Source organism: Mercurialis annua, linkage group LG4 (genome assembly GCF_937616625.2).
Source record: "Mercurialis annua linkage group LG4, ddMerAnnu1.2, whole genome shotgun sequence".
NCBI lineage: Eukaryota > Viridiplantae > Streptophyta > Magnoliopsida > Malpighiales > Euphorbiaceae > Mercurialis > Mercurialis annua.
Window position 1 is genome coordinate 24,249,837 of NC_065573.1, and position 139,590 is coordinate 24,389,426.

The 139,590-nt window shown below is 32.5% G+C and overlaps 20 protein-coding genes and 1 long non-coding RNA gene across 34 annotated transcripts; 17 read left to right on the top strand and 4 right to left on the bottom strand.

Annotated features, from left to right (window-relative positions):
• The first annotated feature begins 15,185 nt into the window (after positions 1-15,185).
• On the top strand, positions 15,186-17,548 carry LOC126679196 (uncharacterized). The gene is made up of 4 exons (XR_007640830.2): positions 15,186-15,568; positions 15,646-15,724; positions 16,785-16,859; positions 17,305-17,548. It is a non-coding gene; the product is annotated as an uncharacterized LOC126679196 (long non-coding RNA).
• A 1,043-nt stretch (positions 17,549-18,591) lies between these two features.
• LOC126678472 (uncharacterized) lies at positions 18,592-20,004 on the top strand. Its single transcript, XM_050373370.1, has one exon. The coding sequence runs from the start codon at positions 18,592-18,594 to the stop codon at positions 20,002-20,004; it is 1,413 nt and encodes a 470-aa protein (XP_050229327.1).
• A 1,054-nt stretch (positions 20,005-21,058) lies between these two features.
• Positions 21,059-27,541, top strand: LOC126679180 (putative E3 ubiquitin-protein ligase LIN-1). Of its 2 annotated transcripts, none has more exons than XM_056105355.1 (14): positions 21,059-22,174; positions 22,286-22,359; positions 22,461-23,597; positions 23,949-24,090; positions 24,203-24,442; positions 24,537-24,831; positions 25,106-25,227; positions 25,319-25,438; positions 25,510-25,641; positions 25,808-26,044; positions 26,232-26,378; positions 26,446-26,571; positions 26,724-26,840; positions 27,037-27,541. In XM_056105355.1, exons 1-14 carry the CDS (start codon positions 21,176-21,178, stop codon positions 27,052-27,054), a joined length of 3,906 nt encoding a protein of 1,301 aa, XP_055961330.1. In that variant the 5' UTR covers positions 21,059-21,175; the 3' UTR covers positions 27,055-27,541. The 2 variants fall into 2 exon arrangements, with proteins under 2 accessions (XP_055961330.1, XP_055961329.1); XM_056105354.1 differs by having other exon boundaries at positions 21,061-22,174; positions 24,197-24,442.
• A 51-nt stretch (positions 27,542-27,592) lies between these two features.
• Positions 27,593-33,401, bottom strand: LOC126679181 (disease resistance protein RPV1-like). Of its 2 annotated transcripts, XM_050374147.2 has the most exons (7): positions 33,221-33,401; positions 32,240-32,600; positions 30,755-31,859; positions 30,327-30,623; positions 29,304-30,242; positions 28,277-29,217; positions 27,593-27,879 (listed from the first exon to the last, which is right to left on the bottom strand). In XM_050374147.2, the coding sequence occupies exons 2-6, from the start codon at positions 32,527-32,529 to the stop codon at positions 28,531-28,533; spliced, it is 3,318 nt and encodes a 1,105-aa protein (XP_050230104.1). In that variant the 5' UTR covers positions 32,530-32,600; positions 33,221-33,401; the 3' UTR covers positions 27,593-27,879; positions 28,277-28,530. The 2 variants fall into 2 exon arrangements, with proteins under 2 accessions (XP_050230104.1, XP_050230102.1); XM_050374145.1 differs by lacking the exon at positions 33,221-33,401 and having other exon boundaries at positions 32,240-33,214.
• A 1,530-nt stretch (positions 33,402-34,931) lies between these two features.
• On the top strand, positions 34,932-42,349 carry LOC126679184 (leucine-rich repeat extensin-like protein 5). The gene is made up of 6 exons (XM_050374158.2): positions 34,932-35,256; positions 37,005-37,125; positions 37,303-37,446; positions 39,684-39,880; positions 40,006-40,081; positions 40,703-42,349. The coding sequence occupies exons 1-6, from the start codon at positions 35,135-35,137 to the stop codon at positions 41,921-41,923; spliced, it is 1,881 nt and encodes a 626-aa protein (XP_050230115.1). The 5' UTR covers positions 34,932-35,134; the 3' UTR covers positions 41,924-42,349.
• A 6,562-nt stretch (positions 42,350-48,911) lies between these two features.
• On the top strand, positions 48,912-52,860 carry LOC126679187 (UBP1-associated protein 2C-like). The gene is made up of 6 exons (XM_050374166.2): positions 48,912-49,107; positions 49,542-49,662; positions 49,840-49,983; positions 50,559-50,755; positions 50,875-50,950; positions 52,049-52,860. The coding sequence occupies exons 1-6, from the start codon at positions 48,977-48,979 to the stop codon at positions 52,505-52,507; spliced, it is 1,128 nt and encodes a 375-aa protein (XP_050230123.1). The 5' UTR covers positions 48,912-48,976; the 3' UTR covers positions 52,508-52,860.
• Positions 52,861-53,823: 963 nt separating this feature from the next.
• LOC126679186 (transcription termination factor MTEF18, mitochondrial-like) lies at positions 53,824-56,730 on the top strand. The gene is made up of 2 exons (XM_050374165.2): positions 53,824-56,076; positions 56,231-56,730. The coding sequence occupies exon 1, from the start codon at positions 54,123-54,125 to the stop codon at positions 55,854-55,856; it is 1,734 nt and encodes a 577-aa protein (XP_050230122.1). The 5' UTR covers positions 53,824-54,122; the 3' UTR covers positions 55,857-56,076; positions 56,231-56,730.
• Positions 56,731-57,908: 1,178 nt separating this feature from the next.
• On the top strand, positions 57,909-60,074 carry LOC126679185 (transcription termination factor MTEF18, mitochondrial-like). 2 transcript variants are annotated; one of them, XM_050374164.2, is made up of 2 exons: positions 57,909-58,052; positions 58,495-60,074. In XM_050374164.2, exons 1-2 carry the CDS (start codon positions 58,050-58,052, stop codon positions 59,929-59,931), a joined length of 1,440 nt encoding a protein of 479 aa, XP_050230121.1. In that variant the 5' UTR covers positions 57,909-58,049; the 3' UTR covers positions 59,932-60,074. The 2 variants fall into 2 exon arrangements, with proteins under 2 accessions (XP_050230121.1, XP_050230120.1); XM_050374163.2 differs by having other exon boundaries at positions 57,909-60,074.
• A 7-nt stretch (positions 60,075-60,081) lies between these two features.
• Positions 60,082-61,182, top strand: LOC126679194 (transcription elongation factor TFIIS-like). The gene has a single exon (XM_050374174.2). The coding sequence runs from the start codon at positions 60,693-60,695 to the stop codon at positions 61,011-61,013; it is 321 nt and encodes a 106-aa protein (XP_050230131.1). The 5' UTR covers positions 60,082-60,692; the 3' UTR covers positions 61,014-61,182.
• A 2,268-nt stretch (positions 61,183-63,450) lies between these two features.
• On the top strand, positions 63,451-64,426 carry LOC126679191 (transcription elongation factor TFIIS-like). Its single transcript, XM_050374171.2, has one exon. It carries the CDS (start codon positions 63,506-63,508, stop codon positions 64,298-64,300), a length of 795 nt encoding a protein of 264 aa, XP_050230128.1. The 5' UTR covers positions 63,451-63,505; the 3' UTR covers positions 64,301-64,426.
• A 2,392-nt stretch (positions 64,427-66,818) lies between these two features.
• LOC126679190 (transcription elongation factor TFIIS-like) lies at positions 66,819-67,861 on the top strand. Its single transcript, XM_050374170.2, has one exon. The coding sequence runs from the start codon at positions 66,952-66,954 to the stop codon at positions 67,747-67,749; it is 798 nt and encodes a 265-aa protein (XP_050230127.1). The 5' UTR covers positions 66,819-66,951; the 3' UTR covers positions 67,750-67,861.
• Positions 67,862-69,212: 1,351 nt separating this feature from the next.
• LOC126679182 (uncharacterized) lies at positions 69,213-74,236 on the top strand. Of its 7 annotated transcripts, XM_050374153.2 has the most exons (6): positions 69,214-72,056; positions 72,188-72,235; positions 72,350-72,444; positions 72,591-73,244; positions 73,609-73,734; positions 73,844-74,236. In XM_050374153.2, exon 1 carries the CDS (start codon positions 69,333-69,335, stop codon positions 72,030-72,032), a length of 2,700 nt encoding a protein of 899 aa, XP_050230110.1. In that variant the 5' UTR covers positions 69,214-69,332; the 3' UTR covers positions 72,033-72,056; positions 72,188-72,235; positions 72,350-72,444; positions 72,591-73,244; positions 73,609-73,734; positions 73,844-74,236. The 7 variants fall into 7 exon arrangements, with proteins under 7 accessions (XP_050230114.1, XP_050230110.1, XP_050230106.1 ...); XM_050374157.2 differs by having other exon boundaries at positions 69,213-69,852; positions 70,528-72,444; XM_050374149.2 differs by having other exon boundaries at positions 69,214-72,235.
• Positions 74,237-75,654: 1,418 nt separating this feature from the next.
• On the top strand, positions 75,655-77,836 carry LOC126679193 (uncharacterized). The gene is made up of 3 exons (XM_050374173.2): positions 75,655-75,976; positions 76,234-76,277; positions 76,809-77,836. The coding sequence occupies exon 3, from the start codon at positions 76,855-76,857 to the stop codon at positions 77,260-77,262; it is 408 nt and encodes a 135-aa protein (XP_050230130.1). The 5' UTR covers positions 75,655-75,976; positions 76,234-76,277; positions 76,809-76,854; the 3' UTR covers positions 77,263-77,836.
• Positions 77,837-83,719: 5,883 nt separating this feature from the next.
• Positions 83,720-88,707, top strand: LOC126679188 (squamosa promoter-binding-like protein 9). The gene is made up of 3 exons (XM_050374167.2): positions 83,720-84,451; positions 87,614-87,753; positions 87,875-88,707. Exons 1-3 carry the CDS (start codon positions 84,120-84,122, stop codon positions 88,480-88,482), a joined length of 1,080 nt encoding a protein of 359 aa, XP_050230124.1. The 5' UTR covers positions 83,720-84,119; the 3' UTR covers positions 88,483-88,707.
• Positions 88,708-90,078: 1,371 nt separating this feature from the next.
• On the bottom strand, positions 90,079-92,878 carry LOC126679508 (uncharacterized). Of its 3 annotated transcripts, none has more exons than XM_050374552.2 (4): positions 92,665-92,878; positions 91,780-92,310; positions 90,636-90,701; positions 90,079-90,511 (listed from the first exon to the last, which is right to left on the bottom strand). In XM_050374552.2, the coding sequence occupies exons 1-4, from the start codon at positions 92,791-92,793 to the stop codon at positions 90,452-90,454; spliced, it is 786 nt and encodes a 261-aa protein (XP_050230509.1). In that variant the 5' UTR covers positions 92,794-92,878; the 3' UTR covers positions 90,079-90,451. The 3 variants fall into 3 exon arrangements, with proteins under 3 accessions (XP_050230509.1, XP_050230508.1, XP_050230510.1); XM_050374551.2 differs by having other exon boundaries at positions 91,777-92,310; positions 92,665-92,874; XM_050374553.2 differs by having other exon boundaries at positions 91,777-92,347; positions 92,665-92,823.
• A 1,090-nt stretch (positions 92,879-93,968) lies between these two features.
• Positions 93,969-99,462, top strand: LOC126676549 (protein STRUBBELIG-RECEPTOR FAMILY 2). Of its 3 annotated transcripts, none has more exons than XM_050370770.2 (17): positions 93,969-94,319; positions 94,410-94,520; positions 95,170-95,302; positions 95,394-95,465; positions 95,550-95,615; positions 95,695-95,766; positions 95,850-95,921; positions 96,305-96,376; positions 96,510-96,575; positions 96,672-96,737; positions 96,828-97,108; positions 97,295-97,569; positions 97,670-97,935; positions 98,183-98,330; positions 98,581-98,720; positions 98,803-98,959; positions 99,039-99,462. In XM_050370770.2, the coding sequence occupies exons 1-17, from the start codon at positions 94,286-94,288 to the stop codon at positions 99,222-99,224; spliced, it is 2,217 nt and encodes a 738-aa protein (XP_050226727.1). In that variant the 5' UTR covers positions 93,969-94,285; the 3' UTR covers positions 99,225-99,462. The 3 variants fall into 3 exon arrangements, with proteins under 3 accessions (XP_050226727.1, XP_050226728.1, XP_050226729.1); XM_050370771.2 differs by having other exon boundaries at positions 93,969-94,307; XM_050370772.2 differs by having other exon boundaries at positions 93,969-94,210.
• Positions 99,463-99,822: 360 nt separating this feature from the next.
• LOC126677234 (CDK5RAP3-like protein) lies at positions 99,823-104,873 on the bottom strand. Its single transcript, XM_050371766.2, has 10 exons — positions 104,746-104,873; positions 104,513-104,647; positions 104,238-104,332; positions 104,059-104,153; positions 103,839-103,974; positions 103,608-103,757; positions 102,158-102,712; positions 101,781-101,989; positions 101,136-101,268; positions 99,823-100,098 (listed from the first exon to the last, which is right to left on the bottom strand). Exons 1-10 carry the CDS (start codon positions 104,807-104,809, stop codon positions 99,961-99,963), a joined length of 1,710 nt encoding a protein of 569 aa, XP_050227723.1. The 5' UTR covers positions 104,810-104,873; the 3' UTR covers positions 99,823-99,960.
• Positions 104,874-104,958: 85 nt separating this feature from the next.
• Positions 104,959-108,091, top strand: LOC126677235 (outer envelope pore protein 16-3, chloroplastic/mitochondrial). Its single transcript, XM_050371767.2, has 3 exons — positions 104,959-105,065; positions 105,373-105,722; positions 107,705-108,091. The coding sequence occupies exons 2-3, from the start codon at positions 105,392-105,394 to the stop codon at positions 107,851-107,853; spliced, it is 480 nt and encodes a 159-aa protein (XP_050227724.1). The 5' UTR covers positions 104,959-105,065; positions 105,373-105,391; the 3' UTR covers positions 107,854-108,091.
• A 2,229-nt stretch (positions 108,092-110,320) lies between these two features.
• On the top strand, positions 110,321-112,066 carry LOC126676227 (rhodanese-like domain-containing protein 9, chloroplastic). Its single transcript, XM_050370388.2, has 6 exons — positions 110,321-110,452; positions 110,732-110,970; positions 111,057-111,207; positions 111,482-111,567; positions 111,660-111,764; positions 111,836-112,066. The coding sequence occupies exons 1-6, from the start codon at positions 110,409-110,411 to the stop codon at positions 111,904-111,906; spliced, it is 696 nt and encodes a 231-aa protein (XP_050226345.1). The 5' UTR covers positions 110,321-110,408; the 3' UTR covers positions 111,907-112,066.
• Positions 112,067-112,461: 395 nt separating this feature from the next.
• LOC126677267 (uncharacterized) lies at positions 112,462-121,015 on the bottom strand. Its single transcript, XM_050371813.2, has 9 exons — positions 120,396-121,015; positions 119,761-119,901; positions 118,875-119,255; positions 116,659-116,763; positions 115,498-115,638; positions 114,374-114,577; positions 114,033-114,125; positions 113,701-113,812; positions 112,462-112,799 (listed from the first exon to the last, which is right to left on the bottom strand). The coding sequence occupies exons 1-9, from the start codon at positions 120,894-120,896 to the stop codon at positions 112,756-112,758; spliced, it is 1,722 nt and encodes a 573-aa protein (XP_050227770.1). The 5' UTR covers positions 120,897-121,015; the 3' UTR covers positions 112,462-112,755.
• An 11,968-nt stretch (positions 121,016-132,983) lies between these two features.
• LOC126679009 (uncharacterized) lies at positions 132,984-134,413 on the top strand. Its single transcript, XM_050373948.2, has one exon. The coding sequence runs from the start codon at positions 132,984-132,986 to the stop codon at positions 134,019-134,021; it is 1,038 nt and encodes a 345-aa protein (XP_050229905.1). The 3' UTR covers positions 134,022-134,413.
• Positions 134,414-139,590: the final 5,177 nt, after the last annotated feature.

Here is a 139,590-nt window from a genome sequence, read left to right on the forward strand (position 1 = left end):
AATCTATATTGGTAATATCTTTTTAATTAGTACATCATTTGTTTTCATTTAGTAAGAAAAAATTGTCAAATTTAATGAATAAATTATTACCTAATTTTATAAAATTACTAAGACAATCTTATTGAATTTTTTAGGGAAAAGGGTCAAATAAGCCCCTAACGTTTAGCCTATAGATCAAGTAGGCCCCCAACGTTCAGAAAGGGTCAAATAAGCCCCTAACGTTTTTAAATTGTATCATCTAAACCCTTATTAGGGATCACCGAGGACCCTAACGTTTGTTAAATCGTATCAACGAGGACCCCTACGGAGGGCTTAGATGATACAATTTAAAAACATTAGGGTCCTTATTGCACCTTTCTAAACGTTGAGGGCCTACTTGATACATACGTTAGACGTTAGGGGCTTATTTGACCCTTTTCCCAATTTTTTATGATTACTTTACAATTGAAAAAAAATTGAAAAGATAATATTAATAAAAAAATTAACATCTTAAATTTTAGTAACAAATAATGAATTAAATCTATTGAATTTCCGTTGTAATTAATATTAATTATAAGAGATTTATTAAATTATCTAATTGTAGTACATACAACCTTCTCTTTTATTTGTATACCAACAAATGAAATAAAATGCAATTATTATGATTATTTTTTTTTAAATTTGATAACATTATTTTTTTTTATTTGCATTGGTAAGATTTGAGAATTTAATATATCAATTGATGATTTGCTAATTTGAACTTTTTTTAAATTACTTATATTTTTTTTTATTTTTTATAAAAATTTGAAACAATTCTTTTTAATTGGTTTGGTAAATTTGATAATTTAAACCTATTTTTTGGTTTTATAATCTAAAATGGTAATTTTGTTTCTTCTAAAATTTTGTATCATTTATTTTAATTCGGTATAATAAACTTAGCCTTATTTAATGTATTAATATATTTATTAGTCTAATTTAGTAAAATTACTGATATTATTTTATTTTTATTTTTGCTAACATATTAATATTAATTGGATGCTATGATATGATTGAAAAAAAAATTAATATTTAATGTATTTTATATGATACATTAAATCAGTTAAACTATTATATTAATTAATTTACACATTCTAATCTTCTTGTGTTTACGAATTGCGTCATCTGAAATATATGCTTCTTGAAGGTTGTTGAAAATATAAAAATATAATATTTAAATTATCAATAAATTTATATTTTTTTGGCTTGAAACAGTAGATAATTATTCTGCAAAAAGATATATTTTATCAATTTGCCTAGTGACAATCTCTTTTATATTTTATACTTGCCTTTATTTATCACATTTCACTCTCAATTTACCACAATTATTTTGATTTGATTTGATTATCTTCAAAAAAAGTTAAATTACATTCAATAATTTAATAACAGAATATATAAAAATAATATAATCTCAATTTATATAATAAATTGCCACCTGCCTATTCAATAATAAATATTATTCCCTACTAAAAAGTTATTTATTACAAATTTAATAGAAGATATTAGTAAAAGAATCAAATAAATACCATGCAGCGCATGGGCCTAACGCTAGTATATATATAAAGCAGGATGTTTTTTCCCATAGTTTGATACGTTGACATTTGGCACATTCCAATTGGTCTTAAAAATATGTTACTTTAATTGCTTTAATCATTATTCTCACAATTTAATACATTGATTGATTTGTTAACCTTCATCATAAATTGGTAACTTGATATGAAAATAAGAATATTGCTAATAATAGACTAATCATTTATTTGATAACTTTTATTTGCATTCTCAAAAAAAAATCTACCAATTATTATAAGATTTTAATTTTTTTAATTTTTGTATCATATAATAAATATTTATATAAAAATACACTTCCTAAAAAAGGCATACTTAATTGAAATTTAACTTTTCACATGCAATCTACTATTATCTACTTCTAATACATATAAAATATTATATTTGATAATATTTGTTTTCAATTTTCTAAACTTTTTAAAAGTAGGGATGAACTATGTATTAATTTATAAATAAAAAATTATACAAATAAAAAAAATAAACATACTAATTGTATATTTTTAAAAGTTAATTAAAAATTAAGCTATTCCATAAAAAATTAGCATCTATTATTTTAATATTATTGATTCTTATTCTTTTATAATTTGAAAATTTATAGCTATGATTATATGACTATAAATGGTAAGCCACCAATGGAAAAACTTCTTAGCCTTTCTATTTAAAGTTTAATTCACATTTTAAAAGTATATCAATAAATTGAAATAGTTAAATTAAATGATTTAAAAAAACATTTTATGTTTTCCATTTACAGCTTTTTATCTAAATAATAAAAAACCATTAAAACTATGATTATGACTACACATCTTAATAAAGAAATTGAAACAATTAAATTAAATATTTTATTATTTGACATTATTCATTAGACAATTCATATCTCAAGAATATTTTAAACATCTTTTTTTTTTGAATTTTATAATATTATATTAATTGATTTATAAAATTTATTTGTAATGCTAATTTAATATGGAAACAATTAATTATTAATATATTTTTATGGAAACAGTTAACTCTTCACATTTTTTCTTGTAAAGTTTCATTATATTTCTGTTTAATTAGTATGATAAAATTAATAAATTTAATGCACTTTAATTAGGTAGCATTCCTTTTTAAAATTGTTACTATAAGTTATTAACATTTTTTTTTCTTAAAACTTCTATAACGTTTTTTTCAACACTTTTATAGAAAATTTATTGAAATTAAGTTTTTCTAATTAATACTATTTAATATAGTATGATTAGTGAATTTAATGCTCCTTTTTTAAATTCTTATTCTCTGCTCTTATATATAATGACCAACTCTTCACCCTTTTTTCTACTAAGGTTAGTCATTTGGTTGCTCTTTCTTTTCATATTGTGGTTATATCATTTGTTTAGATCGTTTGTAGTATATTTTACATATTTGTTCATAAGATTGTTATTCTTTGTCTTTCTGTTTTATTTGCTCTTTTGTCCGATTGAAATTGACAAAGTTATTGTGAATTTAGCAATATAGTTCTACAATATAAGATAAAAAAAAATATGAATATGTTATTTATTCAATTCATATTTTAGAAGATCTTTTCTCTTTTAAATTTATCAAATGTAATGATTTAGTTAATATTATTCGTTAATATATTACTTTTTCAGTGTTTTACATTTAGCACTTTCTTCTTTAAAATTAGTATTTTCTCCTTTGAAATTTAAATATTTGTCATTTTTGCCATTAGATGACATTGAAAAGGTTAGTGATTTATTTGCTTTTAATTTAATTATATTATGTTTTATTATTATATGATACGTGTGGTTATTTATTCATTTAATTATCTATTGTAATATATATATTGCATTTTAATTTTTCTAAAATATTTAAAACTGTAAAATATCCATAATCTAATAAAAATATCAAAATTAAAAACAACCAATAATCAATATCTCAATTGTTTATTGACAATTCCAGTAGATATAAAGCATGCAAGAGCAATATAGCCACATTGTTTTATTCTTATATTTTTAATATAAATCTATTTACTAATCTTTGTTTAAAAAAAATAATTGATAATATTAATTATATCTTTTTTCATATTTTACAGAATAGAATTTTTTTTCATGTTTCTTTGTTTGTAAAAACAATTATTTGGCTTTTCTTTCCTAATTAATCATTTTTTCACTGAAATTGTATTATTCAAAATGCTAAATTTAAAAATATATTTAATAATGTCTATTAATTATCTTATTAAATGCATATATTTCTTCACTATTTAATACCATTTATATTTGGAATAATTACCATTTACTAATTACAATTTTAATAGATGTTAACATTTAAAAATTAACATTTAAAATAATCACCATTTGCTAAAATATGAACATTTAAAATGCTAATTTAAAGTATAAATGGTAATTATTTTGAAAGTTACTTTTGAACAAATTTGATATATTTTCTTTTGACATTGTTTTATTATTTTATAAATGATTCATGATATTTTATTTATGTAAATTATTTCTATAAATGTTATTATTTTGAATATTAACAGAAATAAAATAATATTGATGGCCAATAATTATCATCATTATTTTTATTTATTTTATATGTGTTGGTTCATTTTTAAAAAAACATTATGAATTTAATTTGAATGAAATATGTACCCCTAAAAATAATAATCATCTCCATTGGCATATTTGCTTTATTGTTATTTTTGGAGTCAAATAAAATATACTTTTAGGCATGTGAAGAGATTTTTAAAAATTTGTTTATCTTTCATATTATTTAACTTACTAATTTCCTTAGCTAATTAACAAACTGAGTTTCAAACCTTACAATGCTAATATATTAATAATATTAAAGTTAAAACTATCAATGTATCATCAATTAATGTTAATATCCGTTAAAAAATTAATTCTAATATATAAAAAAATATTAACATTTCATTTCACTCTCACATTACTACTATTTATATTTTTTAAAATTATGCAATTGTAAAATCTTAATTAACTTTAGTCAGTTACAATAGATTATTTATTAAGACAATTAAATCAAATTTATTAAAAATAAATGTTTAATTTTTTATCTCACCATAATATATATAAATAGACTACATTATTTTTTCTTCTTCTAATTATCAAACCTTCCAGTCTATTATCACTTCTTTATGTTTAATTTTAACCTTTTGATAGGTCTAATTATGTTGAAAGTAACTTATTTTGCCAAATAACATATTAAAATAATTATTAATAAAAATGTAGATATAATTATATATATATATATACTTTATTTCTAAGTAATATATAGCTAGAGGACTATATTCATTTATCCATAAAGTAATTAAAAATTGACGATTTAAATATATATTATATTTTGTTCTATTTTAATTAATTTAATAGCTAATAAAAGAAGAAGAAATGTACAATATATAAATTTTAATTACAATGGATAACTTAATATTATAATTGAAACCATGTTTTTTCTTTAGTTTATTATGAAATTAATTTAGCATGAAAGATATGAAATGACGAGTCGTTTTGTGTAAATAAAAAAATTTGAAATTTGAAATAGAAAAGGTAGAATTGTATAAATTTGAGATGAATTTTTTTAAAAAAAAAATAAGAAGCAAACCGACACTTTTAATTAAAATAAATTTATAAATTTTATTTATTGAAAACAATTCAACAACTACTGATACTTAATTAAAAGAATATTTATTAAAATGCATAACTAATTCCTATAACTATAGCTAAAATAAAATATTAATTACCAGCGACTATAACTCAAATTGTATTAGCATTGCACAACAAACTGCTAGATCGTAAATTCAAAATCTCCCACATATGTTTTACCATATCCAATTATCAAAAAAATACTATTAATTAGTTTTTAAATAAAAAATGTGCAACGCACAGGCCTAAAGCTAGTATCTTGCTATTTTAGGGAGGTGATTTTGGTTATTTTTTAACCAAAATCACCTCACACCCCTTTTAGATTTTTCATTTTTTTAAATTATATATTACTGTTTTTCTTCTTTTTGTTTTAATTTTTCTACTCTATATGGACAAGAAAGATGTCGCCGCCGCCATACTCGCTGCCGCCACACTTCAAGTCTCCAATGATATTTTTTTTATATGTTACTAGTTTATTATTGTTTTCTATTTTTTTCTTTTTTTCTACTTTATATGGAAAAGAAAGATGTTGCCGCCGCCGCCATACTCGCCGCCGCCGCTGCACTTCAAGTCTCCATGTTATCTTCACCCTTCAAATCACTCGGGTCTTAAAATTAGCCCGGTGGCTCAGAAAGGCAAAAACTACGAAGAATGTTCTTCGTCCAATTATTGATTGGGACCGACGCAAGTCCTTAAACTGCAAATATTGAAGGAGACCATCAAGTCTTAAAACTGAAAATTATTAATTGGGACCGACGCAAGTCCTTAAACTGCAAATATTAAAGAAGACCATCAAGTCTTAAAACTGAAAATTATCGATTGGCCTAAACACAAGTTTAGTCTTATTGATGGTCGAATTGTTACTATATTATTGTCCAAGTTGGGCATTATCGATCCTCATGCTCCAACTTGAGGGGGAGTATTGGAATATATCTCCTTCTCCTATTATGATTAAAGGTTCATATCCTTAGAAGTTCTTATTTGATTAGAACTATTCTAGTTACATACATATATATATATGCTTGTAATCAATCTATCATTATTCGATTCAATAATATATATTTTCTCTTCTCTAATTATTTCACATTTTGATTAATAATTTTATCTAAAAAGAATAAGCTAAGTGAATAATAGCCTAGCATACGTTCTATATAGGTCTGTCTTGTATAAAATGTTTTGAACACTATAATGAAAATGTACTATCAAGATTGTGGTTGGTATAAAACTTACAAGTTATATTACTCTTAAACTGAATTGCTCTAAAGAATTGGAGGACCTAACTAGATTGATCCTAATAAACTTAGTTTTTATTTCTGTTTATTCCATTTATTAGTTTAATTTTATGATGAAGTGTGTGTGTGTTTTAAAATATTCATATAACATATACAAAATATTCTAATAATAAATAATTAAAATTTACTATTCAGTTCGGTTCGTTTGGATTTCGTAATTAAAACCGAGCCAAACCTATTTGATTTTATTGCTGGGTTAACTAGCTAGATAGTACTGCATTGGGGGTCTTTGATGTTGTTTTCATGACAGCCTCAAGAATGGTATCATAATTGGCTTCCATCACACAAAACAAAATGAAAGTCATCTGCAAATTCAAGCTAAGCACAATCACATGGGGCTCGAGAAGATGCATTAAGTACGTTAGTATAATTTGCTCAATAACCTATATGCCATTAATACTAAATTTCAATTATTCCTTTAGCTAATTATGGAGATTCCTCTTCTTGGTGCAAGATTTTTCTGATATCAGAAATTCCGACTAAATTAAAATATAATCGAATAAACTCAATTGTAGATCCAAAAAAGTTCAATAATATTTTTTTTAATATTATTATGTTCTGAATCAATCAGAATCTAGTCGGATAGAGTACACAATGGTAGTTTTTCTCTACTAAATTAAAATATAATCGAATAAACTCAATTGTAGATCCAAAAAAGTTCAATAATTTTTTTTTTAATATTATTATGTTCTGAATCAATCAGAATCTAGTCGGATAGAGTACACAATGGTAGTTTTTCTCATACCTTTAGCATGATAAGCCCATTAATGTGTGGTTTGGCCATAAGATGAAAAGCCCATGGCGTTAGTTACATTCGAAAGGGCCATATAACTTGTTCCTATGATTAATTATGCAGCTAAACTTCTTCTTCCCCTCTATCATAACATTGCTGCCATCACGTTTCCTTACTAACCTAAATTTTCCTCAACATTTAAACAACACTCTGCCGCCACCCTTCTCCTCTCAATCCCAGAAATCATAACGTTCGTTGTTCTCGTTTAATTCACGTCAATCCGGTAGGTAATTCTCATTGTTCTTATGCTTTTGTTTCGACATCGCATCACCGATCTTAACCATTATCTCTATCGTTTAGGTATAATTTTGAGTTTTGATTGATTCGTTCATATATTCCGGTTGTTCTCTATCATCGCTACGTTTCGGAGTCAATAACGGTACGTTCAATCTCTTCGTTTTTACGCCGTTTCGATTCGCCGTTTATTACAATGATTGTTGCCTTGATTCGATCTTTTTATTTCGTTTCGGTTTCGTCCTTCGTTTGAATATTTGGCTGCGATGTTCATGGCCACTGTCGATAGACTCTTGTTCCTTGCTTTTAAGGTTCATGTTGGCTCTTGTTCTTTTGGCTTGATCATTTGACGGCATGGACTATTTTTAAATTTCTTGGATATTTGATTTCATTATTGATTTGATTACGGTTTTGGAATTGCTGCTGTAAGTTGAAGCTCATTAATGGCTTCTGTTCTTTTGAATTCTTTTGTTTGGGTTTGGGTTCTACTTAATGGGTTATGGGATTACTACTGTGATGGAGATGATTGGTTGGGATTTGATATTCATATTATTAGTAGAAATCCTCTTAGACTTTTAATTAATTTATTTTGGCGGAAGTTTCAGTTCTTAAACTTTTGGCCATTTGATTTTAGTTATGCTTATATTATATTCATAAGTGGCTATATTTAAATTGTTGGGATTATTTACATTCTTTATTAATTATTAATTGGCTTTCATGACTTATTAAGGTTATTAATTTGTGAAAACGTCAATTTAAAATCGAACTTTCGATTATCGTTTTGATTTCTAATTTGCTAACTTTTAACATTATTTTAAAAATAAATATAAGGTTAGTTGCGATTATAATTTAAATTGTTTTTGATAACTATAATCGGAAAACGATATTTATATTATTTTCCTATAATTATACAATTACTCTGGTAATTATTATTATTTTGAAAATATTGGCTTGACGTGCCAATTTGGCTAATTTATGGTTTAGCTTTTACTTATTTTTCTTATTTTATTTGTGGTCTTATTAATTATTTGAGTATTGTGTTACTCGATGTTGTTCATATTTGGACTCGGGTCATTATGTGTTGATTGTCCATTCTGTTTGGCTGTGTTTCGCTTGACTTGATATTGTGCTATTCCTATATGTGGTGTCTAGTACTCCTTAGAGTTAGGCTCTGATTTTAATGACGATTTCAATATTTTATTTAGACCTGTCGACTGCTCGTACTTCAGAGGCGAATCAGAGTTAGATTGCTTGTCAAGTTTCACGTGGAATAGCAAGCAGTGAGTTTATATCTCTATTTACCTCTTTATTAAGCAACTATTATATTTTGTATATATGTATATGTATAAACAGCTTTCGAACTGTTTTCGGCATTGTGGATTTGATTTGGAACGTGCTACTCGATGGGCATCATCGGGACTGCGTGCGCACCGGTAATGATTATGGTATTGAGGTAGGTTTGAGATACGTCTCACCTTAGTGAGGGCACCGGTGGAAGATACGTCTCCTGGGCTCACTATTTATTAAGTGATAGTCGGGGATCGGTTTTGAGATACGTCTCACCGACACGACAATGGATTTAGAATTGTGGTTTAGGGTTTCATTGATAATCCATAATGAAAATGTTTTATTAAACGTTTTAAAGGTTTTTAACTTAATAAATGTAAATGGTTATATAAACTCTACTCAGTAAATCTGACCCCGTTGTTTTCCCAAATTTTCCAGGTTTATGATTTGAGCTTTGGTCGATCTCCGTTTCTTCATTTTCGGAGGTTCTTTATTTATTTCAGAAATAAAGTGTCGAACTATTTTAAACTCTTAGACCGCAGTAGTAGTTTCATATTATTCATGTCTTAGTCTTACATTTATATTTTAGACTATTGTTGTTGGATTGGTCCAACTATTACTTATCGCTTGTGGCATGATTCAGTGTTATGGAATTTATATTATATTGCCATGTTGGAGTTTATTTGAGATAAAGCGTACTTTAAATATATGCTGCTTATCTGTACTGCTAGATTAGGCTGAAGTCTCGGTTGCCCCCGAGCATGTGGTTTTCTGCAGGTACTTTGTTTTAAATGTAATTAAGTTGTTATCCGCAAGGCTTGCTACGGGTTTTGGTACAACCATACCCATACCCTAGCGCCGGTCACGATTCTTGAAAATGGGTCGTGACAAACTTGGTATCAGAGCTTTGGTTTCAAACCAAGGCTTTTTAAATGTTAAGTGTTTATTGTTTGGCATGTTAAGTGGTTAAATTGTCCTAGGAACTACTGCGGAATTAGGATTCGAGTCTTGTCTTTGAAACGTCATCTTTTGTTTTCAAAACTTTCTGCCTACTCCTATAGGAATGTCGTGAGTCAATTATGTATGTTAATTGCCTTATTGCTTGATTTATTGCTATTTTCACTTGGGTGAATATATTATATTGCTGTTGATTTCTCGGGAAATCTTATTTGGTGTTGTTTTATTTCATGCTTGGGTATAAAATTTGATGTGTTATTTAAAATGGTTCTTGTTTCATTCTTAGGAATGAATACTCGTACTCGTGCTGCGGCTCAGCAAAATGCTGAGGCTGATGACGCGATCTCTATGGAGGTGGATCAGAATGAACCAGAGGTTCATGCTGGTAGAGGACTAGCAGGCAGAGGTCCAGCTGGTCGGGGTCGAGCTGGTCGAGGCCGAGGTGGCCGAGGTCAAGCTGGCAGAGGTAGAGGCAGAGGCGTTGGACGCGGTGCTGCAGGAGGTGCTCAAGCACCAGGTGTGGCACAACCTGAGTTGGGCGATTTCGACTTCAACACGTTTTTGGCTGGAGTCGCTGCCTTACAACTCAACCAGGTTCAGCTGCAAGCGGGACAGGTCGCTTTGCAGGATCAGTATGCAGTTTTGGGTCAGATTGCCCAGCAACAGCAACCACACGCTGGTGGTGCAGCAGTTGGTGGTGTTGGAACCACTGACAGAGACTTGGTTTTGGCTTACATGAGGCTGAAGCCAACGGAGTTTGACGGTTCCGGAGACGCGCTGGATTTTCTCGAGGAGGTTGAGCAGAATGCTCGGCGACTACAGGCTACGGAGCGTCAGACCGTCGTTCTTGTAGAGATGTCTATGAAGGGTTCAGCTGGGAACTGGTTTCGTAGTTCTGTTCATGCTGACATGGCTACCATCTCTTGGGCTCAGTTTGTGGCGAGATTCAGAGCTTTCTTCTTGCCGTTTTCAGTGACAGAGGGTCACAGAGACAGATTGCTTTCACTTACTAGGGATGATAGGTCAGTATCCGAGTACACGACAGAGTTCGTGAGGTTGGGTCGGTTCGCGCCGGACTTGCAGACAGATCAGGAGAGGGTGAACAACAGATACGTGAAAGGCTTAGGGCGCGATTTTGTGAGTTTGCTGACTGAGACACGCAGGGATTTTACGGACGTAGAAGACAGTGCTCGGCGTATGGAGAGCTCGTTACTGCAGTTTGGGGATATTTCTGGTCCTTCTCAGACCAAGAAGTCTTCTGGCCCTGGACAGCAGAGTGGTGGTGGTAGCTACCAATCGACACCTTCTCAGTACAAGAACAAGAAAAGGGGTGTCAAGAAGAGTTATCAGCCGTACACCTACAGTTCAGGCAACAGCGGTAGCAGCCGCAGTTTTGGGCGCGGTAACAGCGGAGGTGCTAGTTTTCCTTTCTGTCAGAACTGCAGACGTCGACATCCAGGCGAGTGTCGCTTAGCACCAGGGGGTTGTTTTACTTGTGGCCAGCCGGGTCACTTTGCCAGAGAGTGTCAGGCATCTGGACAGCAGATGTCGGCAGCTAGTGTCGCTCAGCCATCCTATCAGAGTCAGAGACCAGTGTTCTCTGCGCCAGCAGGGTTTTCTCAACCTGCTGCTTCTTTTGGTGGCCAGCGGGGCCAAGGTTCTGGAGGGCGTGGTTTTGGAGGCCGTGGCAACGGCGGTAGAGGTTCTAGCAGCTATGGTACCGGGCAGAGCTCTCAGCAGCAGAGTCAGGGTCAGGCCAGAGTTTTTGCCTTGACTCCTCAGGATGCTCATGCATCTAACGCAGTGGTGCAAGGTACTCTTCAGATCTCTTTCGTAGATGCACTTGTTTTATTCGATGCGGGTGCAACCCATTCTTTTGTGTCTACGTGTTTTGCTGCTAAGTTGGGTGTAACACCAACAAGTCTGAATGAACCTTTATCTGTTTCTACTCCTTTGTCTGACTGTGTGGTGGTGGATGTTGTGTATTCATCGTGTTCCGTGGTTATCCATGGAAGAGATTTGCGTGCTGACTTAGTTGTTTTGGATGTTCTTTCATTTGACGTGATTTTGGGGATGGATTGGCTGGCACGCCATTATGCTTCGATCGACTGTCGAGGGAAGTTGGTTGAGTTTCGGATTCCAGGTGATCTACCCTTTTCTTTTCAAGGGGAAAAGGCGAAGACACCGAAGAATCTGATTTCTGCGATCAAGGCAAAGCGGATGATGAGTAAGGGTTGTCAAGCTTTCTTAGCTGTGGTTCGAGACATGGATGCTGAGGTGGGCAGTATGAACACTGTCCCTATAGTGAACGAGTTCACTGACGTATTTCCAGAGGAGTTGCCTGGATTACCACCTGATCGGGATATCGAGTTCTGCATTGACGTTGTTCCTGGAACTGGTCCTATTTCGATACCGCCGTATCGGATGGCTCCTGCTGAGCTGAAGGAGTTAAAGGAGCAGTTACAAGAACTTCTGGACAGTGGCTTCATCAGACCGAGTACTTCTCCATGGGGTGCTCCAGTTCTGTTTGTTAAGAAGAAGGATGGTTCCTTTCGACTTTGTATCGACTAAAGACAGTTGAACAAGGCTACCATCAAGAACAGATATCCTCTTCCTCGCATCGACGATTTGTTTGATCAGTTGCAAGGTGCGAAGTGCTTTTCCAAGATTGACTTGAGATCCGGGTATCATCAACTTCGGATTCGGGATGTCGATGTGCCTAAGACTGCTTTCAGAACGCGTTATGGGCATTTCGAGTTTCTGGTCATGTCGTTTGGGTTGACTAACGCACCAGCAGCGTTTATGGACATGATGAATCGGGTTTTCAAGCCGTTTTTGGATCAGTTTGTTATCGTCTTCATTGATGACATCCTGATTTATTCTCGGAGTGAGGAGGAGCATGCTTATCACTTGAGGACTATACTACAGACCTTGCGAGAGCATCAGTTGTATGCTAAGTTCTCAAAGTGCGAGTTTTGGCTGGAACAGGTTACCTTCTTAGGACACGTGGTGTCGAAGGATGGGATCAAGGTTGATCCGAAGAAGATTGAGGCGGTTATGGATTGGCAGAGGCCGAGGTCAGTTACCGAGATCAGGAGTTTTCTTGGGTTAGCTGGCTACTACCGTCGGTTCGTGCAGGATTTCTCTCGAATATCTGCACCTTTGACTAAGCTGACACAGAAGGGTGTTAAGTTTGAGTGGACCGACAAGTGTGAGGCAAGTTTCGAGAAGCTGAAGGAGATTCTGACTACAGCTCCTGTTTTGGCGTTGCCTTCTGGCATAGAGGGTTTTACTGTGTACTGCGATGCTTCTCGGATTGGCTTAGGTTGCGTGTTGATGCAACATGGACAGGTGATCGCCTATGCTTCTCGTCAGCTGAAGAAGCATGAGGTGAATTACCCTACACATGACTTGGAGTTAGCTGCTGTGGTTTTTGCTCTGAAGATCTGGAGGCACTACTTGTACGGTGCGACTTGCGAGATCTTCACTGATCACAAGAGTCTAAAGTACATCTTTGATCAGCGAGAGTTGAATCTGAGACAGAGGAGGTGGCTAGAGTTGCTGAAAGACTACGACTGTACTATTCAGTACCATCCTGGTAAGGCTAACGTGGTAGCCGATGCGTTGAGTCGCAAGTCTTCGGGCAGTCTGGCCCATATTTCCGAGGTTGGACGTAGACCTATGGTTAGAGAGTGGCATGGTTTGATAGCTTCGGGCTACGGTTTTCAGGTTTCTCAGAATGGGAGTTTGTTGGCACAACTGCAGGTGCAGCCGGTTTTGATTGATAGGATTAAAGCTTTACAAGCTGAGGATCCACAATTGAAACGGATTATGGATGAGATCCATCTGGATGGGAATTCCGAGTTTGTTTTTGTTGACGGAGTTCTCAGGTTTGGTTCTAGACTGTGCGTTCCGGATTTAGATGGTTTGAGAGACCAGATTCTGGAGGAAGCGCATAGGTCAGCTTACAGTGTTCATCCGGGATCTACCAAGATGTACCATGACCTCAAGGGTACGTATTGGTGGAGCGGAATGAAGAAGGATGTTGCAGAGTACGTTTCCAAGTGTCTGACTTGCCAGCAGGTGAAGCTGGAACATCAGAGACCTTTTGGCTATCTACAACCACTACCTATTCCAGAGTGGAAGTGGGAGCGGATTGCCATGGACTTTGTTGTTGGTTTACCACGTACTCGACAGGGGTACGATTCCATCTGGGTGATAGTTGACCGTATCACCAAGTCAGCTCATTTCCTTCCGATCAAGGTTTCGTATCCTGCTTCGAAGTTGGCTCAATTGTACATCGACAGGATTGTCAGTTTGCATGGTGTACCGGTTTCAATTGTTTCTGACAGAGGTTCTGTTTTCACTTCGAGGTTCTGGAAAGCGTTACAGGGGTCCTTGGGTTCTCGGCTGGACTTCAGTACAGCTTTTCATCCTCAGACAGACGGTCAGTCTGAGAGGACTATTCAGACGTTGGAGGATATGCTCAGGATGTGCATTCTTGATTTTCAGGGTAGCTGGGATACTCATTTGCCGTTGATTGAGTTTTCCTACAACAACAGTTATCATGCGAGCATTGAGATGGCACCTTATGAGGCTCTGTACGGACGCAAGTGTCGATCTCCTATCTGCTGGGAAGAGGTCGGCGAGCGGAAGTTGTCTGGTGCTGAGATTATTCAGATTACCTCAGAGAAGGTACCGTTGATAAAACGGAGGTTGGAGACAGCTTTTAGTCGGCATAAGAGTTATGCTGATCCGAAGAGAAAAGACATCGAGTTTCAGGTGGGAGACTTTGTGTTTCTTCGGGTTTCGCCTATGAAAGGCGTGGTTCGTTTTGGTGTCAAGGGAAAGTTGGCACCGAGGTACATTGGTCCCTATGAGATTTCAGAGAGGATTGGAGCTGTGGCTTATCGTCTGGTTCTTCCGCCAGACATGTCGTTAGTACATCCTGTTTTTCATGTTTCTATGCTGAGGAAGTGCATCTCAGATCCTTCACATGTGATTGTGCCTCAGAGCGTTGAGATTGACCAGGAGCTGTCCTATGAGGAACAGCCAATTGAGGTTGTTGATACGCAAGTGCGTAAGTTGCGGAACAAGGAGATTCCGATGGTCAAGGTTCTGTGGCGTAATCACTCTATAGAGGAGTGCACTTGGGAAACAGAGTCCGATATGCGGAAACGTTACCCTTTCCTCTTTCCTTGAGGTATGTGTATCGTTGTTTATGTGTTTTAGTTGATTATTTCAATACTACGTTTGTTGTTATGTTATTTGTTTATGTGTTTAAATTCGAGGGCGAATTTTTAATAAGTTGGGGAGAATGTAATATCCCGTATTTTTAAATTATATATATTTTTTTTTATTATTATTTTAATCGCTCGTAAATTCGATCGTGGTCCGATTCGTGTTTAATGTGTATTATTAAATTTTAAAAGAAAAAGAAAAAAAAAAAAAAGGCAAGCTTTTATGCATGAAAATGAGCCATGCACATTTCCCTCTCCACGTGATTATTTTTTTTTCATACCTTTAGCATGATAAGCCCATTAATGTGTGGTTTGGCCATAAGATGAAAAGCCCATGGCGTTAGTTACATATGAAAGGGCCATATAACTTGTTCCTATGATTAATTATGCAGCTAAACTTCTTCTTCCCCTCTATCATAACATTGCTGCCATCACGTTTCCTTACTAACCTAAATTTTCCTCAACATTTAAACAACACTCTGCCGCCACCCTTCTCCTCTCAATCCCAGAAATCATAACGTTCGTTGTTCTCGTTTAATTCACGTCAATCCGGTAGGTAATTCTCATTGTTCTTATGCTTTTGTTTCGACATCGCATCACCGATCTTAACCATTATCTCTATCGTTTAGGTATAATTTTGAGTTTTGATTGATTCGTTCATATATTCCGGTTGTTCTCTATCATCGCTACGTTTCGGAGTCAATAACGGTACGTTCAATCTCTTCGTTTTTACGCCGTTTCGATTCGCCGTTTATTACAATGATTGTTGCCTTGATTCGATCTTTTTATTTCGTTTCGGTTTCGTCCTTCGTTTGAATATTTGGCTGCGATGTTCATGGCCACTGTCGATAGACTCTTGTTCCTTGCTTTTAAGGTTCATGTTGGCTCTTGTTCTTTTGGCTTGATCATTTGACGGCATGGACTATTTTTAAATTTCTTGGATATTTGATTTCATTATTGATTTGATTACGGTTTTGGAATTGCTGCTGTAAGTTGAAGCTCATTAATGGCTTCTGTTCTTTTGAATTCTTTTGTTTGGGTTTGGGTTCTACTTAATGGGTTATGGGATTACTACTGTGATGGAGATGATTGGTTGGGATTTGATATTCATATTATTAGTAGAAATCCTCTTAGACTTTTAATTAATTGATTTTGGCGGAAGTTTCAGTTCTTAAACTTTTGGCCATTTGATTTTAGTTATGCTTATATTATATTCATAAGTGGCTATATTTAAATTGTTGGGATTATTTACATTCTTTATTAATTATTAATTGGCTTTCATGACTTATTAAGGTTATTAATTTGTGAAAACGTCAATTTAAAATCGAACTTTCGATTATCGTTTTGATTTCTAATTTGCTAACTTTTAACATTATTTTAAAAATAAATATAAGGTTAGTTGCGATTATAATTTAAATTGTTTTTGATAACTATAATCGGAAAACGATATTTATATTATTTTCCTATAATTATACAATTACTCTGGTAATTATTATTATTTTGAAAATATTGGCTTGACGTGCCAATTTGGCTAATTTATGGTTTAGCTTTTACTTATTTTTCTTATTTTATTTGTGGTCTTATTAATTATTTGAGTATTGTGTTACTCGATGTTGTTCATATTTGGACTCGGGTCATTATGTGTTGATTGTCCATTCTGTTTGGCTGTGTTTCGCTTGACTTGATATTGTGCTATTCCTATATGTGGTGTCTAGTACTCCTTAGAGTTAGGCTCTGATTTTAATGACGATTTCAATATTTTATTTAGACCTGTCGACTGCTCGTACTTCAGAGGCGAATCAAAGTTAGATTGCTTGTCAAGTTTCACGTGGAATAGCAAGCAGTGAGTTTATATCTCTATTTACCTCTTTATTAAGCAACTATTATATTTTGTATATATGTATATGTATAAACAGCTTTCGAACTGTTTTCGGCATTGTGGATTTGATTTGGAACGTGCTACTCGATGGGCATCATCGGGACTGCGTGCGCACCGGTAATGATTATGGTATTGAGGTAGGTTTGAGATACGTCTCACCTTAGTGAGGGCACCGGTGGAAGATACGTCTCCTGGGCTCACTATTTATTAAGTGATAGTCGGGGATCGGTTTTGAGATACGTCTCACCGACACGACAATGGATTTAGAATTGTGGTTTAGGGTTTCATTGATAATCCATAATGAAAATGTTTTATTAAACGTTTTAAAGGTTTTTAACTTAATAAATGTAAATGGTTATATAAACTCTACTCAGTAAATCTGACCCCGTTGTTTTCCCAAATTTTCCAGGTTTATGATTTGAGCTTTGGTCGATCTCCGTTTCTTCATTTTCGGAGGTTCTTTATTTATTTCAGAAATAAAGTGTCGAACTATTTTAAACTCTTAGACCGCAGTAGTAGTTTCATATTATTCATGTCTTAGTCTTACATTTATATTTTAGACTATTGTTGTTGGATTGGTCCAACTATTACTTATCGCTTGTGGCATGATTCAGTGTTATGGAATTTATATTATATTGCCATGTTGGAGTTTATTTGAGATAAAGCGTACTTTAAATATATGCTGCTTATCTGTACTGCTAGATTAGGCTGAAGTCTCGGTTGCCCCCGAGCATGTGGTTTTCTGCAGGTACTTTGTTTTAAATGTAATTAAGTTGTTATCCGCAAGGCTTGCTACGGGTTTTGGTACAACCATACCCATACCCTAGCGCCGGTCACGATTCTTGAAAATGGGTCGTGACACAATGGTAGTTTTTCTCTATTTGTGAGACTCAAATTTTAAAAATAATCAGTTTTTACCATTTTAATGGGTGATGAAGGCATGGACTAACCTACGGTCCTACACAGAACCTAAATTGATAATTCCTCACTTTATATATTTATATTTAAAATACGCTTAATCATTTAAAAATATCTTATCTTTTCAACTTTTTTCATTTATATTCCAAACTTTTAAAGCCGTCAAATTTACCTCATTTTTCAAATTTCAATTGTATCCATTTTTATAACGATTAGAGTTTCTCCACTTTGAAAAAGATTTCAATATGTTCTTCATATTTGACAAGTAATTTAAACAAGTTCTTAATATTTAAAAAATACTAAAAATTTAGAACTATATGTCAGATATGAATGGTATATTTGAAACTTTTTCACATAAAGAAAATCCAATTTAAAAAAATGGATACAATTGAAATGAAAATTGGAAAGTGGGATAAACTGTTGATTTTGAAAGTTTGAAATGTAAACAAAAATTCAGAAATATGAAGTATTTTTGAACGAACGAAATCTTTAAAAAAGTACTATTTCTATAATCAATAAATTAGTTGTCAACCTTAAATTTTTTATTTTTCTATGAATTTTTTGTATTGTCCATCTTTATAAAATTACAATAAAATTTAAATCACTTTATATTTTTTACCACCTTAAAAAAAAAATCAAATTTGTGGATCGCCATGTTGATCTTTCATTCCCATAATCCCTTTTCTTGAACAAACCTTCTCTGGAATTGTTTCGTGTATCATGGCCAAACTGTCAGGGTGGAAAGAAAAGTTCCTATCAATGGCAGGTGTGGCGTATAATGCATTCTCCAGACTCCCTTCTTCACCAAATCTATAAAGGTAAATATTTTGCCACAACCTCAATTCTTCATGCACAACCTGGGACAAGACCTTCGTGGGGCTGGCGAAGCTTATGTTGGGGTCGTGATCTATTAATTCAAGGCTTGAGATGGCATATTAACAGTGGACGATCTATCAATTGCTTCAATGATCCTTGGGTCCCCACGGCTTTCCCTTTTATTCCCAGATGTAACCCAATCACCACAATGCCTCCAATTTCTGTATATGATCTTATCGACTCTACTCGTAGAAACTGGAAATCAACTTGGGTTCTACAATTGTTCCACCCGGAAGATGCTCAAAAAATCTTAGAGATGGCACTACCTTACTGGGAATATGAGGATAAGTTGATTTGGCACTTCACATCTACAGGGCAATACACTGTCAAATCTGGATATTACATTGCACTACAAACTGAGAATCAGATTCAGTCTTCGGTTCCCAGTTTTTCTAAACCAGATTGGAAACATCTCTGGAATATTGCAGCTCCCAGCAAAATTAAAGTGTTCATCTGGCGATGTCTTCATAGTGGAATTCCAACGGCTCAAGCTCTTTCCAATCGACTCCAGTTTCCTGCGGCCTGCAAATTTTGTGACATGCCTGAAACTATTATGCATCTGCTCTTTTTGTGTCCTCGGTCTCAACAGGTTTGGTTCTCTTCACCACTTTCTTTTCGTCCAACTTGGTTAACCAATCAACAATTCCCAGAATTCTGGAAATCTTCTATTCATAGTCTTCTTCAATTGGATCCATCTGGAGTGGCGGAAACTACTTTTTGCTTTTTGATATGGCATATATGGAAATCTCGTAACAATTTAATTTTCAAAGACCAGCGAGATTTATTTTCAGAAATCATATCTTCAAGCCAAAAGGAATTACAAGAGTTTCAGGAAAGTCAGAATTCTCTTACCCGTCCAACACCACCGGCGAAGAATCAAAATGTGCCACAAGTTTCTAGTCTACCATCAGGATCCATCAAGATAAATTATGATGCAGCTGTGGACAAACGTAATAAGCGAGGATTTATAGGGGTAATTGCAATGGATTGCAGGGGCAATGCACTTAAAAAATTCTCTGCCTTTTTTTCATACATATGGGATCCAGGTATTTTGGAATTTCTAGCCCTTCGTGAATCTATGAACTGGGCATTCTCTTTAGGCTGGACTAATGTGGTTTTTGAAGGCGATGCCCTCCAAGTATCCAATACAGTCAATAGTCGACAATGTAATATTGCGACTTATAAGGGTATTTGTGATGACATTTGGCATCTTCAACACACCTTCAATTCAGCAAAAATCCGGTTTATCCCAAGACAACAAAATTCTGCAGCACACAACTGGGTTCAAGAGGTGAAATTTTCATTTCAAGAGTGAAACTTATTAGCAGCTTATGTTGTCTGTTTTGTAATCATTATGGAACAATTGTGTGTACCTTTATTTTTAATAAAAATTCTATCTCTGTTAAAAAAAAAAAAAAAAAATAATCCCTTTTCTTGGAACTTGTCAGGACTTTCACGAATATGAAATAATAGTGAGCATCAAACAAATTGGATATTACATGATCCCACCATTATTGGATAATTGTGAAGCTTCTTCTGTCAAGTCAACATATGCATGCATTCTGCGGTGGTCCAACTACACACATACTATAAGCTTTGTTATATCAAAATGCAATTCTTTGCCTCGATGCTTTCAAAGTATATATGTCCTAATAGATAAACAATGAATCAATTCAACCCCTCAACTTTATCAAGATCTCAAAAAATGTTATTTTCAATATTTTTTTAGAAATTACACCCATACTTTATCCAATTGGAATCATTTCAACACTAAACGTTAGTATTGATTAATCGTGGGTGTCTTTCAAACTAAAATCTTAATTTCAAATTAAAATCTTAGGATTTAAAATGATTCAAATTGAATAAGTTGAGATTTTGATTTGTCAAAAAAATGCTGAAAATAATTTTTTATATAATTTACTCGAAATTAATGGGCGAAATGATACTATATCCCCAACGGTTAACAACAACATTAGTACTTCCGCGGACAGACATGCAAGAAGTTGTAATATTAGGAAGTCCAAATTACTGAACCTTTTTTTTTGAGTAATCAACTTATTATAAAAAAAAAATAGAACTTTACTTTAATGTTTAATAAATTTTTTCACTTGGATAACCTTGGATTTATGCTTGATTAATTCAGAATTGAATTATTAGAATACATTACAAGGAAGATAACATTATTATCAAAATTTAAAACCAAAAGATTGCTTAAGAGAAGCCAAATTTTTCACCACTAGCTGGTATTTAACATTATTCATATGCAGAAATAATTGAACAAATCAAAGTTTGTTTTATTTCATCCCTATTTCCTTGAGTGAATGGCAAAGCAAAAGTCAGGCCAGTATTTTGTCTTCAAGCACAAGTTAAGAAAATGGAGGGACCAAAATGTTACAAAATTTGCTGTAACGGTCACGAGAATTTGTTTATAGCTTCCCTATCACTTATATATCACTCTCATTCTTCCATTTTTCTTATCTTTCTCCATGGTTTCCAAATCCATGGCTTCTTCTACTTCTTCCTTCTCCTGCTCCCCATTATCACATGATTTTGAAAGACCGGGCATTGAATCGATTAAATCACTCGTAATTGCAGTAAACGACTACTTTTTCGAGCTGTTAGCGGATGTCGAATCATGGAGTTTTCTGAAATCTCGATGCATTTCCAAGCTCAATATTGGAAACTCGAAGAGTTTCTTTGAATTATCTGAACATTCAATTCTGTCCAATCTATATTGGGGTATACAGAATATAGAAGCTGCGATAATGGCGAAATGCGCGGAAGAGAAATCGAATAAGCTGAAGAACTCAGAAAGTATGCTTCAGGCTCCTGCATTACTTGATGAGCATGGAGTCACAGCTGGAATTCAAAATCAATACTTGATTTGCTGCTCGTACTTTTATCTGTCAATGATTCGGAAACTCCAAAATGACGATTGGCAAGTCACCTTGCACTTTCTTCAAGCAATTTTGGTCTCCCCGAGACTAGTTCGAGCTGAACTTGCCCCGACACTCTGCGCTAGTCTCTTTTCTTCAGTGGAGGTAATGGGTAGTGAAAAGAAACTAGGCAAAAGTACTGATTCTGTCGCAGATTTTCTTAATAAGGCGAATGTCAACCAAGCAATCAGGGAGATTTCCAGGAGATACAAACACTGGCTAATATATTATCAGGTCATGTTGTATGGAGAGACTCCTCAGTGGCATTGCAGAAGCAGAAAAGCTTCATTCTGCAATGATGAGCCGCGGGATTTCAATCAAGAAAATTATTATATGGAAGATAAACCAAAATTAATCAGAGAAACTCGAAATGATAGTGAAGCTATTAATCATTTCAATCAAGCTCCTATGTTAAAAATTCCGACTGACAACCGAGAAACTTATACAAGCATCAAATGCCTCAAGGAAGCATTGATGGAATCCCAATCCGATACTCCGACTTCGGTAAATTCATGCTGCAGTTATTATATGGATGAAATTGATGAAGAGGTACACAATTGTTTAAAATGAAACTAGCTAAGCATACAATTATGCATCTAAATGCTTTAGTGAATTTTTGAACCATAATAGTTAAATGGCTACTTATTCTCTGTATATCAGGTCTGTGTGGCTGACAACAAATGCCCAATCAGAACTGCAGGTGAAAATGATCTGCAACCAGAAGTTTGTGCTCAGTTATGTTCAAAAAACAAAACTATGGAATTTTTTTTATCTAAATGCACAAGCTTTCTACAGAGATATTGACTTCGGAAACATGCTTATAATTTTGGTGCAGGACAATGCAGGCTTCGTGCAACACAATGGATAAAATGTGCAGGATGATGGTTTTGTCATCTGCTAGTGAACAAAATGAAGTAAAGATTAGTAGATTACCTTCTCGTAGAATCCCCAGTTCGATCTGCGAATTTGATTTGTCCATTTTGGAACTGAGAAATAAAAAGTTTGAATCAATTCTAGATTGCGATATTGAAGATAATTCAGCTCAGAGGCCATTATGGCAACACCAAGCACAGGTGACTAATGAAGAAGCAACTGCAGCTCGCCAGAGAAGAGCTACACGAGGAAAACAGAATTTGCATAGCGAAAACAGCCTAATTGAGCCTTGTCCGAGTTCTGGAAAAGATTCCAACACTGACTTAATGGCAATACTTGAGAAAGCAATTTCAAAACTGTACTTCTCGGAAGGGTTAGAGAAAGGCGAGGAAGATTATGCTATAGAGGTTACAGCAATGTATGAATTGTTGAACAGCAAAAAGGGGATCAAGTACAGTATTTTAAAAGATGTTATTCTAGATCAGCTGCTAACAGCTATTTCAAGTTCTAAAGAGGAAAGAGTCATAAGGGCATCAATGTCTATACTTACAACCATTGTATCAGTTAACAAATCAGCTGTAGAAGACATCAAGAAGAAAGGCTTGAGGTTATGCGATTTGGCAACAGCTCTAAAACACAATGTGCACGAGGCTGCTATTCTTATCTACCTTATAAATCCTCCTCCAACAGAAATAAAAACATTAGAACTTTTACCGGCATTGATGGAGATAGTGTGCACTTCAAACAGCTACAAAGAAAAACCTGCTGCTCCGTTACTTACACCTCCTGCCGCGTCATTGATGATTATTGAAGTGCTGGTAACTGCATTTGACTGCGCCACCAATAATATGCACTTGGCCGCAATCAACTCTCCTAAAGTTCTCAGTAGGCTGCTAGATATTGCTAGATATCAAAATCTGCAAGAATGCATATCTATGGCTAACATTCTGATAAAGTGCATGCAGTTTGATGGACAATGCAGAAAATATATATCACAGTTTACTCCTCTGGCTCCATTTAAACTTCTCTTACAAAGTAATGAGAAGCATTCGAAGTGTACTGCTCTTCAGTTTTTCCATGAAATCCTCTACATGCCAAGGTATGATTTTCATTTTCATTTTCATTGTCAGTACATGTTACGTTAAAGTAAAATCCATTTCGACACTATCAAAATAAGAAATGCCAAAACATGAAACTGTGAACAGTATTTTTTATAAGAATAGCTCATAAATATAGACTATTTGAGTTTTGGAGTTTCAAAAGCATTTATTTAGATGAAACGCCCAACATAGGACCCGACAAGTTTCCATGCAATGTAGTTTTTACGAAAATTATTTGCACAATCTACGCATGCGAATAACATAATGAGTCAACGACTGCTAGCTCTAGTTATCATACTATATTTAATGCTCCATTTTCTTTTAAGCTCATTTCTTTGCTCATCAATCAGGTCATCATCCATCAGCCTATTACAGCGGATATGGAAAGAAGGAAGTGATGACATAATGCGTTCATTGATGCAGTGTCTCCAAGAACTAGAACCAGATTATCAAATTTTAGCTGCAAATTTACTGCTGCAATTGGATGTGCTGGTTAGTTCTATAACTTCAAAAACTAGAAAAACTCATAGCACCACTCGACTTGATTGATATCGAAATTATGCAGCAGAACAACTCATCAGATAAAGAATGTATGCAGGAACAGTCATCTGATAAAAGTATTTTCATGGAAGAGGCAATGCAGATCATACTGAAGTCAGTGACATCTGAGGAAAACTCTGCTTTGCAGCAATTGTCTACTTTCATATTAGCAAACCTTGGAGGAACTTATACCTGGACAGGGGAGCCATACACCGTAGCTTTTCTGGTGAAAAAAGCTGGCTTGACATCTTTGTATTACCGGAATATGATAAGAAACGTTGATTGGTCAGACGAAAGCCTGCAGGTAAGATGTAAGAAGAAAAGAAAAGAAATTAAATCATTGAAAACAGTGTCGTTCAATCTGTTAACTGAAGAGATTATGGGTTCATGAAATGCAGGATGCCGATGTTGACACATGGTGCAGCAAGATTGCAAAAGGCTTCATTAGCATGCGGAAACCCATCTTCCAGGCTTTGGAGAAAGGTCTAAGAAGTAATATCAAGAGGGTATCTCGGAATTGTCTGATAGCAATTGCTTGGATTGGGTGTGAAATATCCAAGCATCCAAACAGTCTAAGAAATTCTGCCTGCGAGAAGCTGATTAATGGGGTTGAGCAATTTTTGCACCCTGGAATGGAGCTTGAAGAAAGACTGCTAGCATGTCTGTCCATCTATAACTTCACTTCTGGCAGAGGTAATAATGGCCATACTTACATTAGAGCAATAGCCTCTAGCATATATGACGATGAGTAACTATATTGTACATAAACTTGTCAAATCTTATATTTTGGCATTTTGTTTCCTTTTTTTTTTCAAAAATCTTTTGAAACTCCGAAACTTTATATTTATAACGTATTCTTGTAAGAAATTGTTGTTTCGATGTTTCCCGATTCCTGTTTAATCATTTTCATTTTCATGCAACATAGTCACTAAGTGATTTATTTAGATAAATATGATCTATTGTGCAGGGATGCAGAAACTAATCCATTTCTCAGAAGGAGTACGAGAGTCCCTCAGGCGCTTTTCAGGCGTAACCTGGATAGCCGAGGAACTACATAGAGTAGCAGAATTTTATTTACCAAACAAATCTGTTAGTATCTTAATGCATGTTAAATTTAAGTGATTCTGTTGGCCATATCTAATGCAAAAAAACAAACTCTTGATTATAATGGCAAGAACAGCGCATATCCTGCGTGCATACCCAAATTTTGGAGGCAAAGCATGGAAAAAGCGGAGCTGTAACTGCGCTTATCTACTATAGAGGATTGCTTTATAGTGGCTATGCCGATGGTTCAATCAAGGTATGAACAACAAACAAATGCAGAGTTTAAAGACTTGACTGTAGTAAAAGACTTACATGAGCACTAAACAGGTGTGGGATATCAAACATCAATCAGCTACTCTTGTGTCGGACCTGAAAGAGCACAAAAAAGCAGTAACATGTTTCTCACTTGCTGAACCAGGGGAGAGCTTGTTAAGTGGTTCTTCTGATAAAACCATTAGGGTATGACCTGTGTACTTCAACTGTGCAGGAAATGTAAAGCTTTCAAATTTCTTATATTTCGGAACCCCAAATCAAGACTTCACGATACTGAAAATAATTTCAGTATCGATTGAGCTACTCGCAATTGGTTAAAGCATTCAGTATCTAAAGTGATGTCATTTTGCAGATTTGGCAAATGGTCAACCGAAAAGTGGAATGTGTTCAAGTCATAGCATTGAAGGAACCAATTCAAAAGATAACAACCTACGGCCAGATGATTTTTGTAATTACACAAGGACACGGAATCAAGGTGCTCGATTCATCGAAAAGTGTAGTCAAAGATGTATTCAAGAATAAGAAAGTGAAATGCATGAGTGCAATGCAGGGGAAGCTGTACGCAGGCTGCATGGATTCAAGCATACAGGTTGCTCAATTTTTCGGATAATTACTATCACTCAAATAATATTAGATTAAAATTACCGTTTCTCTTCAAATTATGAGAGTTCACTGTTTTCCCTTAAACCTAAAACTCAAAAGGAAACAGTAAATTTTGACCTAAAATCCCCAGTTTCTAATCTTATTACAGCTAAAACACTCTTCATAATTTTCAGGAATTAACCATGATCAACAACAAGGAGCGAGAGATCAAACCGCCAACTAAAAGCTGGATAATGCAAAACAAACCGATCAATTCAATTGTTCTTCACAAAGACTGGCTTTACAGTGCAAGTTCAAATGTTGAGGGTTCCAAAATTAAGGTAATTACAACAAAATAAAACTGAAAACTGATGAATTACAATCGATTGATGAAAAAAAATGTTGCAGGAATTAAGAACAAATTACAAGCCACAAATGTCAATAATTAGTGATAAAAGCAGAAACATATTAGCTATGGAAGTAGTAGAAGATTTCATATACCTGAATTGCAGCTCATCATCCACCACTCTTCAGGTACACATCTTTGTCTCCACTATTGATCAATAAGTTCAATTTTATTCTGAGCTTATACCATTCGACTTATAGCTCGTTGTTATATTTTTTTCTTTTACATATATTAATAAAAAGGTGATATTCAGTTTGATAAACTGTTATTTTGAATTTAGATTTGGTTGAGAGGAAGACAACAGAACGTGGGAAGGATATCAGCAGGCAGCAAAATAACAAGCCTCCTTACGGCAAATGACACTGTTTTGTGTGGCACTGAGAAAGGACTCATCAAGGTTTGCTCATTTCTTATAAAAGGTTAAAATGTCATGCATGATATTGTAAACATTAATATAATTAAATTATAAAATTTTAAGAACCGAGTAAATTTTTTTAGTAATTAACCCATTTTCCGTTAAAAAATATGGTAGAACATTTCAAAATCTATTTTAGAGGCTGTATATGCATGATTTGATTGGGTTTTGATTACAGGGATGGATACCACTATGAAGCAAAAGTGTGATGTGCAGTGGTTGAAGAGCAGCTTGTTGATTCACTCAAAAGATTAGTAGTGTAAATAAATATACACAAAGCTTATTACTATAATTCTATACATCCTAAAATAAGCATCTGTATATCTATCTACAATAAATAAATAGTTTTTCCCTATATATTTTAGTTATTATTTCTCTTCTCCCTCTTTGGTAGTTTTATCAACTATATATGGGTTTTATTAACTCTGTTTGAGTTGTTTTCTTCTTCAAATAGGGAAGTTTATAATATATGTCCTCTTGATTTTTATATAAAAATCTTACGATCTACAATTTGATCGAGTTTTAATTACAGGGTGGATACCACTATGAAGCAAAAGTGTGATGTGCGATGGTTAAAGAACAGCTTCTTGATTCACTCGAAATTTTGTAAATACACATAAAGCTTATTTTGATTCTTATGAAAGATATGGATGTCTATTTCAATACATATCAATTCGGAGAAATTGTGGCAGTTTCAGTTTGGAGACCTTAAATGAGAAACGGCTCTCCGACACTTTAAATCATGAAAAGATACAATTAAACCATCGAAACATACACCAACTCTTAAATAATTAATTACAATTAAGTATCTAAATTATCTTAAAATTTTGGTAAAATTGAGATTTATCACCCACAACATAGAGCGATGAGTGGGACCTACCAACTGGTGATGCACCCTCGCCTAAATATGAGGATCGATAGCTGGGCTCGTGCAGCAAGAAACACAATCCAAATCGCTCCCGAGCAGCTTTAGACCAGGCGGTCAATTCATCTGCAGATGTCTATTCCACGCATGCATAATCTGCAAATATACTACTCAAGTATAAATCTGAATACAATTTGCAAATGATAACAGAATTTTCTTGTGTTCTGTTGTTTACAACCCAGATAAGGTCATTAATGCGACCTCGGTGAGAACTCACAAGATCTCTGCAAATGCAGGAACATCTCCAATAGCCTATTGAAGGAAAAGACTTGGGCAGTTCAAAACTGAAATCGGACAAAACTACCCATCTCAATGCCCCAGATTTGAAAAATATAGAAAATAAGCATTTGGAACATCGCGATAAAAGGGTCATAAAGTACTCTAATGAACAGCATGCCAGAAAAACACAGATCTAGGCCTCTCCTCAGACAGTCCTATCCATACAGTTGCATAAATATGCTAAAAGAACTGAACTCTAGTCATAAAAACCAACCTGATTTAAGTCTTCCAACACCGGCAAGAATGTGAGCGGCAGCATGCTCTGAGCATTACTCAATAGAGTATTGCCCAGTGACATGACAAGAAAAGACTCGGCCATCTACTCGACCTCCCGAGCGCTATCCGATATCTTGCCAGCATGATGACTATTAGAGAATTATTAGTAATCGGACGTCCCTTCATTGTCAGAGGTAGTCCTGCAGCTCAGCCGAGTACTCCGAACACCCCAAATACTCTAGAATACTGGCATTAAAGGGAACTACTCCCTCGCTGAAAACCCATAAATTTATACATCCTATTAAGAACATTGACCACAGAGCTCAATTGCGGGCTAGTACTATCAGACCTCAGACCGTTGCGATACATATCCCAACGAAGTTGCCGAACGTCCTGGTTATAATTATTATAGCTGAGACCATACCCAATCCGGTTCCAAAACGCTGACACATCTGCATTACTGAGAATTTGATACCATGGAGAGCAAATAATTGATCGGGTCTGGGTACCCTCTTTTTCATCTGCAGAGACAAGATGAACTCCAATTCTTTTAATCTGAATGCCTGTGGACATAGTTATTCCCACATATACCTCATCTCCATCTTCCAATTGATCCAGGTATTTCCAATGGCTTAACCACAGATTACAACCATTCTTTCCTGGAATTTGATAGAACGTTGGGCTGTAGGTCCAGAAAAAGCCATTGGTTGTGTTCTTGATAAGAGCAAAAGCAGTGCCAAATAAAATGTAATCCTGGGAAAGCTGACTTCCAGATTCGTTGCATGCATATACAACGCACAAATTCAACCCTACAATCTTTTGCCCTTGACAGAGATGAACAGTAAAAGAAAATGAATTCCCTGGGTATTGGAAGTTGTACCATTCTGGAATTTCACTTCCTGGAAGATAAGTAGTAAATATACCACATTCATGCAACACCTGAGCCATTCATTTCAAGATATAATTAGAAAATATAAGCAAAAGGCTTTGTTTGGGATTAAAAACTAGAGATAGTGAGAAAGAACCTGGACTGAAGTTGTTCTTGAAGTTGCTGTGAGGCAATTGACCATTTTTGCCTGTAAGCTTTCCAATGAGTCCAAATTGATCAATTTCAGTGCCCTCATCATTTCCATGTCAATTTCTCTAATTGGTTGTAATTTGAAAGCACCTTCCACCTCTACCAGTTTTTCACAACCAGAAGATCTAAAAATCAATCTTCTGAACAAGTTTGGTAAATTTGTGATCCGTTCCAGTGAGCTACAATAGTTAATATTCAATTCCTTTAAACTATTTGGAAGCTCTGGAAGTAATATCAGACTTTCACAGTGGTCTAAGATAAGGGAGTGGAGCAAAGTAAGGTTGTTAATGCTTTCTGGTATTGCATGAAAAGAGTTACCACTTAGGTTTAAACGTTGCAATGATGGTAGCATGCTGAGATCTTTCAGAATATGATCATTAGATAGATTGCAATTAGCAAGGCTTAGACTTACCAGAGAGCTTGGTAGAAAAGTGAATGAAAAGCTCATGGATTTCGCACCTCTACTCGGTGATAACCAAGAACGGAAGGTTGATTCCCATGATGTGATTGATGACAACCTGGGACTAGTTGCATCTCTATTTATAGAAAGTAGTTTATTAATCGAACATCCATCAACAGCGAGCACTCTCAAATTCATTTCTGCTAGCACTTTTGGTAACTCGTTAAGTTCTAAGCAGCCAGACAACACTAGTTCTTCAAGTGATTTCAAACTAGCAATTTTCTTCGGAAGCTGTTTGAGATTTTTGCACTCTCTTAGATTCAATATTACTATATTCCGGAGAAGTGTTATAGATTCATCAATCTCAGTTATATTTACGCAGTTTTTGAGTATTAATCTCTCCAAACTAGGGAGTCCTTCAAAATTGGGAGTTGCGACAAGAAAATACGAATGACTGAGGTTAAGGATCTTCAAGTTTGGAAGAGACTGAAAATGAACCAATGAAGCAATGAAAACCCACTAAATTAATCAGTTTTCATGAAATGTTAAAAGAAGTTAGTAGCAGCATACCCTGGTCTTTCTCCAAAGATATGTAAGGTTGCTGTAGCGCATGTCTAGAACGGTTAGCTTTTCCAGGTATAAGTTGGTTGGTAAAGAATTCAAAGAAAATCCACGCCAACTCAACGATATCAAAGTTTTGGGAAAATCTTCATAGCTTCCTTCAAGTTTAGCATTAGAGAGTCGGAGTAACTTCAGTCTCTGCATCTTAGCAAATGCTTCTGTTTTCAAGACCAACTCCTTTGATTTGGCATGCTTGTCTTCTAGCATAACTGGATTGAATGAAAGGGCCTTAACAGCTTCTGTTCCCTGCTTTATTAACAGGTTAACAAAAATTGTTTGATATTATAATCAAGCAAAAAGAGGGGCGTGTATGTGTGTGTATGCAAGAATACTCTCATGCAAACACATCATATATATGTAAGTTGCAAATCTCTTACGGTATTTTCTTTCAAGACAGTGAAAACATCCTTGTGACGCCACAACCTGCTGCGCTTTCCGGGATCTTCAGGCGATTCTTGGCGAACAATCTCTTTTCCCATATCTCTAAGTAATGGATGTATCATTATATGGTTGTGGTCATCCATTGTTATTAGGCATCTATCGATAAGATTCTGAAGGCCAATGATTGTGTAGAAACCGCAAGCATCTAGTATTTTGATGATATAATCTTTATCCTTTCCCACAAAAAAACAAGCTATGTCAAGGAACAAATATTTGTCATGATCATCTTGAAGGGAATCATAACTGATTTTCAGAATCCTTTGAATGTTGCGATTAGGAAGTGCTTCCAGCTTCCTTAATTCACTTTCCCATATATCTTTTCTTTTTCCACGAAGTGAAGAGCCCAGAACCTGAAGAGCCAATGGTAGCCCATTGCAGTAACTTACTATGCTTTCAGAAAGCTTCTCAAAATCTACAGGAGGATGATATTGGCCAAAACAATGCCAGCTGAAGAGCTGAATTGATGAATCATCATCCAATTCTGACATTTTATGTATCGAGGATCCTTCATAATTAACAGTAAGGAAACCTGCATACCTAGTAGTTATGATTATTTTACTTCCTGGGAACAACCATTTCTGCATTCCAATAATGGAATTGAATTGATCAGTCTGATCCACATCGTCAAGAATAATAAGAACTTTCCTGCAACAAATAGCTTCCTTGATCTTAATGATTCCTTCATCTACATTGTATATCTTGATAGGTTGCTCTTTAAGAATATCTGAAAGAAGTTGTTTTTGTATCAGAAGCAGGCCATTGGATTTTTCTGAAGCTTCTCGAATGTTTGCAAGAAAGCTTCTTTCTTCAAAATGGTCATAGTTCATGTTATAAACAGCCTTTGCAATGGTTGTCTTCCCAATCCCTCCAACTCCATATATTATCATTATCCTTGAATTGGTAGCTTCATCTCGTAACCAAAAATGAATTCTCACAACATCAAAAGATATTCCAACTAAATATGGTGAAAGATTTAGAACCTTACGAGTCAGTTTCATCCTGACGTCTTTGACGATATTGCGAATAAACTGAGCCTCATACCTATAGATCATTTCCATAAAAGAGCAAAAAATTGAAATAATTCTGATTTCTTCAATTTTCATAACTAAGGAAAATCATCCGACAGTATGTTTGGCTGGAATGATCTGAATGATGAATTTTAATATAATTTTAGTGAGAAGTTGATGTCTATTTCTCTATTTTGCACATAGATAAGAATGAAGAGCAATATCATGAATTCTAATGAAAGCTTAACTGGTATTGTTTTCAAATGACAAAGTATTTTAAACAAACCAAGATTCAGTTATTATCCACATATAAGAAAGCAACATTAATTCGTTAAGTAATGAAAGGAAAACAGATGGTTTATATCAAATATTCAGACCCAAAAACAAGGTAAGAATAACATGAATATGCCATACCTGTCCTCTAAAACGAATCCTGCAAGATCTGCAACTTCTCTAAGTGCTGCCTTCCATCCCTCCAATTTTTCCATCTCCACCTCGAAACATTTTTCATGTTCAGCAAATGCTTCTGCAAATCTCCCACTCAGTTCGGAGACATGAGATGGATCAACGTCGTAAAAGACCGGAATTACAATGTGCCCGACAGTTCTCCTGCGTTCCATGATGATCCCAAGTTCACCCAAGCACCATCTTGAAGAGGCGTAGTTCTTAGAGAGCACAATTATTGAAATTCTAGATTCTTGCATCGCTTTATTGATTTCAAACTCAATGTTCTGGCCTCTCCCAAGCTCCTTATCATCCCTGAACGCACGGACTCCTGCTCGGATCAGAGCAGTGTAGAGGTGATCAGTAAAACTTTTACGAGTATCCTCACCTCTAAAACTCAAAAACACATCATAACGACATAGAGAAATGGAAGATGAGGCTTCATGTCCTGTTGCATTAGCCAATGACAGCAATAGAGTTGTTGCATCAGCCATAGACATCAATACAGAACTCTCAATCGACATGACTGCTTAAGAAAACTCCCAATATCTCAAAAATAGCACAGAATTAAAATTCAGGATAGATATAGCAAGGAATAGGTAAGCTAAGTGGACGATAAGTTTTTTGATAATTGGGGAGTCAATAGCTGGTTCAGTTTGGTCAATGTTTGGTTACTATTATGCTGTTCACATACCTATAAGTAAATTGTTGTCTACCAAAAAAGCAAGATAAATCTCCATCAATGAGTTTCTAGAAAAAGCTTGACTTACAGTCCTTTTAACTACTAGCAAGCAAAATCATCAAAGTCAATAATACCGGCAAACTGAAGAAAAATACCATAACTTTTCATGATCATTTGGACTAAACAAGGGAATTTCAGTTGAAAATACACTGTTTATCAAAATTAAATACAAAAATATGTAGAAGAATAAAAATCTTCAAGTATTACACCTCCATAGTTTCCCGGAGATATCTGTATGCTGATCCACTGCTTGTTTCATTCTTTTTTCCAATCTCCGACGGCCCAATTCGCCAAGAGAAGATCAAACAACCGTAGTACTGTGGTAGCAGCATTCCGAACAGGATTTCACCCCGATCTTGGCACCAATTAAAAAAAAATGAATAAAGGTCAAGGCCCGCCCTAAACTTATTTAACCCAGTGTTTTACTTTTTTTTTTGAACAATGAACTTTAAAACTTTTTATTTTTAAATCGAATTACTTTATAATTATATTTTAAAAATGCGTGAAATAAAAATTAAAAGTGAGCTATTAAAAAAATCTAAAAATTCTTTAATTGTTACGATAAAATTATTTTAAACCTATTTTTTCAATTAATTTGATCCAAAAATTAAAAAAAATGAATTAAATGACTCCATATTACAAGTTCAGGAGACGCGTTGATTTTTTATTAAAAAAAACGGATCAAAGGTACCCTCTGACCAAAAAAAAGTGAGATCCGTAACTAAATAAAAGAATAGTTATTATTTACCATTTAATATTCATAATTACTAATTTTTTTACAAATTTTAAAAAAACATATGTTGATATTTAATTAAACTAGTCTTGTTTTGCGTGCTACGCACGTGGCTCGTAACGTGACTCGTCAATTCATGTATTATTATTTTAAAACAAAATTAAAAAAATCAAATTAATTTTTTTTGTAAATTTACACATAACTAACAAAGATTTGGATAATATTAATAGTGTTGCTAGTGTAGTCCAACTAAAAGATTGATATTCCTATTAATTTGGAAAAGATTAGCTAATTTTTCTATACTCAATTAATATTCCTCTATCATGATACAATTTTATTTTAACTAAAACTCTAATTATAATAATTTTTTAGTAATTAATTATTATAAGTAATTTGTTAATGACTATAAAACCGTTATTTAATATATATTAAAAAGGATTATTCCGTAAATTTGCATGTCCCCCCCCCCCCCAATCTGTGCTTTTATATATAGTATAGATTAACTATTATTTTTCTCCGTCAGAAAAAGGTCTTTTAATTAAAATTAAAATTTAATTTGTATATAAATTTAATTTTAGATGGGTACTAATTAAAATAAACTAATATATTAAGATAAGTTAGAGTACAAATTAAAATGATTTACTATGTTGAAATAATGGTATAGAATACTACTTAAAATATACTACTTTGACTATTTAATGATTATTATTTTAATTATTTTTAATCGTATAGAATTCTAAATAAGGTAAACTATTCCAATGAATTATTATTTTAATTTTTACTATATATTTTCTATTAAATTTTTTTACAATTATAATATTTGAGTATTAATTTAAAAAATTTAAGTAAACTATTCCAAATTAACTATTATTTTAAATTTTATTTGATAATTTGACGAGTCACACTACGAGTCACGTGTGAAACACGTAATACGACACTAGTATGATAAAAAAATATAGTAAATATAATAATTATTTTTATTTTTTAGATATTAATATAACATGTCTATAAAATTAGTATGGAAATAAAGTTATAAAAAATTCAATTTTAAAATTCATTTTAAAAATAAATATATAAAATTTATATTAATTTTAAATTTTGTATTCTTTCATTTTAAATGGTATAGTTTATTTATAAATAATTTTTATATAGAATTTATTTATAAATGAATTTCAATTCAATGTGAATTATTCCAAAAGGGAGCTAAGACTTGATCCACTCCCATCATGATGCTATTTCTAAACCAAAAAATACTGAGACACTTGGCTTTCTGCATTTAAATGGCAGTATAATTAGAAATATATTTAAACTCTGTGTTTTGAAGCCTGTAAAAACCCCAATCCCTCTTTTGATGAAAAAAAACCCCTAATCCCTTTAATTATAAGAAGTAATGGAGGTTTTGAAGAAGCGGAAGACGGCGGAGGGCAGCGATGGAAGTAGCACGCAAGAATATCTGCGTTCTCTTCTCGACCCGCTTAACAAATTCCAGCTCGTTGATCTTCTCTTAAGATTGTGCGTCTTCTCTTTCTTTTCTTTAGTTTAATTGCATTTATTAGTAGCTTTCTGCTCATGCATTTTAATTTTTCATTCAATTTTATTTGCTCTAGTAGTTAAATTATCGTGACAAGTAATTGGAGCTCTAGCTTTGGAGCCCAGATGGTGATTATTTTATAGGGAAGAAGATGATCAATAGGGGGTGTTTGGTTGGTTAAAAAAGAAGGGGAAATCGGAATGAGAATAGGAATGGATGATTTGCATTAATTGTGTTTATTTTATTAAAATTTATTTAGAATTGGAAATATTTATGTGATTACAATCCTTTAATGAGAATCACTAGTTCCTTCCTACACCTATGAAAATGAATTCATTTTTACGGTAATCAAGTTAAAATTTTACTAAATATTTTAATATTAATAAATAATATATAATTCTTAAAATAATTATTTGCAAATATTTGTTTAAAATAATAAAAATAAAAAATATATTTTAATTTTTTTATATATTTTTTAAATATTAAATATTAATTAAAATTAAAAAAAATAAAATTGATTCTCATTGTTCAAACCTAACCGAACCGAATGAAAAAAATAATTTTTTCGTAAAAAAAAAAAAGAAAAGTTGAAGGATTTATATTTTTCAAATCAAACTGAACTGGTCGTTTTGGTTGATATTAGATAAATTTTTTAGATTATCAAATCGAACCTAACTGAAATGTATCTTTTTTAAATTAAGCCGAACTAAAATTTTAAGGATGTAAATTTTCCAAATCAAACCGGACTCGTCGGTACGATCAGTTTTTCTGTTCAGCCAATTATTTTGGTTTGGATTATTTAGAACTTTAAAAAGATTATATCCAAAACCAAACTAAACTGAAAACCCAATTTTTTTATAAAAGCAAACCGAACCAAATCGGTTTGGTTTTTTAGTTTGGGTTGATTATTTTGGGTTAGTTTATAGTAGAAGTTAACAAGATAAAAACAATTATTATGTCTAAAACCGAAACAAACCGAAAACCTATTTTTTATAATATCAAACTAACCGAATTGAACCACACCAAAATTTTTAAGGAATTAATTTTTTTCATATCGAACCAGACTCATCGACTTGATCAAAGTTTTGGTTCAGTCGGATTTTCAGTTCAGTTTATTTAAAAAGCTATGTTTAAAACTAATCCGAACCGGAAAATCTAATTGTTTTATAATATCAAATCGAATCAAATTTAGTTTGATTTTTGCATCATTCCTCACTCTCGTTCCTATACTACTTTATTGAACCAAACAACATATGCAAGACAATCATTCTCACTCTCATTTCCATTCATAACTTTGAACCAAACGCCCCCTTAGTTCCAATTGCTTTCAGTTTCAATTCTAGGCAATACAATATGATATTTTGTTTGTGAAAATTAATAAATAGTTCACTTTCTGAATTTTGTTTCTTTTTAGTGTTTGATTTTCATATTTATGTACTCTTTAGCAGTTAAAATAATGGCTTATGTTTTTCTTTTTTGATGTTATAGGAAGATCTTTAATTGTATCTTTCAATTATAAAGTTTTATGCAGGCTATGATCTTCTATTCTTTTTTACGCTGTATCTGTGCTTTTGTTGTTCTCATTTGGAGTCGTGGGATTGTTCTGCGGGTTTCAATTTTTCTTTTCAAAGAATGGTGAATGATGTGCATGTAACTTCTACTACTAAGTGTGAATTCTTGTGTGATTGACTATGTGCATGTGTGTTTGTTTGCATGTTGATGCTTAAAGAGGGTCTCAATATCCTTCCATTGCCGAAGAAATTAAAAGTCTAGCCAGTGCAGATCCAGTACATCGAAAGCTTTTTGTTCGTGGCCTTGCATGGAATGCCGCTTCAGAAACGTTGTGTGCTGTGAGTGTATTGCTGGTTGTTGAGTGTGCTTTTTGTGTGTCGGGGCGATGATTGTTCCTTATGATTTCTGTTCCGGGGAATGCTATTTGAATCAGCTCGTCAATCCAATGCATGTAATTACATTGCGAGTCTCTCCTAATTTGTTAAGGATCTGAACACCGTTTGTATTTGGTACAGGCATTTCGAGAGCATGGTGAAATAGAAGAAGGGGCTGTTATTTATGACAAGGAAACCGGAATTTCTCGTGGCTTTGGTTTTATCACTTACAAACATATCGAATCAACACGAAGTGCACTGAAAGCACCAAGGAAGCTAATCAATGTAGGCATCCACATCTTTTAGTTTCTTTACATTGATATTGCCTATAGATCAATGCCAGTCTTTTTTTAATCTTCTTTATTGCTGTCTTGCATGCACAACATTTCTTGTTTACGCGTTTGCATCATGTCAATGTGTGTACATGTGCCTTCACCCTATAAAAGAACACTTTATCACGTTGTGAGCTGAAGTAGTTTGTTAATGTGGATGAGGGAAGAACAAAAGAATGGTAAATTCTAGTATTTTAGCAAGCTATATTAGAATATACTAGCATAGCGCTACCTTAACGACATGTTTATCATCTTTTCTTTGGAAATTGAAACTTTGGCACTGTCCTTGCATACTGCTTAATATGAAATTTCTTAAATCATTCTACCAAGGCCCATTTTCGCAGTCATTCGGAGAAATGATTATGTCCTTTCGAGTAAAATTTTTAAAATTTTCTTTGTGATTCCAAAAGTCATTTTGGAAGAAGTTGGAATTTATATCTTCTTCCGAAAGTCCGATTTCAAAAAGCAGATTCTAAAAAAATTTAAAACTTGTGCCGGAGAGGGCCTAAGGTTGCATTTGCGATTAATCTAAACAAAGTACTCTAGCACTAATTTACTTCATAAATAAATTTGTTAGAAAGTGTATTGCTAATACCTCCTTGATCACCTCTTAGCTTTTTACCATGGCCAAATAGTTTCATCTCTTGTCCTTCACTTCTATAACCTGTAAATGCACTCAGGTTCCAGAAAGTTTTTTTTTTTCTTGACACACGTTAAGCTCTCTCCTAGTTCATTTTTATTTCAGCGCATTCCCTCCGCCCACTCTTTATCATATTAGCACATAATCATCTTAAATTCCCTTTCCTGCCCTATTAAATTGCTTATGTCATAAACATGGAATTTCTTCACTGCCCATCACGTACAGTCAGTTACATTAGTCTTATAAAGTTCCTGTGTTAGCATAGTTGGAACTTTAACACACAGTAAAGTCCTTTTGATACTTCTGCATTTCAATCCCAAGAATAACATTATTCACTTTCTTACCTTTTATCTATATTTAATTGTTAACTTAGAGCTGAATAGATAATGCACTTTGTTAAACTTGCTACAACTAGTACAAAAAAATTAGTGACGTGGTGTGTAGGGTGTAGAATGACCTTATTTCCAAACATAGATAAAATTCTTATAAACATTGGTCCAGTTTGAAATGTCAAAACAAAACAAAACAAAAACTATTGTTAAGAAAAGGTTAAAAATGTAACTTTAGGAAAAGGATTCTTTGTAAGCCTTAGCATAACTTACTCTTAGATGTGCAGTTTTATAATGCTGAATTTTGAGGCTTTTTTAGGGGATGCATAAGCTGGGATCATGCAATGATATGGACAATTTGATCGCTGTTTGGATTACTAAAAATTTTTTCTTGACCATTTTCGTGTGTTAGGTTTTACTGTTGGTGGGAAACAAAAAACACTTCAAAATCCTTTTCAAATGGCTTTTTAAAGGAAAAATATGTGCTGAATCTAGAAATTTGATGCAGATGGTTTTGCAGTGAAATGTTTTTTTTACTCTAGTATGAATCACTTTAGTGTTATTCACTCGATTTATGCAAAAGTAGTACATGAGTGATAAAATGAAATTTTATCTAGTTTGCTGATGTGGCTACTGCTACAAATCCACTGTCTAGGATTAAATATGTTTTTTTTTATCTAGAAGTATATGAAAATTTAAAAATTTCTCGTGGGGCATCAAAACTTGTTGTACTGTATTAAAATGAATTTTTATTGTGAGCTAAGCAAAGTTTATGTGAATCTCACAATTGTTACCAGATCTTGTTGTTTTTTAGAATAGTAGGTTTTGGTGGCTATATCTCCTCTGTAACTAAGATGGACAGTCCCCCTCTCTATCCTCCAGACACATGTTAAAATTGTTTTTCGATTGCCTTTATTGTTATTATTATATTATAATTTTTATTATTTTAAGCTGCTCTATGGTCTATATTAGGATGAAAGTAATCTTACACGGTTGTAATGGACTGTAGGATCATGGTTTTGCCAAGTCAGTTAAGTTTTAGCATAACATGTTGTTGGGTGTTCAACTTTGTTTCACCCACTATTTATTAATCTCTTGCCGCAAACGAATGTGCTTACTTGGGCACTATTATCACATGTTTGATTGTCCACGCCCTTTGTTAACCAGCGACTGATACTCCTTTGCTTTGTGTCTCTTTCAACTATAATGCCATAACTCCAGGGTCGGTTTGCTGTCTGCAATTTAGCATGTGAAGGATTTAGTGGGGCGAGCACATCACCTGATTTAGCCCAGAGAAGACTCTATGTTTGGGGATTGTCACCAGAGGTCAGTACTGAGATGCTGCTTAGCTTTTTTGGAAGGCATGGTGAGATTAAAGAAGGTTCAGTTGCCTATGACAAAGAGACTAATAAATCACGGTATTTTGTTGTTTGTTTTTTCTTTTAACCAGAAATCCAACATATCGCATATGAATTTGTTCCCAGTTTTTGTTTTATATCTCTGCCTCAGTTATAAGAAAGCTAGTATTTTCTCTTAATTGCAGTGGGTTTGGTTTTGTCACGTACAAGACAGTGGAGGCTGCAAAGAGGGCAATAGATGATCCACTGAAGCTTTTAGGGGTAAGTCAACAATAAAACACAGATTTCCGTGTTATCAGAATAGAATGCCATTTTGTTTATGGGCATCAAACTGTGGTTTTTCTAACTATTATTGCATGCCATCAGTCATTTGTCTGGTAAAGAAAGTCTGTCATGCGCACTATTGACAGTATTTTCGCCTATTGATATTAGTTTTTCTCTGGCTGCATCTTCTTTTCTGAAATAACGCATTGCAGAGGGGAGACAATATTTAATAGAAAAAAAATGTAAAGTTAGACGAACTCATACCATAGTGGACTATGATGTTCTAGCGGTTGAAGTTTTAAACCAATAGCTTCCATTGATTATCATCTCTTTGAGAATGAGGTAAATAATGAGTATTTTCAAATTAGCTATTTAAGATAGAGAATTGAAGTTCAATGGATTTTCTTTTTCCTTGAGCAAGATTTTTAATTCTTATTATCATGTACATTTGGCAGATAGATCAGCGATGTTTTAGTTTGAAAAGACAATTAATTGCTCAACTAGATGCTTTCGAGTTCTAAACTTTTAGCTGGTTTATCTTACATTAACATAGATGTCCTCACTTGATTTATGTTTCCTAGAATTCATTCGACGGTTTTATGGCTCTTCTTGTTGCAGGGTAGAAGTATCACTGTGAAGCTTGCGGATACAAAACACAAAGGTAAAACAGCACAAACTCCTGCACCATTAGTTCCGGTACCTGGACCAGATACAGGCTGTCACACACAGTCTGGAAAAGCACATCCCGCTCCTGACCTTGTCGGCTACTCGTACCCTCAAAATATGGCAACATTCCCTGGGTCTTCTTACCCAAGTCACTCAACGGTACCTACTGCTCCTTATCCTCCACTGTCTCAATATCCAAATCCACTTTTCGGTATTACCGAAGAGTCACTTGGAACACCAGCTCAAATGGGAATAAGAGGCTCTTCCTACCCGAATCCTCCAATGGCACCTGCTACTCCTTGTCCACCACAATCACAACTTTCATATCCACTCGTCGATATTACGAAAGAACCATTAAGATCACCACCAAAAGAACGACTAGGATCACCAGCTCAAATAGGAATAGGCGGGTCTTCCTCCCCAAATCCTCCAACTGCACCTGTTACTACTCATCCTCCGCAATCTCAATTTTTTTATTCACTCGTCGGTATTAAGAAAGAACCGCTAGGATCACCACCGATAGAACCACTAGGATCACCAGCTCAAATGAGAATAGGCAGGTCTTCCTACCCGAATCCTCCAACTGCACCTGCTACTCCTTATCCTCCACAATCTCAATTTTCTTATCCACTCGTCGGTATTAAGAAAGAACCGCTAGGATCACCACCGATAGAACCACTAGGATCACCAGCTCAAATGAGAATAGGCGGGTCTTCCTACCCAAATCCTCCAATGGCACCTCCAACTCCTTATCCTCCACAATCTCAATTTTCGTATCCACTTGTCCGTATTAAGAAAGAACCGCTAGGATCACCACCGATAGAGCCACTAGGATCACCACCGATAGAATCACTAGGATCACCAGCTCAAATGGGAATAGGCGGTTCTTCCTACCCAAATCCTCCAATGGCACCTGCTACTCCTTATCCTCCACAATCTCAATTTTTGTATCCACTCGTCCGTATTAAGACGGAACCATTAGAATCACCACCGAAAGAACTACTAGGATCACCAGCTCAAATGGGAATAGGCGACTCTTCATACCTAAATCCTCCAATGACACCAGCTACTACTCATCCTCCACAATCTCAATTTATGTATCCACTCGTCGGTATTAAGAAAGAACAACTAGGATCACCACCTCAAATGCGAATTAGAGGGTATCCATATTAAATACTGGAACAATGATTTATGCACAAAGGAGTTAACATATTTTCTAGCTTTGCCCCTTTTTGATTCCTCTCTGTAGGTAAGTGAGGTATTATAGTCATCAAATAAGACTCAGTAGTTTGATTAGAGCCAATTTTGGGATCTTTAAAAAGGCAACAAATAAAATTTTCTTTATCATCATTTTATTATTCGCATACTGTTTAGTTTGCTTTCTGTCTCTGATTAAATTCAGTTTACTGTGTTGTAATCTAATTTTCGAAGTAGGCATTAATGGTTGAATAGTATGATATGTACGTGGGATCCGGGCTTGTGCCGAATATTGTTCATTGTCTTTGTTAAGTGTGGACTGTATGTATATCTGTAAGGGATTGTTTGGTTGTTTAAAAATGAAAGAGAATGAAAATAAAAACGAGAATGAACGATTATTAATTTTTGTGTTTGGTTTATCAAACTTTATTTATGAATGAGAATATGATTATCTTTCATTGAAAATCATCTATTTTTCTTTATATTCATGGAAATGAACTTTTTCATTTTAATTGGATCGCATTACTAAAATTTAACTAACTATTTAATAATATATAAATAATAAAATTGTCAAAAAATTCAAATATTTATTTTTATAAAATAATAAATAATTTAAACATAAAATATATTTTATTTTTTATTTTATAATGTAAATAAACATAAATTGAAACTAAACAAAAACAAGCTATAGATAATTAACATTACGACATTAAATAAATTTTAAATTATTTGTTTTATGATATAAAAAAATAAACTGAAAAATGACACCAAGATAAATAATTGTGTAATATAAAATTTATTATATATATTTTTCAAATATATAGAAATAAATGAGGAATAAGTTTACGATGAATGATCTTTTTAACACTATCATCTAGTTTGATCAAGCTAGATTTTGATGCAGTTTTAAATATTAATGATTCTATTGCCGTCGTTGGTATGGTTCGCGCAAATTCTTCAGGGTTTATTACTCATTGCAGTTTCATCATTTTCTAGGTATAACATCGTCTAAAATTGCGGAGGCATTCGGCATGCGTCAAACCATCTATATATTATATAATTGAGAGGACCAACGGAGCCCTCTCATTCATTCTCACCAAATAGAGCATTTATAGAGTTTCCAATTTTTTTAAAATACTTCAATTTTTAATATTAAATAATTATTATTGATTTTCAGTTTAACAGATACACAAACTCTATCAATACAATTACTTCAATAAAATTTGGTGATAGAGATTATATTCATCCTAACTTCGTAATTGTACTAATACACAAACTCTATCACCGGATTGAACATTTTATAGTCTCCATCATATTTTTAAACTTTACCAAAATTCTACTTTCTTATTAATCTCCTTATTTTAGTTTCAGAATTGAACTTTTTAATAATGGTGGATGAAGTGACTACGCTTTTTCAAATATCAAATTCTACAGGACAATGAGATTGTGTTAAGAGGGCTTGCAATTTATTCTCCCCCAAATATAGTTAGCATTATGTGAACTATTTATCATTTTTTTGAGAAAAAATTATTCTATTATTCTTTGTTTTGTTAAATTTGTATTTATTTACATTGTTGATTAAGCCTCAATGTGATTAATGGTATTATAGTAATTTTATTTTTATGTAATATATTTTTGGACAGATTACGTGACATGTAACTTTGTGTTGTTTTTTAATGTGATCTTATGATGTTTATTTTATTTTTATATTATTATTTTTATGAGAAAAATTACTACGACTTTATATAAACTACTTTTTTTTTCTTTTATTATGATCATAATCTTAATAAAGATCGTAAAAGCTGCATCAACATTCATTTTACCTATCTCAAATTCATTTTATGTCAAAATTTGTCATTTAAGAAATTGACAAGTTTTGTTTAAAAGGGATGAAATTTGCTGAAATTAGATAATATATAAACCGAAGCTACAAAGGTTAGTGGAATTGAATCCCGGCTCAATCTCATTTAGTTGGGATTTTCCTAAACATTCTCAAGTAAGTAAATATGATTAGAGTATAGAGACTGAATTGTATTTATATATTTTTGATAAATGATTTTTGTTCAGAGTATAGATTTTTTCAGAGTAAATACCCCTATTTTTTTAGGGGAAATTCTTATCTAATACCGGTTTATGAAATTCTTATATATTTCTAATGGTTATATGGTTAAAAACCGCAAAACCGAAAAACCGAACCGTTTTTTATGGTTAACCAATTTACCGGTTAACCGTTTAAAATTTTAGGTTTAGGTTTTTAATTTTAAAAACCGTATTATAATGGACCGGTTTACAAATTACCCTCATGGACCGGTTAACCGGTCCATGCCCACCCCTACAATGAAGTGTTAAAAAATCTAACACAATTTTCTCTCTCTTTTCATTATTTTCTCTTTCTTCTCATTTCTCTAACACCTCATTGGATAGGTCCATAAATTTTTCATGGACCAGGTCTAGGTAAAAACTTCCCTTTTTTTAGTAGACCGAATTGTATTTATATATTTTTGATTAATTGGTCAAAAAATGGTCTAAAGATGAGATATTTGCAACGTCTAACAATCACTCACATTATATGATGTTATCGGAGGGAACAATCATGAAAATGAAGGACTATTTTTTGAACAAAATGAGGTTTAATTTTGTTTATTTCTCCCATTGTGATTTTGCTTTTAAATTTGGAGAAGAGAATTGCAGAGTTATTCGGATTTTAATGAACAAATAATTGATATTTATATCTTTGGTAACGACATAATTGAATTTTTTTCAATTGTTTTGTATTTGTATCCACTGAAAAAAATTATATTTTTTTCTTTAGATGTTTTACCCATTACATAAACTACATATAATATATATATTTCTAACTTTCACTCGAATGCAAAATGACATATTAAATGACAAAATTATAACTATTCGACTAATTTTATTTATATGCAAGAAATGTAAATTATTTCACGATAATTTTATTATTAATTAGAATTTAAATCCAATTAATAATTAAATATTGCTAAAATTGGTACCAAATTTAGCACCAAATTTAAGATATTTTAGCACAAAATATAACACTGGAATAAAATATACATTTTATTCTAAATGTTAAATTTTAGCATTTGATTTGACATTGTAATAGGGATGCTCTTTATATTTATTTTTGAAATTGGTTATTATCACTTTTATTTATTTTTGCCATCAAGCGAAAATAAAATAGATATTAATTCTATTATCAATTTGTAAAATAATTAGATATACTAAAAATTGTGGTACATGATGTATATATATATCATGAATATAGTAGCTTTAAACTAATATGAAATAAACAAAAAAGAATCATTCAAGAATAAAAAAAAATCCAACAAAAAAATATGAACAAAGAATCACTTTACCCCCTCAACTTGGCACAAATTATTAAAAACGTTCAAATTGACAAAACCGTATCACTTTTACCCTGAACTTGTCAAAACCGGTACAAAAAGACTCCTGTGCTGACGTGGTGCCTTAATTGGAGAGCGGGTTACTTAAATACTCATTATTCCTAATTAAATATTTACTAATCATACTTAACTTTTAATTAAATTTTTAATTAAAGCAGGGATCTTTAATTAAAGCAGGGATCTTTATGAACTTTTTCTCAAAAAAATTATTTTTTTTTACAATTTCCGTCGAGGAGGAGCTCCTCCTCGCCGGAGGTCTGTTCTTCTTAGAACAGACGGCGGTCTGTTCTAAGAAGAACAGATCCCGTCTGTTCTAAGAAGAACAGACCCACGGGTCTGTTTTTTTAAATTTCGTTTTTTTTTAATTTATAGAAAGTTTGGGGTTAGTTTGTTATATATGTATAATTTAGAGGGTTAGTTTGTTATATATGTATAATTTAGAGGGTTAGTTTGTGATATATGTATAATTTAGAGGGTTGATTTGTTATTTTATATTTTTTAGTTAGAAGGATTAAATTGTTTTTTGTTTTAATTATTAGGTATTAATTTATAATGTTTTAAAAGAATTAGGACCATTTTAAACTTTTTTCCTATCAAAAACCACTTCAGAAAACCGAAACCACCATTGAAATCAGATAGTGTATTTCACTCTCTTAGGTGAGAGTGGAGAGGGGGGTTTTTGTACCCATTTTGCCAAGTTCAGGGTAAAAGTGATCTCATTTTGCTAATTTGAACGTTTTTGATACTTTGTGCCAAATTGAGGAGGTAAAGTGATCCTTCAAAAAAAAAATATGTCACTATAAAATATAAAAAATATATCATAGATCTATTAGTAGAATATATTTTAATTTTATTAGACTTTATTATTTACATATTAAGATTTTTTCATATCTTTTAATTATAATAAAAAGTAATAAATAGCAATACATGGTAAAAAAAATAAAATTCATTAATTTTTAATTAATTCCGCGCAAATGCGCGGGAATACGACTAGTTATAACTGTTTCTCAACTTGGGTTAAAAAAAACAATTGAATGAGAAATTTATCTAAAATAAAACGATAATATTTTATACTCCAACACGAAAAAGATAGTAAAAATACATCACAGTTTTAATATTTTTATAATTTTACTTTTCATGTAAGAATATTTATAATTTTACTTTAATATGTATTCTTTCTCTTCCTCTCTTCCTGTAAACTAATATTGACATACACAACCTGACATTGACATACTCTCACTCTCTCTCTCTCTCCCTCCCTCCCTCCCTGCGCGCCAGATCTTTGTAATACATTTAACGTTTTTTTATTTGTTTAAATATATAGCTGTTTCGTTTCTTTTTTTCTTTGTTATTAATTATAAATAATTTTTTTAATTAAACTATTTAAATTTTCTATTAATTTAAATTATATACTACTATTTATTTAATATTTTTATTATATACTACTGTTTATTTAATATTTTACTTATCATGATATATCATAGGCTTGTCATAATATTATCATAGCATTATCATAATTTTTTTCATAATACAAGTATCATCATATTATCGTCTCGTTATTATAATTTTTATGTAATTTTTTTCATGTAAGTATCTTATTATCATACTATTATCATAACCTTATCATTTTATTATCATAAACTTAATCATACTATTATCTGTACATTATCATAATTTTTTTATTTTTCCATATAGGTATCATATTATCATACCATTGTTATAACCTTATCATTTTATTATTATACTATTATCATACTATTATCATATCATTCTATTATCATAATTTTATTATAATCGTATAATGCTATGAATACCAGTATGATATACAATGATACTCATATGTAATAAGATACTATTTTTTTTATAAAAAATATTTTTTTCTGTAGTGTTATGATACTTATATAACTATGCAATGATATTCATATGATAATCAGAGACTGTTTCTTTTTGTAAAAAATTGTTTTTGTGCAGAAAATAGTTTTTATCATCACAAAATCGTTTTAACGCATATTTTTAGATCTAAAGTTGAAAAAAAATTAAGAATATTATTAAAATCTGAAAGTTAAAATAAATCATACTTATCACCATGAAATAGTAAAAAAATCGCTAAAATCAAATATGAAAGAACTGCGGAGCGACGGTGAAACGATGACGGAGCGATGAAGGAACGACGAAGAAAATAAAAATAAAAATGGAGAAGAAGAGAAAAAATAAAGAAGAAGAAAAAAAATAGCGAATAAAAAAAAAACAGACAAAGAAAAAGAAGAAGAAAGAGAGAGAGAAGAAGAAGAAAGTGACAAGTGGTATAATGAAATATGATTAGAGTAAAAAAAATATAATTAGAGTAAAATAGTAATAAAAAGTAGGTATATGTTTTAGAGTAAAAAAATAACGATATTAAAAGGGCAAGTTTTTTCTCTATTTTTTTTATTAAAATAAGAAGTCATAATATTTTAAAAGAAAGAGTATTTTTTTTTAATTTTTTCTAAAGGAGACTGTTTAAATGTGATATTGCAGCAAAGCAAAAAGGAGTCATTAGCCAAAATTGCAGTTTAACAATTTATATGGTCGCTCATTGTCATCTTCAGTTCTTGCAACTTTTTCACATGCTAAATGAATGTGTAACCGAATGATTCATGAAGTGTCTAAAAAATTCTTGTATAATCATTTATAGGAGATTTCAGTATTGCATAATTAATATAATTTTTGTTTAGTAAGAAAAGGTTTAATTACTTAAAAAAATTTCACCTTAAACTTTTATTTTTATTTATACCCTGATTTTATAAAAAAGTTTTTTGTACACAATTTTGGGTTTTTAATTTTCATCCCTACCCAAAAACATTAAATTGTACTCTTTTCATTTAGAAAATAAAATAAAATAGTCCTTCATCATCTTTAACCTATATGCTAATTAGATATTAATATTATTAATAATATAAAAATACTATCTTCTTCAAAAAAAATTAAAAATAATAACAAATTTAATTTAATTTTTTAATAATTAAAAAATTTCCGAACAAACCGACAAACTTCCACTCCTCACTATTTCTTCTTCTCCAAATTGAAGAAGGGAAGAAGGAGCAACTCGCTCCTTCTCCATGCTGCTCCTTCACCTAAATAGAGAAGGAACAGTTCGTTCTTTCTCTACGAAGAAAGAGCCATTGCTTCTTTTCTATGAAAAAGATTGACGGCTTCTTGATTGTTTTTTTCTAGAGAGGTTTTTTTTAATTTTTTTATATTTTTATAAAATTAAAAAATTTAATTAGTTATTTGGATATGTTTTAGAACTTTTTAAAATTAAATATTTATTTGTATTTTTAAAATAGAGAAAAGTATGATATAACTCTCTATTTAGTTGTTTTTAATGATCTCATCCTTTTATTTAGTAAATTGTTAATTATATATTTGTGGTATAAACTGAAAAAAAGTTTAAAGCGGGTTTTTTTTATATAATTAGCAAAAAGAAAAATTAAAAATTGATATCATTTTTTTTTTAAAATGAACATATTAAACCATGTGTGGCAGTAGAATATATTAAACCGTGTGTTGTGCAGCCTGTAAAAAACCGGAGGTTGTCTTAAAATAAGAAGTAAAAGTAATAGCAATGGAGGTTATGAAGAAGAGGAAGATGGAGGAGGGCAGCAATGGAGCTGAAATTACTAGCACCCAAGAATACCTGCGTTCTCTTCTCGACCCTCTTAACAAACCCCAGCTCGTTGATCTTCTCTCCCGACTGTGCGTAATTTCATTCTCTTTTACCATTTATTTCAGTAACTTTCTGTTTGCGTATTTTAATTTTTCTTGATAAACATTAAAAAGATTCAATTTTGTTTTTCCTGGGTTATTGGGTTTTTTTTTTTTTGCTCTACTAGTTACTCTGTAGCAGTTAAAATAATGGTTTAAGTTTTTTTGTGATTGATGCTATAAAAAGATCTTTAATTGTATCTTTGTATTATAAAGTTGTATGCAGGTTATGATCTTCTATTCTTTTTTATGCTGTGCGTCTCTGCTTTTGTTGTGCTCATTTGGGGTCTTGAGATTGTTCTGCCAGTGTCTTATCTTTTTCGAAGAATGGTGAATGATGTGCTTGTAACTTCTACTGTTTGAGTGTGTATGCTTGTGTGATTGACTATGCGCATGTGTGTTTGTTTGCATGTTGATGCATAAAGAGGGTCCCAATATCCTTCCATTGCCGAAGAAATTAAAAGTCTAGCCAGTGCGGATCCAGTACACCGAAAGCTTTTTGTTCGTGGCCTTGCGTGGAATACCGCTTCAGACACCTTGTGTGCTGTGAGTGTGTTGCTGCTTGTTGAGTGTGCTTTTTGTTTGCTGTGGTGATGATTGTTGCATATGATTTCAGTTTTGGGCAATGCTATACGAATCAACTAATCAAACCTATGCATGTAGTTTCACTGTGAGTCCCTCTTAATTCGTAAGGTACCTGAACACCGTCTGTGTTTGGTACAGGCATTTCGCGAGCATGGTGAAATTGAAGAAGGGGCTGTTATTTATGACAAAGCAACAGGAAAATCTCGTGGCTATGGTTTTATCACTTACAAACATATGGAATCAACACAAAGTGCTCTCAAAGCACCGAGCAAGCTAATCGATGTAGGCATCGGCATCTTTTAATTTCTTTACATTGATATTGCCTATAGATTAATGCAAGTATTTTTTTAATCTTTTTATCATTGTCTTGCATACACAAGCATTTCCCGTTTATGCATTGGCATCATGTCAATATTGGTACATGTGCCTGCATCCTTTAAAAGAACACAAATTTCATGTGGTGAGCTGAAGTGGTTTGTGAACGTGGATGAGGGAAGAATAAAATAACAGTAAATACTAGGATCGTGGCAAGCGATCTTAGAATAACAAGCATACCTTAACAGCATGTTTTCTTTGGAAATTGAACTTTGGTGCTGTCTTTGCGAACTGCTCTATGATGATCTGTATTTGGATGAAAGTAATTCACAAAATTTTATCGAATAGTCAATTAAGTTTAGTATAAACATGTGGTTGGGTGTTCAACTTTGTTTCAACCACTATTTATTAATCTGTTACCACAAACTAATGTGCTTACCTGGTTACTGTTATCACATGCTTGATTGTTCACGGCCTTTGTTAACCAGCGACTGATACTCCTTTGCTCTATGTCTCTTTCGACTATAATGCCATAACTCCAGGGTCGACTTGCTGTTTGTAATTTAGCATGTGAAGGATTAACTGGGGCGAGTACAGCACCCGATTTAGCCCAGAGAAAACTATACACTGGGGGATTGTCACCAGACGTCACTAGTGAGATGTTGCTTAGCTTTTTTGGTAGGCATGGTGAGATTGAAGAAGGTTCAGTTGCCTATAACAAAGATACTAATGAATCACGGTATTTTGTTGTTTGCTCTCTCTATTAACCAGAAATCCTTTATATGTATTTGCTCCCAGTTTTCATTTTATTTTTTCTGCTTCAGCTATTAGAAAGTTTAGTCTTTTCTTTTATTGCAGTGGGTTTGGTTTTGTTACATACAAGACAGTGGAAGCTGCAAAGAGGGCAATAGATGATCCGCAGAAGCTTTTAGGGGTAAGTCAGCAATAAGACCCAGGTTTCCTTGTGATCAGAATAGAATGCTTTTTTGTTCTCTGTTCTAAATAACTACTACTGAAGAGAAGGTTTCCTCTTTTAACTAATGTGGATTCTTGATAGGAATAAAATAAGCTCTTAAAAATGTCTCATGGCTCCAAAAACATGCCTATTTACGTACAATTTTTTTTAAGGGCACCAAACAGTGGTTATACTACCTACTATTTCATTTCATCAATCTTTTGTCTGGTAAATAATGTTTGTCATGCACACTATTGACAGCACTTTCGCCCATAGATTTTAGTTTTTCTCTTGCTGCATCTTCTTTTGTTGAAAGAAAGCCCGCCAGAGGGAAAAAATATTTAATAGAGTTGAATAAGAAAATGTATGTTCTCTATTGCTCTCTCTGTTTTTTCCTTTTCTGCTGAATTATCGCTGTAGCTCTTTGCCAGATATCATATTTTGGTTACATTATCTTTCTTGGTTGTTTTGTATCATAATGCACTGACCACTCTTAAAGTAGCAAATGTCAATTAAAGTTGGTTGCGGAATATGTTTTAAATGTAGCAAAAAAGGAGTGCAAATAACTAGGACCGCGATATAGTAAAGTTGTATGAACTAAAGCAATTAGGCATAGTTCAATTGGTATAGCGTCGTCTTGATAACTCTAAAGTTTAGAGTTTGTACCGCACTTGGAGATGATTGACCAAGAATTTAGAAAAAAAAGAAAGTTAGACAAACTCATACCATAGTGGACTATGATGTTCTAGCGGTTGAAGTTTTAAACTAGTCGCTTCCACAGACTATCATTTCATACTGCAGTTTGAACATACAATGCTTCCCTCTTTGATGATGGGGGGAAATAATGAGAAATTTATATTTGCTGTTTGAAGATAGAGAATAGAAGTTCAAAGGATTTTTTTTGTAGGCGATATATTTAATTGTTATTATCATGTACATTTGACAGACAGAAGTGACGTTCTTGTATGAATTGACAATTATTTGCTCAACTAGATGGTTTCGAGTTCAAAATTAGTTGGTCCTCTCTTTGATTTATCTTTCCTAGTATTCATCCCGGTTTTATGACTGTTGTTGCAGGGTAGAACTATCACTGTGAAGCTTGCGGATACACACAAAGGTAAAACAGCACAAACTCCTGCACCAGTAGTTCCTGTATCCATACCAATCACAGGTGGGTACACGCAACCTGGAAAGGCACATCCCAGTCATGCCCCTTTGGGCTACTCATATCCTCAAACTATGGCATCATTCCCCGGGTCTTCCTACCCAAGTCCTCCAACGGCACCTGCTGTTCCTTATCCTCCACAATCTCAATATCCATATCCACTAGTCGGTATTACGAAAGAACCACTTGGAACACCGGCTCAAATGGGAATGGCCGGGTCTTCCTACCCAAATCCTCCAACGGCACCTGCTACTCCTTATCCTCCACAATCTCAATTTCCATATCCTCCCGTCGGCATTAAGAAAGAACCACTTGGACCACCAGCTCAAATGGGAATTGGAGGATATCCATATTATACACTGAAACAATGATTTATGCACAACAAAATTAACAGATTTTCTAGCTTTGCGCTTCTCTGTATCCCCTCCGTAGGTAAGTGAGGTATTTTAGTGATCAAGTAGGACTTTCAGTAGTTTGATTAGAGCAAGTTCTGGGATCTTTAAAAAGGCACCAAACAAATTTTTGTCACTGTTACATATCATCATTGGGGTATTGTTTCTTTCCTGTGTCTGATTAAATTCAATTTACTATGTTGTAATCTACTTGTCGTAATAGGCATTAGTTGAAGAATCTGTATAAAATTGAATCCAAATTATCATGGCTTGTACCGAATAATGTACGAAAGACTACCCATTTTCTGCTTTAAATATAGCAAATTGGGTCACTCAATTTTAAAGGTTATTTGAAATTGGAGAGGCGAGTTTGGAAAAAACCGTATATCAGCCTAGAAGTTGTAAGAAATTTCCAATTTTAAATGATAGAATGATTCAGACTAAAACTTCGACTATGGAAGATCTTGGCGGAAGGTGCAATTCAGCACAGGTGACAAATGAATCTCGTTATGGTCAAAAATGTCAAGTTAAGGAAGGAGAAAGCCTTGCTAATAGTCGAAAGAAAGATGGCATAGTTTATGAAAGGCTTAATTATTTAAAAACTTCCGCCTTATAGCTTTTCTGCATTTATACTCTGATTTAGAAAAAAGTTTAATTTTATCCTATTTTAGATTTTTATGTTTCACATCTACCCCGAACAAGAATACAATTGTCAATTTAATTAATTTAAGGATGAAATTGTTAAAAACAACTAAATAGAGGATTGTCTCATATTTTTTTCTATTTAAAAAAATACAAACAAATCTATGGGCTTTAAAAATATTCAAATAAACTCTAATAGTTAATTATATTAAAAAATTAATTTAAAATTTGAAAAATATTCTCGACCCAACACCATACTCATCCGATTAATGAATCCGCTCAAATTTTTTATTTTTATTTTTTTCCGTCCGCCTTTGAGGAGCAGCCCGTGCTCCACCTTCCATGGATGGAGGAGCATCAGGTCTGCATGAAGGAGGAGCTGCTCGGGCTCCTCCTTCATAAAGAGAATCGGAAAAAAAATTGTATGTTTTTATGTTTTTGTATTTTAAAAAATTATTGATAATTAATATAAATTAAATAAATATTATTAGTTTAATTTGATCATCATTGATAAAAAAATTTAAAGATTTGAATTTAGAAAATAGTTTGATCTTTTAAAAACGAAATAGATATTATGAATTATTTTGATTTTTTGTAATGGAGAATATGTTTCACTTGTGTGAGACATGGGGAGGGGCTTTTTAATCCGGTTGAGTCAAAATGAAGGTAAAAATGATGGGTCCGCTTAAGAATGATTGTTTTGATAATTTATGTCAAGTTGAAGGGGTGAACTGATTCTTTGTTCATTATTTGGAAGCAATTTCACTGCATCTCTTATAAACAAAGCAAGCTGCAAACTTTGAATTAAAATTCCTTAATCTGCAACTGCAATACTCCACTCAACCAATCTTCATTCCTTCCAACTTCAAGGTAAGAAACTCCTACACAATTTCTCCTACTCTTCATTACTAATTAGCGGCAAAAAAAAGCTTATAAAATCACCTCGTCTCTCATGAAAATAGCCGTCAACTGTTTGTATAAAGTTCGAAACCAATGCATTCGGAAATGGGTCTCTGTTAATTCTATTGATTGCCATAAACCCCAATCAGGGCCTATTAGATATTTGTGGAAGAACACCAGGTTATATTCTAGTGAAAATTGGCATACTTCTGATAAATCTTTGTTAGATAAACCCCAAAAAACTACCACCAAAATCTCGCATCGAGCCGTTGTAAAAGGCGCTCAAGCCGCTTTGTTAGAGTATTTACATGTTACTAGGAGTGTTCCATTTTTGGATGCAGAGAATATGAGTATAAATTCACCTCATTTTCTTGAAAAGTTACTGCAGAAAGTTGATAATGGAAGGGATGTAGGTCAATCAGTTGCTCGATTCTTGCGGTATCACCCCATTAATGAGTTTGAGCCTTTCTTCGAGAGTTTAGGTTTGGAACCCTGTGAATTTACTCCCTTGCTTCCCCGCGATTTGATGTTTTTAAGCGATGATGATGTGTTGTTGGAGAATTATTATGTTTTGTGTAACTATGGAGTTCCGAGAAATAAGATGGGGAGGATTTATAAGGAAGCGGCTGAAGTTTTTCGGTATAAGCATGGTTTGTTGGCATTGAAACTTCAAGGCTATGAACAATTGGGGCTTAGTCAGTCTTTTATTTCTAAGGTAGTAGCTTGTAGTCCGTACCTTTTGATCGGGAATGTAAATGTAGAATTCGTAAAGGTGATGGAGATTTTGAGGAAAGGCGGAATTGAATTCAGTTGGATTGAGGAGCGTTTGTGGGAGAATAGGTTTAACTGGAGCCAGATGCTGGCACTTCTGGGCTTATTTAATAAGGAAGGTTTCAGTGAGTTACAGTTAGCTGACCTAATAAGTCAGAATCCTGGGATTTTGTTTGAGGGCTCGGGAGATACAACACTCTGCTTGATCGGGTTTCTGTTTAAATTTGGATCCTCGATGCAAAATATTTGTTCAATGTTTGTACGGTTTCCTCTCATGCAAGTTGGGAAATTTGTCTATAATTTGAGGCGATGCTTTCTGTTACTGACTGAAATTGGGATGGATGTGAATGAGATTGGGAATATTGTTCGCTCTCATCCGATTTTGCTTGGTTCATTTACATTGAAGAAAACCAATTCCTTACTTGCTCATCTGAATGTTGGGAAAAGAAGACTGTGTAAACTCATTCAGGAAAACCCAGAAGAAATGAAGAAATGGAAGATGGGATTGAAGGTTGAACGATTACCAAACTCATCGGAGGAATCAAAAAACCTGAAGGCTAAATTCTTGCTAGATATGGGATTCGTTGATGACAACCCAAACAAGATGGAAGAAGCATTGAAGGTTTTTCGAGGTAGAGGAACAGAAATTCAAGAGAGATTTGATTGCCTCGTGAAAGCTGGTTTGGATAAGAAGGATGTCTTTGAAATGATCAAAATATCTCCTCAAATACTTAACCAGAAGAAGGAAGTTCTTGAAAAGAAAATCAATTTTTATGCAAATGATTTGGGATTTCCTTTATCATATTTAGTCAACTTCCCATCATATTTGAATTATACAATTCAAAGAGTCAAGCTTAGAGTAACAATGTATAGCTGGCTGAAAGAGCAAGGCTCTTCAGAACTTGCGCTGAGCACTCTAATTGCTTGCACAGAAAACATGTTTGTTCGGAAGTATGTAAAACATCACCCTAGAGGTGTCGAAGTGTGGGATGACTTGAAGAATAAAATTCATTAGTAATAGAAGCTGACTGTTGCATATGACTTGTCTTTCATGCCTTTTTGACTGAGAAAATTGTGGACATATTTCATTGTGCGTATGGCTGTCCTTCCGAGGTTCATTGATTATAAATTGTTTGCTCATTGTGCTATTGAAGCCAATTTTTCTGAGCTTATACTAAAAGGTTGAGCCTATATAAAGTATCCAATCGCAGCCTATATAAAGTATCCAATCGCAGGTAACATGCGTTTCTTGCTGATTAGTTTCTCGTTAGGTGTAATGTTTTTAGCAGTGCTTTTACTTCAAATGCGTTGTTTCATTTCATGAAGAAGTTCTATTATTTCTATAAGATATTGGTTATTTGCAGCACACTTTCTTTCTTACCTTTGCAGGTGCAGGAAAAGATTTGGAATTTTTGAGCAACCCAAATAAGATGATTACAACGAGATTCGAGACATGCTTGAGCTTTGTAAACGTTTAAAGATACAGAAAGATGCATGATTGAACTGCGTGCAAGGGTAGAGAAGTTCACCTTCAGTTTCTGTACCTGGTTTTGTGATGTGGAGTTTGCTCTATTCTCGGTAGCTTGAGCTGCCAAGTCACTTGCTAGTGCACCTCATCCAATGTTCATGCTTGGATGCCACTCCGCCTCTTGTTTTTGACACAGTGGTCCGTCGGGCTTTGAGAATGACAGGACTCCGAGGAGCTAGGACATTTTGGTGAAATCCCCTTGCTTCAATCCTGTATAGAAGCCTGGAACACTTCCTTAAATACTCATTTAATTATGTACTGTTTGACAAGCATTAGAAAGCTAGCAAATTTAGCAAAGATTTACTGAACAAACCACCAATGGCATGACTTCTATGTACTAACTGATGGTTGCTTTCTGTAATATCCTTCTTTTCATTTACTACTTTTAGAGGATTTTCTTTTGCCGCAACTTTTAGAGGATTTCATTCTCCTGATTTAGGTTAAATTAGTATGAATTATCATTGTGACTATAAATTACAATGTTAAACATATTCGGTTTCTTGTATATTAACATATTCGGTTTCTTGTATATACTTTTAATTTTATTTGAATGGGAACTAGAAACCTTTTCTAAGGAGGAAAAAGAAGTATAATTTCCAGGTGAGTAAAGAAAACAGATAAATGATGTAATTCAAAGTTTATCAAATTAAACAATTAAAGATAGTTATAAATTAATCTAATACCACTTGATAATTATTTTTTTGCAAACACAAATTAAAATTTTATACTAGATGCAAAGTTTCTTGTTATGTTTTATTCTTCAATAATTATTTTACAATAAATGCTCATTTTGCCCCTTCAACTTAGAACAAAAGATTAAATAATGCGTATTTCGTGGTTTTGAAAAAAAAAACACTTTTAAAATAGGCGTTTTGGACGAAAGCATCCTTAAACGAGGCGTTTTGATGAACAAAAACACTTTTAAAATAGGCGTTTTGGACGAAAACACCCTTAAACGAGGCGTTTTGGACGAAAACACCCTTAAACGAGGCGTTTTGACTTTAACTCTAAATGGTCTAATAATTTGCCGCCACCTTAGCTCCAATTACTCTGCCTCAGCTAAAAGGGTAAATGAGCTAAATTAATTAAAGTGTTTTTATCTAATGTTGAAAAATTATGTTTAATTAATAATTCGTACCAAATTGAGGGGACAGAATGAATCTATGTTGTTGAATATTACCAGAAGAGAAACTTTAAATATTTTCATCAAATAAATTTTAAAGGAAAAAAGATCATTTATGTCCCTAAAATTTGACTATAGAATCTAATAAATCCTCAACATTTGGAAATGTTCAGTTATGCCCCCAACGTCTTAAAAAGTGAACAATCAAACCCTAAATTTGATGCATAAATGAGACATTTGGGGTAATCAGAGGACATGGTTATTCACTTTTTAAGACTTCAGGAGCATATTTAAATTTTTTCGTTATTTGATCTAGAGTCAAACCTTAGGGCATAAATGACCCGTTTCTCAATTTTAAAAGATCAAAACAACCTTATAAACTAGACCTATGTCATTTAAAATTTGGTTCTGCAAACCAGAAAGTTGTACAAACTGCACCAGCAACTTGAGTTCTTTCAAGTGACGAACACTCTTGAGCAGACAAAAAAACATCCTATGCAACTCAAATTTCAGTCTCTTTCAGCTGACACTAAATCTACCTAACCCACTGACAATCTATGGTAAGAAACCCTAATTGAATCCTTTCATTTCCAAATATTTGTTCTCTATCTAAGCTTTTATCTTGGCCTCTGTTTTAAATTTAATCAAGAAATAAAATTTCTTTCAATTTATTTAATTTTTCATTAACTAGATATGACCCATTTACACAAAGTACGATTACTTCCTATTCTCAAATGGGTTTCTTCAAATTTTGTTGATTGTTACAAAATCCCATTTTTCTGTACTGCAAATAACCCTAGATTCTATAGGACAAAAAAAGTTTGTGATAATGGCAATGTAGATAACACTTCAATAGATGATGAGCAGTTCAATAGCAAATTTTCTGTTGCTGCTACAACAGAAGCTCAGGCTGCTCTTGTAGATTACTTGCATTCCACTAGAAGCTTGCACATTACTGATGCAGAATATTTGAGTAAAAACTCGCCCGTTTTTGTTGAAAAGTTGTTGCAGAAGGTTCATTTGGATGGAGGTGTTGGGGGGTCGGTTACTCGTTTTTTGCGTTATCACCCCATTAATGAATTTGAGCCTTTCTTTGAGAGTTTGGGGTTCAGACCTAGTCAGTACAGGCATTTTCTTCCGCGTAATTTGATGTTTTTGAGTGATGATGAGCTGCTGCTGGAGAATTTTAATGTTTTGTGTAACTATGGAATTCCGAGAATTAAGATAGGTGGGATTTACAAAAAAGCAGGGGAAGTTTTTAGGTATGCCCATGGGGTCTTGGCAACAAAACTTCAAGCTTATGAAGAATTGGGGCTTGATCGGTCTTTTATGAGTAAAATGATTGTTTGTTGCCCCAGTCTTGTGATTGGGGATGCTAATATTGATTTTATTAAGTCGATAGATATATTGAGGAAAGGGGGAATTGAATGTTACCGGATTGAGGAGCATATCTCGGAGGAGTGTTCTTATAACTGGAGCCATGTGCATGCTCTACTAAACTTATTATGCAAAAATGGTTACAGTGAATTGTTAGGTGGATTATTAAGTCAAAGTCCAGGAGTTCTTTTTGAGGATTCCGGGGATAGGACATTATCGTTAATTGTGTTTCTAGTTAAATTTGGATTTTCGATGAATGAGATATGTTCCATGTTCCTGCAGTTTCCACAAATGCAAGTTGGGAAATTTCTTTTGAATATGAGGCAATGTTATCTTTTCCTAACTGAGATTGAGATGGAGATTCTAGAGATCGGAAATATCATCCGTTCTCACCCACTAATGCTGGGTTCATTGGCATTGAAGAAAACTAACAGCTTGCTTTCTATTTTGAATGTTGGGAAGAAGCGACTTTGTGATACAATTCTTGAAAACCCACAAGAAATGAAGAATTGGGCAAAGGGATCTAAAGTTCGGCCTCTACCAAAGTCAGGGGAGAGGCTAAGATCTCGAATGCTGAAGAATAAGTTCTTGTTAGACTTAGGATTTCTAGAGAACTCGAGTGAAATGGAAAAAGCACTCAAGGGTTTCCGAGGGAGAGGAACAGAGCTACAAGAGAGATTTGATTGCATTACGCTAGCTGGTTTGAATAAAAAGGTTGTTTGTGAAATGGTCAGGACATCCCCTCAAATTCTTAACCAGACAAAGGATGTTATCAATATGAAAATTAGTTTTCTTGTGAATGAATTAGGTTATCCCATAGTGTCATTAATCACATTTCCTGCATTTCTTTGCTATACAATACCAACTATCAAGCTTAGGTTGGCAATGTACAATTGGCTGAAAGATCAAGGAAAAGTAGACCCCATGCTTTCCTTGAGCACTGTAATTGGATGCTCCGATAAAGTATTTTTAAAGAGATATGTACAACTTCACCCTGGAGGTCCCGAATTTTGGCAGGATTTGAAGAAAAAATTTGATTCTGAACAGAGCCACGTTGTATAATTATTTTGCATTTATCATTTCAGCCTTTCTGACGAAGATGTGAAGATCTTTGGTATATTGATTTGTACATTTTATGCTGAAATCAATTTTGCTACAGTTAGCTAGCAGAAAATAGAAATTCAAAGCAAAGAAGATTGCAACCAGGTACTGTTGAGCTTTGATTTAGCTCTTTATATTGTTTCATATCTGTTGTCAGCTTTTAGCATAAATTATTGTGTCTATGCAGAAGCTGGTATTGAAGAAGTAACTTCAACAATATTTGTCATGATTTGGATGTAATCAGCTTTTGTGCTCTAACGAGGGTAAGTGTTCCGAGTTCATTCGACGAGTATAGCACCAGCATCATCGTTGAAGAATGGGAATGTACTGCACTTCTACCTAAGCTTTCCCCTACACCAGCTCTGGCAAATGAAAATGTAAATTTCTTTCGATCCTATAATTTGAGTAGGCGGCTTCCTCTGATCATCTGCGTAAAATTGGTGTGTTCGTGATTCATGATATGATCTTTACTGTTATGTGAGCTTGTGAATTCTTTAATCTTGGGCTGTCATGTAGGACAAGGTGTGGTTTTATTACATTGAAATGTAGTTGTTGATAGCTTCGGGAAGAGCTGGGGAAGCTTGAAATTGAATGAAACCTGATAGATTTGTTGATAGTTTAGCATCATTAGGTTTCTTGTTGTGTAACTAGAACAACATCTTAAAGACAATAAGCCGCACCTGAGGGACAACATAAAGGAACAGATTCTTCAAGGTTTATCAATGGTGTTTGAACAGGTTGAGGATGAGAAAATTAGGAGGGAACTAAAAAGGTGCAATCCAGGGCTAGTTGCATCTTCTATTGAGTCTCTATTGTTTGTTAAATGGGGATTATCCAACACAGGCTGCCGCGCCAAGTACCGGTCGCTGCTGTTCAATCTTAAGGATCCCAAGAACCCTGATTTTAGGAGAAAAATTCTTCTGGGTACAATTAAACCAGAAGAACTGGCGGATATGAGTCCGCAAGAGATGGCGAGTGATGATAGAAAGCGTGAGAACCAAGTCATCCGAGAAAGAAAGTTATACACCAACTTCAATAAATAATGAGTCAATTTGCTGTGATGAAAAATTCAAATAGTAGATTAGTTTCTAATTTCCAATCATTATTTCTCTCAAAAAAAAAATTTCCAATCATTATTGTAATTGTTCTTCTTTAGCTATATGTAGTAATGGTAGATGAAGAAATAGAATCTGACTTTTTACAGTTCATTACTGTTAATTAAGTAGCTAAATGAATGATTTTTTTTTTTATATATACCTATTTTAGAATCTGTTCAACCTACTTGTTATTTCATAGTTAGTATTCAAATTTTTGATTGTAGGTAGATACTTGCCATGTAGTACAAGGTGTGGTTTTATTACATCGTGAAATTTATTTGTTGATAATTTATTACGTTAATATGATATTATTATGATAAGAGCCATTTTAATTTTTCTCAGAAGTATTTAAGGAAGATGAGCATTTTTGGCCGAAAAATATCAAAATGAAAGTTTAATTATCAAAACAAAAAAAAATATATTGATTCTCGAAAGCAGGATCAATTACCATCTCCATGCTTCTTTCAATATTTTCAACAATCCGAGCAAAGCTTGCCAATTATTTGTAGTTTGTACCTGTAAAAGTTAGAAGCAGATTTTGATGCTTTCTGATTCTTAAACTATTTTAGAATTTGGGTCTACAGTCTAATATTGTAGAATTGAATAGGTTTAATTTGATCAATTAACATAGATTGAAATCTTTCTAAAATTATATCCAAAATGGCTAAACTTTACAAAGAATATGATTTTTTTTTTGTAATTTAATTTAATTTTCCGATCACAAATTTTTTGTTATTGAGATTTTACTGATGTTAAGATGTTATATTAATTGAACAAAATTTTCCTGCAATAACTATTGTAGGAGTTTCCTGCAACAAGAGTGTAGAAGCTGCCACGTTATTACTTTTTCTTTGATCAAATTATTAATTTACCATTTGATTCTAATTAAATTGACCCGTTACTACTTTTTCTTTGATTAAATTGTTAATTAACCATTTGATCCTAATATAATAACCAGTTCAGTTCAGGTGTTGAACTGGTTAATTGATATATCTTTTATCATCTGTAAATTAGTTAACTAATCATTCAATTTTTGCTAATTGACTTGTTTAGTCCGTGCACTGAGGCACTAACAAGTTAGTTAACCAAATTTCATTTTTACGTATTGGTGCCATTTGTTTTCTTTATTGGTACAAATCCAACTATTATTAGGATATATGATTTCTTTTAGAATTATTAAGATTTATGATTTTGAATACTATTAAAACACACTAATTTACAAATCACCTATAAAAATCACATATATTCAATAATTCAAAAAAAAAAATCAATTCTCATATACTCAACCTTTTTCAGATAATTGATCCTTTACAAAATTAAATTATTTAGTTTATTTAGTTTATATTTATAATTATAATTTTATGTTTTTATAGGATGCAATTGCAGATTCCAAAAAGTTAGGATTGAATGAATTTAAAATCAAATTAAATCTTATTTCATTGTTTTTTAAACATATTTAACATTTTTTTTATTAAATTATGTTCAAGTGTAAAATTATTCGACAATTTAAATCGAATTCTAATTAGGGAGATTGGACTCATTCCGAATTCTTTAATTCGGAATGAAAGTGTCCGCTTAATTAATTTATTTCTAATCACGTATATGTATATTGAATTTATAATATTATCGCTGTAAACACCAAACATTGTTAAATTATAAGGAGATGTGGCTATAATTTTGAAGATGTATGAAAATTTGATCAATTAATCAGTTATGTACCTGAATTAAGTTGGTTAATAAATTAGAATCAAATGGTTAATTAACCATAAAATCAAATACTAGTTATTTAACCATTTAATTAAAAAAGATATAGTAACGTGGCAGCTTCTACATTTATATTGCAGGAAACTCCTACAATAGCTATTGCATGAAAATTTTATTCATATTAATATTAAAGCTAACATCATGAACTTTCAACTTTTTCAATTTATAGTATCGATTGAAAGTTCGATGAATTATTGCTGATATCAACGTTAGAACCCATCTCATGTCTTGCATATTTGAATTTTGGAGTTCCACGATCGAATTTTAAATTTTCGATTTGAGATTGTAAGAAAAATTGAGTCTCGAATTACAATAGTTATAAATCGATATTAAAATCACAAAATATGATATAATTCATAATTTTACTAGGATTTTAGTCTTTTTTTTCAAATAAAGCAAAATCAATTATTTGAGAAGAATGTAAAGTGCATATACAGTTGAATTTAAAAATGTAATACGAGGATTTTTGAAAGATTCCTATTCAAGAATTTCTCCTTCCAAGTTGCTACGAACTCTATCTTCACGTGGTTTTAAGATTCCTGATTGGTTTAGACCTCTTGATCGATTCAGGAAATTTTCGAGTCCTATATAAATCTCACGTTCAGTTTTAGTTTCTTCACTGGCTTTACTCTTTCTTTCTTGGATCCACTACTCTCTCCAAACTCTGAACAAACATGTCAGTTGCCATGGCTGATCATCTTCACGTTATAAACCCTCACAAGTACGTTAACATCGACGGCAAGCGCTTCAAGTTCATCATCAAGTTCCCTCAGATTCCTAACAAACAAGACGACTCTGAAATTGCTATGCCTCATCACAAATCCATACCCAAACCCAAACAGAATCCTGACATAACCATTGAAAACCCTAAAACGTTCGTACCCAAACCAGAGACGCAGAAACCGCTGCCAAAACCCAAGAGACAAGAGAATCTTTGCATGTCTCATCACGTTAAAACCCCAACCAAATTGATGCCTAAACGACAGATTCAGAAACCCAAGAAAGAAGGCAATCATCTTCACGTTACCATGCCTGATCAAAGTAAAAACCCTAAGAAATTGATACCCAGACCAGAGATTCTTGAAGACAAGAAGCCACACAGCGTATCCTTGAGGGACAACATAAAGGAACAGATTCTTCAAGGTTTATCAATGGTGTTTCAGGAAGTTCAGGATGAAGAAATCAGGACTGAACTAAAAAGGTGCAATCCTGGGCTGATTACATCTTCTCTTGAATCTCTGCTGTTTTTCAAATGGGGATTATCTGACACAGCATGCCGCCCCAAGTACCGCTCGCTGATATTTAACATTAAGGATCCTAAGAACCCTGATTTTAGGAGAAAACTTCTACTCGGACAAATCAAACCAGAAGAAGTGGCTAATATGAACGCACAAGAGATGGCCAGTGATGAGAGAAAGCGTGAGAACCAAGTCATCCTAGCAAGGAAATTCCCAAACTGCAGATCCTGAGCAAGAAATTCAATTAGGAGTAGATAATTAGTTCTAAATTCCAATCATTAGTTGCAATTGTTATTCTTTAGTTTTATGTAGTGACAGTGGATGAACAAGTAATCTGATTTTTAAAATTTTATTACTGTCAAGTAGCTCAATCAATGAAAAGTAGATTTTTTTTCATTTACCAATTATGCGTTTCAGCATTTTAGTTTCCGTTCAACCTCACATTAGTTAGTTTTAAATTTTTTGATTCGAGCACTATACGAGTTATTGATGAAATATGCATCTTGAAGCTTATGTTGAATTGATTTAATGCAATAATCTTGTTTAGCCAAATTAATGATCAGTAGGAAGAATAGCAAAATGTCGGACTAAAATTATTAACAAAGGGAACAAGTATACATGGGGCATTGTAATAGTCTGCAGATTCTGAAGCAATAATTTAGCAAAATTCTTGAGCTTTGGTTCAAAATCAGCATACAGAAAATATTTTGTTGACTTGACATTTATGATAATCATTGAGCAACTCCAATAGAAATCTTCAATCTACCAAACACTCCATAGCAACTCATAATCTGGTTTGCCAAAGATAATCTCCACTAAGTAAACTTACAAAGTTGCAATGTACTCCGCTGTATGAATTCTTATGAATACAATGACTTTCTTGAAGAATGGGAATCTACTGCATTTTACCTAAGTTTTCATCTAAATCAGCTCTGTTTCGAGCCTATAACCAGGGTAGGCCGCTTGCTCGACCATCTATGTAAGATTGACTTGTTCGTGATTCACGGTAGATTCTTATGTGGTATTGACTGACGGAAAATTCTTATCTAGTCCCGGTTCATGAATTTTCCATGGACCTACCAATGAGGTGTTTTGACTGAAACAAAAATATTCAAACAGAAACCACTTAAACGGGACACTGTGGAAATATATTTTTACGGAAATATATTGTAATCATGAAAATGAAAAACAAAACTGAAACATCAACAAATATAGAATTCTAAAAGTTTTCATACAGCGTAGATAAATACTTGTCATGTAGTACAAGGTGTGGTTTTATTATATCATGAAATGTATTTGTTGATTATGCTAACATTCTACGATATATTGGATCTTTATAAATAATTGAAATTGTTTTGCTCTCATGAGACAAGAACCATCTTAATTTTTCTCAAGCTCTTAAGTCTTAACACTCAGTCTTAAAAGAACTTCGATTTTAATCTTTTGAAAACAGAAGTGGAAAACAATGTTATATCAATGTGTGCATTATACATAAAAATATACTGGCTCTATATAAAAATAGAACTATAAAAATTACACGACTAAGGGATATTTAGTACCTCTAGGCAACAGCATGGAAAATTTGGCGTCTCGTTTGGATTTCTCAAGAATCCTCTTTGGCTTACATATCAAGAAGTTTAAACAAAGAAACATATTTAGTACTTGTGTAACAAGAAACATAGTACTGTTTTAATTATCTTTGATTAAATAAGGGGAAAAAGTAAATTAATTCATTGAATTTTTCTGATTTAATCAATCGATGATATACGCATTTATGGTAATGAAAATGCATATAATCAGTAGTTCAAAAAAAAGCTCTATACATAACTAAGTATAATATGCAAATTTATAAAATAAATTCATATTGGATTGATACTAGAGCATCCTCGTGGGGTGTTAATGTTAAATTTATATGTATAACTTGTGTTAAATTTGACATTGATAAATATAATACATGTTAATTTCAATAGTTATTTATTATTTAATTATAATTTTATTATTTTATTATTTTTTATAACAAATACTTCTTATCATATGATAAAAAGTTAATTTAATGCATGCTAGCAGAATCAAATAGGCTTATTTTGATTAATTAAAATAGATTGTGATCTTTCTAAAATTATATCCAAGATGACTATACTTGGCAAAGAATATGGAATTCGAGCTTCTTAATTAGACAGTATAGTACTTAATCCTTTAACACGTTTTTATGTTCAAAGATAATATCTAAAGGGAACTGTTTTTGAGATTTCAAGTTAGAATATGAAGGATGAAATAAAATTAGAAAAACAACTCATTAATATTAAAATTTGTTTATTAGAATCAGTTTAATAATTTAAATTTTAATTGTCTAATATCAGATTGTTGCTAGTTTTATTAAGGATATTTAAATGATTTTACCATAGTTAAAAATCCATATTAAAATTGCAAAATATGGTATACTTCGTAAGTTTACTTATGTTTTAGCCTGTTTAAAATAAAGCAAAATTAAATAAAGGTAATTACTAATCTATTTTATTTGAGGAGAATATATAGTATAATTTTTTCATAATTTATAATTTATATAGTTGAATATAAACGTGTACTATGAGGAATTTTGAAATATCCCTACTCTAACCCTTCTCAAACTCTTCCAAGTTACTAGAAATTCTATCTTCCTCCGCCACTTGGTTTTTAAGATTCCTGATTGGTTTAGATCTCCTCATTAGATTCAGGTTCTCTTGTTCTCAAAGAGGAAGTAGGGTTTGTTTCAGTCCTATATAAGTTTCACATTCTGTTTTAGTTTCTTCACTTGCTTTCTTCTTCTTTCTTAAATTTTGTTTCATCCTCTACTGTGTCCAAACTCTGACCTAACACCCTAAACCACAAGAAGAAGATCAAACATGTCGGTTGCCATGGCTGATCACCTTCAAGTTATAAACCCTCACAAGTACGTTAACATCGACGGAAAGCGGTTTAAGTTCATCATCAAGTTCCCTCAGATTCCTAAGATACAAGACAACTCTGAAATTTCCATGCCTCTTCAGAAATCCATACCCAAACCCAAACAGAATCCTGACATAGCCATTGAAAATCCTAAGACATTCGTACCCAAACCAGAGACTCAGAAACCACTGCTTAAACCCAAGAGACAAGAGAATCTTGGCATGTCTCATCACTTGAAAACCCCAACGAAATTGATGCCTAAACGACAGATTCAGAAACCCAAGAGATCGAGTCATATTCACGTTGCCATGCCTGATCAAAGTAAAGACCGTAAGAAATTGATACCCAGACCAGAGATTCTTGAAGACAAGAAGCCACACAACGGATTCTTGAGGGATAACATAAAAGAACAGATTCTTCAAGGTTTATCAATGGTGTTTCAAGAAGCTCAGGATGAAGAATTCAGGACTGAACTAAAAAGGTGCAATCCAGGGCTGATTGCCTCTTCTATTGAATCTCTACTGTTTGTCAAATGGGGATTGTCCAACACGGCATGCCGCCCCAAGTACCGATCGCTGATATTCAACGTTAAAGATCCTAAGAATCCAGATTTTAGAAGAAAACTTCTTCTCGGAACAATCAAACCAGAAGAATTGGCTAATATGAACGCACAAGAGATGGCCAGTGACGATAGAAAGCGTGAGAACCAAGTCATCCGAGAAAGAAAATTATACCCAAACTGCAATAAATCATGAGCCAAAAAATTCAGTAGATTTGTATCTGATTTCCATTTATTAGTTGTAATTGTTCTTCTTTTAGTTCTATGTAGTGACAGTGGAAGAACTAGTAGAATGATCTGATTTTGTAGATTTTATAACTGTTAAGTAGCAAATGCAAGAAAAGTACATTTTTTGCATATATACCTATTTTGTGTTTCAGCAATTTATTTTTTGTTCAACCTAGCTACTTGTAATTTCATCTTAGTTAGTTTTTAAATTTTTGATTTGACCATTAAGAGTTTTTGACGAAATGCATCTAAGGTTTATGTTGATTTTTTTTTTTTTGATAAATGGTATGTGTATTAGCTCAACCACAAAATGTGAATGGCAAAAAAACTAATAAAAAAATGGAAAAAGAAATACAAACTTCTAAAAACATCCATATAAGAATAAGAAAAAGCCGGATGAGTCGACTTATAAAACATCACCGCCTTACAAACACTATCAAAAATAATGTCCTGCATCCTCATCGTTCTGAATATGAAATTTATGTTGAGTTGATCTTATGCAGATGGTATTAACTAGTCTTGTTTCAGTCAAAACATTAGCAGGAAATATAGAAAATTATAAGACTAAAATTATTAATTACAGAGGAACAAGTATACAAGGGGTATTTATCAAAAAAAAAAGTATACAAGGGGTATTGTAAGTTTGTAACAGAATCTACAGACTCATAAGCAATAATTTGAGCGAAATTCTTGAGCTTTGGTTCAAATCAACATCAAGAGAAAAATTTGGTTCGATTCTATTTGTTCTGAAAATATAAATAAGTTTAATTTGATATTATAAAAACTTAATTTCAATTCGGTTTTGGACCTAATTATTTTTAGATAAACTCCTAATATAAACCAATCTAAAATAATCAAATTATAAAAAAATCGTATTTTTAGTTCAGTTTGGTTTTGAAAATAATTTTTTTATTTAAATTCTATAATAAATCAAATAAAAATAATAGATCGAATCGAATCAACGAGTCTAATATGATTAATTTATAAAATTTACATCCTTAAAATTTCAATTTGGCTAATTTTTTTAAAAAAAAAGCATTTTGATTCAGTTAAATTTGATGTTTAAGAAAACAAATTCAATTCGGTTCGATTCAGTTCAAGACATTAATTTTTTTAATTAAGTTCCAATAAAAACCAAGCCAAAATCATTAAATTGAACTAAAAAACCTGACTCAACTCAATTAGAAAAATATTAAATTCTTACTATTTTGGTTCGATTTTCAAAAAATAAATTGTTTTTCTTTGATTTGGTGTGAACCAAAAGTACATTTTTAAATTTTATAAATGAGAATAAATTTTAGTTTTTAAAATATTTTATTAATATATAATACTAAATAAATTATATATAAAATAAAAAAATATTTTTTATTTTTAATCACCCATTTGAAGTAAGAGATTTTGCTGTACCCTAGCAATTTTGTTTTACTGTACAGCGCTATCGTTTACTAGTAATGCAATTTGAACAATACAATTTTGAAAAACTTGTTCACTCCGTTCTTCTTCTTATTCTTGAATGTGGATCATCAATTAATCCGATTGAAACTCCAAAAAATGGATTTATCAGAAGACTGGAAATCTGGATTCCCAATCGGAATTGTTTTTGACCCACCTCTACTTCTCTCCGATTCAGCCGGTCCTCTTTTCTTCAACCCAAATCCAAATTCTTTAACTCAGCTTTTCAACTCTCCGTTATTTCCTCCTATTCTAAACCCACCTCCAAATCTTTCTTTATCAAGATTCATCGCCACTTCAACTGCCCATGATGCTCCTATCCCTGACTCTACTGCTTCCGCCATTGCCTCCGTTTTCGGCCCTCAATTCCATGACGAAATCGCTGAGACTTTGCTGGGTCATAACCATCTTCAATTCCTTAAAATCCCACTTCAAAATGATGTCCTTGTGTTTTTCTCAACTGGGCTTAACCATGATCAAGTGGGGTTTCTATTACTTTCTGTCAAAGATGGGAGCTTGTGTGCTGTCGGGGATTCGAAAGGCGGCGTCTTTGTTGCTGATAAAGATTTGAACCAAAAGATTGTCGGAATTTTGGTGAACCCGGATGGGGATTTTGAAGGTAATGCTTCTGTTATTGGGTACTTGTTGGTTTTTACTACGTATTCTGTGCATTGGTTTTGTGTTAAGAGTGGTGAAAGGCCTGTTGTGAGTTATGTTGGTGGCAAGGTTTTTAAGAGTTGCTCTGTGGTGGATGCTTGTTGGAGCCCTCATTTGAGTAAGGAGAGTGTGGTGTTGTTGGAGAACGGTCAGTTGTTTTTGTTTGATTTGAAGTCTGATCAGTCTGACTCGTATTTTAGAGGTACTATGTTGAAAGTATTGTGGGATGGTTCGGGTAAGTCTAGGAATTGTAGGTGGCTGGGATGTGAGTTCAGTTGGCATCCTAGGATTTTGATTGTTGCGCGTTCGGATGCTGTTTTTCTGGTTGATTGGAGGTATGATGTCTTTAAAGTGACTAGTCTGGCGAAAATTGATATGTTTGGTCGGTATGCTCCGGCTGAGAAGGAATTCCTAGCGTTTTCCAAAGCAGTTTCTGATCATTTTCATTTTGTTTTGGCTTCTAACAACATGCTAGTTCTATGTGATGTGCGCAAGCCATTGAGGGCAGTGTTGCAATGGGCTCATGGTCTTGATAATCCATGTTATATTGATGTGTGTAGACTGTCTGAATTAAGGTCGAACTCAATAAACAATGAGCATGAATGGGCAACTGATTCTGGTTTTGGCATTATTTTAGGATCATTTTGGAATTGCGAGTTTAGTCTGTTTTGCTACGGGCCATCTCTGCCTGCTCGAAAAGGTTCAATTGCTTTAGAAATTTCAGAAATTTCTAAATCTTCCTATGCATGGGAGCTCCCTTCTGATCTTTTGTTGTCAGGTAATAAATGTCGATGTGGAAATTGTCTTGTTAGAGAAGAGTTTCTAAAGGATTCACTTCCTGAGTGGATTGATTGGCAGCAGAAGAAAGAGAGAATTTTGGGCTTTGGAATTTTAAGCAAAGATCTCTCATCGTTGCTTTTTGAGTCTGATGAATATGGTGGATTTACTTTGATTAGATTGATGTCCTCAGGGAAGCTTGAATTACAGAGATACTATGCATCGTGGGATTTGGTTACAAAGTTAGAAGAAGGTCATAGAGATCCATTGTTGTGTAATGAAGACAACTTGCTTTTCTCCTTGGATAATGAGAAATACAGGTTTCCTAAAATATTTAAGTATTTGAAGTTGGATTACCTCTCTGCGTATATTAATGGTAACCTTCTCCAAGCCTTGGACTTAAATCTGATAAAGACTTGCGAGGATCCTCAACAAAAAGAATCTTTTAGTATAGAATTTCACGAAATACTGTGTGAGAAATTAAATACGTGCGGGTTCGGTAAGTTTAGAACTTTCCCTGCCATTAATGCTGTTTTTAACAACATCAACTTGCCAACAAGCGTACATGAGGTGGCTATGAGTAGCATGTGGGCAAGCTTGCCAATGGAACTCTTACAACTTGCCTTTTCCAGCTACAATGAATTTCTTGAAGCTCTTTTGGACCAGAAGAAGGTTGCTTTAGAATTTTTAGATGTACCTGACATACCCCAGTTACCTCCATTTTTCTTAAGGAAGCCATCAAGCCGAAGCAGTAAGTGGTCAAGTAAAGTACCACGCAGTGAGGTTCTTGTTGGGCCAGTTATTCCTCTTCCTATTTTGATTACGCTTCATGAATTACGTAATGGCTGCCCAAACTCACAGGAGGGATTTAGTAGGTTCTCATCAGAAATTGAACTCAACAATCAATGCAAGGAAGTAATGCAAGTGGCCAGAGTAATGGCCATGCCAGATTCTACTATTGAGCTTCGTGATCATGATGATGATGATGCTGTCTCGCTTGGCGATGACAGAGATGATATTTGGGCTGATTCAGAAAAACCGAAGCCTTTATGTTTATATCGCCCTGTTGCAGAACTGGGCTCTGTAGAAGGTCACAAAGAGAGCAAATCCGTTCACAAGGATGATAAATTTGGTTTCATGTTAGCAAAAGTGCATGCAAAAGACCCCAAAAACAACAAGAAGATGGAAAGTATGGGACAAGAATTATTTGATGATCTGTGTCCTATTCACATGAAATTTGATGCTGCAGACATGGAGTTCAGCTCAAAGGAAATGAAAGCTTATAATTCGTTGAAGAGGGAATTCTCAAAATGGCAAGAAGGATTCAAACCATTTCAGGGTTTTCGTGATCGATTTGAAAACTAATTCTGAAATCTTAGGCTTTGTTTGGTTAGTTTTGTTTTTAGACTTTTCTTATTTCTTTTCTATTTTTAGAATAGAAGACGATGTTTACTGACCTACAACAGAAAGACCTGTATAGTAAAAACAATGGAATTTTGGCTTGTTTATTTTATCTGCAGCAAAAATCATGTGTTAAACAAACAAAGCCTTAGCAAGAAACAAATTTGGTTTGTATGGCACCTTTTTTTAATTATCTTGAGAAAGAAATTCCAGTTTTGTGTGTTAACTTATTTATTTGTTGATTATTGGTTCTTTTCCCCTCAATTTATTGGAAAATACAGGCAGCAAAAGGTCGGGAGAAGAAATGGAAGTTTCCAATTGACGGAGACTTTATCAGAGTCATTTTTGATTGCTCAACGTGATGCTTCCAAACAAAGTGAGGATTGCCTCTTTAAGCTTATTGTTTCCATGGTGTGATATTTGATTATGATATATAATGGTTCTTCTGATCTTAGTTTATTGAAACTATGTAATTGGTTTATTAAATGGTTTTTGCATTAGTAAATGATGTCATTCTTTCAGGGATCTGCTAGAACTAGCATTCTGGGAGAGATCAATATTAACTTGGCAAGCTACAGGAATTCAAGAACTGTTGTTCCTGTTTCATTGCCTCTGAAAACATGTAGCCATGGGACTATTTTACAAGTCATTCATCCATCAAGTTTTTATGATAGGTTCCTGATTTCACCGTATTTGTGTTATTGTTCTCTTATATTACTGCAGAAATATTACATAGTTTTAATCTTCAATCTCACATATTTTATTCAACTTGTTTATTTTTGAATAACTTCATTGCAGCTTAATCTGTGATTGCAGACCTTTAGTTTGCACTCATGGCTCCAACCTCAATTTATTATTCTAAACCAAATCCTAAGACTGTAATCTTACTATATTCTCATCTGATGTTCTTCTTTTGGTTCATTATTTGAAAGAATGATGTTTAGTTGCAAATTGATCATTATGGTTTTGTTTTAGAAAATAAAAATAATGGATTTTCTTGTTTTTTTAATTATATATACCTTCTCAAGACGAACAAATCATGAAAGCAGACGACTGATGAACGTTATGCAGCTTTATTTTCTTAAGGGGCAAGAAGAATTGCTTCAGGGATTTTGTGCTCAACTGCATCTTCAGCAAAATATTGATTTGATTCATAGTATAACTGCTCGACTCACGGTGACTGAATGATTATTTAATTTTGAGTTGTGGATTGTGTTTTATCTATTAGTTTTTGGTACTTTAATACACTTCTCCAGTTTCTTTAATAGGTTTAAATATATAGTTCAAATTCATTACTAGTGATTTTCTATTGGTTGTTGCTAGCTTTAGATCCTGTTAATTTACATTTGAACCGTACTTTTGTACTTGGCTAATTCATAAGTATACCATTTTATTAAGCTTTTGCTTGTTTCTGTTAGCTCCTTTTGACTGTAAGATAACTGCATAATCAATAACTAGTTGTGTTCTGGCAAAAAAAATAACTAGTTGTGTGAATAATTGCATTAAAAAATTGATGAAATATGGCATTCTACGACATCAGGATTATAAATCGGACAAATATGAAACATGGTGGTTCTTCCTAACAATGAGTACTTCTCGGTGAATGGCTGAAACGCTTCTTTCTATAGAGTTTCAGTTTCGGCAATCTTCTGCTGTAGGCCTTTGGGTATGCTTTCGGAGCTTGGCAGTAGCTTTTCCGAAGGATGTTTACTAGATCTGATCATTTTTTATTCATCAGTTGTCTCTGTTTGCCTCACCAACACTTTTTTCTGCAGGCGTCTCGTCCAAACCTGTAGCTTTTCCTGTAAAAGGAACTCATCCCATTGGGGCCACAACACAAAACCTTCCTCCGCAGTGAACACGTAGACTCCGCAATGTGGACGCCTTTCCTTGCAACTGCTACGGATTTTAGATAGCATCGGAAATTTGACATATAGCTTCATGTGACGAGCGAAGACACAGGTAGCCTCGAATAATTCTTCTTCACGTTCTCCTTTGGTATCAACAATATCTTGATGGTTGATCTCCTCCCCATAGTCTCTTAGAATGCAAGCAGATTATCATTCATTCTTTTTTGATGAACGATTATCATTCATTCTTAATGCTAAGTTTATATTTATGTACGGATTTGGCAGTATTAATTTAATACAATTTGAGTTGAAAATGAATTTAGCTTCTTTTCTTTCCTCGAGTGACAAGCATAGGTTAAATTGAATTGTTTTAGAAAGTGGAAGACCACCTCCAAAAAATAATATAGTTTTAGCTTTTTATTTAATTGATGTATAATTTCTTAAATTAACTTTTATATTGTTATAGTATTTGTAAAAGACATAATTACTTTTTGTGAACGAGAAATATATGATTATTCAACTCCTGAAATTTCATGTATCATATCAATTACTCTCTGACATAAAATATATTTTAAATTATTTTAGATTTTATAATATTGTACTAAAACATACTCCTGTTAGATTTTTCGTTTACTAATATTATACTAGCCTCAATTGATATGATGTGACATTCATTAGAAAAAAAAATCTTGTGCTAATTAATAAAAATAATCACTCGTTAAATAGCAAATTAATTGGCGACTTTTTTCTTTATAATTAAGTGCTATTTAATTGTTAGTTATTTTTATTAATTACACAACTTGTCATGAGTATGTCACATAATAACAGAGATACACAGTACACTTAGCACTAACATATGTAAAAATCGAACCGGATTAGAAATTAAATCAAACTAAAATCGTAACTACGGTTTGTTTATTAGAAGAATATTGGTTGGTGTGTGTTTCTATAGAAATTCGATTTTTATTTTTGTTTGGATATTTTAAAATCAAATTAATTGCCAAAAAAGTGTTTGAAAAAATTGCAGGGAAATGCATTTATGGTGATTAAACTTTTTCTATTTTATTTTTTAAGTAGCTAAATTTGTCGGTTATTTGGTGATTTAGTGTCTATGACATGTAGAAATAATTAATAATATTGTTACAAAAAATAACTTAAATATCCTTCCCTCATTTTATTATAACCCAATTTCTTTCTTATTTTGTTCTTTTATTTTTTATATTTATATTATCACATTTTCTCATATATCTATCCATTTATTTTATATTAGTTTGGTATTATAAAAAGAACAAAAATGAAATTTTTGAAAAATAAATTACTCATACTTCTCTTTTGAATAAATTGATAATATTTATATTCTTGTGAATGACAAAAATATTTAATGGTAAAATATTCGGTACGTATATATCTTTTATATTCGTATTAATTAACTTTTGTACTTTTTAAGTAACTTAATTAAGCATTAAATTTTTTTCACATCCACAAAAAGAAAAGAGATTAAATTTAGCTTCTTTCTCATTAAAAAAAAAAATCAATTTAGCATTACCTATAGAATAAGTCAAACACTCTTTCAGAAATAACAAAAGAAGTCCAAGGTACAAAGCATTACGAAATTAACAAATGTAAACACTAAATTGAATAGAAAATAAGTTGGAATATTAAAATAGAAAAAATTGAAAAGTTAAGATGTCATTAGTCCATTTCTTCCAAAACAAATGGCTGTTTTTGCAACTTCTCCTTTGTTTCACTTGTGTTGTGTCTGTTGTGCAGTTAGTTTGTATTCAGTTCTGTTGGCCTCCGATCAAACAGCTCCCAATCTCCATTAAACTCTCAATCTTTTGCTTTAATCACATCACTTCCGATCTGGGCTCTGCTTAAATTCTCATTTTTAGATCTTTTTTTTCACTTTTCACTGTCTTTGTAGCTCTCTGTTTGCATCCTTTACAAGACCATTGATCCCATTAGTTTGTTGAGTGTTTTCTTTTGATCGAAAAGGTTAGATTTTGATAAGTGGGTTAATTATCTACAGAGATTCAAGCAATGGCTATTTGTTTTCAGGTCAGTATTATTTATTTGTTAGATTTATTTGTGTTTAGCTTATGAGAAATGAATATAGGAACAAAAAGTGATCTTTTAATTCTCAGGTTTAGAATGGAATTGTTGAATTGTGATTGTATTCACTTGATTTCATCCAAAAGTGAAGCCAGCGTGTATTTTTGGTTATCAAATTTCATGGAATGGACTTCATTTTTGTGTTGTTGTAATTGCTAGAACGATCTAGAATATTTCTAATGTCTTATGGTTCTCATTTTCAGGAAGGAGTTGTTGTAAAGCTTTGATTCCTCTACCAAAGAAGAAGGTATGGAAACGAATTGAAATTTATAATTTTGATGATTGCACGGACACTTCATTCAATCGACGTGTCTCGTTTCGGAAACGTATCAGACACTTGACGTTTCGGACACCAAACTTCATTTTTACATAGAGAAAGTTTGCCCCGTTTCCCCGAGTTCGTGTCCATGCTACCTAGCTTAGGAACTAGGAAGAATAGCATTCAATTAATTAAACACAGCAGAACCCTTTTGAGTGTGTACATTTTTCCTTTCAAAGAAGAAATGAGATCAATGCAATTTTTGAGCAGTTTTTGAATCTTCTATTTCCAGTAAGGTTGAGGAATTGTGCTGTTAATTAGAGTTCTTCGATTTGGTTTAGCTCATAGATTGTATTGATTTTGTCATTTCTTATGCTAATGGAAAAACTGTGATACGTTGCGTTTTGTGAGCTTGTAATCTTAGCTTTTCACTTTCTGTTAGAGTTTCCATTTTATTGATACAGAAGTGCAAGTTTAAAATCATTGTTGACTGAGGCTTTGATTTGGTTATATGTGCAGGAATCTTTAGTTGTTTAAAGATTTTGCTTCAAGCCGACTTCAGAAAATGGGGAGAGCAAGAGGGAAAGGAAAGAAGCATAGTGTTAGTGTTATCGCTTCACATGAAGATCATGTTAGTGTTAAAGAAGAAAATACTGCTGTTGATAAGAAAAGAGGAAGGTCGACAATGGATGATAATGGAGAAGAAACTGCAGAGATAATGGAAGATGGCATGGACGCCAAAGAATCAGTTGCTTGTAAGGATGTTAAAAGTCCATCCACTGCCGAGAATGGATTGAAAAGAAAAAGGGCAGTACATGCTAAAGAAAGCACAGCTTCGGTGAAAGAGGAAAATGGTGTTGGAAACAAATTGAGTGGTGGTAATTCAACAATGAGTACTGGGTTTAGACATATTGGGAGCAGGCGAAAAAATAAGCCTCGACGGGCTGCTGAAGCTGTTGTCGAGTGCTGGTGACATCCTATTTGCTGGCTCTGCTCCTTTTTGGTAACGGAGTGCTACCATTTCTTTTTTTTGCTTTCAATACGCATTATTGGTATAGAAATTTCATTTCCACCATTTGTCCTCCTCAAAATGATTAAACTATTTGAATCTGTTTTGGTTGACAAGCACCAATCTTTGTAAAAGCTATGGTATCTATCAAATTGTGTTTAGCTCATGAAATCAGATTCAAGAGAAGCAATAGTTTTCGTGTTGTTTCTTTGTCTAGATTTCTTGCTGATCCTAGTTAGATTTGCGATATAGAGACGAAGGCCGTATAGATTCAGAATGCAAGACTCTGGTAATCTCCATCACGAGGAGCTACTCCGTTTGGGCATTTGATTTAAGTATATGCTTTTTGTATTTCTAATCGCTGATTCAATTCCTTAGGAGTAGATACTTCTGAATGTCGATTTGAAGATTATGATATTAGCTATACAGTTTATACTTCATTAAAGCTGCATAGACTTATTAGAATTGTGATAATTACATTTGGTTATGACAAATGAAAAGCTTCATTCTTCCTTTAAAGAAGAATATTGCTTGCTAATATCATGCTTTTTTGTCTCCTTTCCTGCCTGGATGAATATCTTGTTAGCTTCTTCTCTGAAACTTTTTCCAGTCTTACGTGTCTGCGATTTATTTTGTTTGCCGGAACACTTATGAAAACATTTAAACTCTATAGTTTATTTTTTCATATCGGTGTTTCCATTTTCATACTACATAACTTGTCATTATCCTGAAAAGCATGGACATATTTGCACTAAACTGTTGGTAGTTTAATTAGCTTTAGTATTCCTTTTTCTTCTGTTTGCAAAACATATAATGGGATCAATCAAATTTTTCTGCACGTAAAATAACTCGTTGATTGCTCGGAGTTCTGCAAGTCTTAACAGAAGGCCGAGATTCTAAACAGGGGTCAAGCAATCGTTTTTTGTTGTTGAATAAACTTTTTTTTTTCATTTAGGTTTCTAAATTTTAATTCTTTCTTTAAATGAGTTTTTTCCGGCCAAAATGCATCCGTGGATTTTGACACGTGTCAATCATATTTTGCTAATTTTATCTTAAAAACTTGTCTCATATATATAATTCTATTTAGGTAGAGAGTTTTTAGGCCAAACTATACATACATAGTTTTTAGGAAAAATAAATATTTTATGGCAGTCACTTGAGTATTTTTGGCCGGGAGACCTCCCATTCGAAAAGATAAAAGTTTGATAAATAAAATGAAAAACTGAAAGCTCCATCACCAAAAACAAAAAAGAAAGTTAATACTTAAATGGGAAAAAAATGATACTTTGGATATTTTGGGAAACACTTACCTCCAGAACTGTGGTGTAATATTGCAGAACTACAAAACAGAAGCATGTAATAGGAGATAAATGCAATAAGGTAGCATTAGGAATGTGCATTGGTCGGTTTGATTATCAAACCAGCTCTTCTAGTCCAAACCGATTGATTATTTAGTTATAAAAATTAATTTGAAATCGAACCAAAATGAGGACATTTTTTAATTCGGTTCGATTTGTAACCATTATATGTTAATGTTAATCCACTTAGAAAATACTACATAACTGATAATAATTTTATTTTAGTGGATTGAGGCGCGCCATCGGACTTTTGATCGTTTGACTCCCACGAGAGAGAATCACTCATTTTTTTTGATAATTTAGGAAGGGAGAGCGCTTGTGGGAGGAATCAAACCCACGACCTAACAGTTTGCTGTTTAGCGCTTATACTTTATTTTTGTTTCCTTAATTAAATTTAAAAAAATGATAAATTGGACTACTTGATTTTCCTTAATAATAAATAAAAAAATTATTTTATCAAAATAAATTCATAAATAACTAAAACATAAGATACATTAGTTAAAATATAATTATTGAATTAAAAAAATAAATTGTTAAAGAATTTAATTTATCATTATTTAATTACAACATTATTTCAATTAAATATTGTACGATTAATTTTAGAATATTATAATTTAAGATTTATTTTAAATTTTTATAATTATATTGAAGTCTAATGTCTTAAAAATACCCGACTTTTTAACTCTTTTTGCAATCATATTTTCATATTGAAAATTGATCAATTTTATTTTATTTTATATTTTTTCGTTTCAATTGTACCCTTAAATAAAGTAATAAAGAGGTACTATAACATTAATAAATGATGGAGCTCGTACACATCAACCAATGAAAGCATGCTAAAGCTTCCGTAGCCTTTTTAAACAGTGGAAATCATTATCTTTTACTGTAAATAGAAAGAATATATCCACTTTCTAATGTGAATTGATGCAAAATGAAGAAACAGAAAATAAATAATTATCAGACACCCCCTTTAAAAAGAAAAATTAAAAAGAAATTGAGTCAAATATTCTTTACTACTAGTTTTTATACTTGAACAAAAATCAAACCAAATCAAATGGGAGGATATTACAAAAAGTAGAACCAAGGCATCTCTGGTCTAATTATTATGTGTCAACTTTGCCAACAAAATTAGCTTCTTAATTACACACATAGATTTAGAATCGAATAACCTTTGAAAAAAAAATTGATTGTATCTAGATTTGTTTCTAATATATACTTAAATTTTAGTTTGTAATTAAACAATATGTAAAATTATAATTTTTTTAATAGTAAAATATTTACGTTAACAAATTTTTATATTTGTCAAAATAAATTCATATAACTTTGGTCGAAGATGTTTTTCATAGTATTTAATTAGTCTTGAGAATCAAATCAGCGCTCTATGTTTGGAAAGGTGCTAAAACACACTTATTGTTTTTAATAAAAAACTCAAATAAGCTCTTTTTTTATCATCATTAAAAATCCGTCAATTCTTACTTAGCCGAAATCTAGCGTAACTTTTTAAACAAGTGATTCAAATATGCTCTTAATTTTAATTTGCAGTTCAAATATTCACTTCATATATGAAAAGATTCAAATATGCCCTTCATCTATATCTATACTATATATAAAAGCACGGATGGGGGGGGGGGGGGGGGCAGGCAAATTTACTGAATAATCATTTTTAGTTTACTACTAAATAAAAGTTTTATAGTCATTAACTAATTAGTTATTTAATTAATCACTATTATAATTAAAATTCTAATTAGAATAGGTAGCTAAATTATCTCCAATTTAATTTTTAATATGTAAAAAATAACTAAATTGTCTCCAAATTAGTAGGAATACCTATCTTTTAGTTTGATTGAACAACAAAATTAAAATTTTATATTTGGTCAATATATCATTATTTAAATTTTTATCTTATTATTTTTAAAGATATTATTAATAAAATTAAGTTAATTATTTAATTATGGTTATTATAAAACCAAAATAAGAATAAATTCACTACAGAAAAAAATTTAATAACCGAATATATTATACTTTTACAAAAAATTTAAATTAATTTAATATTAAATTATAAATAAAAAAATTGATATAATTATAATAAATTTACTAATATGTTCATTTACGAGTTACGTTACGAGCCACGTGTATAGCACGTAATGCGAAACTAGTTTGTAAAAAGGTTCAAATATGTCATTCATCAATGAAAAACTTCAAATGTACATGTATGAAAAAGTTCAAATACGCCTTGTCAATATGTTCAAATACACCTTTTAAATATAAATAGGTTCATATATATCTCAAGTAAGGGTGAGCAAAATTATCGATCGGCCAAATTAACTGACCAAGCTGGTGACTTTTGGTCATTTTGATTATAAGTTTGGGTTTAGTCGGTTCAGTTTTGATTAAAAAATGTAGATTTTTAATTTTTGATTCGATTTGAAATTTAAATTATCCAAATTAACCGAATAAGACGAATTTTTTAATTTTTTATTGTATTTTTGTCGGTTTCGAGTTTCGATTATTCCATCCAAATTAACCGAATGAGATGACTTATTGAAGTATTGGAAAATTTGTCTCGTATCAAGGAACATTTTTATCACTTGATATTTTCAAAGTAATCGAGTAGATTCTGAAAATACATTCACATTCAAAAGTCGATTCTATTTTAAAGTTCAAAGTTTGAAACTTAATTCAAACTTAACAAAGTATCATTTTAGAAGCTCGATCTCCAACTCAATAAAATAATTGAAACTCAAGCTCGATTCAGCTTGTGTTTATATATGTATAATTATAAGAAGAAGAAAATTTAGTAAAACTCGACTAGGCTCGCAAACTTATCGAGCGGAATATTTTGATTCTCAAATTCAATGTGAATTTTTTTTATATTCCACCTGAGTAAGAATTGACGATTTTTAAAACAGTGTTTGAAGGAGGGATTCATTTGAGATGTTTTTAAAACATTAAGTGTGTTTTAAAAACTTTGCAAACATAAAGGATATGGAGGGCTCATTTGATCCTTTTACCTTCTTCTAAATCATAAAATATTAATTCTCTTCGTTCGCAATAAATTATTATTTTTTAAATCATAGTCTATGTATATTATAATTATAAATTAAATAATAAATACCACACTAAAAACAAAAGCATACATACGGTCGAAATCATTAAAAACAGTGTAAAATCTTTTGAAAATATATGAAAATCATTTCAAACTATTTTTTAACAATTGTTATAAGAAAACTATTTGAGATATTTTATAAAATGTTTTTTAATAACTATTGTAAAATTTTGTTTTAAAAACCGTTTCAAACTGTTTGAAACTTTTATAAATATTTGAAAATGTTCTTTTGAAAATGTTTTTATCAACATATTGCAAATTTTACTATTTTATATGTATATATTTTTTTGATCTGTGAAACTATTTAAAATTATTTGAATTTTTTTATTAAACTGTTTGAAATCATTAAAAACAGTGTAAAATCTTTTGAAATTATATGAAAATCATTTAAAACTATTTTTTAACAATTGTTATAAGAAAACTATTTGAGATATTTTATAAAATATTTTTTAATAACTGTTGTAAATTTTTTAAAAAAAAACCGTTTCAAACTGTTTGAAACTTTTAAAAATATTTGAAAATGTTCTTTTGAAAATGTTTTTATAAACATATTGCAAATTTTAGTTTTAGAAATGTTCGAAACAAATTTAAAAACTGTGTTTGTCTTGATTGTAAATTTTTTAAAAATTGAGGATTTAAAAAAAATTCAAAAAATATACTAAAAAACGAAATACCTTCTTTATTTTCTCCTTATTAGGTTGGAATCATATTATTTTTAAAGAGGATAATGGTCTGAAAAAACGTTCACCTTTTAGCCACTTTTTGTTTGCACGTTGACGTTGTAAAATCGTCGATTTCATCCAAATCCACATCTTTCGTTTTGAATTGCACCCTCAAACATCAAAATCCACACCTGTTGGTTTCAATTGCACCCTCAAGCATCAAATTGATTTTTTCAATACTTTTTATTTTAATATATGTTCTAAATAGTCCTCAATGTTATATAATTAAAACAGAAAATTATATTTACAACATAATAATATTTATTTGTGTTAAATAAAAAGTTATTACTAAATTTTAATTTTTTTTAGAAAGAAAGAGTTTTTGTATTTTAAATATAGCTTTAAGCGCAATTTAAAATAAGTCTTAAAATATAAAATATTAATTTAATTTTTTTAAATGAAAAGACGTCGATTTAATACTTGAAAATGCAATTGAAAATAAAACATAAGAATTTGGGTTCAATTGACGATTTTATAACATTAAGATGAAAACGAAAAAAAGTTAAAAAGTGGAGTTTTTTTCCAGACCATTAGCCTATTAAATGGAGTATTTTTATCGATTTCTCTTCTTACTTCCCCACTCTAAATCTCAGGATCACAAATAAATAGCAATGAGCTATATACTTATAAGTTTTGTCCAAAGAAAATAAAATTGTGTCCCCTATTTGACCATTTGTAATAATTATTAGTAGTAGTTTTATAGTGTGTAGCTCCTGAATATAGAGAAAATAGAAGACCTGGAAAATAGGATATTGGAAGGCATCAGTCATGAAATTACCAAATCAGGCACCTTTCTGTACTTCAAGACAAACACACTTACTCGATAACAACACCCCAGGTTTTTCAAAAACTATAAGGGTCCTTCTGACCTTTCACGACCCCAAAAGTTCACAACACTGAAAGGAAAATCCATAGGAGCACACCCAAATAAGTAAATATGCACACTATATTAAAATCAAATTAAATCATTTATTTATTATTATTATAATTGGAGTGGGAGATTTTTAGCGTTTAAATGAAAATTAAATAAAATACTATCCGATGTTTATACTATTTGAGCGATAATTTATTATATTTAACATTAATATTAAAACTGATGAGGTATAGTTCAGCAGATATATTCATTAGTTAGAATTAAATTCTCCCACAAAGACTAAAATTCTTTGGTATAATAAATATTTTCCAAAGCAAGACCCAGAAGCTTCTCCAGTCTTGATTCTTGAAAGATTTAAATGGAGTAAGAAATAAAGAAAACAAACCAAAGAAACAAAAAAGAAAAAGCAACAGAAATAATCTCTCAATCAAAAATGACAGTTTTGAATACAATGTTATAACCAAAGTTTAATCCTTTTATTTGTTAAACTAATCAAAGTACCCATCTTTGTATCTGTATATTTTGTTTAGTAGTAGTATAATTAATTTTTGAAGGAAAAAAAGATTGAATTTTTTCTGAGTCAGTCAGTCCCCAAGCTGGCAATGGGCCAGTTGAAGTGTCAGCTTTTCACAACATTTTCTCTCTAACCCTCTCCATTTCTTTTGCTTTTCAGTCTCTGTACTCTCTTCTTGCCTTTATTTACAGTCACACACACAAATAATAATATGCCATGAATGAATGAACTGTGAGAAGCTACAGTTATGGAAATGGGTTCAGGTTTTGTAACCGAGTCAAGCAACTCCAACACTTCCTCTTCTCCACCTCCTGAGTCACTGACCGGGTTAACATTTGGGAAAAAGATCTATTTTGAGAATGCTGCAGCCTTTGGGGTGAAGTCTGGGTCTGGCTCTGGGGCTAGGAAGGTTCATGGTGGGCAGCAGCAGCCGCCTAGGTGTCAAGTTGAAGGGTGCAGAGTGGATCTGAGTGATGCTAAGGCTTACTATTCCAGGCATAAAGTTTGTGGCATGCACTCCAAGTCTCCTAAGGTTACTGTTGCTGGTTTGGAACAAAGATTTTGCCAGCAGTGTAGTAGGTCAGCTCTGTTTTTATATTTATTTAATACTTTTCTTTGTACTTTTTTTTTTGGTGGGTTTGTTTTAGAATGTCTGTAATTTTAAGGTTGGTATGGTGTGTCTCTTATCTTCTTGCTTTGTGTTTACTGTGGTTCTGCATTGATGTTTATGTGTTTCTCATGATATTTATGTCTTTTTTTTGTATGATTTGTTAAAGAAAGGAAAATGAGCTGCTTGAGTAATTATTGTTCAGTGTGTTGAGGTTTTAGATTAAGGTTGAAGTGGTAGCTTTTTGGTGTCTTTTGAGTAGGTTTTGGATTTTTTTGCTCCTTTGTCATCACATTTTGCTGTCAATAAACTTTTCCTGCCTCTTTTAACTTTTCTTTCTCAGTCTTTTGGATTTATTAGGCTAATCAGTTAGATTAAGTTAAACATTTTCTGCATCAATATTAGCAATTTCATTAGGTCTGGTTCTTGGTTTATGTTTGGTGGTTTACTTTTTTTATTCTGAAAGTTACAGTTATCTTCAGCATGTTCATGTCTCTCAATTAGATTTTATCTGTTACTACTGGTAAATTAGTTTGATTTAGGTATTTTTGAGCAATGGAAGCTGTTTTGTCGATAGATTAGTGAGTTGAAGCTATTCAGCTTTTCATTACTAGTAGAATTCTTGTTCATCAACTGTTGCCTTCCATTTCTGCAGGGAACATTTGTTTTTGAGTCTTAACAGAGTTAGTTGATTTTCTGCCTTACTCGGTGTTTAAGAGATGGTCTCTTTACCTAGTTAGTTCTGTTTCTGTTTAACATGGTGTTTAGAGGATAATCCCTTAACCTAGATTCTGTCTTGCATAGACCAATGATCTTTTATGTTTTCGTGTCCGCCGGAAAGGTAAATTTATCTCTTGGGTTCCATAGCGTTTTGTTTTTGTATCAATGGAAGTTAAAGTGAAACTGAAGGCATAAATCTTTGATAGCTTATACAATGAATTATGTGAAGTACCCAATTTAATTTCAAAAACTTCTTAAAGGAACTCTTCAGTAAGATTCTACATATCCTCTTGTTTCTTTAAGGACCTCAACACGAGTATTCAAACTATAAGATTAAGGTCTACAGGGATTATTTAGCATGCTATTACTTCAGATGAGTCCAGATTAACTTGATAGGTTGCAGACTTGTCTGTAATACGGGACCTCATTTTCAGCAATGGCCATATATGAGGTGGTCCATTCTTAATCAGAAAGTCATCCTTTTCATGATGTCTTATGCTTTCGGCTTGTCCTGTGAGCTCTGGTGGCATGTGCTTCTGGTATGACAAGAATGATCCGCTGGGACAGTTTTGTTTTTAATCATTAATACTGAAAAAAGTAGTGGTCTCGGTACTTTTTTCCGAGTTAGGATGATCCTTCGCTGCCACTAAGACATTTTGTAAGCTTTAAAGTCTCAATCTTAGACATTGTCCCAATTTCCTCTTTCTGATTGCTGTTGAAAGGAATAAAATCATCAACTTGGGCCTGTGATTAATATGCTTAGCTGATGTGCGAACTTAGTAAAACTATATGAAACGACTAATGAGCAAAGACTATAGTTGCGAGCTACGGAGAAATATTTTGTCATCAGATAGCATACTCCACAGGTGTTTAGGCTATCAAGAGCTTTTACCTCACCTGTTCAAATTACAAGAGATAGGAGATATTTTTCTTATTTGAACACATAGATATTTTATATGTTTAAGGCTTCATTAAAAATCTTGCTACCAGCATTTTAGCGAACCAAAGTACAATTTCTGAAAATGTGTAGTTAGTGACTAGTTGAGATAATGACCATATTGGTTTCCTGTTTGAGATTAGCTGTTGGACCACTAAATGTCAATATTTGGACCACTTGATGTTACAATATTTTTTCAAGCATTCATTAGGAAACATGATTATCATGCTGAGTAGAATGTATATATCAATCTGAGGCCAAAATGGAAGTCTGTCTTCCCAAATTTTCTATTTTAAGAACGATTTGGTAGGTTAGATGTTTTGGAGCCTTTATTATGCATTAGACATGATTTAAATAATTTTTCCTTATGCATGGAAGATACTCAATACCATCAAAGATACATTCATGTTGATCTTAGGCATTGTCGTCTTCTAGTTAAAGTGGGTCCATAACTTGGTGTAGTTTAGTGACTTTAGTCATTGCTCATGTTTCTCAACCTTTATCTTTAGCTAGGCCTGCTTCAATCCTTAACATAAATCACCTGTTTTATCTTCCAAATAATATATTCTTTGATGTTAAAGATTCATGGAGATGTTACTGAATATCTTGGTAATTAATATTTTTAAGTTTTGTTGGATACACCAAAATGTAGGAGTTTTACCACCAAAAGGTTCTTTTTCTTCGAAACTTGTATATTTGTCCTTGGGATATCATATCAAGTATCACAATTTGATGCGATCAAACTTCACTCGAGTTAACTTCACATTTAGAATTGGTTAAATATTAATTTCGTAATGCTGATTAAGCAGGACTTTTTTATTGAACACATTTCTTAGAGTAAGATCTAAATTATGCAGCCTCAGTATATGTGTTGATGGAATAAAACAGATCAATGATTGTTGGTGAGGAAACAAAAGCTCAATGTATTTCAATTATCTCTGTGATGCTATGGATAAACTCAGTAGTATACATACTAACATTTTATCGCGATCATTGCTTTTTGTACGATAGAAAATATTGAATGTCTTCAAATGGCTAATTCAGCAGTGGGACCTCAACATTTCAGCCTTTTTTTAAGGTGAAAAAAATAAAAAAATTATGCCTTCAACATGACATTGGTGTGTATCTGCAACTTGATTGGACAAAACATTTGAAAATTGGAGTACATGGAAGAGATTTGGCTGAGGACAGAAAAGAAATATCATTTCTTGCTTCTCTGCTAAATTTTTCAAATTTATTTTGACATCTTATTTGGATTTTGCCATTTTAAAGTCTTTGTTGTGTTGCCATTAACATTTTCACATTCTGTTATTTCTCTTATATGATAAATTGTTGAATCAATTTATAAGGATTTCCTAACGAAAAGGAGGTATTTACTTATGTTCTATATTTTACTATAATTACTCTATGCTGAGATAGTTGCTAAAGATGTACCATGAACCATCTGCTAATAACATCTTTGTTAGTGTGTAATCAGATTTCATCAACTTTCTGAATTTGACCAAGGCAAACGAAGTTGCCGAAGACGCCTAGCAGGGCATAACGAGCGAAGGAGGAAACCCTCATCCGGGTCAGTGTTGTCGTCTCGCTATGGCAGGCTCTCTTCAACGGTTTTTGGTAAGAGTGTATTAGAGTAGTATCTCACTTGCCCAGCTCGTCTTTACAGTTGTTATTTGATTATTTTAGCTTTTCGTGGTGCATAAGGTTGCGAGATTACATCTCATTCATGTGATGACAGATAATAGTAGCCGAGCTGGAGGCTTTCTTGTAGACTTCAGTGCTTACTCTAGGCTTTCTGGAAGGAATGCATGGTCAACTGAGCGGCTGCACGAGAATGAAAGCTCAAGCAGAGGAAGGTCTATATGTACTCCATGGCAAACTACCTCTCAGAATCCTCCGTCGAACCCTTACCAGCCAGGTTCTGCAATAGGGAATGCTTATTCCAGTTCCGGAATTCCTTCCGGAGAATGCTTCACAGGGGTCAGCATTCCCGACTCAACCTGTGCTCTCTCTCTTCTGTCAACTCAACAATGGGGCTCAAGAAACCAACTACCAGGGCTTGAGGTTAATGCTCACGGAGCACCCCTGGCTCAATCAACTCTGCCACACCGCCCAGCAGCACCGGATCATTGTCCTAACCCCTCTTGGGGTTTCAAGGGCAGTGAAGCTAGCAGCAGTTATCACGATATGTGCCCGGATCTGGGTCTTGGTCAAATTTCACAGCCTCTGAATAACCATTTCTCTGGCGAGCTTGAGCTGTCTCAGCAGAATAGGAGACAGTACATGGAAGTTGATCACTCCAGGGCTTATGGTGCTTCTACTCAGCACATGCACTGGTCGCTTTAAGCTGCCTGCTTTTTCTAAGTGTTATGGAAGACTTTCTGGTTGTTAATTACCTTAAATAAGTAACTGCTACATTCTTTTTGGGCAGGTTATCTTAGACCTGATCTCTTGTTGAGATAAACTCAAACTGGTCTGTGTTATTTATTTATCTATTTATTTCTGCTCTGCCAGAAATTTGAACTTGTTTGTCAACTATCCATATTGTTATTGGAATTTGCTTTGAGGACATGTTGCTATACCTTAAACTAGGATTAATGTTTTCTATCTATATGATTATATCTATATCTATCTATATAAACAGGTGCGGACCTAGGAAGAGCGTATGGTGCCCACCTTATAATTTTGAGTACGTTTAGAAAATGTTAATATGGAATTGAAAAATATGATTTTGTCACCTTAAATTATATAATTTGTCCACCTTAAAATTTATTTGTTATCAATTTTACTCATCTTATAAAATTTCAATATAATTTTGACCGCCTTATAAAATATTTCTGGGTCCGCCACTGTATATAAATACTATAAAACTAATAACAACAAATGACTATTTATAGCCTATATTGCATGAAGTTGTATGATGTGTTTACGCGAATGGTTTCTAGAAGTACATGTTTAAACTCTATATATAGAAGTTATTCTTATAAAAAATATTTTTTCGCCATTTTCTGTTTTAGTATTTATTATTTTAAATTCATCCTATACCACAGCTCATATGAGCTTGTCGTGAACAACTTAATTTTATTTCATATCTCATGCTCTAATTGTATATTTCAACTCTTTATATGTATATTTTTATTGTATTTTAAAGGTTTTTTTTCTCTTGAATTGCTAAGAGTTATGCAAACATAAGACTAATGCATCTCTTATATGCCATTCACAATTAACTACACAAACATTATGGTTTATTTGGATTGAGAAATGAATGATGTAGATCAAAAAAGTGATATTTTAGTTAAATTAATCTACACCATTCATTTTGTAATGAATGGTGTAGATCAATAAACATAAGGAAATCCCTATCCGGTTTATTTCCTTATCAAGTAATTGTGGTTCTTTAATATTGCTTAATTATCATTCATATCTTCTAATATTAGTTGTTGTGTTATCTCTAATTTTGGAATGCAAAGTTAAATTTTGTTAAAAATTGTATCTTTTTTTAGTGAATTTACATATTCTTTGCTTTTTATTACTTTGTTTATTTTTATGATCATCTCCTTTCTCTGTTGTTTGTCTGATTTAACATGTTTTTTTGTTTTAATTTGATGTATTATTGATAAATGCAACTAAAATATTCTGTCTAAGACGACCATTGATAACTGCAATTAAAATATTCTGTCTAAGACGACCATTATTATTATGAAGAATATTTTCTTAATAAACTAAAGATGTTACATTTTTTTCCTAGAGATATGTAGTTAGGTGTTAGAATTACAATTATTAGAGAAACTAATCCGGAAGGCAGGATCAAACCCCTAACCGAACCCCTAACCTTCCGGAATGTACGGCGAAGAGTGTAGCCCAATGTACAAAGATGTTACATTCACTAATGCATGAACTTTAGATATAAATATTAAAAAACATAAAACCTACAGCAAAACGTAATAAATCAAGATGTATTATATGCACTGCAAACAAAAGTTGTAAATAAAATGGTCACAAGAACACCAACTTTTGTATTTAACATATTGGCATCCAACATTGGCAAAAATGAAAACTCTAATGTCTAAATAACTAAGTAGTGTATTGAGTTAGTTATACAAGTACAAGTGCTACAGACATCCATGGATAGAACTTAGAAGTCCCGAAAGCAGCATTCGGTCTAGCTAGTCACCTTCCTGCTTTTCTTCTCTTTCGAAGCCGAAAATGCTGTATGCAAGCAAGTTCATCCATCGTACAATATTAATGAATATGTGCTTCAAATCATTTAGAAAATTTAGCATCCAAGAGGCACCTTTGAACGTCAGAGTCTAGTCTAGTGGTCATCTTCATCAATTCCAGGGCAGCTGGACAAAAGTGCTTCTTCTGTTTCATACTGCACCAAGCACAGAGTAACGGATTTTTAAAATTTACGATGCATGTGAGCATGTTCATACAAGCCACGTTAAGTTTGGAAATGGAGAACTTCATTTTCAGGTAGAGTGTGAGTGATGAGTTACCTGAAATCCACAAAATAGGCAGTATCTATGTTCGTTTCTCAGTTTCATCAATATTTCTTGCAAATCCTGAGTCCACAAATTTATTGTCAATTAGGGTCTTGAAGAGAGTTAAGAGTAAAAAAAAACATTTAAAGTTCTACTAAAGAGCTGCTTGTTTTCGCAGTTGAAGGAAGTAACCAAACAATCAAAAACCATCTTTTTAATTGATACCAGAACTGTAATCTATAATAGACTGAAGAGGCCCCTCGTTAGAAAAGAAAACAAAGGGAGAAAAAAAAAAAAAACAGTAGACAATCAATCTCGACAAAGAAACAAAATTTCAACATGTTTTCCTTATTTTCAATAGTTGCAAAAGAAAAAACTTTTCTTGCTAGCAATTGAAGCTCAAACTCAAAGCATCTGATCCCAGCGTAAACTCCAAACATGAAAATTAGCTTATTTGCAAACACCATACATCTCAAGTATTTCAAATTTAAAGGTTCTTTTGTTTCTCTTCTTTTGTTATCAGAATGGTAAAAGAATTCATGTTCACAACACTAGCAGATGAAACACTAAACAAGAAGCTCTCGACGCATCATCTTAGATTATAAAAGCAAAAATGAAGGGAGGAATTGAAGCACAGAGATTAAAGAGTAACGGTTAGGGAAGAGTGGTTGAAAATAGAATGTTTACATGGGCTTGATTCTTTCATTTTCACTGCTGACTTTACTTCTCCAAACCAGTATCCTATCTATCACCTCCAATCGAATAACATGTGTTAAAAGGAACAAAGATCACATGACATGAGTAAGCCAAAGGTCAAAGGAGCCCTAAAGAACTTCACAAACTCAAAACCTGAAATGATCTTTGGCTTATCAACGCTGGGCAGTTTGTGAGGTTTTGAGTCTGTGATGGTTGTCCACTAAGGGTTTCATTGCAAACAATTAGATAAAAGTATTGAAATTTCAAAAGGTTAACACCATGTAATTTGGTGTCTCTACCACAACTTGCAAGTGAAACAAAAATAATGTTGCAAGCAAATTATCAACTCATATTGAAAACTCTATTGGTCGAAATCCTAGTCATGTATCAAAATCCACTAGTAATTAAGAAAACAACTTCTAGAGATAAATGAGAATAATACTTTATATAAGATACATACCACCTCTGTTATAATCTCTTCCTCTTCCTCTTCTTCACCCTCCTCCTCCTCCTCATTGTTCTTTGTCTCCAAAACTTCTATGTTCTCCAATTGGTCAAGTGCTGCTTTTGCTTTTTGAAAATTTACAACAACCCTCCTACTCCGCCATTGCGACTTCTGCCTAGAACCAAACTCTAGCATCATATCCTCTTCCTTCCTTATATTTCTTACAGCCTCAATCTCCTCGCGCTTCCTCTTCTCCTTATGCGGATCCTCCCTTCCAATCCCAACTCGTGTGCGCCGAATCTCAATCCCCACAGGCTCCGTTCTTCCAGAGCCCTCCTTACCAAGAGAGGCACCGGGGGTATAACCCATTTGTTTTAACAACTTAAACCCAATGTTTGATTGAGGAATTGGAGCCTCTATTTTAGCTAACATTTTCTCATCCTCTTCTCGCTGCTTCCTTTCTCTTTCGAGTCTACGCTGCTCTTGCCAACTGACGGTTTTAGCCTTCTTCTTTGACGATTGAACATCCGGAAGTTTGTTGCTCGCGATCTGCATAAATGACGATGAACACTCTCTGCCTCAGTAGCTAACAAAATAAAAAAAATGAAAAATGAAACAAAAATTAGACAGTTTGATGATCTCTACTGAAAAATTAGAAACAAGATTTTCAAAACAGACTAAATTCAATGGGATTCTTCCATTGTGAGACTTTCCAAACACAATTCTAGGGTTTTTTGTTATTTGGCAGCGCAGAGGTGAGTGTAAAAATGCTCTCAACTGACAACTAAATTACGTGATTTATTTCTACGAAAGATTATCATAATTAAATAAATAAAACATATAATAAATATAGGTTCGGCATGTAATCAGATTATAAATTAGAGGCAGAGAAGAAAAAATAACCTTTTTGGAAGGAAAATTAGAAGTGTTGGGTGTTTGAGGAAGAACAAACTGAGAGAGGTCTCCCATGTAATCTTCTTCTTCATCATCTTCTCCATTTTCTGTTTGATTATTTCTGGATTCAGCTGCCATTTCTGCTACTGCTACTGAAACCTTTGTCAAGAATGTGAAATATTAACATTCATTAGCGGAAAACAAAAGTACACTAAAGTGGCAATCTGCTCCTTCAATTTATGTTTAATGATCAATTAGTATAATTGTTTTTAGTTCTAGAACAAATTATTCTAACACCCCTCACGTTTGTCATAATTCATAATGTGCTATCTTTTGTTTGAAAATCAAACGATTTGATATCTCAGTTTGATTTTGTAAACTATAAAGCTCTTCTGTTAGTTCGGTTAATAATTTAAAATTTACTTTTAAACGATTTGATACCTCAGTTTCAATTATATAGACGATTTAATACCTCAGTTTCAATAATGTAAACGATTCGGTACCTCATTTTCAAAAATTTGGTGCCTCACATTTTATTCCGTTAACGATTTAGTACCTATATTTAACAAAAAGGCCTTAGAATTTACAAAATCAAAACTGAAGTATCAAATCGTTTGATTTTCAAACAAGGAGTACCAAATTGTGAATTATGACACACGTGAGGGGCATTGTAGTAATTTGCTTTTAATTCTATAATCTATTTATCTTAAATCTGTTTATTTCTTTTTATTAATTTATCTCATTTTTATATCTAATTCGGTACCGACTTACTATAATTATTATTATGCTAAAATAAAAAAAATTGATAAAAAAAGCTAAATTAGTAAGTATATTGACTATAAAATCAAAACATATACTAATTAGTCATCACTTATAGGCTAAGAAGCAAATTGTCATTTAAGCCACAAAACCACTAACATTCAATTTTACCTAAAAATTGAATTTTGTTTTACATTTTATCTACTAATATAAAAGAATATATTTAATATCTTAAAAATACATTACTGATACATTTTTAATGCGGAAGATATAAACTGAAAATTTTAGATACCAAGTGAAGATTTTTTTAGGTCTTAAATAATTTTTTTAAGGAGTGTATTTTCTCTTTTTTTTCTCCCGTTTTTTTAGATTTTCCTGTAATTTTCTCAAAGAACTATCATAAATGGGCCGGCATTGGGCCAAAAACGATGAATGAGTTTCAGAAGCCCAACAAAAGCTAACGTACACCAAATACGTGTGCACAAGTCTTAAACGACCATAACGGTTTAAGCTGACGTGGAAGAGAGATAAAATAGAAAGAAGCAACACATTTCATTTTCATTTTCACGTGATCGTTTTCAACATCAGTCTTTCTTCTCTGCCAAACAGAAACCAGAAAAATTAAAGAAAACAACTCACTCCATAATTTCTTCTTCTAAATGCTACTCTAAAACCCTAACTTTCTCGCATTTTCTTTCACTTTCTCTCCCCATTTTCTCATTGTCTTCGCTGTTTAATTCCGAGAATCTTTACGGGAGGAAACGACGGAAATAATTATTTTCTTCTTGAAATCTAAGTAACTTTCATCTACGTAGTACTAATAACTGTTTTCTACTTTCTTTTTGCTTTTCTTCAATTTGTTTTCATAGTCATGTCCGTACCTACTTTTCTTGGCAAACAAACAGGTCCTTATAATCAATTTCTTATGATTAATGTCGTTAATTTTAGTAATCATCAAAGAACTTACAGTGTTTAATCTTTTGTTAATCTTATAGTGATGCCGAGTGAAGGGAGACCGCATTGTTACTTCACTTTAATCGTCGTCGTTTTGGTGCTGGTTTCATCACATGATCAACAGGCTTTGGCAAATACTGATCCGTACGATGGTAAAGCTTTTTGCTCTTGATTTTATAGAGTCGTTAATGTTATTAATTTATTATTATTGTTATTGTTAATATTATTAATTAGAAATTTGTAGGCTAGAAATATATCTTTATCCCAATTTATTATTGTTATTACTATTAATAAAGGAAAATGGCGGGAAAATGACTGAATCAAATTTTTAACCCTAACGTAGGCAAGTATCGAGCCTGCCTAAGCTCACATGTTTAATATGAACCAGATGCGTGGAGATCCTTTAATAATTGTGATCATTAGGAAGAAAAATTGTCAAATCCTTCTGTGATGATTTTGGTATTAAACTTGGATAACTATTGGTTTCTAGTTCAGATAAATATTTATCTACTATGATTTTTATCATTAAATTTATGAATAAAAGAAAACTAACAGGCTAAGGAAAACTAACTATGATCATGATATTCTATCAATAAAGGGATTTTCTTGATTTGCTAATTGCAAATCTAATTTAATTATTTGGTCTTGTAAATTACGATGTGAGCTTGGGGGCAATGTTAGGTTTGATTAATGATCTATTGTTCACAGCTTAACAAAAATTGATCTACAGATGTTTTCTCTATGCGGATATTTATCTTTACAGTAAGAAGTTGACTGTCTTTTCCTTAAACTTTTGTGCAGTCATAGCCCTTGAAGATCTGTACTTAGCCCTGAATGAGCCCCCACAGCTGAAGGGATGGAAAGTGGAAGGAGGGGATCCATGTCAGGAGTCATGGATGGGAGTGACATGTTACGGATCATCTCTAATACACCTGTAATGCCAGTGCCCCTTGAAGATCTCTATTTCATTTTGCCTGACAATTTTTTGCAATTTTAATGCTATCAATTTGTATCACTTTATGCAGTAAACTTCCAGGACTAAACCTCAGTGGAACCCTTGGAACTCAGCTTCAGTTTCTCCATAACTTGAAGCATCTGTATGTTGTTTTTTACGTCATAGATATTGTTTCGAATCACTGCTTGTTGTTCTATAATTTTCTTACATCTAGTTTTCGTTTTAGGGATGTTAGCTACAATCATATTCAGGGTGGAATTCCGTATGGCTTACCGCCAAATGCCACTAACATGTAAGTTGCTGCTCCTCTGTTTTCTGCTTATAGGTTTCGTTAAGTTCCGTATCAATGGGTGGTTTTATTTGAAATGCAGCAATTTAGCATGCAACAGTCTGAGCCAAAACATACCAACTTCTCTGACAGGCATAAAAGTCCTTCGACATCTGTACGGTGTACTTATAATCCTTATTTTTCTGATTTCTGAATAAGAGTGTTCGCTCATGAATTCTTTGGTTTGTCCGTTTCCAGGAATCTAAGCCACAATTCATTGTCTGGATTTATTGGCGATGTGTTCACGGGGCTAATCAATCTAAAAGTGATGTATGTTTCAAAACCTTTTTGGTGTAATTTAACAATATTGAGGCATTCATATAGGTGCTGTATAAGCAATCAGAATTGAGACCAGAGCTCAATTCTCAACCTTTTTCTAATTGGCCATCCATCATCTGTTTAGTGTATTTAGATCACAAGTGAAAGTACAACAACTTGCTAAATTTTCTTATCCACCCCTTCCAAATTAAAGTCAATTCAGCAACTGAACCACAATTTATAGGATACTTGAAATGACATTTGTTTGAGTGTTTTGATTTTATTTTCCTTTCACGTCCTCTTTTGTGGAGTTCCTAGTTAGCTAGTTCCTGACTTTTTGTGTGTATGAATTTTGTGAAGTGATCCTAATGAATTGATATGCTACGGTGCAACAGGGATCTATCATACAATGACTTCAATGGAGATTTACCACCTTCATTTGGCAATCTGACAAATCTTACTATATTGTGAGTATAATGCGTTTTCCGTTAAACTGACCTTTGGTTCATATTTCAGATGTGTTTCTCCTTCCTTATTTAATTGCCAAGTATTTCTTGTTTAATTGTCAAGTTTCTTATTTGTTGCTTCCGCTATCCGCAGGTTGTTGCAGGGCAACCGATTTACTGGATCAGTTATCTATCTTGCTAATCTTCGCCTGACTGACCTGTATGTTCCTCCATGTCTTTCCTGTTTCTTTGTTAGCATTGGTTAATTAGGCTGATGTGATCGTTTAACCTTCTTCTCTCTGAATTTTGTTCTCAGGAACATCCAATCTAATCATTTCAGTGGTGTCATTCCAACTCAATTTCAGTCAATACCAAATCTGTGGTAATTAATAACAAAATTAGTAGTTGTAGGTCTAATTGCAAGCATAAAAATATGGATCATTACTTCCCTTATTTTTCTACTTCTTACTAGGATGGATGGGAATAAATTCCATGTAGAACCCAGTTATCCACCCTGGAATTATCCACTGGATAATGTGACCATTACGCAGACTTTTGTCGGCAACCCATCAACAGAATCAAGCGCCCTTGAGAACTACCCCGATCTTAAGGCCAGACACAAGAAGAAAAAGCTAGGTCCTGGAGGAATAGCTTGTGTTGTAGGTGTAACAACTCTAGCTGTGGCTTGTGCAGCAATTCTTTTTGCAGTCCGTATTAAGCGAGCCAATGTTTGTCCAGTTACTAGAACCAGAGGTGAGATGAAAGCTATTTCAGCTTAGTTCCTCTTCACTGTTCAGCTGCTTGCTTAGTTGATGTATTGCATTCTCGCTAATGGCATGAACTGTGCTTGAGTCCAATGTTCTTGCAGCATAGCTTCTTCTGCAGCATCAGAACTTCTCCGGTGCCATTTGTAACCTTTTTGTCCATTTATTTTCTTAGACTTTTCGCCAGCCGCATATGACGCCAGCCCACAGCTCTTGCCAGTCAAATCTCCTCCTAGTCTTGGCCTAGACAACACGCCCACTGCCTTCCGTACTAGAAATGAGAAAATATCCAGAAGAAAAAGCTTTGCAAATAAATACAATGCTCCAACAAGTGCTAAAATTTACAGTGTGGCGGAGATTCAATCAGCAACAAACAATTTTAGTGAAGAGAATCTAATTGGAGAGGGATCTCTCGGTTCTGTTTACAAAGCTGAATTCCCTGAAGGCCAAGTATATCTTTATACTTCTTGATTGCTTGTATATTTTCTGAAATTTAATCAAGTTATTCGATTTCTAAATGCCCGAGTCCCCATCTTTCTCTTCTCCCCAGATATTGGCTGTGAGAAACATCAGCATGGTATCACTATCTTTTCAAGAAGACGAGCAATTCTTGGATGTGGTATGGACTGCATCTCGACTGAGGCACCCGAACATTGTAACCCTTCTTGGTTACTGTGTAGAATATGGACAGCATCTCCTTGTTTATGAGTACGTCAGAAGTTTATCTCTAGATAATGTTCTGCATAGTGGTGGATACAAATCCCTTCCTTGGGCAGTTCGAATAAATATTGCACTTGGTGTTGCCCGAGCTCTGGAGTAAGTATCTGATATCCGTGAACTCTCTTAACTGGTTCGTCTTTCTCAGTCCACTGCTGCAAGAATAGATTTTTGCATCTTTTGGACCAAAGTTTATCAATTATTAGCTTTAGAACCCCGCACAAACTGCTTATGTCAAACTTGGTCAATGCTGCAGATGGTGTAGGCTAGGCTAGCTGGTTATATATTTCAATGTTCTTCCCCATGTTCCCTGAACTGATAGACATCTTCAAATTGATCATTTCAGGTACCTGCATTCTACTTTTTGCCCGTCTATTGCGCATGGAAACATAAAAGCTGCAAACGTCTTGCTTGATGAAGACCTTAAGCCTCATCTGTGCGACTGTGGGATCACAATTTTAAGGCCGCTGACGAGCAATAGTGTAAAACTTAAGGCGAGTATTTGATTAGTCTCACACTGGTTTTTCTGATTATACAAAAAATTGTTGTTCAATCCGGGGATGCACCAAAAACTAAGAATTAAAGCTTTCCTATATGCTTATTGGCTCTGTCTATTTCTCTTCACATGAGTCTTTCCAGTGGTAGGCTACTTATTATTCATTCAACTCGTAAATGAAGTGCATCTCGATTCTCAAAAGAACCAATAAAGACTTATGAGTGCTGTTTGACAATGCTGTAAAACAGGCATCTGAAAGTGCTGTTGGTGACACTGGCTACATTGCACCTGAACATGGGGAACCAGGAACAGATAACACGAAAACCGACATTTATGCCTTTGGGGTCTTGCTGTTGGAGCTATTAACAGGAAGGAAACCATTTGATAGGTTTGGCTCATACTCTTCTTTTCTTTCCCTATCCTGTTTTTTCATGCATTTTCTGACACTCGTTTGTGTTTGTTCAACACAGCACAAGACCAAGAGAAGAGCAATCATTGGCAAAATGGGCTTCTTCTCGGCTTCATGATAGTGCACATCTGGCACAGATGGTTGATCCAGGCATCAAAAACACTCTCACCTCTAAAACCATTTCCCGCTATGCAGATATAGTCTCGCTCTGTATTCAGGTACTAAAAACATAGATTTTGATTGCAAAATTCGAGTTTTAAAATCAAAAACATCTAATTGTGACTGAAACTTGAACAGCCAGAGAAATTGTTTCGGCCACCAATGTCAGACATAGTGGGATCTCTAGCATCAGTTACCCAAAAGTATACAGTTTCTGAAAGCGGTACAGTTGAAGGTGCTGAAGTTGGTCCTTTCGACATGTCTTTCCATACAACAAAGACTGGTTTAGTAGGCTCTCCCACTCCCACTTTCTACTCAACCTGATTCCCATTTTTGCAGTTTAGTTGACTAGTGTTAGGCCTTAGCACAACAAATGTGTTGCCATTGAATTACATGTATCAGCACTAAACCACAATAATAGGCTCTCTAATTCTTGATTTGACAATTTAGAATACAGAACAAAGATAAACCCGACAATGTATGTCGATCTAAATCGCATAATACACACATGTACTTAGATGTTTGTAGAGCAAATACTTTGATTTGAAGGTTTCTCTGATAATCAGCAATTCTATTTACTTACTAATCACTCTTGTTCATATGTACATATATAATCCCTAACCAAGAAGAGCTCAGTTAGTTTTCTTTTTAAGCCACTTGATATCTGGCTACCATATTAAGCCTTGACTAATTTGAACTTCATCAAAAAAAAAAAAAATTGAATATAATTTTTCTGCAACAATTAAAAAATTAAGGCGGATTTTATGGTTTAATGTTAATTAGACAGATTGATACAAATAAAAGTTATTCATAGAACTGTAATGAATCCATCTAAACAGAAACCCAAACTCTAAGTGTTACAGCATGCGTATAGATGAACCTTCCCATGTAAAGAAGCTTTAAATGAATGGGACAAAGAGAGTACCAAAATTTTATTCTTATGCTTGTAAGCTTCAGCTCCCAATAGAGCGAAAAAAGAAAAAAGATCCACACCTATCATCATCATCCACCTACCATATTCATTCTAATTAAGAGTAACAACAGCTCTTAGATTGCCTCTTTAAGAGGATGCACTGATGCTGCTGTTCAATAAGGTGTTGATCTCGCCTATTATATTAACTGGTCTTCCGTCGAACATTGTCGAAAGAGTGCTCTCACACAGCTTCTTCAGCTCCCTGGTTTTTGCTACACCTGCTTCCTGCAATTATATATAAGCCATGACTCAAAAACCTATACTTCTTGACATCATGATCTTTAACGACAAATTTCATTTAAGACATTGATACAATGCATTTTAAAACCCCAGATTCAAATAAATGATGTAAACCGTCAAACTGAACTTAGATTAAAGAGGAACTTAACTTAAGCAGAGCTAGAATCCATATCGTAGAATTTCACAAAAGATTAAGAGACGATAAATGATTCTATAGTGAAGAATTTTTTTAAAAGTATTGTTATCTCAAAGAACAGTGCACAGCAGCATTGACATCAATGATCACACAGGAATAAACAACTAAATAAGATAAAATACTCTGTTCACATACTCCAGAACATTGTGAGTTTTTATGCTTATATTTACATTACATATTAGTATACAGGCTTTTCTAAATTATAAAATTTAAAAGATCATGCGACCTTTCTCACTCTCTTCTTAGGACAACTTTGAATTAAAAGTATTAAAGTTCTAATAATAGAACATATATTAAAAAAATACTTAAAAGACTGTCTGCCTCGAATTTGGATTGGTCGGCGCCTAATGTTTTATTTTTATAGTGAACCCAACCACAATATATGAAATTTAATTAATTTTCCAAATAACAATTGAATTTTATTTAGAAACATTTATTTTAAAACTTGTCTCAAAAATATAAAAATTATAAATATGTTGTGGTTTAATAAATTTACTTTAAAACTTATCTCAAAAATATAAAAAAAATTATAATTATGGTTTAATAAATAATTTTAAATAAATATGTCATATTCTCTTTTGCATCTTACAGAAATTAACTGAAATTACGATAGCCTTTTTTGACAAAGTGAACTACCAGAGTTAACGGACAGAAGGAGGTAATAGTGAATTTGATCAAACGTTTGGGAGAAAACAGTTGGACTTTTTGAAAATAAGAAGAAACTAGTAATTAGGACCTAATCTCACAGGGGGCCTTTTGTATTTAACCCCAAAAAATCCCATGATACAATAGAACAAGTCTTGTATCAGGAAGCACAAAATTATACCTGCTTTGGCCATGATGAAGATAAAGAATTTTGAAGCTCCATGCGTTTAGCAGCCAAGTCCTTCAACCCCTCTTTTAACTTCAATCCGTGGTGCTTTTTTTCCTCCAATGTATTGACCAATCTATCCAGGAATCTGGACTCAAGCACATCAGAATCAAGCAGCAGCATATCTCATCACATTTGTCAAATAGAACAATTAAATCAAAAGAGAATAAGAGATGGTTGCACTATAGAGAAACTACGTCTGTAGTCAATGAGTTCAAGTGATTAAATCTGTCAAGGTCCTCTGAAAGCCTCAAACGACCCAATTGTGCTAATTACAGTAACAGCACATTAAACAAAATAGGTTCTAAGCAGACACTGTGGTCCACTTTCACACTTTTAGATTTTAACAACACAAAAAACAAGCTGCTATTTCACCTACATTTACAAGTCAGAAAGATCATCATCTGATTCCTTACACCATTGACAGTTCATAACAGTTTTTAAGTGATTCTCGATCAGCAATGGCGATCAATTAGTTTTTGTAAGATGTAAAAAGAGAAAGCATATAGATTAATGACGACCCATAATTTTTCTTGAACTAGAAAAGGAAGTTCACGAAGGTAAGAATAAATAGAAAGAAAGAAATAGCCTGAGGAGCACCTTTTGGAGTTAAGAATCATGATCAGGTCCCGCGTTTTGCGGTTTGTCAGCAAACAGATGACCGTGAAAACATCAGACAACATTGTTGCAATAGCATCAGGAGCATATTGCTGCAGGATCAAAGGAGCAACAGACTGAACTTGATGTTGCAAGGACAAAGTCTCTTCATTTCTCAACTCAGCCAACCGTTGGCTCAAAAATGCTTTGATCTGATCCAAGACATTAATGCCAAATATTATATAAACATACCAAAACATTAAGCATTCAAAGCCACTGATAAGAAGTATCAGCAGGAAAAGACATAAAACACGAAAACAACAGCCATATTAGTACAATAATATAAGCCTACAAGGTATTGAAATGCATCAAGGCTATACCTCATACAAATCATCAAGCAGTTTATTTCTGTACTCGGTCTCCAGAAGCCGACTTCTCTCCTCCTTTTCTTCTAGGTTGTGAGTTGAAGAATCTGGAATATACATCTGATTTCCCGGGATAATATTAGACAAACTGACATCATCTGTGATATCAACTTGAGGTGTATCAACATTAATATCCCAAGATATTTCTGACACAGAAATCTCCGGATGCGAGCTGTCAATTCCTCTATCTGATAGATTTTGATCAGATTCTACAACATCATTCTGTATGACATCACTGGCATTCACAATTTCGTACGGACCAAAGCCATTACCTCCATCATCTGTTTCTTCCACAGTACCGACGTCCCAGTCAATCTGAGCACTATCAACCGAAATATCCCAGTCAATATTATCATTAGCAACATCCATTTCCCCTCTCACATGGCTCGGCTCATCATAATTTAATTGAACATTTGCAACATCAAGTATCTCTGGGCTAGCAGAAACTTTCAAAGATGGGGGGCTCTCACGGATTTCTTTTAAGTTTTGTAACACTGTCGATGAAGATTTCTGCAATCACATCTCTCAGCTGATTAATGCATGAACAAATTGATACATCCAATTTAATCCCATGATATGAATACAAGTCTATATTTCCCCTCAAGACTTACGAAGACTTGCCAATGAGATTCCTAATAATAGTTTGGTGCAATCATGAATTTTACTAGAGAAACACAATAAGAAATGTAGATTTAAATGATCTGTGAGTCGTAGACCTAGACATACTCCATTTAGAAAAGTTAAGTTGACTGTTGCATTGTAGATGTAGAAGAGAAAGGTCTAAATGAATGTAGAGGAGAGTGTTTGCGGACAATTTAAAGGTTTTACACCTTCCTAAGATTTGGTTAAAGTCATGCGGATTGAATGATTATCCGACCCTAAATCCTAATTAACTCGTGATTAAGATTTAGTTGAGTTGAGTATTACATCAGACAATTATTATCCTTGGGTTGTGAAAGCATGGTAAATGCGACAAACAAACATTTAGATGGCATGAGAAGATGACTGCCACGCAACCATTGTAATAAAGGTTAAAGCCAAGCTAAATCCATTAGAGGTCCTCTAACAAGTAAAGAAGAAGCATGTGACATGCCCATTAACATTTAAATCAACATAAAGAACACAAATGAAATGACCCACGGTTTAAGATTATGTTGAAGTTCTGACCTAGGATTGATAGTTGTTCTATTTCATTACTCATCTAATAATCCAATGTTCAAGCTATTGAATGCACCGGTATCTTTCATGGACCCATTTAGGGGAGAAAATAAAAGAAGGAAAAACTTATAGAGTCTAGAGAAAATCTATGTTTGTGCTGTATATCTGGATAAATTACATGCTTCAATAAGAGGAATGTGTCGCAATAATTAGATGACCAAGAAGAAACAGAGTGTTATTGTCTTACATCCTTCTCTGTGTGAACATCTTTAACAAAAGCGGAATAAAATTCTATCGCCTGCAACACTGATTCACTGTTTAAAACTTCTAGTATCTGGTTAAAAGTGCTTGGAAGCGATTTTGCAGTCTCTAAAAGTTCAAATCTAACATTGTTTCCCTGTAAAATTAAATGATATTAGTCAATTAACGGCCATTCATCCAATTCTGAAGCTATCAACAGAAAAGTAAGAGATATAACCTGCAACCCAAGCTCTTGACAAGCCTCGACATATTTAGCAGCTGACAGAGACGTACTTCTTTTAATATCAGCTTCCTTGCGCTCTAGCTCTGCTAACTGTTGCTGGACTTTTTGTACCTGCTTTTTCTGATATGGTCTTCCTCATACAAGAAAAATATCAATTACGACAATCCAATTGGCATGAGTATTAATTAAGCAACTAGTTAGAATGCAGACTTACATTTCGTAATTTACATTTTGAATAATTATTTGCGCAGCCTCACCTAGGTAGATATAATCTTTCTCAAAAGAATGCACAATGGCCTCCCAAGCACCCTACATAACAAGAATAAAACACAATTAACAGTCATCAAAGAAACCTAATGAACGAATAGAGAGACAGAGAGATAACTGCCTTACAGCAGCACCTGATAGCCGGCCAAATATGTTCCGGCTCTCTGGAGTTGTTTTCACAAGAATGTCGTAAATCTTCTTCGCCTCTAAGTACCCAATCCCTGGAAATGGTACCCGAAGTTCAAACACCATTTAACAAGAAGCAACTTACATAAGAATAAAATTCTGTTAAATTATAATACAGATAAAATTCTTTGACTTCTCGAAAATTGTCCGAACTAAAGCAAGCTATACAGTAAATTCATAAACTAAAATGAATGATAAGAATATAAAAAAAAAACCTTCAGGGTCAAGGGTATGAAAATAGGGATGAATATCCTTGGGAAGAGACGAGAATTCCTTGGAAATTCGGGCTCTAACGACTGCTATCCGTTTCCTCCAATCGGACGGTATTCTTTTCCGATCAACCAGCCATTCTTTCAACGTTAATAACGTAAAACAAACAAATAATCGTTAATAATTAGGAATTTCATCAATTGTAACGAAAATTTAGCAAAATTAGATGTAAAAGTACCTCCGAGACGAGAAAATGTAATGTCGATGGGAAGATTTCGAATGTCTTCTTCACTCTGCTGCATTTTCGAAATTAGAATCCACTGAGAGGAGCTTCGCTTGATACTCAAGATCGACTGTTTTTTTTTTCTTTTTATTAGTGTTGGACTTGTGGAGTAAAAAAGTGGAATAACGAAGGGTAAAATGGTCAACATAAATATTATACAGATTGCTGACAAATAATGAAATTTTGCCAAAAAAAAAAAATTGTTTCTTCTCACGTTGAGTGATCAGCTCTTTGAGTGTCTCTCTCTTCAATTCAGGGCTTTCAATTAAAGGAAGGTTAGTGACTATTTGATTTGAATTTTAATTGTTTAATAATCCATCACTCTCTGCATTATCTTCAATCTTGTTTTTCAATGATCATAACTTGTTATTTAGGGTTTTTAATTTCAATGGCTTCGATTCCTTTCTATGGTAAGCTTTTCATCAATTTGACTGAAAATAAAAATGTTGCAAATTCGGATATTTTAGAGAGACGATTTTTGATTCCTAATCGTTAGGGTTTGTTTGCCTGCTTCTGTAGAGTCACATTTTTTATTGGTTTTTTTGTTGTGTGGGTGCTAAGTTTTTTTGCTGTTATGGTCAGTGATTGTAGCAAGTTATATATGGATCCGTCGGAATTAAGGTACTTGGAGGAGGATGATACTCCGAAAATGAAAACTTTCAAAGGGGCAACTATGGGTTTAGCTGTTGGAACGCTGTGGGGGACTGTTGTTGCCACTTGGCATGACGTGCCTCGTGTCGAGAAGCATGTTGCTCTTCCTGGCTTAATAAGGACTGTCAAGATGATGGGCAACTATGGCTTGACTTTTGCAGCCATTGGTGGAGTTTTCGTTGGTGTTGAGCAGCTGGCTCAGCATTATAGGTCCAAGAGAGATTTCGTCAATGGTTCTATCGGTGGCTTTGTTGCTGGGGCTTCTGTTATAGGGTTTAAAGGTATGTGCTTTCCTTTGATGAGTTATTGTTTGTTTTGTATTAGATCTTAAGATCTTAGTTTCAGTTATGACTTGATGTAAAGGAATTATTTAGATAGACTTTATTGGATCTTACTGGTGGCGCGGTAGATGGTTTATGTCCTTAAATGTTGTTAACTTTTAGTAACTTGTTAGCTTTCTTGAAGCCTTGTTGTTTTTCAATTGAAGCTCTCACAACTTATATAGTTCATCCTACTGCAAATATTTAGTAATGGGCTCAGGTGAAAATCCAATGTAGTGTTATTAGTGTATGAATATCTTATGATTAAATTTTGATTGGTAGACTCTTAAAAGCATGCAGAGTTTGATGACTTCCAGGTGGACTGGAACACATACGAGTCCTGTTAAAAATGAACAGCTGTTAGATATTCGAACAAAAATATAGTAAGTTTTCGTGTTATGGTATACTTAGCCATATTATAACATAAACGAACTAGCTCTTATTTCTAAATAAATAAATTCATGTGACATTGATTTACATGTTTGTGAGGTTTTTCTATTTCTGCTAAATTTACTTGAATAAGCTTTCGTATCCTTGTTTCAGTTTTCCTTGTTAGTGTCATAGTTTGTTTTTAATCTGGGAAGTGCCTATATGTCCATGACATTATCAGAGTTAAAATTTTGACAGTTTGAAATATAACCTGTGACTGAAAATAGTTTGTTAACTTTATCTATATGGAAATTAAATGGAAAATAAAGAAGGAAACACACTCTAAGAAAGGCAGCTTCCTATAAACCTAAGAAGCTCCGATTTTTGGCCTTCGTGTTGAAACCATGATTTCATTTCCAGAATTTCCACCAGTGGCAGAATCAGGATTTCTTTTCGGCCTGGGCTAACTGACTTCTGACCATCTAGTCCATCTATAACCTCCCGCAGCCTGGGCTTAACCTCTCTCTATCTCTAGCTTTACTACAAACCCTACCTCCTCTTAAAAATTTCCGATGGCATCCCGAGCTAGAGCCTACTCAAGCCTATGCTAGGTTCCGCCACTGGGTGTACCAACGAGCTATGGATGTTTGCTACTAGATTAGAGTTTTTAGCATTATGGCTGTAATGTCTTCAAAACCTTGTATGCTGATTTTTTTGTTGTTTAGTTGAGGGTTCTTGCATCTCTGAAGCTCTTAATTTTATCTTGATATCCTCTTGCTGACTAGTCATTAGTTGTACAAAGCTATCAAGCTTGGTGGTTATTTACCACCACAAACCAACAAAACAATCTCATCTTTTTTGTCAGGATTTTATCTTTCAACTTCAAAATATTGTTCGTACCTTATAAAAAATCAACAGTTTATTTTGCTTATTTGTCAAAGACTTGTGTGAAAGCTACATTATAAATATGTTTTAGCTCTCTCTCTTTTGGAAGTTGCAGAGTTTATCTTGGGAGATCATGTAATATGTTGAAATTCATCCTTGATTGCTGTAGGTTTGCTTGCACTGTTTTTTTTTTTTTGGAGATATAAGGGAAGGAGGTAGATTATTGATCCATACTGCCAAAATTACGTAAAATTCTTCTAAATGTCATGTAGTTGCCGTGAAGTTATATGCTAAGCATGCATTTCATGAATGCTGGTGTTCTTTTCTTTTATTAGTCTTCAAACACCAAAATAGTAAATTTCTTCTCTCATTGTCCATAACAAAGCGAACCAAAGTATTCATATGGCCGAAGAACCATTATTATGCTGATCGACAAGAGTAGCAAGTTAGTGCAAGAATGTATCGTTAAGAGGATTCTTTGGCTTTGATTATAGCCCTCAATAGCTATCTATGCCGACCATGGTGCTTTTTATGTGGACAACAACATAATATAAATAGTGTTTGCCGCATTCATAATAATCTCTTTTTTGTGCACATAAAATGTAAAAGTTTCAGTTTTTTTTTTGTAGGGTTCATATTTTGTTATGGTTATCATTTGTCAATTAAAGTGACAATTGCTCATTTTGCAGGAAGGAGCATCTCAACTGCTTTGTCTGCTGGAGCAGCACTGGCCGTCACATCTGCACTCATTGATGCTGGAGGTCGGACCACAAGAATAGACAACGGCAAGGAGTACTATCCCTATACCACCAAGAAAAGATCCACCGTTGAAGGTTAAATCATCGACATTGTTGGTAAAAGAAACAGGACGAAGAAGAATTTGCTGTTTCCTGAATCACCTGTATGTTTGTCTTAGAGATATATACATACTCTTGGAACCCTTTTGCCTCTCACTGCCTGAAATAAACATGCTTGCCCTTTTTTGCTTGGAAGATCTGTTAGATGCTTATTTTTCATTCTTTCAGACAGCTTTGACAGAGAGACTGGTAATAAAATAATGTTTTGAGTTTGAAAAACTGAGGACTCGCTACCGTCAATGTTGCTCGGGAAATTTACATTTTTAACTTGTAAAAAAATATATTTGGCCCTTTTGATTTCAGCATTCTTGGATTTCTGGTGCTCTGCTCAAAATTCAAAGATTTAGATCTTTTGTTCAAGCAGATGGTTTTGTGGAGTGTTTAGAGTAGTTAATGACCCTATATCACCTCAAAACTGCCATGTTTATATGAACATTAAATTAAATTAAATGTCCAGCAGGTGGCTGCTAATACAACTATCTGACACCAACAACCAGGCTGGTCTGGTAAGTCGGGCTGGTTAAATCAAGAATAAAACCAATTTGAACCAAAAAAAAAGTCGGGCTATATGAAGTTGAACATTCTTTATTGGGATTATGACACAACCGCCTAAAATTTTAAAAATATTTACAAAAATATCTGTAGACTTTTTTTATTTATAAAAATATGGACTGATTTAAAATTATTTACAAAACTACCAAAAAATAAAAATTATTTACAAAAGTATGATGTGTATAATGTTGGTATAATTATGGTATAATTTCGGTATGTTAAAACTATAAACCAGAGAATTTAAAAATAGTATTTGATTTATTATTGGTATAATTTCAGTATACTTTCAGTATATCGCTAATAATTTTTTTTATATATTTTATAGTTTATAACATGTACATTTTTTATATGTATTTTCCACTATAGTTGGTAATGAACTAGAGAATTTGTATATTGTTGTTATAATTTTAGTATATTGTTAGTATCATTTTTAGTATATGATGTGGTGTAATATTAGTGTAATTTTTATCTAATATTAATAAAATTTCAGTATATTTTGATGTGTATACTCTTGGTATACTGTTGATATAATTTGGTATATTATTAGTTTAATTTTTAGTATACGATTTGATGTAGTTTTGGTAATTTTTTTTGTTTAATATTAATAAAATTTTAGTATGTTCTGATGTGTATAATGTTGGTATAATGTTAGTATATTTTTAGTTTATTAGTATACTAACATTATACCAACAGTATACACTGTATGTTTGTAATTATTTTTTATTTTTTGGTATTTTTATAAATAATTTTAAATCAACTAAGATTTTATAAATAAAAAAAATTAATATGTATTTTTATAATTATTTTCATTTTTTTTTTATAAATGGTGTAATTTTCTCTTCTTTATTTTAAAAAGGCAAGGAAAATATGATAATTTAGTTGTGACTTTAGATATAGGCCTATGATTAAAAAGTTCAAATTTTCTCGATTTTTTTACAAATTTAACCAAAAAATTTAATTCCAATAATTCATACTATTTTAAAAATTGACAACAATTCTAAATTTTGCATTCAAAAGTTAACTTTTATAAATTATATATATAGAAATACCAAAATAAAATTAAAACACATCTACATTTTCTTAGCTCATTGTTTAAAACACTAAAAATATTTATAAATAGTATAATTATTGAAATTGGCTAAAATTTATAAAATTGGGATAAAACTACTGAAATTAGAAAAAATTAGTTGGTCTTATAAAAAGTCGAAGAGGTTTGAATTTTTTAAACGATTAAACTTTAAATATATTATATTGTTACTTTTATGCACAAACAAAAAAGGCTAATAATAAAATAGGGACTATTTATATAATATCCTACTTTTGAAATTTAATTTAACTTTTTTAAGCTATATTTTTATATTTTCCTCCCTATCTAAATTAGAAACTCGATTTCAAAAACACCTACTACATTCTATATATGAGCTTCAACTCATTTTCAGTCATTTTATCATCATAGCGGTCACATTATTCTCTCTCTTTTCACAATTTTTCTCTTTCTCTTATTTATCTCCCCCTCAAATTTCTTTCTTTCTCTCTACTTTTCCTTCTCTCAAATTTTTTCTCTCTTCTTTCTTTCTCGGTCGTTGCATTTCTTTTGTCTCGCCGTACATCTCGCGTGTGTCTTTTGATACACAACAAATTGATTTTATATTTTGATGGTGTTTTTGCTACCGATTTCGTACATAACGGATTGAATATTTCACGTAAATATTAAAATATACATCATATTATTTCAAGTAGATATTAAAATATTGTAACTTATTGAACCATCATTTGAATTGGTTAAACCACGAACCAGCAATCCGGTTCACCAAGGGTCCCAGATTAGAAAACATTATTTACAATTTACAAAGCAACATCCAGTGGGTGTAGGATATGAAGAAATGCCACATGGCAAAAGTTCATTGCCCCTCTCAAATTTCATGGTCCATTAATAAATGGAAGCTATACTCTCTCTCAAGACAGTGTCCTAGAAAGTGTTTCAATGGCTGGGATTACGGCTTCTTCTTTAACTGTCGCTTCCAGAAGGTAAGCTATGCTTCTGATCTCCAAACAAATCTATGCAACTATGGCAGTGAGTTTGCATTCTTTAAGGAACTTGTTTTGCTTGAACAGTTCAGGACTTAGCATATAAATTCTCTCTTAGGATTCATAATTTGCATTCTTGTTTGCTTTCTTTAGTGTTTTTGAGTTGGGTACTGTGACTGTTATTCTTGTTTTTATTATTTTGCCATCAACTTCTACTATGAAATTACATGATAATTATGAAAATGGGAAATATTTAAAGCTTTATGGATATGGTTTCAGCAATTTGCAGACATGTTGGTTGGAATGTGGGAGTCATAGTTCAAGAAACATCCCAAGAAATCAAAAGTTTGGGATCAGAGCTGAAGTGAAGTATGTGAATGGAGAAGAAGCAAAGAATCTTGCAGAAGCTGAAGGATATAGTATATTGGATGTTCGGGACAAAACTCAATATAATCGAGCTCATATCAAATCATGTTATCATGTTCCGCTTTTTATCGAGAACAAAGACAATGACTTAGGTAAAGTTCATTTTATTGATTAGTTATCTCCAAATTCCTGCAAATTGTTCTTGTTTATGCATATTTATGGTTTATTTTGTATGCAGGCACCATTATAAAAAGGAGCGTGCACAACAACTTTTCGGGTTTGTTCTTCGGATTAGCATTTACTAAGCCTAATCCTGAGTTTGTGGAAACTGTGAAGAGCAAGTTTTCAGATGAAAGTAAACTGCTGCTTGTATGCCAAGAGGGGTTGAGGTTAGTTTCTGATATTTCATCTTTTCTCTTCATTTTGACTTCACTTTGTAATTTTGATCTTTCAAAGGCTTTACTTCTCGAGTTCTGCATTTCCACATTTCGTTTCATTTATGTTTCTGAAAATGCTTCTGCAACTCCGAAACTCTATATGTATAAGTATAACCTATTTTTGTGGTTTCCCTATTTCCCGTTTTGCGGTTCCATTTCAGAGTTTCTTTTTCCGTGATACATGTAGAAGAACTATAAGTGACATAAATTTGTTTCATTATGGAAGGTCTACAGCAGCAGCCAACAAGTTAGAAGAGATCGGTTTTGAGAACGTAGCTTGCATAACATCCGGTCTTCAATCTGTAAAACCAGGTGAAAGATTATTTCCAGATCTTTTAAGACAATTTGTGATGTGTATACAAATGTCTGATGTCTGAAGTGTTTGTTGTATTGTAATTGTGCAGGAACATTTGATTCTGAAGGTTCAGCAGAGTTGCAAAATGCTGGAAAAGGCGGTTTGGTTACGGTGCAAGGCAAGATCTCAGCTGTTCTTGGGACTGTACTCATCTGTAAGTGTTTCAACATATATGAATGATGGGTGTTGAGCTCTTTCACTGATTTTATCTTCATTAATTTACAGGCGCCTATCTATTTATTCAATTCTTCCCGGATGAAGCAGAGAAGCTCTTTCAGCTTGTACCTTCTAGTTAAATTCCATCAATGAAATGTAATTGTGATAAAGAGAGTTAATTGTTGGTAATTGTGCAGCATGTAATCTTCATTTAAATCCACTCTGTGCAATCAAATTTTGTAATCACAAACTACAATTTCTGCCATCTAATTATGAGAAAGGATAGGTATTGTTAGGGTACAGCTTTCTCTTGCAAACTATACTCCTTTTTTTTAACACAAACTATACTCTTATATCAAAATAGATGAGAAACCCTAATTAATATTTTAGTTAAATTTGATGACCAAATTAATTATTAACATTAGTAGCATCCTTTATTTGAATTCCAGTATGAAAAAATAATAAGTGGAATTAAAATTAGTGTTCAGCAACCAAAATATTTTGGATTTACAAATTCCATCGGTGCTTTAATGTAAAAGTTGACAGTTATGAAAGATTATTTCTTCAACGTCTATCAATTTTTATAAAATTACACCTAGTACAACGTACTCAAATTGTTATTATAGCACACAAAAGAAAATTCATGCGAGACAATGCCATCAATTATCAACAACCAACCAACTAATAGCCAAAACTTCAAAAGATGAACTTAATATGATGGAAGACTAAATGGCAAATAAAGGAGGAAAAAAATTCACAAGATTGTGAATCTAGGTTAACAAATATTACAATTTCAAAAAAAATATTACAGTGAGATTAGGGTAAATCAATGTATTCTGTGCACCAGTGTCATCGGACAAATGCGTACGATTCCAAAGTACATAGGATGATTCTCAGCTGCCTCTAGCGCCAATTTTAATTGAGTTGAAACAGAAAGAGCACCTCCGGTTGCCAGATTTGTTATGCAACAACACCTTCATCATTCAACATCAATCACCTTGTAGGCAGTAAAGTTGACGGATATTGCCCGAAGCTGCATGGTACCAACCAACAAATAGTCAATTCATTTATCACTACTTAATCATAACGACACGATAAAAATAGTGCTGACAGTTTAGTTCTAGTTACTGCTTATATACCGAGACAACAGGTAAAGGTTGATAAATGAAAAAAATAACTTTGGAAGAAATATTTCTCTATAGACAATTCCCAGCATGCTTTTAGAAGAAGAACAAAGCGGAGTTGAACCGTCTATCAATTACAAAGTGATGCTATCATTAAATTACTCAAACATACAAGTCTCTGTATTCACTAAACCAACGTGACTTTATAATCGGACGTCTTTCCTGCAAAGTTGTCCATTCACTAACATCTCCCTATCGCATGTTCACTATAATATGTGGTGCTAAGAGTAGATTATACTTTACAAAACCAACACAACAGGGTTTCGGATGCACGATAATGATTCTAAGACAAATACCACCTCATAAAAACATTTTAGCAGCAGGAGAAAACCTCATAAATGCTCCAATATCAGACTATTCCATAATGAAGAATCATTACACAATAAAGCACCAACATCTCTTGCTTACTCATCAATAAAACATCCAACTTGTCGTGGTACCATGAATCCTTGCCAACAATATCAATTTTTTAATTGTGAGGCGGGATTGCAAATAATTTTGACACGATGTCTAAGAATAGGAATCATCCTAAATTGGGAATATGTTAGGATTGACGAGGCTTCATGACCAAAGATAACCTTTATCGTTCAGAACTTGATGCATAATCTATATCATATTTTGTAAGTCACTAAAAGTAACAAGCAAGATAAGCTTGCATATACTAAGTAGATATAGAGGGAAGTTTATGCATAGTATAGTTCTCGCAGTTTTTGCTAATTCATCATATGCTTTTAAGATGATGAAACTTACCATATAACCAGTCCTTGAATAGTACATGCAGCGCACACGATAGTTCCTTCTTCCGATTTTCTTCAAGAGGAGCTTCCCTCAATAATTGCTTTATCTCCCCCAAGTTCTTTTGCTGGTCATAAAATATAAGTAAAATGAAAATGAATTCAACATGTTTTAAAAGTTAAGACCCTAAACCGTAAACTTAGCAAAAAAAAAGTTGAAGAAATTGTACAGCATCATTGGCAACAAACAAAATGCAGGCTCATCCACTACTTGTCCCATATCAGCTAATTTTAGTATATAACTCATAAATTCATAATAATAATCTTGCTTTAACCAAAATCACATACATTTCTCTCCTGAGCTGACATGTAAGCTTCTGGTAATGGAAAAGGATTATCTTTTGTTGACCCAAGAGATTCACCACTAAACCAATTAGGAATCTGCATGCATCAGAAAATAGAGAGCACATATTATTGCATGAGAGATAAGTTCAATGAGTAAAAAAGGTGTGATTTGGTATCATTATCCCTCTCTCTGACTTACGCTAATAATGAATAAAGGGAAAAAGAGTAGTAAGGATGACTCAGAAAAATGTGCAACGGTTGAATAAAAATAACTATAAAATGAACAAAACTATTCTAAAAGATCTAATACATTTTCCTCAACTTAAAAGAAGCATAATTCATACCAGAAAATTGGTGAATTGATCAGGGTCCAGCCGAATCGCTGACTCAGCTTGAACATCAGATACACCTGCAGGATGAGATAATGAATCGTGTGGGTCAACCACTCCCAAGGCCAAGGGATCATCCCACCTGTTAATGGTTGCCTCAATGCCCACTTCAGCCATGTGCTCCTCCAACTCTGAGTAATATGTATTGTAAGGAGCCACCTGATTGAAAACAGAACGATTTTTCCATTCAAATTAAGGCAAACAAACACATGCTTGCACTTTTACAAGAATATTGACAATAGAAAATATTCGCACTGCTCAATTTACTGTACATGTTAATCAGTGAAACTGTAAGCATAGGTGTATCCCAATAAAAATCAAATACTACAAACAGTCAAGTCAAAAAGGCCAATCAACAATTACAATCACTTACAAGATGTAGTCACATTAATTTGCACATTTTATACTCAAATAGAACAATATGTTCTATCTTCACAGATTGTGTCAAACTCAAGAAATTCCAGTAAAAGCAAGATATATAAGATTATCTACAATTGACCAGGGACGAACCAAGAACATGCATGCAAAATTCTTACTATTTCAAGCTTCAACTTTACAGAGCTCATTTCAACCTATCAGTTGTTGACATAAATGTAATAATAGTTAGATCAAGTGCCTCTCCTCTTATATGGTAATTAGGAAACAAGTTATAGTCTTGGTATTTCCTGGAAGAGGAACATTGCAGTCAAAGAGTGAACTAGACCATATGATATTGTTATTCCTTATATTGAACTGAAAGAAGTTTTCTTCTGGGAAAGCAAAAAACAAAAACAGAGTTTGCAGCGCAATCCTAATACCAATCATCGTGAAGCATATTTCTAAAATGTAAGTTCCAAACTACCCAACGCAACTACAGTCTCCAGCCCCAGAATCACCAAAATAAATTGTAACCAACAAAAACCACAAAGACAATCTAAGAAACTGAAAAAAGAATAAATAAGTTTAAATCATAAATTTTTGTCTCGCCATTGTCAATGGAACTGTTCCCCATTTGTAATTAAAGTTTGAGAAGATACAATGACAACTCCTGCTGACATACTAGCAGGACAGCAGTCCATGGTAAATAATGGCAAACTGACCTGCAGTTTATGGTTGTCTCCAACCATAAGCGGTTGCTGGTTTACACCTAAAAAGAACACACACTCACGGCAATTAGCAATACAGACTCGTTTTGCTGCCAAAATAACATGAACCCGCTCGCAATGCTCAATCCTTACAGCCTGCAGAAAACATCAAAAGCTTAAAAAAGACATTTCACAATCTATTTATATAATGAAGCAAGTATTACAATAAATAGGAGTGATTAGAAAATAACATATTTCAACATTCCACCTTATAAAAGCTGAGAAAAAGTAAAACGGTTCAATGGCAGTGCATTTAAAAACATAAAACCAACTATAAGGGGAAAAAATTAAAAGAACATTATATCATTGAACAATAAATGCCTGAGTGATGTAGGACAGATTGGGTAAAGCTGAAGTTTAGAAATCATGCATAAAATCATTGATCTTTAGTGCATCGAACAACTAAAAAACTTTCCGGAACTATTTTATCAAACCGGAGCTTGTGCGCATTTTAAAACACTTTTCTTGTGTCCCTTGCAAAACAAATCGACAATATCTTTATTTAGTATGCTCAAGAAGAGCTTTGATATGTTGAATACATCAAAGGCTCCATCTTAGTACATTTTCCACTTAGTAGCATGTCTGTGTATTACTACAAATCATATCTTGAGAAAGACAGCACTATATGAGCTAAATGTCAAAAAGACAGAGCCACAAAGTCACAGAACCAACACCAGATAGTTAAGTGGCATAGAGATAAAGCAGCAAAGTCACATAATTTATAACATGTTTACACATTAACTCCTCCCTCTTATGTTGAGTGCAAATGTACCAAGAAGTTTACAAGCAAGTCCATACACAAGCGCTGAAATTTGTTAAAATGGAAGGGTGCGCTCATCATGCCCCTCAATTACTAATTAGGTAAGGCATAATTTTATATTCATCATTAACTAGAAGGAGAATGGTACTATCTTGTTCCTCATCATGATTCCTCTCAATCAACCTAAATAGGTATAAAACAAATTCAAATTCTGTAACTACATTTCAGGTAGGACCAAAAAAAGCACAAGCAGATCTGCACGCTAAATTTCATTTAATCCACAAAAAGTCATTCAGCTGGATGTCACAAGTTATACAACACTCAAGAATGACAAAAGCCACTAGTTTTATCCTTACCTTGCCAACAGCTCCAAGAACTATAGTAGCATCAGAGCATCCATAGATGGTAGCATGTCTCAGGGGTGCTAAAACGTAGATGGCAGAGTCATGGCAATTCAAAACCTGAAAGCATCACATTGTCAGAGTAGCAAAAAAGCAAATAGAACCAGGACAAACTTTTTGACAAAAGAAAAGAAGAAATTTACATATGGCTTCACATAGATTACTCATTTATCCTTTTTAAGAAATGCAAGAAAGTAAATTGTCAGCATAAAGAATGGAGAAAAATGAGATTGCTATTTATTTTAATGGGGGAGGTGGCATTGGACTCAACTGAGAACACAGCCATATATTTACCGCAAAGATCATGGGTTAGCTTTTATAAAAACAATTAAATGCCTGGAGCATAAAATCTAGCTGTTCCCAAATTCATGAGTTAGCCAGCCAAGTATTTTTTTAATAATCCTTCATAGTTCTATGCGGATACATTTGCAACAATTCTAAAGTGAGGCCCGTCAGGAACCAACCTTTTTGCTCAAACAACAACCCAACTTCATTATAAGTTGTCTTAAATTCTACCATCATCAAGAATTCAATTGAATTGATATGAGCTCCTTTCTTTTCTACTTTGGAAAAAAGATAAAGTGTGTTACATAAGAGTTCTCTATACAAAGCACTAAGGAAGCAATTTAACTGACCAGCAGAAAAAGCAATCATGGCAATACCAGCAGAGGGCAACCAACTATACTTCACAAATTAAAAAAGGCTCAACACCAAGGAAGCGACAACTTATCATTTCAGCAAGGACAGTGAATTTAGGCTTCCTTTTCATATAACAAGCTGATTACTGATAAGTTTAATGGCATCAAACAAGGTTAATCCTGAAATGAACTCTGATAATAACATTGATGGTTAAATTTGGTTGCAATAACTTAGATTAGTTCTGAAATAAACTTTAACTTGCCGCTAATTTGCAGCAGACCTTATCCTCAAGAACTGAATGAAGAGAATAGTTGGCAGCTGATTGTTTCTACATGCATATCTATTCAACTCCAAATATGGTAAACACAGCTCTCGTTCACATTAGCCTATTAACTACAGGCTACAGCTCTCTCTATATTCACGAATGAAACAAAGACTGGCTCTGCAGTACAAGAAGAATGTAGCAGCTTCTGATGTTATGAAGTAACAACATTATTACTTCTATGAGAGAACCCATAAATTATGAGCCATGCATATGATTTGAAACAAAATAACACCTGTAGAATGATCCGACAGTGCCCGGCGTTCACAGACACGTGCATAAACATGTATTATATAAGTTGGGGGCAATTGAGATCTAAAATATAACATAAATTAAATAATCAAGGTGCCATTAAGTCAATAGTCCAGTGATTTGAGTTAACCTAATCATTTATCGCCTATCTCATAGAATAAAAAGTCAAGGTTCACACATATTTACCCCAACCTCACCTCACCCTTCGCCTCTGTAAAAACAACCTTTCTAGATTACAAAGTGTGCTAACAGCTAAATTTAGAGTACTGTACACCAAGAAGAGACGTAGCATTTCTGCTAGCTTCAAAAACCAAAACAAGGACTGTAAATACCCGAGAAATCACACACTCCAACATGTTAACCTAGCTAGGACTGAAATCCCACACGTTCATTGGTATCCATTCCTTTGTAACATCTACGGATGCAACAATTAATTAGAGTTCTTCATGGAAAGTGAAACAGTTTCCGAAATTAACTAAAAGATAGATACTTCATATATCTTTCGATTTTAATCTTCTTTCAAATGACTTCAATCTCAACAGCCCATATTCTGGAACACAACAAAGAGCTTCTTCCAGCTTCACCTTTCATACACCATGTTTGTGGCAAATTTTTCTATACATTTAAAAAATAAATATGCATCACCATGCATGCAGAACTATTGCAGACAGCTTCAAACGTTAAGGCATGTTGTATATAAAGGACTGCATATGCATTATACTGAAATGATAGAAGGTAATGTTTACATATCCATGCTGCTAGAATAATAACAGATCAATTTCCAAATGTTCAGAAGAAATATTTTCGCTCTTTCAAATATATTTTCAGATAACTTTGTAATATAATGACGGAAAAATTCCATCTTACCGATAAAATTCCACATGAACAGTGATAAAAATTTAATGAAATTAAATACTCCATAGCTTAATAACAATGAGGAAAGATAAAAATGCATTACCTTAACAGAAGATCCTTTAAGATCCGCTGCATGCTTTACATATGAAGATTTTGAGATCCCCTCAATAAAACTTGATCCCCTAGCATTTGGTGCAGGCTTAATTGAGCTTGTACATGCATCGGCCATGGCAACATCCGTATCAGATGCACTATGTGGCCCATTCTCTTTTGCAGAAATTCTTTCAGTGATATGTTCCAAAGCAGATGAAATATTCTGCGAAATCCAATCATGGACTTGCACAGCAGGAACAGGAACAGCAGGCATGTCAGGATCTGAATTGGCAAAAAATGGAGCAGCTTGACTTAATGAAACCTCTTCAGACCCCTTATCGCCAAATTGTACTAGAAATCCCAGGTGCTCGTATCCTTCCATGGTTAAAACCTAGAACAATGGGCTTATAAATTAAGGTCCGACTGAAGACATTATCCGAAAGAACAAAATAAGTTATTTCATGAACAATAAGAAAAAAAGATATTACCATTTTAGGAAACAAGTTTTAAAGAGACAACGTGCAATAAAAGATAGTACTAATGACCAGGAAAGCACCTAGCAACTCTAGTGCCACGACAAGGAAGAGAAAAAGGGACGGGAGCTAAATTAAGATTGTATATGTGGCATCTCTATTGATTATGAAAACAGGCAAAAAATAAATAGAAAGCACAATGAAGGAACTGGAAATGACATAATAGATGTGAAGCCTCGAGATTTTATAAGTACATTTTCCCATTATTTTTCAGAGTTTTGAGGTTTTAATTTGAAAATCCAAATTGAAACAACTTTTCCACGCAGATGTTACACATTTTGCTACTGTTGCAATTTATCCTTAAGTTATAGAACTAAAGAAGAATAGATGCAACACAAACTACAGAGAAAAAATATCACAAACCAGAGACTCTTCGCCTTCTCCTTCCACAGGCTCTGCCAAAAGTGATAGAATGTTAGCCATATGCTTTTGTAGATAGGATAACTGATGAGCCTCTTCATCAGCTTGTGAGGGCATAAACCGACGACTGTTGCTACGCACTAGCTGCAACATATGTACCACCAACTACCAGCATTAAGTATCATTCAACATTTTAAATTTAACATGATCAGATTACTCGAAATCATCTAATATGCCAAACTGTGAAACGTCAACTCAATCTTAAACAAGCTAAGAGCAGAAATAACATCCTAACAATTCAAGTTCAGCCACATAGATATTCCTCGTGCTTCTTCAAGAATCAAATAAATAATCAAATTATTACATATATCAAAAACTAGAAAATTTATTCAACACGTTAAATTCATAACTTGCTGAAACATCCATAGATTAATCTACATGCAAAAAATATTCTTATTTGCCAATGCATATTATGAAATTGCACTAAATTTCGTTCAAATAATAATCATCCGGTATACTTTCGCATTCACCAATTAGAATATCATTTCACAACAAAACATTAATTTAACATGGAATCAAACCTAAAATCATCTAATTCAGCCAGAAAACTAATCTAGAAAACGAATTAAATAATTGACCTGGAGAGGTGATAAAGCGGACAAGTAACCGTCAAAAGCTGACGTGGAAGGCCAAACATCAGTAACAGCGGCAGAATCTTTATGAGTTCTAGGCAATAACTTCTTATATGACTGTATATACAAAAACAATATCAGATCATTCAAATCCGCACCCACAGAATCGATATCTCCGGGTAAAGCTTTAACGAGCGGGTCGGAATCCGAGTGAAGAACCGATGCGAGCGTATCAATAACAAGCCTCGCGTGGTCTATTGAGATCTGGAGCGAGTCCGCGAGAATTGCCGAGTCAATTCGAGGACGATTATGAGAGGCGAGCTTCTGTTTGAGCTGCGAAAGCGTTTGGGTCGGGTCGGAGAATATTAGCTTGGGGATTTGGAGGAGTCCGTGCTCGAATGGTTCGCGGCGTGGATGGATTAATGAGTTTGGATTCGGATTCGGGTTCGGGTTTGGATTATTAGGATCGCCGGTTGATGTTGACGACGGTTCAACGGAGTCTGTCATGGCGGTGCTTTTTTCTTTTCGACAGTTTTTTTTTTTTTTTTGTATTTCTGGTTTTGCAGATCTTTTAGAGAGAACAATGAAGAAAGAGGAAACAAGTGAGTGAAAGGAGAAATGGTTTGCTGTTGGTGGTCTTATGGAAAGTGAATGAGTGGCGGGTTTTTATTGGATGAATTTGAGATCGGAAAATAGAGTGGATAATTTTGCTTTTGACACGTGTGAAGGTAAATATGGTTACACGTGGAATACAAATTATCAAAAAGTTACTAAATAATAGTAAAATCTTTTAGTAATTATTTATTATCAACAAAATCTAAAAAAATAAAATGGTTATCAATTACGAAATATTATCATTTCTATTATCATTTGTATATAAAAATAAATTACTAATTGTTCTGTGAATTAAGTGCAATCTTCAATCACTTTTCGTTCAATTTTCTCCAATCACCTACAAACTCGCAGCATTCGTTTCAATCAACACTTGATAATTCCTTCTAAAAAAAGGCAGCAAAATTTTCACATAAAAATGACAACAAACCTTTTATAAAGAAAGAAAAAAAATATTCATAAAAAAAAATAAAAAAAAAATAAAACGAGCATAGCTCATAGACGAATCCATTTTATTGATGAAAGATCTTCAATCTATTTTCGCTTTTTAATAATTGAATTGCGCTTCGTGATAAATTTTAATCCATCAAAAAATAAAAAAGAATTGACTATTTATTATATTCTATAAAATTAAAATAACATAAATAAAAGGGTGGCTACCGTCAACAGAAAAATCAAGCCATTGACGGCTGCCGAAGAAGAAATAAGAAAAAAAACTCTAGACGGCTAGGGTTTATTAGAGAGAAAAGAAAGAGTTTTTTGGGAATACCACATATATATATATATATATATATATATATATATATATATATATATATATTTATACACATATCTAATACTGAATACCTAAATTAAGATCCTACAAATGGATTTGTATATGATTTATGCATGATTAAAGATTTGACAACAAATCTGCCTTAGTAGGCAGAACATTAGGCCTCTAATCAAACATGTCTTGGAAGCAATATAAATGCATTTTTAACAAACCCTTCGGTGAAATTTTATCCCTTTGAGTTTAGAATTCAAATCAAAAAGAATTTCATCAACTTAATATCTTAGCAATGAACTATAAAAGATTTAGTGAGGTGAGGTCAAACTGTCTTCACAGTTGAAGTAATAAAATGTCGGGATTATTTTAGGTATCAAAACAATCGAACCAGTTTAAATTCAAATATAAAAAATTGTAGGAGACAATCTAAAATTTATCTGGAATCAAAAAAATACTTGATTTAGAGTTATATAACTCGACTTATATGCAGATTATCTAAGCTATAATTTCTGTCACAAAACAGAATAAAGTAACAAAGAGGCAAACTATAACTTAAAGCACAAATTGATACAAGAACTTACCAAGTAGATTCTCCCACACCTTCGAATGCCTTAGAAATTTAAAAATTGAGGTTTAGGTTGCTGAAATGGAGTTGGGGATGATAGAATTCAAATTTTTCTCATAAGTTTTAGGTTTTAAACAAAACAAATATTAAAGGAGTGCTTTTTGACTTATACTAAGGGATATTTGTTATGCAAAACAAAATAACTTATTTATACATAAATGATAATAAAAATGATAATATTTTATTTAGTCTTAGCATAATTCCATAACTCTGTTTAAATTTCAAAGTTTCAAGTCGTTTTAAATAAACAAAATCAACCTAATTTACCGACGAACTTCACATTCAATTGAGTCCTATCAATTCTTAACCCAAAGAATTGATATTCTAAATAGATTCTATCATTTTAATGAATGATAATGAATGCATAATCGAACGACAGAATACGGGTGTGACAGTTAGGGTATGAATAAAGGACGTGTTTAAAAGAAATGTGGATGTCGCCATTTATGAAAGTGAGCGGAGAGCAACTATTAGTTGTGTAGTTCGCAATGATAGAAGTGAGTTCATCCAATCTTGATAAGTTAACTTTGTGTGTTCGTTTGATCCTGAATCTATGAAATTGATTAGTATTCGTAAAGTGTTGAGTTGGCTAAAAGGGTGGGATAATCTTACAATTGAGTCTTATACTTTGTAAGCCATTCCCGATAACAGAGAGACAGAAAGGGTTCTAGAAAACATATTGGTTGAAGATTGTGATATGTTAGTGAAACTATTTCTAATATTTTTTTTAATTTTTATAAGACAATTGTCGAATCAGGTTGCATACTTATTATTCTGTAATGTTTATTCTATGTTAGGTCATCATAATTGGTTTAATAACTTCCTTGAATATCTTACTCATGTATTTCTTTCGATTGATCATTAATGAAGTTATTTGATTATAAAACAAAATATGGACAGTAACTTTAAGTGATTCTCATGTCAAAAAAAATATTTTTATTCTTAGGTCACTGTAGTTCTACAATATAAAATATAGAGCAAATTATTCTGACGCCCCCCACATATATCATAATTCACACTTTAATTCTATTTATTTAAAAATCAAACGATTTGGTCACTCACTTTTGTTTCCATCATCGATTTAGTCCTTTCGTCTAATTTTTGTGTTAATCAACCGAGCAAAATACTTAATTAAAAATAAAACTTTAAAAAGATGATGTGGTCCTCCACTTTTATTTTTGTCTACGATTTCGTCTCTCAGGTTTGGAATTGATTTACTTCTACGTTCTTTAACTTGGTTGACTAACACAAAAAATAAACGAATTGACTAAATTTTAGAGAGAATCAAAAGTGGGGGACCAAATTGTTTGATTTTTAAACAAGAGAGATCGAAGTGTAAATTATGAAAAACGTGAGGGACTTTAAAATAATTTGCTCTAAAATATATTGTAATAGAGAATGATATGGTTAAACCAATTGCGTTGTGTATTTTCTAATAAGACGCATATTCGAAACACATAATGAATTGACAATCTATTGAAATTTATTGGCTCGTCTTATTAATGATTATTGAAATAAAATATGAGTACATGACTTTTAAATTTAGCACTTTTATTATTTCTATTAGCCTAGTATTTTGGGTGATTGGAATTGGAAAACACCATAATTTAATGGAAAAAGATCTTTTGAGATCACTAATAATTATAAATAGTATGAGAAATCATGATAGTTGAAAACAGGACGAATAAATATGAAATATGAGCATTTTCTATATACACATACATTTTAATAAGCAGATGTCATTCAATCTATGATTTAACAAAACTATCAATTTATTTATTTATTTTTTATTCAAAACCAACCAAATAAAATTGCTAAAAAGATAAATTCTAAATCTAGAAATGTAAAGCACGACACTAAATCTAAGTCCTCTCACCTCTAATTCTTCAAGCCAACTATATATATTTTATGCATATCAATAACTCTTTTAGCATGTATAATACAAAAGTTAGTATCCTCAAACAAATCAACCAAATTAAACAATAACGACTACTCCCTCCGTCCCGTTTAAGAAGTCCCATATTCTATTTTGGGATGTCCCATTTAAAAAGTCCTATTACTATTTTTAGAATACTTTTCCATTGAATACCCCATTTTACCCTTATTTTAGTTATCTTAAAAGAGTTTTATGAAAAATTCCACTATCATTAATAGGGGCAAAACATGAAAAAACATGAAAAGACAAGAATAATTAATGTTTTCTTAATCTGTGTGTAAAGTCAAATAGGACTTCTAAAGTAGGGCGGAGGGAGTACTATTTTTCACAATCCACAACTTCCATTTAAACTCAGCTCCGATTTGAACTCAGCTCAGGACTATGGTATAACAATAAAATTAGCAATTACAAGCAAAACAAAGCAATCCAATGGCAGAATCACCTCATCGGCGACGAGGTATATTGGACGGAAGCCATCGATCGTTGTTGGAGTACTTCTTTTTAATTAAACTAAAAAGTAAAGAAAAGAATGTAGTCTCGACCTAGCCAAAGCTGTATGCAAAATCCTAATTGCTAGTCACCGTGTCCACCCCCTAAATTCTATGCAATGAAATCAATTAGCATAATCTGACTATTAGTCATCTTGATATAGCTATAGAACTGGATGTCTGTGACGATGGACCAACCATCGATAAGTCTGTACAACCACTGGACCTCCGTCTAACTGATGCTGAGTCGAATAAACCGAACGACCGCATTCCTAACATCTCTATGCACTGTCACAGGTCTAGCTTCATTAATGGTGGAAATATTTGAAGGTTGAAGATGTAAAAATATCTGATAGTTTGTTTGGAAAGAAACTATTTCCTTTTTTTGTTTCGCATATATTGTGCTAAAAGAATATTATTGTCCAGTTTATTATATTATTAAAAATATTTTGGGTTATGGGAAATTTGTGCATGAAAATTATAAAGTAAAAATATAACATTGCAGCATTTTGGGGGGGGGGGGGGGGGGGTTTACCTAAAAAAATAATATTTCATATAAAAAAAGGATCATTTATAACCTTATGGTTTATCTCCAGAATCAATTAAGCCCTCAACGTCCGGAAAGGTTCAAATATGCCCCTACCGTCTTAAAATGTTAACAACCGGGACCCTAATTTTGACGTTTAAATAAAATGTTGGATGCATGGTTGTCAAAATTGGGGGCCTGAATCGTTTTTTAAGACGTTAGGGGCATATTTGAACTTTTTTGTACGTTGAGAGCTTACTTGATCCTAAAGCCAAATCTTAAGGGCATAAATGACCCCTTTTCCTATAAAAAGACTAATAAAAGATCCAACCCAACAATATTCACCTCTCCACACTAGATTTAAAGTCCATATAACAAAGAGAGAATTAGAAAAATACCTAAATAAGAAAAAAATTAGCAATTATCTACCATAATATTTGGACTTGATTTATCTACTTATCCGTGTCAGCCAATTAGTTTTATACCCTTCTCTATTTGTTTCTATACCTACAAATTACTCCACTTGTTTATAGTGTTTTCTTCTTCTTCTTCTTCTTCAGTTTATTTTTTTAAAAAATAACAAATCAACAAATCAACAAATCAAGTCTAATCTTCAGCTCATGACATTTTAAAAAATTAATTTATGTGATTTTATTACTATTTTTTAAAGTTTTATTGCTAGTTTCAAATATATTTTCTGATCCGCTCGAATTTTTAATTCGTAATCAATTCGCTTCAAATTTCACTTGGAATTCAAATCCAACGATCATAACTTTCTTCAAAAATAAAGAAAACTGATAATTTTTTATTTATTTGCTCTATTAAAAACGGTTTCTAACTGTTTCAAACACAGTTTCAAATGTACTTTTAAACAGTTGCATACAATTTTTAAAAGACATATTTATTATCATTTAAAAAAAATTATACAATAGTTTCAAACAGATTACAAGCGTATCAAACAGTTTCCAAAAAAAAATAGCTTCAAACAGTTTACAATGGTTTCAAAACAGTTTATAAAAGTTGCAAACAGTTTCATAAAACACAATATGCAACATTTATCTAAATACAGTTTCAAACAATTTATAAAGGTTTCAAACAGTTTAGAACGGTTTCTAAAAACACTTTAAGACAATCTTAAAAATAACAGTTTCAAATCGTTTATAAAAGTTGCAAACAGTGTAAAACAGTTTCTAAAAAAAACACTTTTAAACAGTCTAAAAATAACAATTTCAACGAAACAGTTTCAAACCGTTTACAAAGATTTCAAACAGTATAAAACAGTTTCGAAAAAACAATTTCCAATAAATTTCTAAAATTAATTTAAAACGTTTGAAAACTATGTCAAAACATCATTAATGAAGAAAAAACGATTTTTTCAAAAAAAAATACCAAAAACCGATACTACAATTGAAATAACATAGAAAAAAGAAGAAGATCCTGGAAAAAAAAAAGATCAATGATGGCGATGACGATGACGAGAAACTTCATTATTTCTTGAGACGAATTAGGTCGAATTTTTCATAATGAATTCTTCTTTATCTTGAATTTTTGTATAGAATTTATTAAAAAAATTCATTAAAATGAAAAAAAACACGTAAAAAAAAAGTTGCAGAGAAAAGAAAGATGGAGAAGAGAAGAAAGAGAAAAGGAAGAAAAAGGGAGAAGAGAGAGAAAAGGAAGAAAGAGAAAAAGATAAAAAAAAAGTGCACATATGTCTTATATGAGTGGAGTAAAAATGCTAATAAGTTAAAATTTTAATTGGAATAGAGATAAAAACATTATAAAAAGAGAGTAAAAATATAAATTTTCAAAATTGAGGTATTTAAAACAAATAAATCTAAAAACATAGTGTTTTGTGCAAATTCCTCTATAACAAATTCTCAAATTGAGCCCAGGTCCATGCTCAAGTCCAAGCCCATAATAGGACAATGCTGATCTATATAATGCACATGCGTTGTTTTACAGCCAGGGCCCAGGGAAAACAAAAAAAGAGGAAATTGCACCATAATTGTCAAACTTTTATGCAAACAAAACTGGTACATTAATAAAAAAAAAATAGCAAAAAATATTTTCAGAAAATATATTTATGCAGTTTTATTTTCCGTCTTCTATTATCTTCCAATTTCCATATACAACTACTAAAAAATAGTCATGTTTTATTTTCCCTCACCAAATTTTGAATCTTCATTCAAAATTACATGTCAATGCTTCTGATTGTAAAACAATAATTTATTTTATTCCTGTTTTTTAAAAAATCCATAAAATCAATAAATAGAGAAACATAGTTTTAAAATTTTATAGGCTCTTATGAGAAAAAAAATTATCAACCGAAGTGAACATTTATTATAAGGATGATGAAGAGAAAAAGAATTAAGAAGGTTAGTAGGTAGATGGTACAGATTGCTTGTTGAACCCACCATACCAAACTCATAAATCCCTATTGCAGGACCCAACCCATCAATTACAACTCTTTTTTACATCTTCATCACTTTCCATCAATGCTTCATTGTACCTTCAAATAGCATCACTATCAAATTTGGTGAATTTTTTCTAAAAAAATAATCAAATTTGGTGAGATTTTTAAAGTTTTTTTTTCAACAAGAAGAATGCAAAATATTATTATTTATATGATGATCATTTATGTTTTAAGATTTGAGCATATCATGCCAAAATATATAGAGGATAAATTTTGGAATGTCTTCGGATAATATAAATTAATTTTTATATAAAAATAACGCTATTATTAGAATAAAAATTGACAAAAAAATAATTATTTGAATTTGTTTTTTTTAAGTTGTATTTGTCCTTTTATTATTAATAAAAACAAATAATTGTGTCATAACAAAAAAAATTTCTCTATCATCATCAATGACTTAAGTGATAAACCTGTCAAAAATGGACTAATTGCCCATAATCAGTAAATTCATGATTGATTCGCTCATAAAATTTATTCATATATTAATTGTCAGTCGCTTATAAATTGAGAGGACAAATTGGATAAAATTACAACAACCCGCAAAAATTTAAATATAATTGATAATTATGTTTTTTTATATTTCAAAGGTTATCCTTTATTTAACTTGTTTTTTTTTTCAAATGAATTTAGTAGGTATTTTTACATATCCAGAATTATGTTTTTATATATTTTTCAAAAATTAACCTGATTGATTCAGCTAGAGTGTATCGTATAATCATTTAATGTTAAATTGACAAATTCTTATTTAACTTTATGTACTTTACCATTTTTATATAGCAAGTCTTATTCCAAACAATTATCTTTTTTATTTCTATATTTATCAAAATTTCAATTGTCATACTATTTTTGTGACCGAAAGAAAAAAAATTAAATAAAGGATTGAAAAGAGCATAAAATTAAAATTTGCCAAATATAAAAATTGGAAAGATAGTTTTATATTTTTGGAATAAAGGACTTCTAAACAAAAATAATAAAATACTTACAAAAATTTCAGGAGAGTTTAGCTTTTCAAATTTATAAAATTTGATCATGATGAAAAAAAACTATCAAAAGAAGGTAGGTATCGATAGGATGAATTGTAAAAATAACATAAAACTAATATAAATTATTTTAAATATACGTTTTATGTGTATTTTGACTTAATTATTTTACTTTGAAATGTCAATGTAATTTTCTTAGCTTAAAAGTATTTAATTAATTTTTTTAAATAATAATTAATTAGTTTATTAAATTTATATAGTTTTGATTAAAATTATTCTAAATTAATATTGCAATCACCTTTTTAATAAGATTCGAAGTAATTCAATCTCAAAAATCATTTTGTTTTATATAAACATATCTAATTATAATTTTGATAGTTTCTTTTCTAAAATAAAGAGTATTTTAAAAATAAAGAATAATATTTTTATTTAGTTCAATGTACTTTCTAATATTAATTTTAATTTAATTTTATTAATATTAATAATATTTTTTGTTTTGTTTTGTTTTTATTTTATTTATTTATATAAAAAATATAATATTATATATTTTTTAAATAACCAACTTATTTTGAAGTTTTAAATTTTATTAACACATAATGAAATTAGGAGGAGAAATTCAATTTCTATTTTAATTTAAAATTTAAAATTTTAATGAATCCATTCAAATCTCTAGTTTATTGTAAAGCTCTTTAAATTTAAAATTAAACAATTTTGATGAATCTATTTAATTGCTCTTAGATATATAAAATAAAAATAAAAATAAAATTATTTTTTAATTTTCAGTCCTGAAAATCGTTACAGAACTAATTTTAAATTTTTTCAACGTATATAACTAGATAATTATTATTTTAATTCCAATTCTCAATAAATAAATATATATTATATATATATATATATATATATAAATCATAAATAAATTTTTTCAACGTATATAACTAGATAATTATTATTTTAATTCCAATTTTCAATAAATAAATATATATTATATCTATATCTATATCTATACTCTATACTATATATAAAAGCACGGATGGGGGGGGGGACAGGCACTTTTACGCAAATGTCCTTAGTAATATTTTAATTATTATTAATTAAACACTTTAATGCTATTTTAATTATTATTAAATAATAATTATTTTATCTAAATAATAGCTAACTTAAACTACTTTTACTACAATTAATTATTTTATCTAAATAATAGCTAACTTAAACTACTTTTACTACAATTACAATACTAAACTACTTAATAGTGCACGGAGATGAAAGAAAACAACAGAGACAATACATTCAAATTTCAATTAAAAATCAGATTGGTTGATTCATGTTTCAATTTGTACAAAAGAAAAAACCACTACGTGACAAAGATTCAAAGAATATGGTGCTAACAAATATGCACAGTTGTGGTTCTTCCATGGCGGTTAACAACATATGGTTCTAAAAGTGTAAGATTTTTTATTCTTGATATGTCAAAAAATAATTACATTAATAGAATTTGTAATTAAAACAGCTGATAATAAAACAGTCGGATGCAGTCAGGTGAGGAAGATGTGGATAGCTTTAGAGGAATCACTTTTGATGAATAATTAGGCACTTGAGATTAAGTGTGCTCAAAATTAAATCAAGATTTTATAGACTTCTTAAATAGAATTTACAGTCAGTCTTCACTTTTTTCTTTCGCTGAAAGCAAATACATAAGAATATTCTCATGCTCTCTTGAAGTAAGCATTTTGGTTCAATTTCTTTTTCAGTATATGATTTCTTGATTTGTTTGAGATTAGTCCTAAAAAAAGATTCAAATTTTTGTTTGCTTTCATCTTGAATTTATTTTAAAACACAGTAGCATTATTGTAATAAATTTAATTAATATAATACTATACATACTACTATTTTTAGTTATTAATATAATTAATAAATAAAATTATAAAATATTTTATAATCCAACAAAAACTCTAATTAATTTAAGTATACATAAAATATTTTAGTGTTAGTATAATAAATTTAATTAATATAATTATTGACGCTAATTTAATATCATAAATAAAATAAATTGCTATTAACTATAATTGAATTACTTACTATACAAATTGACGAGTCACATTACGCGCCACGTGCATAGCACGTAATGCGAAACTAGTATATATAAAAGCACGGATGGGGGGGGGGACAGGCAAATTTACCGAATAATCCTTTTCAGTTTAACACTAAATAAAGGTTTTATAGTCATTACCTAATTGGTTATTTAATTAATCACTATTGCAATTAAAGTCCTAATTAGAATAGGTAGCTAAATTATCTCCAATTTATTTTTTAATATGTAAAAAATAACTAAATTGTCTCCAAATTAGTAGGAATACCTATCTTTTAGTTTGATTTAACTATAAAATTAAATAGTGTATTTGGTTAATATGTTATTATTTAAATTTATTATCTTATTATTTTTAAAGATATTATTAATAAAATTAAGTTAATTATTTAATTATGGTTATTATAAAACCAAAAGAAGAATAAATTCAGTATGGCAAAAAATTTAATAACCGAATATATTATATTTACTTTTACAAAAATTCTTAAATAATGTAATATTAATTATAAATAAAAAATTGATATAATTATAATAAATTTACTAATATGTACATTGACGAGTTACGTTACGAGCCACGTGCATAGCACGTAATGCGAAACTAGTATATATAAAAATCATAAATGTGAATCAAACCTAATTCGAATTAGAAAATGAATATCCTTTTAACTTCAGGATATACCAACAGTGTTAAGTAAGCGGTAGTACTAGCTGGTACCAACCGACCCCATATACCGCAAAAATAACACAGTGACACGTGTTAAATAGCATGCTCTTTTATTTTGTCCTCATAAGGCAATTTCTATCTCTATGCTGCTGTTGCTACTTTAGAGTGTATGTTTTACTTGTGCTACCTAGCTGTTTACACGCCATATCATCCATGACCTTGCATTGAAAAATTAATTACGACGAAACGAACAGGCGTCAAACGTTGTGTAAATTATGATGTTGACAAATGTTCACGCTTTCCTACATTGGCAGAATAATAATTCTTTGTTATGAATAGTGTGTGAATATTATGGATGACAAATTCAAGTTACCTATCTAATTAGGTGAAAATATTTCAACCCTCCATATTTGACATGCATGTAAATGCATTAATTACATGGTGGGTGAAATTGCCTATAAATAGGTTTCATTCCATGTAAAATTTACAAGTGAAAATATACTTACAAAAATAGTAAAATCCTCCCAAATATTTGCTCTTTTATTGCATTATTAAGTGTTCACTAAATATTCATTAGTTTAGTCTACAAGCATTATCTATATTATCGTTAAGTTTATAACACGTTATCAGCACGATCGTTCTATCAGTTTACGATTCTCTAATCCAAGAAAATTCGGTAAAGTATTCCAAAGGTAAATCTCTAACTTTAATACTTGTCTAATTATTTAATTAATGGAAGGTTATACCTCCTACAAATTTTATTTACTTAATATTTAATTTATTATGTTTATATCTATGTTATTAATTTTTATATGGAAGGCTAAGCCTCCTATAAATAATCTTTTGATAATTTAATTTCAATCGTTGATGCTTGAGTGGTAATCCCCTTACTATAAACGATTTTATTTAGTTGACACTATTAGTATAAATATAAATATTTTTATACCATAATTAAATTTAATCCATTGTTGTCCTCATCTAAATAATTTTATTCAAAAAAAAATATAAAATAACCTAACGGCTACATAACGGTAACAAACGGCTATATAACGGTAATAAAACGGTTATATTTTTCTCTATATATACTCACTTTACTATTTATTTTCACTACACAATTTTTCATCTCTTAATCTTCAAAAATTCAAAAATGAAGCTATTTTGGATTATTTTTATTATGTTACTTAATTTAATACTCATTGGTATATTTAATCTTCCGTGGAAAGAATTTTATTTATATTTAGGTATTTTTGTATTTATTGTTCTACCTTTACTAGTTGCTGCAATAATTGTTGATTATGCATATTTATAAGCCAAAAATATGATGGTTGTACTTGTTTGTTTACTCTTAAAAATAAATGATTATTATTTCTATGTTTTTATCGCATAAATAAATATTAGTTCTAATTATATTTATTTTTCATTTGATAGTTTAATCATGTCAAACCTTACAAAACTTGAATTTACGGCACTTGATGTATCTGGAAAAAATTATCTGTCATGGATACTAGATGCTAAAATACATCTGCAAGCCTCTGGTCATGAGGACACTATTAAAGAGGGAAATAATGCCTCTACTCAAGATCGTGCAAAAGCAATGATCTTCCTTCGCCATCATCTTGATGAAGGATTAAAAAATGAATATCTCAGTGAAGATAATCCACTTGTTCTCTGGAATAGTTTAAAAGAACGCTTCGACCATCAGAAGACTGTAATTCTTCCAAAAGCTCGTTATGACTGGATGCATTTAAGATTGCAGGATTTTAAAAGTGTTAGTGAATACAATTCTGCAATATTCCGAATTAGCTCAAAGCTAAAATTGTGTGGAGAAACAATTACTGATGAAGATTTATTAGAAAAAACATTCTCCACTTTTCATGCATCTAATGTGGTACTCCAGCAGCAGTATCGTGAGAAAGGGTTTAAGAAATATTCAGAGCTGATTTCTTGCCTTCTAGTGGCTGAGCAGAATAACGAGCTGTTAATGAAAAATCATGCGGCACGACCCACTGGTTCTGCTCCATTTCCTGAAGTAAATGTGAGCGCATATAGATCTCCTCGTGGTCGTGGTCGTGGCCGTGGTCGTGGTCGTGGTCATGGTTATGGTCGAGGTGGAAATAATTACAACCATGTCGGTTATAATAACTCCTTTAAGCATAAGAATCACCACCAGAAGTGGGATAAGAAGGAGGAGAAACAAGAAAACAGAAACAGTGGACAATATAAACATCAAGTGAAAAATGTCGATAGTAAATGTTATCGATGTGGCATGACTGGGCATTGGTCGCGTACCTGTCGTACGCCCAAACATCTTGTTGAGCTTTACCAAGCTTCCCTCAAGGAAAATGGAAAGAATATAGAAACAAATTTTGTTGCTGATGATGATTTTGACCACAGTCTAATGCATAATGACTCTATAGACATGACACATTTAGATGTTTCTGATTTTCTTGAGAACAATAATAATGAAAACTAATCCAGCATGTATTGTAATGTTTTTATTATTTACTTATGTATTGTTGTGTTATTCTATAATTTCTTATGATGAATTTTTCTTTGTTTGAATTAAGAAGCATATGGATAATTCTCAGCATGTTGTTTCGTCCAAGTTCAGTAATGAAGACATATGTCTTGTGGATAGTGCGACAACCCACACTATACTCAAACACCAAAAATATTTTTCAAATCTTAAAAGATGTCAGACAAATGTCAGTACAATATCTGGTAAGGTAAAATTAATTGAAGGCTCCGGAAGAGCTACTATTCTATTACAAGGGGGAACTGTACTTACCATTAATGAAGCATTATTTTCCCCCAAGTCTCAAAGAAACTTGTTGAGTTTTAAAGATATTCGTCTGAATAAATTCCATATTGAGACAAAAAATGATGATAATATGAAATATCTTCATATTACAACAAATGTTTCAGGTAAGAAGCATGTAATTGAAAAATTACCCACATTTTCTTCTGGTTTATATTATACATATATAAATGTGGTCGAATCACATATGGCTGAAAAGAAAAAGTATTGTGATGCTTCAATACTAAAATTATGGCATGAAAGATTGGGTCATCCAGGATCAATAATGATGCGGAGAATAATTGACAGTGCACGAGGACATCCACTGAAAGGTGAGAAAATTCCCCAAGTAAGTAATATGTCATGTACAGCTTGTTCTATTGGAAAATTAATTGTGAGACCTTCACCGGCTAAAATTGAGAATGAATCACCTTTATTTCTTGAAAGAATTCAAGGTGATATATGTGGGCCAATTCATCCACCATGTGGACCATTCAGATACTTTATGGTATTGATTGACGCATCCAGCAGATGGTCACATGTTTGTTTATTATCAACTCGCAATGTTGCATTTGCAAGATTTCTTGCTCAAATTATTAAATTGCGTGTTCAATTCCCTGATTACACAATTAAAAGGGTAAGACTTGATAATGCTGGTGAATTCACATCTCAAACATTCAATGATTATTGCATGTCTGTTGGAATCACAGTTGAGCATCCTGTTGCACACGTACATACACAGAATGGTTTAGCTGAATCTCTAATTAAGCGCCTTCAGCTTATTGCTAGACCATTAATGATGAGAACTAAGCTACCTATCTCTATATGGGGACATGCTATATTACATGCTGCATCATTAATTCGTGTTAAACCTAGTGCATATCATATATACTCCCCATTACAATTAGCATTTGGTCAAGAACCAGATATTGCCCATCTTAGGGTTTTTGGTTGTGCTGTATACGTGCCAATTGCACCACCACAACGCATAAAAATGGGTCCTCAAAGAAGATTGGGAATATACGTTGGTTATGTGTCTGCATCCATAATTAGGTATCTTGAACCTTTAACAAGTGATGTTTTTACAGCACGTTTCGCCGATTGTCATTTTAATGAAGAAGAGTTCCCACCATTAGGGGGAGAAAATAAACAATCAGATAAAAATATTGCATGGTGTGAACCTTCATTATTGCATCTTGATCCTTGCACAAAACAATGTGAAACAGAAGTTCAAAAGATTGTGCATTTGCAAGCTGTTGCAAATCAATTACCTGATGCATTTACAGATACAAAGAGAGTGACTAAATCATATATACCAGCAGTTAATGCCCCTGCTAGAGTTGAGATTCCAAAAGAGAATTCTGAAAATAAAGTCGCTCATGAATCAAAGACACGCCAGAAGCGTGGAAGACCGATCGGTTCAAGAAATAAAAATCCTAGGAAAAGAAAAGGAGCAGAAAATCTCGATCATGCTAGCAAAGAGAAAGGTGTTCCTGAAGAAACACAAGATAAAGAAAATACTCCAGAAGAAGAAATAAATGAGGTTAACCAAGGCAATGCCCCAGAAGAGGATATGAATGTAATTAATCAAGACAGTACCCTAGAAGAGGACACAAATGAGAATAACGAAGAAATCTCGATTAATTACAATAATACAAAGATTGTTTGGAATCGAGACACAATGAAAAATATTGACGAAATTTTCTCTTATGCTGTTGCATGTGATATCATAAATGGAAATGAGGATCCCGAACCGAGATCGGTTATTGAATGTCAAAATAGACATGATTGGGATAAATGGAAAGACGCTATGCAAGTTGAATTAGAATCTCTTAACAAGAGAAGTGTGTTTGGACCTGTTGTCCTCACACCTAAAGATGTGAACCCGGTAGGTTACAAATGGGTCTTTGTACGAAAACGAAATGAGAAAAATGAAATCACAAGATATAAAGCTAGACTTGTTGCTCAAGACTTTTCTCAAAGACCTGGAATTGATTATGATGAAACATATTCTCCTGTCATGGATGCAATTACATTTCGATATTTGATCAGTCTTGCAGTTTCTAAGAAATTAGAAATGCGTCTCATGGATGTTGTAACAGCATACTTGTATGGATCGCTAGATAGCGATATTTATATTAAGGTCCCTGAAGGATTTAAAATGCCTGAAGCATTAAATAGAAAACCCAAAGAAATGTATTCAATCAAATTGCAAAGATCTTTGTATGGGTTAAAACAGTCAGGGCGCATGTGGTATAATCGTTTAAGCGATTATTTGATAAATAAAGGCTATGTGAATAACCTTATTTGCCCATGTGTTTTTATCAAGAAATCAACATCGGGATTTGTCATTATAGCCGTCTATGTTGACGATTTAAATATTATTGGAACAGACAGTGAGATCAATGAAGCAAGTGTGTACTTAAAAGAAGAATTTGAAATGAAAGATCTTGGAAAAACCAAATATTGTCTTGGTTTACAAATTGAACATATGCACAATGGCGTATTAGTGCATCAGTCAAATTATATAGAAAAGATCTTAAAACGTTTTGGTATGGATAAAGCAAATCCTTTAAGTACTCCTATGGTTAATCGATCACTGAATGTTGAAACTGATCCATTTCGTCCTTGTGGAGAAAATGAAGATATTCTTGGTCCTGAAGTACCATATCTCAGTGCAATCGGAGCACTTATGTATCTCGCTAATTGCACTCGTCCTAACATATCCTTTTCTGTCAATTTATTAGCAAGATTCAGTTCAGCTCCCACGAAGAGACATTGGAATGGAATCAAACATATATTACGTTATCTTCGTGGAAGCACTGATCTTGGTTTATTTTATTCTAGCGATTCAAATCTAGAATTGATTGGTTATGCAGATGCAGGTTATTTGTCTGATCCTCATAAGGTTAAGTCTCAAACTGGATATGTATTTACAAGTGGAGATACTGCAATTTCTTGGCGGTCACAGAAACAAACAATTGTAGCCACTTCCTCAAATCATGCTGAACTTATTGCATTACATGAAGCAAGTAGGGAATGTGTGTGGCTCAGATCAATAACACAACACATTCAAGAATCTTGTGGTCTTCCAGTCCATAAGAGTCCAACTGTTCTATATGAAGATAATGCTGCATGTATAGCACAAATCAAGGAAGGATACGTCAAGAGTGACAGAACCAAACATATACCTCCAAGATTCTTTTCATACACTTAAGAACTTATAAAGAATCAAGAAATTGACATCCAGTATGTTCAATCAAATAATAATTCATCTGATCTCTTCACGAAGGCACTTCCTACAGCAATATTTAGAAAACATGTTCATAATATTGGAATGCGCCATCTGCGAAATACATGAAGGATTATCTCTGTTGCAATGAGGGGGAGAAATTACGCACTGCACTCTTTTTTCCTAACTAAAGTTTTTATCCCATTGGGTTTTTCTTTAGTGAGGTTTTTAATGAGGCAGTACGACATAGCGTAATTTAGAATAAACATTTTGTCGTCCAAGGGGGAGTGTTATGAATAGTGTGTGAATATTATGGATGACAAATTCAAGTTACCTATCTAATTAGGTGAAAATATTTCAACCCTCCATATTTGACATGCATGTAAATGCATTAATTACATGGTGGGTGAAATTGCCTATAAATAGGTTCCATTCCATGTAAAATTTACAAGTGAAAATATACTTACAAAAGTAGTAAAATCCTCCCAAATATTTGCTCTCTTATTGCATTATTAAGTGTTCACTAAATATTCATTAGTTTAGTCTACAAGCATTATCTATATTATCGTTAAGTTTATAACATTCTTTTATTTTATTTTAGTATCACACAGCAAAGCATTTCTCTATTTTTGGCTTAAACCAACCAAATTTCTATTTTAAGTTAAAGGTCTACTTATTAAATTAATTATTTTTATTTTTTTTTTGACATATTTAAATCGGTTTTATGAATCCGGGAAGAAAAAATAATTTTATAGATGTTTTATAAGTTTTATATTTTTATAAATATTCTAAAAAATTATTTATGGTAGATATATATATGAGAGTTCGAACTTCCACTTTAGAAGATTAAGACCTAGTAAAAACTATTCACATATATGTATCAACAAAAACTAAACTATTTTTTAAATACAAATTTTTGTATTTTTTTTAATTATAATCAAAAATTTAATTTTTATAATTATGTTTAATTTTTTTTTTACAATTATGACTTAAACTTTAAATTTCATTTTTGAAATGTAATTTTTTGCGTTTTTTATCAATTACGATTACTTTTATTTTGTTTGTCTAACTTTCACAAAGAAGAGTTAATATAAGAGTTTGGTCACAGTTGATACAAAAAGTAAAGATTGCATTTAAAATTAAATTCAAATTATCGCTCATAATTGTAAAAAAAAACTTAAAAATTTAATGTAATTAAAAAAATAAAAAATTTAATCATAATTAATAAAATATACAAAGGCTTGTAGTTAAAAATAGTTAGGGCCATACAAAGATATGGGATTTATAATAAATTTTTAATAATAGAATAATATTTTAGATAAAATATATTTTCTATCTTATTTTATTTAATATTTTAAGATATTTAATTTTAGTTATTTAGTTTATTTATAGAATATTTTGTTTTTTTTTTCATTTTTTTAAAATTATTACAATTTTATAAAATCCAGTTAATATAGTTTTTACTATAATATATTTTATTTACTTTTTAAAATAATATGTATAACTTTTTGTTTAAAATAAAATAAATATCAAATATTTATTTTCATATATGATCAAATTAAATTAAATTAATAGACAAACAAACAACGTATCTACATGAAACGTGTGATAACATTACTGTCTATATTATATATTCAATTATAAATAATATTATTAATCTATATTTAACAATTTTATATTTTTATTCTTCTGATAAAATAATTTTGACTATAATTGGACAAAAACATAGTAAGAGATACATTAATTAATTTAAATATCTCAAATTTAAGTATTCCATCAATTAAAGATGAAACAAAAAAGTATTATTCTTATTTTTTTTCTTGATCAAAAAGTAGATATATTGATAATGATTAACAGGTTACATCCGAACTTTGAAGCACATCATAAATTAAAATTACAAAAACAACAACAACAATCAAAATTTATAATCGATCTACGAAAAAAATAAAATAACAATAAAAATTAAATATACAAATTTGACATGTGATAATAAAAAGATGAATTCAATTATTA

Bases quoted from the DNA above. Each gene is read 5' to 3' on its own strand.
- LOC126678472 (XM_050373370.1), top strand. From the start codon at position 18,592: ATGCATTCTCCAGACTCCCTTCTTCACCAAATCTATAAAGGTAAATAT.
- LOC126679180 (XM_056105354.1), top strand. From the start codon at position 21,176: ATGGTTTCCAAATCCATGGCTTCTTCTACTTCTTCCTTCTCCTGCTCC. The intron at 22,360-22,460 runs GTTATGTTCAAA...ATTTTGGTGCAG, and splicing joins CAACCAGAAGTTTGTGCTCA to GACAATGCAGGCTTCGTGCA. The intron at 25,439-25,509 runs GTATGAACAACA...AGCACTAAACAG, and splicing joins ATGCCGATGGTTCAATCAAG to GTGTGGGATATCAAACATCA.
- LOC126679181 (XM_050374145.1), bottom strand. From the start codon at position 32,793: ATGTCGATTGAGAGTTCTGTATTGATGTCTATGGCTGATGCAACAACT. The intron at 30,243-30,326 runs GTATGCTGCTAC...GTTCATTTTCAG, and splicing joins ATCTTTGGAGAAAGACCAGG to TCTCTTCCAAACTTGAAGAT. The intron at 29,218-29,303 runs GTTCTTTCTCAC...TGAATGGCTCAG, and splicing joins CAAGAACAACTTCAGTCCAG to GTGTTGCATGAATGTGGTAT.
- LOC126679184 (XM_050374158.2), top strand. From the start codon at position 35,135: ATGGAGGTTTTGAAGAAGCGGAAGACGGCGGAGGGCAGCGATGGAAGT. The intron at 37,126-37,302 runs GTGAGTGTATTG...TATTTGGTACAG, and splicing joins CTTCAGAAACGTTGTGTGCT to GCATTTCGAGAGCATGGTGA. The intron at 40,082-40,702 runs GTAAGTCAACAA...TTCTTGTTGCAG, and splicing joins ATCCACTGAAGCTTTTAGGG to GGTAGAAGTATCACTGTGAA.
- LOC126679187 (XM_050374166.2), top strand. From the start codon at position 48,977: ATGGAGGTTATGAAGAAGAGGAAGATGGAGGAGGGCAGCAATGGAGCT. The intron at 49,108-49,541 runs GTGCGTAATTTC...TGATGCATAAAG, and splicing joins GTTGATCTTCTCTCCCGACT to AGGGTCCCAATATCCTTCCA. The intron at 50,951-52,048 runs GTAAGTCAGCAA...CTGTTGTTGCAG, and splicing joins ATCCGCAGAAGCTTTTAGGG to GGTAGAACTATCACTGTGAA.
- LOC126679186 (XM_050374165.2), top strand. From the start codon at position 54,123: ATGAAAATAGCCGTCAACTGTTTGTATAAAGTTCGAAACCAATGCATT.
- LOC126679185 (XM_050374163.2), top strand. From the start codon at position 58,186: ATGACCCATTTACACAAAGTACGATTACTTCCTATTCTCAAATGGGTT.
- LOC126679194 (XM_050374174.2), top strand. From the start codon at position 60,693: ATGGTGTTTGAACAGGTTGAGGATGAGAAAATTAGGAGGGAACTAAAA.
- LOC126679191 (XM_050374171.2), top strand. From the start codon at position 63,506: ATGTCAGTTGCCATGGCTGATCATCTTCACGTTATAAACCCTCACAAG.
- LOC126679190 (XM_050374170.2), top strand. From the start codon at position 66,952: ATGTCGGTTGCCATGGCTGATCACCTTCAAGTTATAAACCCTCACAAG.
- LOC126679182 (XM_050374148.2), top strand. From the start codon at position 69,333: ATGGATTTATCAGAAGACTGGAAATCTGGATTCCCAATCGGAATTGTT.
- LOC126679193 (XM_050374173.2), top strand. From the start codon at position 76,855: ATGGGGAGAGCAAGAGGGAAAGGAAAGAAGCATAGTGTTAGTGTTATC.
- LOC126679188 (XM_050374167.2), top strand. From the start codon at position 84,120: ATGGAAATGGGTTCAGGTTTTGTAACCGAGTCAAGCAACTCCAACACT. The intron at 84,452-87,613 runs GTCAGCTCTGTT...GTGTGTAATCAG, and splicing joins TTTTGCCAGCAGTGTAGTAG to ATTTCATCAACTTTCTGAAT. The intron at 87,754-87,874 runs GTAAGAGTGTAT...ATGTGATGACAG, and splicing joins GCTCTCTTCAACGGTTTTTG to ATAATAGTAGCCGAGCTGGA.
- LOC126679508 (XM_050374551.2), bottom strand. From the start codon at position 92,793: ATGGCAGCTGAATCCAGAAATAATCAAACAGAAAATGGAGAAGATGAT. The intron at 92,311-92,664 runs GTTATTTTTTCT...TCATTTATGCAG, and splicing joins CTAATTTTCCTTCCAAAAAG to ATCGCGAGCAACAAACTTCC. The intron at 90,702-91,776 runs GTATGTATCTTA...TTGTGGACTCAG, and splicing joins AAGAGATTATAACAGAGGTG to GATTTGCAAGAAATATTGAT.
- LOC126676549 (XM_050370770.2), top strand. From the start codon at position 94,286: ATGTCCGTACCTACTTTTCTTGGCAAACAAACAG. The intron at 94,521-95,169 runs GTAAAGCTTTTT...ACTTTTGTGCAG, and splicing joins AAATACTGATCCGTACGATG to TCATAGCCCTTGAAGATCTG. The intron at 95,922-96,304 runs GTATGTTTCAAA...ACGGTGCAACAG, and splicing joins CTAATCAATCTAAAAGTGAT to GGATCTATCATACAATGACT.
- LOC126677234 (XM_050371766.2), bottom strand. From the start codon at position 104,809: ATGCAGCAGAGTGAAGAAGACATTCGAAATCTTCCCATCGACATTACA. The intron at 104,333-104,512 runs GTTTTTTTTTTA...TACCATTTCCAG, and splicing joins TCATACCCTTGACCCTGAAG to GGATTGGGTACTTAGAGGCG. The intron at 104,154-104,237 runs GTAAGGCAGTTA...CTTGTTATGTAG, and splicing joins GCCGGCTATCAGGTGCTGCT to GGTGCTTGGGAGGCCATTGT.
- LOC126677235 (XM_050371767.2), top strand. From the start codon at position 105,392: ATGGATCCGTCGGAATTAAGGTACTTGGAGGAGGATGATACTCCGAAA. The intron at 105,723-107,704 runs GTATGTGCTTTC...CTCATTTTGCAG, and splicing joins TTCTGTTATAGGGTTTAAAG to GAAGGAGCATCTCAACTGCT.
- LOC126676227 (XM_050370388.2), top strand. From the start codon at position 110,409: ATGGCTGGGATTACGGCTTCTTCTTTAACTGTCGCTTCCAGAAG. The intron at 110,453-110,731 runs GTAAGCTATGCT...ATATGGTTTCAG, and splicing joins TTAACTGTCGCTTCCAGAAG to CAATTTGCAGACATGTTGGT. The intron at 111,568-111,659 runs GTGAAAGATTAT...GTAATTGTGCAG, and splicing joins TCTTCAATCTGTAAAACCAG to GAACATTTGATTCTGAAGGT.
- LOC126677267 (XM_050371813.2), bottom strand. From the start codon at position 120,896: ATGACAGACTCCGTTGAACCGTCGTCAACATCAACCGGCGATCCTAAT. The intron at 116,764-118,874 runs GTAATGCATTTT...TGATGCTTTCAG, and splicing joins TTAAAGGATCTTCTGTTAAG to GTTTTGAATTGCCATGACTC. The intron at 113,813-114,032 runs GTATGTGATTTT...TTTTATGACCAG, and splicing joins TGTCAGCTCAGGAGAGAAAT to CAAAAGAACTTGGGGGAGAT.
- LOC126679009 (XM_050373948.2), top strand. From the start codon at position 132,984: ATGTCAAACCTTACAAAACTTGAATTTACGGCACTTGATGTATCTGGA.